Source organism: Bacillus rossius, chromosome 15, assembly GCF_032445375.1.
Source record: "Bacillus rossius redtenbacheri isolate Brsri chromosome 15, Brsri_v3, whole genome shotgun sequence".
NCBI lineage: Eukaryota > Metazoa > Arthropoda > Insecta > Phasmatodea > Bacillidae > Bacillus > Bacillus rossius.
Genome location: NC_086342.1, coordinates 46762620 through 46906798, shown reverse-complemented (window position 1 = coordinate 46906798; position 144179 = coordinate 46762620). Strand labels below are relative to the sequence as shown.

General features: G+C 37.8%; 1 protein-coding gene across 6 annotated transcripts; it reads right to left on the bottom strand.

The window, feature by feature from the left end:
* Nucleotides 1-53091: 53091 nt before the first annotated feature.
* LOC134539584 (mushroom body large-type Kenyon cell-specific protein 1) lies at nt 53092-114773 on the bottom strand. 6 transcript variants are annotated; one of them, XM_063381744.1, is made up of 4 exons: nt 114298-114773; nt 108414-108568; nt 91597-91955; nt 53092-70572 (listed from the first exon to the last, which is right to left on the bottom strand). In XM_063381744.1, exons 1-4 carry the CDS (start codon nt 114320-114322, stop codon nt 68259-68261), a joined length of 2853 nt encoding a protein of 950 aa, XP_063237814.1. In that variant the 5' UTR covers nt 114323-114773; the 3' UTR covers nt 53092-68258. The 6 variants fall into 6 exon arrangements, with proteins under 6 accessions (XP_063237814.1, XP_063237813.1, XP_063237812.1 ...); XM_063381743.1 differs by lacking the exon at nt 114298-114773 and adding an exon at nt 113383-113755 and having other exon boundaries at nt 53092-70536; XM_063381742.1 differs by lacking the exon at nt 114298-114773 and adding an exon at nt 113383-113754.
* Between the last annotated feature and the right edge of the window lie 29406 nt (nt 114774-144179).

Sequence of the window (144179 nt, the reverse complement as noted above, 5' to 3'; positions counted from 1 at the left end):
TCTTTTTGGGTTCAATATTTTTGTGCTTGTCATCATTTGTGGTTTTTTTTTCCGTTCTGTTAGACAATTTCCTTTGTTTTTCTTTGTTTGTTGACCATATTCTTGTTATGGAATATTATGTGGTGTTTATATCCTGTTGACAACAGCAATTTTTTTGCTTAATTTGAGTTTTTGTGTTTTTTTTTTTTTTTTTTAGTTTTCTTCTACAGACATACATGTGATTTAGCAATGGCGTATGTCCGAAAGCTTACATCAAATCATCGTGTTGTTTGCAAAGAAAAAAATGAGCTGTGGCTGTGTCATGGACACGGCCGTGTGTTGTACGTGAATACGTGTATGTAACAGGCAATATTTTCTATACAAAAGATGAAATACGCTATTTTTGTTTTAACGCCATATATATTCACTGTAACCATTTTACACTAATGCTTTATGTATACGATCGATAGTTTTGACGAGAGCTGACGATTTAAACTTAAAAGAACGTCGTAGCTTCTCCGAGTCAAAAGTTATACTAAATGTAAATCTCGAAACGCAGCAAAATGACCTCGAAATGGCGGCGCTTCCCCCTCCACCGCGCGCGATGCGTCACAGTCCTCACTTAGCGTAACGAATTCTTTGATCCATTAGCTATTCAGTGGTGTGATTAAATTTCAGATGGAGATGATAGATATGTAGTTGCAACACCAAACTGTATCCCCAGATTTTGTTATCATTCGTTTTTTGAATTGCTTCGCACTATGAAAGCAATTTTAAAGACGTATTCGCGTCAAAACTTTATTTACATCATACATCCGATGACCATGTAAACACTGACATGGAATTCAAAGACATGTGCTTCTCGTGCTGGAAAAAGAGCAAGCACTGATTCCTAGTCATCGTCAATGACTGGCCTGTACCGGACATGTACCGTCAAGGTTCCTATCAGTTTAAAGTCAAACATGTGTCCAGCATTTCGAAGTTCGTGCTACGGGTACTCAAAACTAACTGCATAGGTACTGTTCTCAAGGCTCACGACACTGAAATCCGCAGAAACATTTGGCTACTCGGTCAAAAGTACCTGTTGGCCGTCGACCAGCGAGTGGAAGACTCGGATTCTCGAATTCGCTACATGATCGAAGTATCGAATGAGCAAAAACGTGAGAATTTAAGGAACTTTTTAACTAGCCTGAATGACAAATGACAACGAAAACAGATCTTGCTACAACAGTGAATGTAATTGATACATGTATGGAAGATATTGATAAATTTACTGTGGACTATATATTACTGTTGTGAACCAGTGATTGGTTTATGCCTATTTTTTTCATTATACGTGACATTATGGCTCTTCTAGCAAGTAAATACGTTGCACGGACAGACTGTTTTGCTCGATATGGGGCACTTGTTAATTACTGTGGACTACATATACTGTGGACCTATTTTCAACCAGTACAATGTCGGAATCAGCGAGTGCCATACATCGAGCAATACAGTCTGTCCGTACAACGTACCTACTTGCCAGAAGAGCCAGACTGTCACGTGAGACATTTAAACCAATCACTAGTTGCCTTGTCAAACTTAAAGAGAACGAAGCACCGTCCATAACCGTGAAGGCAGAGGTTGATGACGAGACTCCAACTGCAAAAGGAGAGGAAATGTGAACCAGTTCGAGAAGAAGAGGACTTTACCAGTACCGACTTCATGCTCAAGAAAAATGTACGGAACGCGGACTCCAAGATTGGTACATCTGGTACAGAGTTCATCTTTAAGATGATATAAGATGTAACCTTTCAACTTAATTCAGCGCACTTTATTGCATAAGATCTTGCTAGCAACATTGTGTTTGCTACGTCAGTTTAAAAGTTTTATTTGGCACATACCTCCAGAGACCAACTTAAAATTCGCTGATAGCTTATTATTTATAACGCTTGTGACGCCGATTATCCAAGCACGTGTTGCTGCGTGGTCGTAAAAACATTTCTATGGCAAATAAATTTGAACTTTAGCAGACGTTGGCTGTAATTTATTCTGCATCCAATGTTTGGCAAAATGCTCAGATTAAAGTGTCATGACACTGAACAGAGATCAAAGATTTCGTTTATCGCAAAAAGACTTTCGCTGATACAGCGAAGCGATACCGAATGCATTTATATATTTCGTACAGTTCGACCATAAGAATCCCCGCCTAGATGAACTTCGTAGTTGGTGACATAACAAATACGAGTATATCACCAAAAATATCTCACGCCCTGCACTGTTGATTGCAAAACAATACAGTTTGCTTCAATCCCAGATATCTTATTGCTAAACCAACAAAGATGCGTGACTTTATAACTGCTTAAAGACTAATATTGAATCTCATTTATACATTTTGTTTAAAAAAAACTATATATAAAAATTTTCCGACAAAGCTATTTTTATTTCGGTTATACTGGTTAGTATCACTTTAAAATTATCTATTACAAAATTACATTTTAAAAATGTGACGAACTCTATTTTACTAACGGTAGCAAAATGAGTATTGGTCTTATGAATTTATTAAACTTAGAAGTACTAACATTATAGTTACAAAAATATATGTGTAATTTTGTGAACAATGTTATAAGAGGTGCCAGATTTCTGTACGTTGAAACGTTATTCGCCGATTTTTTGTTTAGCTGCAAGTAGTTTATCATATTTATTTTATAATTTCATATTTGAATTTCAATGTTGTGTTATTCCTTGACAATCCACTTTAGAGGACAAGTGACGAAGGAAATGATTTTTTTCGCCTAACCCATCGCTGAGTCGAGGAGAGAAATTCTGGAGAGACAATCCATCCTCTACATCAGCTGACTTCTTGCGCTGGCTGCAGTTACTGAAGCGCTATAGTGTGGGAGTGAACTGTCACTTCTGAAATCTGTGCACTTTATTAAGAAGTGACCAATCCGGGGCTGTACGGCTGGTATTCCAATAGACGTTCGGGTAAGGAAGCGAATAAGCACAGCCGTGTTGGGATACCGTAACGCGCCAGATGGCGGTACGTGCTGTGATATGCAGTGACGAGAAACCAGGCTGGAAGAGTCGGAATGAACCGGCACACTCTATTTACGGCCCAATTGGTGGCATTGCCGAAAAGTTCACGCATCTGACACGCCTTTTATTGACGTGACAACGTCTAATAAATCGATGAACGCCGGCTGCACGCACGAAAAAGTGTCCCGTTACGCACACTGTCCCGTTACGATGTGTCCCGTTAAGCTCATTTTACGCTTGCGCCGCATCTATCTCTCTTCCACTCGATTGGAACAAACATCGATTTGACTTTTTCGAGGCACATTAAACTTTAAACACTCCCATTCGTTTCCTACTTTTCCTATCATCGTCCTATCCTTAACAGAATAACACAGATTGGAAGAAGTTAAATAGCAAACATGTATAAAAGTTATAGTTAAAATAATCTGTTCGTTAAAGTAATAAACATATTTGAATTAATGAGTGCAAATAAGTAGTATATAATAGGGCAAGCTGGGACAGGCTTTAAGGCTGAGGAGCCGAGAGCCGGTCCGCCATATTGGATTGTGACGTCACGGCGGCCATCTTGGAGGAGTGTAACGGGACATAGCGTAACGGGACAAGTTTGACCTTGACCTTTGACCCTCAAAATTCGCCAAAATTGGGCAAAAATTGCCCAAAATTCCTCAAAATTCGTCAAAATTTACATTTCTGTGGAAAAAAATTCCGCCAAAAATTCTCAAAAAATTCCACAATTTAAAAATCAGGATTTCGAAAATCCTCAAAAGTCGTTTTGTCCTAGAAAGAACCCAAATTCCTAAAAGCGGCTTAAAACTCCTAAGAGCTAGCCGCTCTAAGCCGCAGAGGTCATGACCTTGAAAATTAGGATGCCATGACAGCCATTTTGAATGATGACGTCACCGTTGCATTTTTAGTTACGGCCGCCATCTTTAAAATCTTGATTTATTATCCGATTTTAATGAATTTTTTTTTAAATTATAAAAAAAATCCAATAATAAAATTTTAATAAAAAATATTTAAAAATCATACATTAACGACACGGAACTCGGAGTCCTCAGTTCAAACCCGACGAGCGCAAAAAAAAAAATAAAAATGGCGACCGATCCTTCCCCCCGTGGTGACTTTTGGCAGACTGACTCCCACCACTTTTTTTCAAAGCATATATATCGTCACCTAGTATGACATCATGTCCGCCATCTTGTCTTCGTTGCTGGAGACCACCATCTTGTTTTCGTCGGCGAGAGTGCACTGACGCCATGTTAGTTTAGTTCTTATCCGCTAGAGTGCAGTAATCATTTATTACTGTGACACCCGCCATCTTGAAATTTGGCCGCCATCTTGAAAATCCGTAATTATTTAGCTAGAAATTCGGGAAAAGTTCCAAAATTCATTAAATAAATCACTCATTAACTTACATATCGATTCGATCCGCTCCTGTCCTTGGTTCGATACCCGATCGATACAAAACAACTTTAATTAAAAAAATACTAAAAAAAGTGTTAGGTTTGAGAAACTAAAAACACCACAAGTTCTTTTAAAAAAAAATTTATTACATAAATTCAATACACTACTACAAGTACAAAAAAAACACTGACAAATTACCAAAGCCTTTTGGATACCTCGATTCAAACAGTCTTCTTGTTGTATGGTACTACAATTGTGTATTACATAATCCCGTAATTTCAAGTTTTTGATCTTCTCACAGTACGTACAGTCGGGTGATGGAACACCGATGTATGCTCCTTCCTTCATCAATGCCACTGGAACTGTTGACAACCATTGTAACACTGCTGACATGCTAACTTCTGAAGCCTTTGAGGTCTGCTCTGCAGAAGATGTTGCACGCGTCGAAATCTCCTACTGTGCTGAGAGAGCAGGTGTAGCTGTAGACATCGTTGTCATCGTGCTCTGCACTGATGATGGTAGACCTTCGATCCAGGTTGGTATATATAGTGGTAATGATGCCATCGAGTTCTCAAGAATAGCTAGATACCGGTCTATTATGTTATACAAGTCTAACTATCCGATCCGTTCATTACCGCAGCCAGAGACGGACTGAAGTCCATATCACCAGGGTCTCACTTATATAGACTCATCAGTCGGTACAACACATGAGTCAAAACAAGATCCATGTTCATTATACTTCTCGGAGCATTTTTTATAATGAAGATGTAAGCTATCAAGACGTGAAATTAGTTTTTTGCACTTATTGCACTGAAACAGTATTCTTTGAACATTATTCTGACAACTGCTTCTTTCATGTCTGCGAGCATTTGAGGTGATAGTAAATGATGCGTCACAGTATTTGCACTGACGCAATGTATGCTCTTCATTAGTTGAAGAATCCATTGCCGACGATGAAACTACGGATGATGTTGGTATCACATCTGTTGAAATCTCTTCCAATGTTGACGCCGTCGTTGCCAACGGGATCTGCACCTTCTCCATCGTAGCTGTCGTCAAGGTTCCCGTAGACGATGGTACAACCTCCGAGTACGACGTTAAAGACGGTAAAGATGCCATCGAGGTCTCAAGAACAGCTAATTGACACGACTTATGCACCAGAATAAACAAACTAGGTGATCCGTACACCGTCGAAGGCAGTAACAAACTGAGCGTCCTGCTGTCTAGGACTCGTTTATATACATTAACCGGTTTGAATAATACGCTAGTCAAATCAAGAACAATTTACTAAAATACTAGAGTCAAAACAACATTAAAAAAAATAGAAGCACCATCAACAAAAAAAGGAAGCACATTTGGAAGCACCTTCAAAAAAGGAAAAACAATAGGAAGCACCATCAAAAAAAGGAAGCACACTTGGAAGCACCGTCATCGAAAAGGCAGCACATTTGGAAGCACCGACTACGAAAAGGCAGCACATTTGACAGCACCGACAACGAAAAGGCAGCACAATAGGAAGCACCGACTACGAAAAGGCAGCACATTTGGCAGCACCGCCATCGAAAAGGCAGCACATTTGGAAGCACCGACAACGCAAAGGCAGCACATTTGGAAGCACCGACAACGAAAAGGCAGCACATTTGGAAGCACCGACTACGAAAAGGCAGCACATTTGGAAGCACCGACTACGAAAAGGCAGCACATTTGGAAGCACCGACTACGAAAAGGCAGCACATTTGACAGCACCGACAACGAAAAGGCAGCACATTTGGAAGCACCGACTACGAAAAGGCAGCACATTTGGAAGCACCGACTACGAAAAGGCAGCACATTTGGCAGCACCGACAACGAAAAGGCAGCACATTTGGAAGCACCGACTACAAAAAGGCAGCACATTTGACAGCACCGACAACGAAAAGGCAGCACATTTGGAAGCACCACCATCGAAAAGGCAGCACATTTGGAAGCACCGACTACGAAAAGGCAGCACATTTGGAAGCACCGGCAACGAAAAGGCAGCACATTTGGAAGCACCACCATCGAAAAGGCAGCACATTTGGAAGCTCCATCAACAAAAAACAAAAAAAGGCAAAAAGGAAGCACAAGTTAGAAATCAGAATACACGAAATAAAAACATTAAATTCTTATAATTTAAATTATTTATTTTATTGCTTTACATTATACAAATGCAAGTAAAACAAGACATTATTGTATGTAGCCAGCATTCCTCAGTTCCTTGAGTATGAAGGATATTTCTTTGATGCACGAATAGTTTCCTGCACAAAGCGAACCATGTAGAAGTCTTAGCCGGTCAACCAATATGTTTGGATCTTTCCATGATGTGTAATCATTCTCTTCTACCACCATCTTCCTTACACCTTTATAATAAATATTATGATCTCTGGTGTCTTCCGTTTTACCACCAACCTCAGGGTAACTTTCATGTTTGAGACGGTGATCATCACAAGCTTGATCAGATTTATTTAATATATCACGTCGTTTCCATCGTTTCGGTCTCAGGACACCGCCACATTCTTCGATCTTGGCAGCTTTAGGTGCTTCATCATAGTCTATGTCTTTGTCAACAGCCTCAGAGTCACTGTAACAATCACCGTAGAAGGAATCGTCTTCACCCAATTTACCGTAATAATTCGATGTTGATGATGTTGAAGTGTCTTCATCGTCTTCATGCTTCCTTTTTAGGAGTCCATCATTTTTACAAAGTAGGAAAGATCTACTTGAATTCGGCTGGAATATAATATTCTCACTTTTCACGTTAAGGATTCTTCCATTGTCTTCATTCTTCCGTAAATCATCAACCTCCTTCAATTTAAGTTCTTTGTCGAGATCGGAAGAGCCAAGAAAATTATTGTCGTAATGCAGATCACTCTTCCTTAGGCTAGTAGATTCATCGTTGTCCTCTAGCTTGTACGCAGGCTTGGTGCTACATGTTCTGCCATGTCTTTTTAGGCTATCTCTCCGCGTAAACGACTTGCTACATCGAACACAACTTATCATATTGCGCAGTGGATTTTTAACACAGTCATTCTTCTCGTGTTGTCTTTTATTCTTTCTCAAGTTAAACTCTTTACTGCAAAACTTACACCTATGTTCTTTCGATACAGCGTCAGATCCCGAATCGGAATTCATATTAGTTACTGAGACTAATGCCAGATACCAATTGAGTGTTTTAAATTAGATCCAATACTTAAATAGAAATTTTTTCATATTTCATCAGCGAGAATTAATATATCTCATGCAAAAGTACTTTATGCATGTAGTTCTGCTTTTCAACAACAGATGTCGCCACATGTTACTTGCAGGTAAATCATATTTAGTTTTTTTATGCGGGATGCGGGATGCTCACTAACGATCGCAAAAGAAGGATGGCTTCGCTAGACTCCAAGGAAAAGGAAGTATGTTGGTGCTCCACAGATGTCTCATGGCGTAATATTAATTTGACTGAGTAATGATATTTTTTAATTCCACCTGATGAAAATATTGCAAGTTTTGATTTAGTAGCAGAAATTATCGAATTAAATGTAACTCCAAATAAAATGAATGTCTCATTAGACAAAAAAAAATCCATGCGGAGAGCGGTTTCTCAGAATAGTCAGAAACACTTGAAGAAACCACAGGATTGATTGCAAGAACACGGGAAAAACCATCAAAATATTGACAAGAATAATCAGGAGCACACGGAGAAAACCATCATAATATTGACCAGATTAATCAGAAGTACTCGGAGAAAACCACCACATGTTTTCTTTGATATCATAAAATTACAGGAAAAAATATTAAATATAAAAATAAATTAATAAAAAAAATTAAAAAAAAATTAAAAAAATTAAAAAAAATGCATAAATTTCTGGCTAGTACAAGAACTCTATCTTTGCTCAACAATGATAAGTTTACAAGCTAGCAGAAACTGTTTATGCATTTTTTTAAATTTTTTTTAAATTTTTTTTAATTTTTTTTATTAATTTATTTTTATATTTAATATTTTTTCCTGTAATTTTATGATATCAAAGAAAACATGTGGTGGTTTTCTCCGAGTACTTCTGATTAATCTGGTCAATATTATGATGGTTTTCTCCGTGTGCTCCTGATTATTCTTGTCAATATTTTGATGGTTTTACCCGTGTTCTTGCAATCAATCCTGTGGTTTCTTCAAGTGTTTCTGACTATTCTGAGAAACCGCTCTCCGCATGGATATTTTTTTGTCTAATGAGACATTCATTTTATTTGGAGTTACATTTAATTCGATAATTTCTGCTACTAAATCAAAACTTGCAATATTTTCATCAGGTGGAATTAAAAAATATCATTACTCAGTCAAATTAATATTACGCCATGAGACATCTGTGGAGCACCAACATACTTCCTTTTCCTTGGAGTCTAGCGAAGCCATCCTTCTTTTGCGATCGTTAGTGAGCATCCCGCATCCCGCATAAAAAAACTAAATATGATTTACCTGCAAGTAACATGTGGCGACATCTGTTGTTGAAAAGCAGAACTACATGCATAAAGTACTTTTGCATGAGATATATTAATTCTCGCTGATGAAATATGAAAAAATTTCTATTTAAGTATTGGATCTAATTTAAAACACTCAATTGGTATCTGGCATTAGTCTCAGTAACTAATATGAATTCCGATTCGGGATCTGACGCTGTATCGAAAGAACATAGGTGTAAGTTTTGCAGTAAAGAGTTTATCTTGAGAAAGAATAAAAGACAACACGAGAAGAATGACTGTGTTAAAAATCCACTGCGCAATATGATAAGTTGTGTTCGATGTAGCAAGTCGTTTACGCGGAGAGAGAGCCTAAAAAGACATGGCAGAACATGTAGCACCAAGCCTGCGTACAAGCTAGAGGACAACGATGAATCTACTAGCCTAAGGAAGAGTGATCTGCATTACGACAATAATTTTCTTGGCTCTTCCGATCTCGACAAAGAACTTAAATTGAAGGAGGTTGATGATTTACGGAAGAATGAAGACAATGGAAGAATCCTTAACGTGAAAAGTGAGAATATTATATTCCAGCCGAATTCAAGTAGATCTTTCCTACTTTGTAAAAATGATGGACTCCTAAAAAGGAAGCATGAAGACGATGAAGACACTTCAACATCATCAACATCGAATTATTACGGTAAATTGGGTGAAGACGATTCCTTCTACGGTGATTGTTACAGTGACTCTGAGGCTGTTGACAAAGACATAGACTATGATGAAGCACCTAAAGCTGCCAAGATCGAAGAATGTGGCGGTGTCCTGAGACCGAAACGATGGAAACGACGTGATATATTAAATAAATCTGATCAAGCTTGTGATGATCACCGTCTCAAACATGAAAGTTACCCTGAGGTTGGTGGTAAAACGGAAGACACCAGAGATCATAATATTTATTATAAAGGTGTAAGGAAGATGGTGGTAGAAGAGAATGATTACACATCATGGAAAGATCCAAACATATTGGTTGACCGGCTAAGACTTCTACATGGTTCGCTTTGTGCAGGAAACTATTCGTGCATCAAAGAAATATCCTTCATACTCAAGGAACTGAGGAATGCTGGCTACATACAATAATGTCTTGTTTTACTTGCATTTGTATAATGTAAAGCAATAAAATAAATAATTTAAATTATAAGAATTTAATGTTTTTATTTCGTGTATTCTGATTTCTAACTTGTGCTTCCTTTTTGCCTTTTTTTGTTTTTTGTTGATGGAGCTTCCAAATGTGCTGCCTTTTCGATGGTGGTGCTTCCAAATGTGCTGCCTTTTCGTTGCCGGTGCTTCCAAATGTGCTGCCTTTTCGTAGTCGGTGCTTCCAAATGTGCTGCCTTTTCGATGGTGGTGCTTCCAAATGTGCTGCCTTTTCGTTGTCGGTGCTGTCAAATGTGCTGCCTTTTTGTAGTCGGTGCTTCCAAATGTGCTGCCTTTTCGTTGTCGGTGCTGCCAAATGTGCTGCCTTTTCGTAGTCGGTGCTTCCAAATGTGCTGCCTTTTCGTAGTCGGTGCTTCCAAATGTGCTGCCTTTTCGTTGTCGGTGCTGTCAAATGTGCTGCCTTTTCGTAGTCGGTGCTTCCAAATGTGCTGCCTTTTCGTAGTCGGTGCTTCCAAATGTGCTGCCTTTTCGTAGTCGGTGCTTCCAAATGTGCTGCCTTTTCGTTGTCGGTGCTTCCAAATATGCTGCCTTTGCGTTGTCGGTGCTTCCAAATGTGCTGCCTTTTCGATGGCGGTGCTGCCAAATGTGCTGCCTTTTCGTAGTCGGTGCTTCCTATTGTGCTGCCTTTTCGTTGTCGGTGCTGTCAAATGTGCTGCCTTTTCGTAGTCGGTGCTTCCAAATGTGCTGCCTTTTCGATGACGGTGCTTCCAAGTGTGCTTCCTTTTTTTGATGGTGCTTCCTATTGTTTTTCCTTTTTTGAAGGTGCTTCCAAATGTGCTTCCTTTTTTTGTTGATGGTGCTTCTATTTTTTTTAATGTTGTTTTGACTCTAGTATTTTAGTAAATTGTTCTTGATTTGACTAGCGTATTATTCAAACCGGTTAATGTATATAAACGAGTCCTAGACAGCAGGACGCTCAGTTTGTTACTGCCTTCGACGGTGTACGGATCACCTAGTTTGTTTATTCTGGTGCATAAGTCGTGTCAATTAGCTGTTCTTGAGACCTCGATGGCATCTTTACCGTCTTTAACGTCGTACTCGGAGGTTGTACCATCGTCTACGGGAACCTTGACGACAGCTACGATGGAGAAGGTGCAGATCCCGTTGGCAACGACGGCGTCAACATTGGAAGAGATTTCAACAGATGTGATACCAACATCATCCGTAGTTTCATCGTCGGCAATGGATTCTTCAACTAATGAAGAGCATACATTGCGTCAGTGCAAATACTGTGACGCATCATTTACTACCACCTCAAATGCTCGCAGACATGAAAGAAGCAGTTGTCAGAATAATGTTCAAAGAATACTGTTTCAGTGCAATAAGTGCAAAAAACTAATTTCACGTCTTGATAGCTTACATCTTCATTATAAAAAATGCTCCGAGAAGTATAATGAACATGGATCTTGTTTTGACTCATGTGTTGTACCGACTGATGAGTCTATATAAGTGAGACCCTGGTGATATGGACTTCAGTCCGTCTCTGGCTGCGGTAATGAACGGATCGGATAGTTAGACTTGTATAACATAATAGACCGGTATCTAGCTATTCTTGAGAACTCGATGGCATCATTACCACTATATATACCAACCTGGATCGAAGGTCTACCATCATCAGTGCAGAGCACGATGACAACGATGTCTACAGCTACACCTGCTCTCTCAGCACAGTAGGAGATTTCGACGCGTGCAACATCTTCTGCAGAGCAGACCTCAAAGGCTTCAGAAGTTAGCATGTCAGCGGTGTTACAATGGTTGTCAACAGTTCCAGTGGCATTGATGAAGGAAGGAGCATACATCGGTGTTCCATCACCCGACTGTACGTACTGTGAGAAGATCAAAAACTTGAAATTACGGGATTATGTAATACACAATTGTAGTACCATACAACAAGAAGACTGATTGAATCGAGGTATCCAAAAGGCTTTGGTAATTTGTCAGTGTTTTTTTTGTACTTGTAGTAGTGTATTGAATTTATGTAATAAATTTTTTTTTAAAAGAACTTGTGGTGTTTTTAGTTTCTCAAACCTAACACTTTTTTTAGTATTTTTTTAATTAAAGTTGTTTTGTATCGATCGGGTATCGAACCAAGGACAGGAGCGGATCGAATCGATATGTAAGTTAATGAGTGATTTATTTAATGAATTTTGGAACTTTTCCCGAATTTCTAGCTAAATAATTACGGATTTTCAAGATGGCGGCCAAATTTCAAGATGGCGGGTGTCACAGTAATAAATGATTACTGCACTCTAGCGGATAAGAACTAAACTAACATGGCGTCAGTGCACTCTCGCCGACGAAAACAAGATGGTGGTCTCCAGCAACGAAGACAAGATGGCGGACATGATGTCATACTAGGTGACGATATATATGCTTTGAAAAAAAGTGGTGGGAGTCAGTCTGCCAAAAGTCACCACGGGGGGAAGGATCGGTCGCCATTTTTATTTTTTTTTTTTGCGCTCGTCGGGTTTGAACTGAGGACTCCGAGTTCCGTGTCGTTAATGTATGATTTTTAAATATTTTTTATTAAAATTTTATTATTGGATTTTTTTTATAATTTAAAAAAAAATTCATTAAAATCGGATAATAAATCAAGATTTTAAAGATGGCGGCCGTAACTAAAAATGCAACGGTGACGTCATCATTCAAAATGGCTGTCATGGCATCCTAATTTTCAAGGTCATGACCTCTGCGGCTTAGAGCGGCTAGCTCTTAGGAGTTTTAAGCCGCTTTTAGGAATTTGGGTTCTTTCTAGGACAAAACGACTTTTGAGGATTTTCGAAATCCTGATTTTTAAATTGTGGAATTTTTTGAGAATTTTTGGCGGAATTTTTTTCCACAGAAATGTAAATTTTGACGAATTTTGAGGAATTTTGGGCAATTTTTGCCCAATTTTGGCGAATTTTGAGGGTCAAAGGTCAAGGTCAAACTTGTCCCGTTACGCTATGTCCCGTTACACTCCTCCAAGATGGCCGCCGTGACGTCACAATCCAATATGGCGGACCGGCTCTCGGCTCCTCAGCCTTAAAGCCTGTCCCAGCTTGCCCTATTATATACTACTCAAATAAAAGTAAATTTATCAATTAAATTGTAGATTTCATTTCACTCCTTCTTTGTATCCATACAAAATAGTGATAATTCAATAAAAATGATTCAATTTTATTCATTAAGTATGCAATCATTTCATCAATGTTTTGTTATGACGTTGTCACGTTAAACTATCGTCCGTAAACCGACTTTACAGAGAATAAATTAAAAAAAAAAGGTTCAATGCAGTCTTTGTGATTCCCTCGCATTGCCGTCCATCACACCTCACACATGGTGGCTGACGGCCTTCTCTGGGACCGCTAGCCCATCCCTCTCGTGGGGGATGCACAGCATGAATGATGCAGGGTGGCCACTCAATTCAGCTGAAAAAATTCCCTGACGTTTCCAGGTTTTTTTCACCAGTCAAAATCATCGGCAAAATTAATTTAAAAATAAGGCCCATTGTAAACAACACATACATGCAGACATATCATGCTAAATATTTATTTCTAACAAAGAAAATTAAAAAGAGAAACAAATGCACAGTGTAGGCCTAGTTAAAATTCCAATATTAATTAAAATTTAAAGCAAAAATTGAGATATATTCACAATCTTAAAAAAAACACGCCACAAGGAAGATTTACAACAAAAACTATCTATTTAACTGTAACAAGCCATGCGCAGATGGTTATATGCAAGGCCTAATAATCATGCAAACAACAGAACGGAATAACGGATTTACAAACCATAAAATAATAGCGAGACAAGTGCACCAACTTAATGTATGAAAGCCGCAAAATGTTACGAGACAACACGAGGTCTCGAAAACACAAATTTAACATAAATCCTACCTTTCATTTTCTATTTTACTAGTAATATTTTTAAAAAATCCTGTTTCAACGAAAAATTTCCAGATTTTTCCCTGTAGCTACAAAATTCCCTGACATTTCCAGGTTTCCAGGTTTTCCAGGACGAGTGGCCACCCTGATGATGACGGTTGCTGTGAACTGCGTGTGTATGCCCTTTGCTGGAAAGCACCATATCCATCGCTTCACCTGATGATCTCCGAGCGTATAGTGTATGGCTAGGGGCAGGCATTTTTCGCGAAAAAAACCTGAACGTCTACTAGACTGCAACAAGGTATACCCGCACCAGCGGTTTCTTCCTTGTGATTGGCGGCCGTCTGCGAGAGAAGTCGTCGCCTTGTTTCACCGAGTCACTCAGGACGCGTTTGATTCCGCACTGACTTCATGTGTTTGGTGTTGTAACAATCGACATGTACCTGAAAGAAACCCACCCAATCACGGAACACAGACGATGCTACAGGGTTTTGACTTTCAGCTGGTCTCGGAATCTTTTCGCGAAATATGCATGCCCCTGTGTATGGCGAATTGTGCTTTCCACGGGCTGACTCAAACATCTCGAGTTTGGAAACAGCCCGTAGGCACATTTCTCCCGGGATGGTCTCCGGAAGACTGGGGCAGACGCAAGCCCCAGGTCTCGAGAGTGGACAGACAGAGAGAGAGAGAGAGAGAGAGAGAGAGAGAGAGAGAGAGAGAGAGAGAGCTGGCGAGTTCCGCAGACCGGAGTCTGTTTGGGCCGCCCAAGGCCAGCGGCGCGAACTGGTTGGGAGCGGCCACTGCAGTTTACGGGTCCAGACCTCCTTCCCAGACGCCATTAATTATTTTAGGGGCCGGTGCGGCGGCGGGTGCACCCCTGGCCCGCGGGGAGGGGAAGTGGTGGAGGGGCAGGCAAGCTCGGCTGCAAGTGCAGCGCCTGGTCGCGTGACGGCGCCGACTGTAGCGCCGCGGGAGGGCGTATCTGCGCCCAGCCCCAACACAGGCGGAGTCTGGGTCCAGCCGTAGACCTGCCTGCTAACCTCTACACCACTTCGGCCCTGTGGAAGTGCAGGGCCATACGGCAAACAGTCAATAAACGCCCCGTGTACCCTAGAGTCACCATCACCAATCACTAATCAGCTTATGATATTTCAAACCATGCGTGTTTATACTTAGGGGCATGTATTTTTCGCGAAAAGATCTGAACACTCATTAGACTGCAACAAGGTATACCTACACCTGTGGTTTCTTCCTCGTGATTGGCGGCCGTCTGCGAGAGAAGTCGTTGCCTTGTTCGACCGAGCCACTCAGGACGTGTTTACTTCCGCACTGAATCACTGTGATTGGTGTTGTTACACTCGATATGTACCTGGGAGAAACTCACCCAATCACGAAACACAGACTACGCTATAGTGTTTTAACTTTCATATAGTCTCGAAATCTTTTCGCGAAATCTGCATGCCCTTATTAATACTCTGCAAAAAAAACCCTTCAACAATCATGTCTCGTTCCATTGATGATGATGGACCATCCCAATTTTTGGCACATTTGTAAGACTTCAACTGATGATTTTTCCTTCTTCCGACTGTCGATCACAAATGGAACAATTATTTTGTTACGAACTGCAACAAAAATATCTTTCTTGGTTCTGTGTCAAATGATGGCACCCTGAAAAAAAAAGTGTTCATTTTCCTTTAAATGTCATATTTAACTGAGAAGGATACAATTTTACAAAATACAAACCTCCATTAGTTAGTTTAATCATAATGTACGTAAATGGAATCACACCCGCTAGTGGTGTGGGAGATTCCGCTCTGAATGCCAACTCGGCATGTCTCCCCGAGGCTGGAATACGTCTTTGCAGTCGCGACTGAACAACATTGAGCATCTGGACTTTGTTCATGTGACTGAAGTTTCACAAGGACCGCGAATTTTGAGGCCATAGAAAAATTATTTAATTGAGGTAAATAACATAAAATAACGGTGCTTCCCCACAATTATTTCAACGAAAGGATTTTTCTACAGCCACGAATTTAAGCGGTGGTTGTAGAACATCATTCAATCAAACATGATTAGTCTCTCAGTCGTGCTGTTCGTACCAAACCTCGAGACGTCTACCCCACCCTCCAGAAGCACTTTAAACCATGAGTCGTAAATAGGTTTTCAACTTATTTTGTCGTGATTAATAGAGACCGGAAAAATTCGCGGATTCATTTCACGACAGCCTGAAATTCAAATAGTTATACCTTAGTGCTGCCTCTGCTATTGGCTCACAACTCACCTGGACGACTCTGGGCCAGTGAGAAAAACTCAACCGTAGCTGTATCGAATCACAGGCCGCTACGTTGGGACATCTTCACAAGACAGCAGCCAATGAGAGGGTAGCATTTTACTGAGTGTACGTAGAACTATAAAGTTCATCCTAGAGGTCATGGAACCCACGAACTTTTCCGGTCCCTAGTGATGAAGTTATAGTCAAAATTCGTCGGTCGAATTCACACTCACCGTGTACGTGTATTTTCCCCAGGCCAATCGAAGAAGTTTATAAGCAAAGTAACCGCTCTCACACTGGTCCACCAAACGAGAGGAAAGCAACTCTGGCCGACCAGAGCCAATAATAAAAAACCCAAACTTTCACACTGGGTGTCGAAGTGTAACAGAAATTTACATTTCTGCGTATCTTCTCAACAGTGTCATCAAAAAAAATTTTTAACCGAGAAAAGGTCATCTTTAGATTCGAACATACTTTTTTCACAGCAAAATATTTGGTAGCGTCTATTTTGACACAGCTGCAAATCTTTATTATCAGTCCGTATGTGACACTCCAGACAAGATTCAACTTACATATACATAATAAAGCCTGTCCAGAATACTCTTCGGTCACGTTCTCTGGAGGTTACACATGATTGGCTAACCAGTTCTCCTCCTTGTTCATGACTGGCTCAGGCAGGTCGAAGGCGTGTTAAGAGCACTGTAGTCCAATCAATAAAGTGATTCAGACGTATATGTGCTTACAGCCTACTTTGCTACATGATGAATCCACGAGACCGTCGTTGTTATAACTATAACCCAATGAGTAGAGGGATGCAGATTTCGCGAAAAGATTTCGAGACTAGATGAGAGTTAAAAACACTGTAACATCGTAGGTGTTTCGTGCTTGGGTGAGCTACTCCCAGGTGAAAACCGATTTTACCAACACCAATCACAGTGATTCATTGTGGAAGTAAACGCAGTCCTGAGTGGCTCGGTCGAACAAGGCAACGACTTCTCTCGCGGACGGCCGCCAATCACGAGGAAGAAACCACAGGTGCGGGTATACCTTGTTGCAGTCTAAAAGGCGTTCAGATCTTTTCGCGAAAAATGCCTGCCCCTACCAATGAGTTCCGTGGATTTGCTGGTACCGAACAACTGACAACAGTAACTCCAACGACTGTGGTCTAAGACGAGGCGTGACTCTCAGAGGTCGGTATTCCAAGACACAAACATAGGAGTTAGGCATTGAACATGCTACACCTGTACCCTAACTGTATTACTAGTGCACGATAGGACACGGCCGGTCCCTTATTTCTAGGGAACGTATTTCGCTGTCCTATCCGTGACCTAACAGTTGCCCAAATTCCGCGCATGCGCATAGCTCACTTTTTCGTTGATTTCTTCCGGATAGCCCCAAGTCTGGCGCCATTAACTAGAATGTGGTCTTTTTTTGATCATCGAAGGATGTACCAAGCCTATTAGTATTGAAACTTCATGATAGCAAAACCATCCTGGAAAAAATTTAGTTCACTTTAAAGGTCATAACAAAATTAAATGATCACAATTTAAAAAATACTTGAAATTTTAGAAAAGCCATTATATTTTTGTGCAACGGTGCTGATATCTATAGTATTGTTTCCTTAACAATTGTTTCGATGGTTACGAAAAGTCCGATAGAATGCGTTGAAACCAGTTTCTAGCCTCTAATAGGGCTTCAGTAGCTGATTTCTTTCCTTTTAGGGTACGGTTTGGACACGTGCTGGAATACGGCCCGCGAGTTGGGTTACTGTTGTATCCCAACAAGGCAGTGCTTATTCGCTACCACACCCGAACGTTATAGATAGGGACACCTGTATTTAGCGAATACATTTCGTTTCAAAGTATTTCACAAAATACTGCAGCTTTTCTCCTGAGGTTATTGGCTGAGGTCGGTGAGAGGTGTCGTCCCGCTCTTGACGGGGCCGATGAGAATGTGGTCACCATACTGCTGCACCCTCACAATTTGCCATGACTCTTAGAAAAAGCTACAGTGTAACTCGGGTAGAGAGGACCTCGCAGGTTGTCAGCGATTCCTGGCAAGTCCTTGAACCACTCTGGCAGGAGACAGGTCATGTCGTTCATACGGTGCACAGTGTCCACATTTCATTCAAACACAGGAGAAAAAAATTTCTTGACATTTACAAAAGATTTCTCTGGAAACTGGTTTACCAATAAATAGTTTTTAATACAACAAAAAAACATTGAATTATTGTACAACACATGGCTGTGGTTATTTTGCTTGTATGAAATACGTTCATTCGAAATATCTGAGTCGAAAATTGGCGCATAATTTTATATTTTAACCGATGTTTCATTTAAGCCTAGTTTTTTAAACAATGTAAAATATATTCGAATATTCTCTAATTTGACTTTATTTGGTTTTATTATGATTATTCAAGTGCATAGTGATACTGAAAAGCTATTCAGGGAATGGTTAACAAATTACTGTTGGAGGTATTGGGACAACATATAGCATTAATGTCCGGATAAGAATCCTACACCAGTATTACTGTGATCACTATTTTTATGTAAATGTACAAATTTACAAATATCTGTAATTTATATGACTATTGCTGTCCATTTACAAAAAATCAATTAAGACAGTACTGGAGGGACTATTAGAGAAAAAATAGCAGTGCATGTCTATTTGGCCACTTGTGGATTAAAAGTGATATATTATTCTAGGCTTAAAATAATTTTATGTAACGTGAAAAGCCTAAACTATGTCACGAATTCCAAAAACTCTTAAGAAGGTAATTACGTTAATATAGACACAAATTGGTCTATTCGAAAATATTATTCTATTCTTAAAGAATTTTGGTAAACGTACTTTCGTAAGCACTTCACCGAAACTAGCCTATATGAACACTTTGGAACTGACATCTGACTGAAGAACGAGCTTAAGTCCAAAATTTTTAATTTTTGTTCTTTTGCAGATTATGTTTTAAAAGTTCGTTTTTTTTTTTTAAATCGAACCGTAACCCCGTAATTCACCCAACTCGTTTTCTTCAGCATTTAGCGAGTGTTATGAGATCAGTCCCACTATGAAGTTGAGCTGTAAGTTTCAATATTATGAACCTGTGGTTTTAAAGTCTCCCAGTTGGAAGAATTTCTTCTTGAGTTCCTTCTTGCCTGCCACACGCATGTGAAGATTGATGGAAAAATACCAGTTCTTTTTGTGATCCGGTTTAAGTTGCCCAGTTGTGAATTAAGCTCGTTTGGTTTTGAGGTACAGATATTAAGGCAAGTAGTCCAATATTCCAAATTTCTCTGATTCAAAGTAAACAATGGTGGCAAGAATTCAAATTAGTTAGTATTAACAGAAATGTTCCAAATGCAATATGAGTTTAACTTCGAAAGCATTCACTAACCTTCTAAGCTAGAACCAAACAATTTTTTTTTGTAAATTACTGTGCAGCATAAAGAACCTATGTTAAAACCGTAATTTATTTCATGAAAAAAAAATATTAACAATGAAACTGAAATTTTGTGAAAAAAATTATATTTTTTCGTTTTAAATTTCTGTGTTAAGTTTAGCAGGTTTATATAATGGATTATATAATTGCTAACTTGTAAAACTGGTTTCAAATGGTGTTCGTTATTTTTGTATGCTTAACAATTGAAATTTAAAAAAAATATATATATATACTTGCGAAGACTGAGCGAACGATTGTTATCACTTTGAATGTGAGGCCTAAAACTGGATTCTAATTTACATTTTATCCTCTTCACGCATCCTATATCAAGAAAAATATATTTTATATAAATTCCCAGAATAACAGAATATAAAGAGAGCTTTTTGTTAATCCAGAAGTAATATACTAATATTTGTGACATATTGCTAAATTTTTCCGGTTTTTTAATCATCTTTAAATGGGTAAAAGGGGTCATGAATTATATTTTTTCAATTTTTTTTTTACAGATTTTGTCTTTTCAAGGAAAAAGGGAATAAGTTAAGTATTATAATATAAAATACTTTTATCCTTGTTTAACTCAATGTAAATAAAAGTTTATTATAATTATTTTGGAGTTTTGGAGTTCAAAACTGTGGTTATAATAAAAAAGGGATGAGCCTAGTTTTTGCCTGTTTAACAGATATTGCCATATTTACTTTGTTCTTAATTTTTATTGGGTATCTGTGAGGAAAGAGATGAGGGGTAAAAACTTGGGCATTTTGTTTAAGAAAAACTAAGCAACCTAAGCATAAAAATTTATACAATCTGGTGTAGTAACGTCTGAAAATCTCTTCACCCAACAATCGCATTTCTCACTCCATCTCTCCGTACCATTTAGTTACCTCAGTCGTGGAAATGGCACTAAAAACTTCACTAAAACCATTTTGAATTTTACACCATTAGTCTTCTGAAATAATCTTTTATGAAATCTATTTCATAATCTGCAGCAGTAAACATGCTCACCCTCGTCTATATGTTAACTTGCATTTATTTATTTATTCTAGCCGACTCTGGCTTTGTGCCCCTTAGCCACGTCTTTGAATATATATACTGTATATAAGTCGCCAGCCCAGGTTAAAAATTCTAATACGGTTTTGAGGTAGTTGGTTAATTCACCGCCGCAATCGCCACCATCTCTAGGGCATCAACTTGTGGTGGTCCCTAGCGGACAATTGTCCAACTCTTCAGACACCCCTTCCCCCTCCTGTTGAACGCCGTTGAGCTGCAGTGAATGATGGATGAGGGGAGCGGGGAATGACAGCGGACGATAGTGCTGCGCTCTAAAGTATAAATAACAACTAAGACGATACAGGGCGTTACGGCAGCGCACTGCAGCGGTGAAGTTCCCAAGCTGCTCATTATACGCTTCTGAAAAACGTAGAGTAAATCCTATCCACTCGCGACTTCTATACAGTATATATATTCAAAGGCCACGTCATGATGGCAACTTTCTTCCCCTGCCCCCCTCCCAAGATCAAAACAACAGTTACCATCATAAAAATTCGCCAGAGGGGAACGTGAACTGTGGACTGAATGAGTGATTAATTTGTAGAAAGGCATTTTAAGTGTTGCAATTTAATTGTGTAAATAGTAGTTAATAAATAAAACTATATATATAATTAAATTAGGAATGATAAGGCATCTAGTGCGTGGCAACAAAGTTAATAGGCAATAGGAAATAAACTTCTAGCGCCTGCGGCATTGTCAACACACATTTCGTACGTGTACTACATGTTGTATCTAACCCCCTCCAACAAATTTGATTCTAAATTGGACTTTTAGTAAGGATCCCTAATGTTATTGATAATATAATATAGCCTATAGCCTTCCTCGATAAATGTACTATCCAACACTGAAATAATTTTTCAAATCGGACCAGTGGTTCCTGAGATTAGCGCGTTCAAACAAACAAACAAACAAACAAACTCTTCAGCTTTATAATATTAGTATAGATATAAATTCCCAGAATAACAGAATATAAAGAGAGCTTTTTGTTAATCCAGTTTTCCTTTCGCCATAACCAACACGCCTGAGCCATAATTACAATCATCACAGAGCTAATTAAAAACATTAAAAAGACGCCTTCCTACAACCAGCACAACAAAACCGGATGTATCGGCTCTTGTCCACTCGTACTATACTTTTCACTTCCCAATGAGGGACTCCAAAAAGAAATTCAGCTAGGTTTTTTTTCTTTCTAAAATTGGCATATATGTATGTAGTTTTCTCCATTTTCATGTGCTATAATTTTGCGAATTTTATTTTTCAAAGACATGCAAAAACAAACTGATAGGCATTATCTGTATAAATAAAAATGTAAATATTCGTCGTTAAAAATCTTAAATCTCAGAAAGTTCTTCATCGATTGCTTCGAAAATTTGACAGAACGTTGCATTTAAACACGAGCGCATTATGTACCTATGTTACACCTGTGATAGATAAAAATAGATAGGTAAAACATATATTTTTAATATTTTATTGTTACAGAGTGTCATATAATAGAGAAAAAATTATATATAGCTACTGTAGAGGAGAGAGAAAGAGAGATATAGAGGGATATATAGAGAAAGAAAGTGATAAAGAGAAATATAGATAGGTATATATATATATATATATATATATATATATATAGAGAGAGAGAGAGAGAGAGAGAGAGAGAGAGATAGAGATATGGAGATATACATAACGAGATACTTTGTACTACTTAAAAAAAATTACAAAAAAAAATGATTGGGGCATTGCAATGCATGCCGGGCATGCATAGTATTATAAATAAAAATAAGCACTAGTTAAACATTTGGAAATGTTGCCTCGAAAACATCGTCTGGCTGAGACAACCAGTGTATTAATTTTCGCTGAAGTTAAAAACCTGTTTCAAATGAGAAACATAACATGTAATTAAGTATAAATCCTACAAATATCTTCTTTTTGCCGTAAGTACGATTTTAAAAATGTATTTCGTAAGCATTGCAATTGAATTCCAATGTTATTAAAGACGACAGTAGGTGCCTTTAACTCTTTTGCGAGAGTGGATCAAGTGAACTTTCATATGAAAGTTAGAAGGTCAACAACATATGTTATGTTACTGAGCATTGGCTATGGTTGTGGACTGTGGTTGTAGTTTAGCATGATTGCAGCAAGCAGCACTAGATGTTACAACTGTCATTGTAAGGTAAGGCTGAGGCCCTTGCGCGTAAGAACGAGCAACTGTTGAGCACAAACACTCGCGCAGAGCACTTCACTCGCCAGAAACGCTGTCCAACACAAGACAAGTGACAGACGTAATAGACAAGAGTGTGTGCTCGAAAACTGCCCGGAATTGCTATTAGTTGAGTTCATTGGATCTAGTGGCGTCGAAATAACCGCTCAAATCTTTACTAGTAGCATTGTTTTCTTCTCTGAAAAAAAAATATTTTTTTGACGTGATAACGTCTTATAAATCGGTGAACACCGGCTGCACGCACGAAAAATTGTCACGTTCCGCCTGAGACGAGCTTGCAAGAAACGGCCTACCACCGTGCGAGAAAATATTCTGTAATATCAAACAGGTTAAGGCGGGCTTTTTAACTAATTGTTCGTGATTATATTTAAACAAATTAGTTAAATTAAATTTGCAAAAACTGTAAATAATATTTGAAAATTAAAAAGTATGCAATTTTTCATCAATGTTTTCTTATGACGTTATCACATAAAATTATCGTCCGTAAACCGACTTTAAAGGCAACCCCCCTTTTTTTAGGTTGTCTAATCTTGCACAAGTGCTGATTCAGTCAATATTTGGCTCTTGCAATATTAGTTGGTTTTCCGTCGACAACCGTTCTGTATGTGTAGCAAACATAATATAGTTCACACATTTAAGATGTGTTACCAAGTTTATGGTTCGGTTTTCTCTTCCAAGATTAATGTTCTAGAAATAAATGTTTTGAACACAAGAAAATTACATTTTTATACATTATAAAGATTATGTTTCTACAGATAAATAAATATTTGTAATTTTTTCATAAAAGTATTTTATGTACTCTCAGAGAAGATAATAACGGTGGTTGATCATCAATTGCTCAATATTAGAAAAAAGCAAAGAGTGCTGACCAAATATGTACTCTGCGATGTCTACTGAACAGACTGTGAGAAATTACATAAAAAGTGCTCAGTGTAATACCTGAAGATTAGGAACAATTGCCTGAGTGGCTTTTCGTATTTTGTGCGGCGTAAAAACGCTGCAATTATTGGGAAATGTTGCCTCGAAAACATCGTCTGGCTGAGACAACGAGTTTATTCATTTTCGCTGAAGTTAAAAACCTGTTTCAAATGAGAAACAGAACGTGTAATTATTTATAAATCCAACAAAAATCTTGTTTTTTCCGTAATTACGATTTTAAAAATGTCTTTCGTAAGCATTGCAATTGAATTCTGGATAAGTGAACGGGAATTATTAAAGTTAATAAACGCCAATGAAAATGCAGCAGGCAGTTGCAATTTATTGAATCAGTGATTGCAGTGTTTTTTTAATTAAATACATGCTGTCTTAGCTGTAAGTTGCAATACAAAATAAGACTGCAGATTAATGAGAGCGTCAGCGCAGCAAGTCAACTGATTAACTTTTCATGAGTTTAAGAAACGGATCACAAGGAAGATGTCCTTATTTGTACAGATCCTGTATCTGGTTGATCGTTGTTATTATTAAAACGCATGTTCTGGGCAGTTGCAGTAGGAGAAGTGGTTATGTTTTTGTGGCCAACTCCCCTTATACCGTGGCAGCTGCACACGCCCGCACTCGCCACGCCAGTCCCGTGTACGCGTCACCACTGACATGCTGATACTGAGAGTGTAAAGAAATTAGGTTTAACAGACGCGCATCGACTGGTCTAACATTTGGCAAGTACGCAAAAAAATATATTAGCATACTAAATTTACCGAAAGTCCTGGAAACTCTATCGTGATAGGTATAATAATGAATTACAAAATCAAAGATGCTCAAACTTAAATACTGTAAAATGGCAAAGGGACTTAAAAGGTAAATTCTAGGTATCATTTAAATTGGTATAATTACGTTCACAGGTACAGACCCTCTTGCAGTATAATTAATTCTAATCCAAAGTCCCAAAAGGTCTATTACGGAGGAGGGGGGGGAGGAACCGAAATGATGACGTTCTTTAGTCTATATAATCCAACCACTAAATCCCGTCGCCGCACACTGTTTTCAATACACATCTTCTGTAAATCGTACCAGCTGGGAAAATAAAGTACTAAAATCCAGTTCTCACACTTACTTTGTACTGAAGCATACCTCTGAAGCCGGTGACTCCCGGGGTCGGCCGTAAACCCCACTCACTATTTGCGCCTCTAGCAGCGCAATGCTTCTGTGGCCCGTGCACTAGCCCCACACCATCGCGCGCTCGTGTACCACCACGTTTTTCGCTTCGCCAAACGTGCCATGGCATTACCGTCATATTGCCGTTACTTCTTGTTCACGTAACGTAACACAACTTCCCCATGGCTGGGATGCGATTTCTACTATCCATGAGCAGTTCCGCGGCCGGCGGTCAAACACACACTCCTCCCCCAAACAGCTGGCAGCCGCCTCCCACTCGTCATGTCAGCTGACGTCACCCCCTCCTCTGCTACCACCCCTCACTCCGCTAGATCGTTCTCGTTACTTCTCGTACGTCCCACTACAGAGTAAGAGTACTTAACGTAAAATAAACCAAGTATACTATTAAAAAGTTACAATAAATAAATATTAAAATACACCATTAAATAATATAAGGACATAAATAGTGTTATAAAAAATTAAATTATCTTAGAATAAACTTTACGCAAAATAAAAATAATAATAATAACCAAGACGACTGAGGCCGCCTCAAGTGGCCTCATTTTACAGTTCTCAATAAAGTAGAAAAAATACTAACCACTTTGGAAGGCACAAGTTTTGTAAGCAATTGAAATTGTGCCAAAATGAAGTGGGCGGAGTATTCTTCAAGATTTGTAAACAGGTCGAAACGCCACCGCAGTGGGGACAGTGACTGATTTTCCTGAACAAACCCTAAAAAATTAAAATCAAAAATTTACTTTAAATCGTAGTTTATTATGTCGGTGCTTTGCAGTGCCAAGGGCAACTACAAACCACCGGAAAAAGAACCTTCGCTCCACCTTTTCGCCTGCGTGAAGCCTTCGCATTGGCTCGATCATGAGGATTACGTATTTTTTGAAGTGAAAACTTCTATAGAAAGGTTTGGATCGGGAGTAAATTCATGTAGGTCGTCATCGACATGGTCACGTGACGTGTTAACGATAACACTATATTTGTTCAAATTGTGTTTTTGTTAAATTTTTATTTTAAATCTTAAATATACGATTACTGTGAAGTAAGAAGCGAGTATAAAATATATTATTATTCTCATATAGATATATAGTTTGAATAACGAAGAAAACGGAGTCTTTGTAGCAATATAACCTAAAAATTAAGAACATCATTATTTATTTTTTTAATACCTACAGTTACTATGCAATGCATATTTTATAGTAATTTAGGAGTTATTTTACTAACGTGATTAAACAAATTTGATGTGTGATAACATTTTTACGTAAAAATTGCGAAAAGGTCTCTGTTTTTTATCAAAAAATATTTTCTTCTGTTACACAATTATATTTTACGAAGTTAGTAGTTATTATTTCAAATTATATTTGTATTTTCTTAATTCTATAATTAATATTAATAATAGTTACTTCTATTATTAATAATTATATATTTTGAAGTTTAGGAAAAAATGCGTACATTATATTGTTATTCTCTTTAAATATCTATTTTTAATATATTTTTTTGATCCTCGATTCTTTGTGGAAAACGTTAAAGATGTCTTCAGACGACAGAAAAAGAAAATTGAAAATAACAACTGTTTGTATATAGTTTTAAGTTTTCACTTCTGTCGGCAGTCCTCATGACTGCTTTGAAATTTTTTTTTCCTTTGTAACTTCACAAAAGTCCAATATCCCCATCCCCGCTAGCGGCACAAAACAAAAAATGAATTAATCTGGCCATTAAGCAGCAGTATATTCTGATGTGAGACAGCTGAACACTATAAATTTGTACAATGATTGGGTTATACATTTTTTTATTTTTCTTTCCGTGTTAGGTCAAGTTTGGCGTGCACATTCGTACATTCTTATACGAACAAAATTTTCCCCACCAGTCCCAACTTTATTTTTGGTACTGACATATTTCTTCATTACGTATGCAGAAATCCCGTGCCACTAAATAAGTGACGACGGGTGCTACTCTTGAGCGAGTCCTCGGCATTTCGAAGAGGGGAGGGGGAAGGGGTTGTACCTGTTAGGACCTGTCCTAGAGAGAGCAGTGCTGCTAATGGCCGAGTGAACCTAGTTCCGCAGATATGTCGGTCACATTCACATGTCGAGGGATGCACAATCTTCTCGTGGGAAAGAAAAGCGATGCATAGAGACCTGAAAAATTCGCGGATTAATTTCGTGAAATGCTACACTTCAAATAATTCTGTGGTGTTATGGAAGAGAGGGTTAAGTAAAAAACATTAAATTTTAAGAGAGGTGTAAGAAAGACTAATATTATTTTCACGATCAAATATTAGTCGTTATATTATTAATTATTGATATCTTATACAGGCAACACAAAACTACAAACCATATAAAGTGTTAAAAGGCATATCCTTCAAATAATCCTTGACTTTCTTCCACGTCTCTTAAAATTTGATGTTTTTGACTTAACCCTCTCTTCCATAACACCACAGAATTATACCTGAGTGTTGCTTCTGCCGTTGGTCCACTGTTAATCTGGAGGACTGAGGGCCAATTAGAGATCCTCACTCGTAGAAGTTTCGAATCACAGGTTACCCAGTCGAGACGACTCACAAGTCAGCAGCCGATGAACAGTTGGCATTTGCCCGAGTGTGTAGAGTATAGTGGAGTCTATCCTGGAGGTCGTTGAACCCGCGAATTCTTCCGGTCTCTAGCGATGCACGGAGCCTCGACACTTGCACGTGTGTGGACATGTCGAGAAAAAAACTCAGCATGAACGGTAAGAACGAAGTTGTCAGGCGTTCCGTCCGAGAGTATGTTCGCGTGTTGGAAAAAAATGGGAACAGTACAACTACAAAGTTCTACTTATATTTATTTACTCCTATGATCGATACGTATGATAATGATAATCTTTAAATTATAAATTAATGCGCACTGAATTATGTTTGTAGTTTATCAGCTCATTTAGTGACACGGCTATGGTAAGAGTTATAATAAAATGATTTAACCGAGGACAGAGGTTTTGTCTAAGAAAATCGGTTATTTGCTCCACTGTGCGTCGTGTAAAATAAAACACCATTCACCAAATCGTAGGTTGATTAAATTACTGTAAGAATGGTTTGGTAACATTCCTAAGCTTGCAGTGAAAGATATTAACAGAATTATATGGGAAATTAACAAAAAAAAATGTTACATTCCCGATGTATTTTATTTTTACACGTTTTATATTAGCTTCACCTGTATGTTTGTTTGTTTTTATGTTTGTAACCGACTTCTATGGGTGCGATTTTGACCCACTTTAAACGGCCAGTTTTCATTCAAACTTTGTAGATTTATCGAGGACCGATGACAATACACTAACTTGATAATATTATTCCATTATTCAATTTGCAAAATAAGATTTTTGTCCATTTATATAATTTCACAATATTAAGTAGGCTAGGCTTTGTTCGTATCGCGCCAAAGACAAACTGAAAGAAAAGAGTTCGCACATTGTAAAGAAAACCATTTCGCTCATGTGCGAACTATTTATTTCAGTTTGTTCCTTAGAGTAGAGACGCAAGCGGAGTCGAAGCACTGAGGGCGGGGTCACGGGAGCACCCCGAGAAAACCCACCTGTTCCCAGCAACGTCCGCCACGTCTCCCACAGGCGAAAGATCTGGGTTCAACCCCCCCCCCCCGGGACCCGGGCCAAGCACGTGACCTCAGCACTGTTGACCTTAACACTCTTGCAAGATACACCGTAAGGCAAAACAAATTTTTCCCATGACACGTTTAGGAACGTTTCCAAAAAAAATTGCTTTTCTGGAAAGTCGGTTTACGGACGATAGTTTAACGTGACAACGTCATAACAAAACATTGATGAAATTATTGCATAATTTTATGAATAAAATTGAAATTTTTTTTATTTTAATAATAAAAGAATAAATACTTGAAATTATACTAGTAATCAGATTTTTAAAATGCAAGAATAATTAACCTTTATTGCCGAAATGGTTGTTGTAATAAGCAATGAAAACCACATTAACTTTTCACTTCACTTTATAAACAGTCGACGAAACAGTTCACGTGTAGATGACTTGTAATTAATTTTAAAAACTGGCGTTTAGCTATAAAGTTTAAATATAATTATGAACAAGTTTGCATATCAATAAAGTGTAATCAAATATCTATCATCAATTATATGAATCACCATAATTTTTTTAGTCAATTGTAACATAACCTATTATTACTCCACTCGCCGACAGCGTAACGGAACACAGCGTAACGGAACAATGAGCGTAACGGGACACAGCGTAACGGAACCATGAGCGTAACGAAACAATGTGCGTAACGGGACAGTTTTTCGTGCGTGCAGCCGGTGTTCATCGATTTGTTAGACGTTGTCACGTCAAAAAAGAATCTTTAAGTGTATTTATTGCTTAAACTAGATTTCACTGGCGTATGTCACCATTAAGAATTGATTTTGGTCGTAAGTGGCCTATAAAGACAGTGCCTCAATTTTCAGAAGGGTCGCCTTCCGAAAATATCGAGTGGATGTCAAAAAGGTAAGTGTGTGTGTCTATATATATATACAGACTATGACTAAAATACTCTTCATAATTGTGGGTACATTAGCAGGACATTTACAGGAGGCAGAAGTGTTAGAGAACGTATTCCAGAAATGCTGAGTTTATTGCTAGAGTCCTAGAGTGGTTGCCGTGTGCAAGGATAAACGACGAGTCTCTGTTATGTGGAATGCCATATCGTTAAAGTATACAAGCAACTGTATACAGAAACAAAGAGAGGAGAAATTGTTATTAAAATGTGTCACATGGGTGACTCTAAGATAGACACATCGAGGTCGAAGGTCAGGAAATAATGTCTTCGTCCCCAGATTAAACAGCCGGTCAGACTTACGCAAATTACATTGGTCTCGAGAACCACTTGCAGCGACTATACGAAAATAATCACATTGCAGTTTGCATATTGCACATTGCACATTGCACATGTGCACATTGCACATGTGCACATTGCACATTGCTCCAGTCTCCAACGTACCTACTGCTGAGTCCACCAATCAGCGACGTTATTTCCATGTCATTCCACTAAATGCGAGATTTCCTCTGCTATGCTATACCTGGACCGGATTTCAGCAAATACATAAAAACACATTAAACAAATAATTGTTTACGACCAATTTCATACACCGAGATTTTGAATAAAATGTTAAACTCTGTATCACTATTTTTCTTCCTAATTACCTCTCAAAGTGCCTGCGTGCGGACGGGTTTAATTTTGCACTGCACGCAGAAACGGAACGAAGGCTTGTTTTATTACGTCAAGTTGGTTTGGAAAACAGGCCCAGTCGCACGGAGTTGTTAGCCCAATCGGCTCAAAGAATCCAGCGAGGCGAACGAAAATTTTCCTGTCGAAATGTTTTTTTTTTTCCCCCCCTTTTTGAAAGGAACGGAAGATTGGATGGGAGGGCGAAAGGAGCACAAAACTGAAGTAGGTAAAAGAATAAAAAAACAGAGAGGTTGGGGAGTTGAGCTCTGGAGAGGACGAAAATGAGTTTCTAACGAGCGGTTTCTCTGCTCGCGTGCGTAGCGACGCTACTTTGTGGCACAGGTGAAGTTCTTAAGTGTCATCTTCCCTTCTGCAGAGATGCATGGTGTGTCCCGCTGGCCAGCTCCGCTGGATCCACACACGAACCGTTCTCTCTCCAAAACACCGAAGAAAAACCTTCAGCCTTGTCTCAAATCATCTTCATCCATCACCTGCGAGCAGAAATGGACTAGTCTTACCTTTAGCTCTCGCTACGCTGCATCCGGTGGCAGTAATTTCGTGATAACGGGACGGAAGTCGACGAACGGAAGTGTGACACAAAGATGGCGGATGCACAATCCCGTCACTTTCACAAACATTAAGGCACACACAAAACGCATCGGAGTTCCAAACGGAACTTCATGATAGTGAAACTACCCTGGAATATATTTGGTGAACTAAAACAGTCATAGTAAAAAAAATTGGTTGTCCGTAAAGTCCGTTTACGGACGATAGTTTAACGTGACAACATCATAACAAAACATTGATGAAATGATTGCATAATTTTATGAATAAAATTGAATCATTTTTATTGAATTATCACTATTTTGTATGGATACAAAGAAGGAGTGAAATGAAATCTACAATTTAATTGATAAATTTACTTTTATTTGCACTCATTAATTCAAATATGTTTATTACTTTAACGAAGAGATTATTTTAACTATAACTTTTATACATGTTTGCTATTTAACTTCTTCCAATCTGTGTTATTCTGTTAAGGATAGGACGATGATAGGAAAAGTAGGAAACGAATGGGAGTGTTTCAAGTTTAATGTGCCTCGAAAAAGTCAAATCGATGGTTGTTCCAATCGAGTGGAAGAGAGATAGATGCGACGCAAGCGTACAATGAGCGTAACGGGACACAGCTTAACGGGACAATGTGCGTAACTGGATACTTTTTCGTGCGTGCAGCCGGCGTTCATCGATTTATTAGACGTTGTCACGTCAATAATCTCAAGTTTAATAATAAATAAGGAAATTTGAGTTAAAGTAATTATAATACATATTCTCATTCTAAATACCCAATTAGCTTTCAAGCACAGAGAAAGAGCGCGCGTTTGTTAACCTCAAGGCACGTGGTTCAAATTTCGCCAATGGGCATAACTGTATTTACATTTTTAACAACACTATAATATAATAATAGTATCCAATATTAATGTTCAGTCAGCTTAATAAGGTCAAGGTTTGTTTGTAATTATGTACAGGCTGATTTCAGCCGTTTAAGCAAAAATAAATGTATAAACATATACTAAGTGTAATAATATGGGTTTCTAAATTTTTCAGGTAACCTATTTTTGGTAATGTCATGTATGCATAACTTCTAAAGTGTTCGGAAACTATATAATAAACAGTTTAGTGGATTTTAACAAGATGGGTAGTATTTTAATAAAATTATTTGTCTAAAATCAGGTCAAAAAAAGTTTTATCGGAGCCGTTTCTAATAATTCCGTGCTGCTATTACATATGAGCGGTATTTGTGATAACCGGTCTATACAATATACGACGGTTATGGAAACGTGAACCCGGTGCGATATTTATTACGAATATGAAACATACAATATCCTACTTCAACTTATCCTTTCCTGAAATTCTATCCCTAAGGTGTGTGAACGGGGTAGTTTTAGTTTAATGAAGTGAAAAATCTTAAGTCAACCATTAAAAATATGCAAACAATTGTACGTACTGTGTTTTTTCAATTTGGAAAAATCCGATTGCTTAGATAATAAGTTTGGGTTTATAATAAAATAAAGGTATAATTCAGGAACTAATAAGTGGTATGAATAACAAACGACTATTCAGTATCAAATAATTTTTTTAACTGGCTTATCTTCTACCCCTAAAAGGGTGAAAATATGTAGAACATGGTTTTAAAATAATACAAAAAAGGATATTTAAAACGTGGGGGACAATATATTGGATAAATATAACAAACAAATAAAACCAACTCATTTATCACTTCCTGAAATTCACCCCTACCATCAAGTTGAATTTTTAACATTCAGGAATTTAAAAGAGCTGAGTGCAGTGTATAAAGAGTATGATTTTAATGTGTAAAATTCTTAATGAAGGTACACAAAAACATAATTCCTACGATTTTTTTAGTCATATAAGTAATTAAGTTATTTGCTACAATTTGTCATATTATTTATGGGACTTTACATTTTTTTCATTGAAATATAATTTATATTAAACATTTTTTTAACTGGTTTTTCATCAATAATAAAATATACTGAAATATATGCCGTATAAAATATAGCTTAAACTGGCTGCTACTTATTTAAAATGAGATTTTTGCCACAATTAGAAAAAAGGTTGTAGGGTATTTGAATATTATGTTTTCGTAGTGAATATACTAAACTTGTTCTCCACTTTATCAGCTAACTATTGAGGTAATGTAGCTGAAGCGAAAGTAAAATGCCTGTTTAAGGTGCAGTCAGAAGGATAATAGAATGAGAGAGGCAGGTTTTGAAGAACGTTAGAGTCTGGTCTACCTAAAACATTGATACAGGTTTCGAACTATAAATTTCCTTGTAGACCATTGGAATAAGCTTTTAAAAAAAGGGCAACATCAAAACGTTACACTTAACTATTAGTTTTTTTTTTTTGGACTTTGCAAGATAATTCACGCAAGGATGTATAAAACGTAGGAAACCATTTACAGTGCATTTCTAAGAATATTGTTTGTATTCAAAGGTAATATATATTAAGCCACCTTAAAATTAATATTTTTCAATGTGTTTTTTAAGTTAGGTTTCCTAATTGAATTTTCATTGCAAAAACAAAATACTTTTTAAACAGGATTTTTCTCTGATTTTTGTAATGAATCCCAACCTGAACATTGGTGGAAAAGGTTTATATTATGCAGTGCACCTAATAAAAAATGGATTCCCATTTTTAGTAAAAAGTATTCAAAATTTCTGATGTAAAAATCAAAAAAATAATATAATATGCGTAAATAATTCTAACAATGTGTAAATGAGTAACTTATTTGAAGGAGCACACATTCTTCGCGAAAAAAAAAAATCTGAACACATATTAGACTGCAACAAGGTATATCCGCACTAGCGGTTTCTTCCTTGTGATTGGCGGCCGTCTGCGAGAGAAGTCGTTGCCTTATTCGACCGAGCCACGCAATGAATCACTGTGATTGGTGTTGTAACAGTAGACATATGCCTGAAAGAAACTCACACAATCACGGAACGCAAACGATGCTACAGTGTTTTTCTAAATGTCAGCTAGTCTCGAGATCTTTTCGCGAAACATGCATGCCCTTACCTATTCGGTGAGAACTAAGTGGGAAAAGGATCTAATAATATTAATTTATGCCAGCTATCTCCTTTCTTCTCGCCAGTGGCGGACCTCAGTCGATTTTTTCCCTCTAACCTAACTAAAACTAAGTGTGTTTGAAAGGGTTCCGGGTTAAGAAGGGAGACTAAGTGCGTCTCAGTCCGAAGCCTATACGCTCTAATCATGTTAGCCATGCAGGAGAGGTAGCATGCATCATGTGCTAGGAGGGGATTGGCCAGCCATGGCTGCGATTGGCGCCATGACTAACTCCCCTCACTGACTATCCTATACTTAAACTAGATAAGTTGGGCCCAGTTGAAACCTGCATGGACACAGGGAAAACCCTGGGCTCATTCATGCGGGGTGCAGAGGTCATACATTATGCGTGCAGGTTGGTTACGGAAAACAGAAGGATGGATCTGGAAGAAGAGTTGGACAGAGCAGAAAAGAGTCTACCATGCGGTGGGGTTGGGGGCTTGGACATTGCTGTCCGCACTGGTTTGGGAGGTGCTGGTTGTTTCGGGGGCGACTTCAGTTGTTTCCCGCCGGGCTGCCAGCCAGCCAATACGAACCTCGGTCTGGGGTCAGCTCCGCAGGTAGTGCAGCCCCCACCCTGCACTCTTCCCTCTTCTTGGGAGCCACGCATAACTTAGAAACTCACGTCTTAGAACTGTCATAACTTAGAAACACGCAACGCAGAAACACACAACTTAGAAACTTCGTAACTTAGAAACCTATAACTTAGAACTATCACAACTTAGAAATACACAGCGCCGAACCACATAACTTAGAACAGGAATAACTGAGAAGATTCTAAGTTGTGTGTTTCTAAGTTGTGACAGCACCCCCCTTCTTGTTGGCAGGCTCGTGCAGAGTGTCTCTCGCCGTCTGCTTGTCTTCCCTGGCTCACACCCTGTTCCCCCCGCACGCAACACTTATTCACCCAGCAACGTGCGCATTACTTTAGAAAAATACATTTTTTTCTCAAAACTTTCAGTAACGACAATGAGGGAACCCCGAAAAATAGTTTCATAAAGGGCTTAACTATGCTTTTATAAAAAAAAATATTCGAGAAATATTTCATTAGAACTTATGAAAACTAGGCTGAATACTAGCACTTTCATTAACAAACACAAGAGATTTAAACATACAAATGATAACATTTTGTCCACAAAAATCAATGGGTATTTAGTTTTCGATAAAGTGGTTTTGTAGTTTATAAAAAATATGAATAATTATGCAAATGATATTCCGAGACTCTGCGAATCACAGGCTCAGCAGCTGTGATGAATCCTCTTAAGAGCAGTAAACAGTATTTCTTTTTGACTTTCATGCTACTGAGTTCAAGAGATTTAACTATATGTTCGTTTATTGGAAAGAAAAACGAATTTCTTAATGAACAGTATTTTTAATAACTTTCAATTTTGTTTTTTTTCTGTGTTTAGTATTAATGCCCTTCCTTCAAAGCAATCAATTGGATGGAGACCTTCGATCGCTAGTCAAGATGAAGTTTCGAGCAACAGAGAGATTAATGCATTTTAGTTTAATTGTGAAATTTATAAAAAAAAAGTATACAGACATTTGCAAACTAATCGCTAAATAATAATGCGGCTTTTGAATATATCTAATAGTAAGACTTTCGTTGGCAGTACCTAATAATTTTCTTGCAACTAAATAAAAAAAATTTGTAGGGTAAAATATGTTGCAGTGCTAAAAAAAACTTTTTTTTTTAGTGTACACACCCGGTCTGTGCACGTGACAAGTGATTCGAACAGCCCTTATCCATATCATCGTGCCAGTCACACTAGTTTTTTTTTAGTCACGTGGCACGATTTTTTGAAGTGAAAACTTATTTAGCCGCGTTGAGCGATTTTTGGTAGGGGCAAAACTTATGGGTTCGCGTCACCGACATGCTAGTGACGTGTTGCGCCAGACTGGCGAATCGCAGCGGCCTGTGTAGGTCCATGTATACGCATATATACACTAATACATTGTATATACTCGACTGTATCATGTGCGTGCTGGACTCTTTTTTACATGCTTTATATTAGCTTCACCTGTATGTTTGTCTGTCCGTCTGTAACTCTTACGACTAAGAGTGAGTGGCTCATCACTGTAAAATGTCCCACTAATTTCATTACGTTCGTTAGCCGAGTGGTCTAAGGCGCGCAACTTCTGTGACGTCAGCTTTCGGATTCAGCGAACGTGGGTTCTACTTCCGGCCACGCCGTAAATCTTTTTTTTTTTTTTTCGGTAAATTCTAAGATTATATCCATACATCTAACTGTAAATGATTCGGAGAGACTTTACCATTTCTTTGTGACGTTGCAACTCCAAATAGCTATCTCAGATGGTAATAGTTAGTGTCAATAACTCATTTCCCTATGATAATTATACATAAATATAGTTTAAAAACTAAAAAAAAACATGCTTTTAAAGAATATCAAACTAAAAAGTTAAAAATAAATATAGTTTAAAAAACTAAAAAAAATGATTTTAAAGAATATCAAACTAAAAAGTTAAAAATAAATATAATTTAATAAACTAAAGAAACATGCTTTTAAAGATTATCAAACTAAAAAGTAAAAAATAATTTTAAAATTTAATTTATGACAATAGTATATAAGCAATACTAGTATAAATGAGAAAAAAACATGGGGCGCTTAATGTACAAAAAATATGGCACAAAGCGCCTCAAGCTTTTTTCTCATTTATACTAGTATTGCTTATATACTATTGTCATAAATTAAATTTTAAAATTATTTTTTACTTTTTAGTTTGATAATCTTTAAAAGCATGTTTCTTTAGTTTTTTAAACTATATTTATTGGATGGGTAAAATCTTATGAGTTTCCCATCACCGACATGCTGTAGTAGCAGTAAGTGAAGTTAATTTGACCACGTAAATACATTACCTATGTCTGACATCACTGGTAAGTCATAGCTAGGTAATGAATTTGTACGTAATTTTTACATACCACTGACATCTGTTGTGACTAAAAAATTATGTAAGGATAAACGATATCATGCAGACATCGTGCTGATATACAGTGTAAACTCTTTATAACGTCACTCGATTTAACGACAAACTCCTTAAAACGTCGAAATTGCTTGACTTTGGTTGGTTTACCTTGTTTTCTATACAATAATACACTCTATATAGCGTCACGCTCACTCTAACGACAGCAATACAGCATTATAAAACATTAAGCACTAAGTTGCCGAAGTTGATAAGAACTGTAGCTGTGTACGTTGTTTGCTGTTTTGTTGTATTATCTAGCACGTGTTTACTTCGACTGACGTACCGGAGATTCTAATAAATTTTGTCTTTTGTATTTGTATGATGAACTTGCACATGTTTACCTTGGACACTAGACTTTTGTCAAGTTGTTACACGTTATCATTATCGCAGTTGCTTACAGACTTTCCAACTGTAAACATGGCGAGTAAACGAAAATCTTTGTGTATTGACGAAAAATATTTATTAATACGCTCAGTAGAGGCGGGAGAAAAGATCGGTGATGTTAGAAGACGCTTTGGATTTAGCCGCTCTACCGTATCTACAATATGGAAAAACAAAGAAAAAATTCTGCAAGCAGAGGAGGATGGAAAATCTGCTAAGAAATTAAAGAAACCTCAATACGAAGATCTAGATCAAGCGATGCTATCATGGTTTTATAGACATGTAAAATGTGTACTATATCAGTAAATATGTACATATTATTATAGAACAGTAAAATTATACTTTTATTTCTTTCCATTTAACGACCACTCTCTATAACGCCGAAAATTGCTCAGTCCGATAAGTGACGTTATATAGAGTTTACACTGTAATACTAAAATCATTTTCTTACGCACATTCGACGTAGAAATGATGTCATATTACGCATTTAAAAACAAAGTGGCTATTTTTTTTTAAAGTCACGTGGCACGATTTTTATTTTTCACCTTCGCATCGCGTCGTCATGAAGTGGTTCGCACCACCGCGCCGCAAGCAAACGTCTCATGGTCGAATATAATTATGTACTTGGGAACTGGTTTCTTCTCCCAGTCGTCTATCAGGCGACAGTGTGCTGTTTTGGGCCGTGTCCGAACCCAGGTAGGCCTGGGTACTTCACTTCGGAAAGGCGTCCTTGTCGGCTTCTATTGCCGCAAATAACCACCTGAGTACAGGGTGTCCATAAAGTAATGTCCCAGATGTCAGTGGCACACTAGCTAAAAGCATGGCTTCGTGAAGGCTCGCGAGTTTTCTTTAATACAATAATGACTAGAGATCTGTAAAATTCGCTGATTCATTTCGCGGTAGGATAGATTCCAAATACTTTTGACATTATTTTGCTTCAGTGATTGGGCCACAGTTTATCTTATGGACTCTGGGCCAATGAAAAATCTTTAACAGAAGAATTAGCGAATCACGATCATTCCAGTCAACAGGTGTTACGAGTCGGTAACCAATCAGCAGATGTAATTTGCACGAGTGCATAGAGGATCATGGAGTCTATCCTTTAGGGATTTGAAATCGCGAATTTTACGGGTCTCTAATAATGACTTCAGGATACTGTTGGTCCTGCCGTGCTTCTGTAGTGCCCGGGGCATGTTGGCAAGATGCCAGTTAATTAATACATGTACTTACACTCGCGGTCAATTTCGCGATACATAGTTAAGTCTTATTATGCAATAATTCAGCTGTTTTAAAACTCAGCAGTGAACTGAACTCTGACTGCTAACATTCTACACTTTGACGTTGCTTGGGCTTTGGGTTGTAGCCGCGTCGGAGGCGAAAGATATCACCAACGTTTCGGTCGACGTTGCAGGCGCCATCATCAGGGAGAAGTTACCGAATCGTCGGTGATATTTTCGCCAAGGACGCGGCTGCAACCCAGAAAGTCAAGAAACTCCAGACAATGGCCGCTAAGCCTGCGATAATATTTATACGCTTTATAAACAATTCGGACGGATTTAATAGTATGCATATTAAGGGAGTTATGAATTTTTTTTTGAAAACCTGTTATTTTCTACCCCATGCAGTAATGGTTGGTCATATAAAAAATAATTTCGGCGAAAGTTGTAGATATTATTTTTAGGTTTTACTACATAAATTACCGGTTTTAATAGTGTAAAACCCTTGCAGCAATGGTCTGTCTTATCAAAAATTGTTTGAGACAAAATTTTTAGATAAAAATTATAAATTTAATAAAAAATTCGTACGAATACTTTGTTGTGCCTACGACGGGAGTTCTGATTTTTTTCCCAGCCCTTGTTTATTTTAGCCCTTTAAGTAATGGCTGTCAGCGTAAATTTTTTTTTCAGAAGAAAGTTGTAGATAATAATTTAAGGTTTACAATAAAACAGGGTGGATTCAACAGTGTACATGGTAGGTATATATATTTTTTTTTTAAATTATACCCCTTTATTTTTTCAAACCTCTGCAACAATTATGCGTATTATCAAAAATTGTTTCAGACAAAAGTTTTAGATAGAAATTATAAGATTTAGAATTTTTTTTTAACAGAATTTACATTGAAATTACTAAGGGAGTTGTGAATTTTTTTTAAATTCTAGCTCTTATTTTTTTAATCCCTTGCAGGAATTGTTCATATAATCAAAAATTCTTTCATACAAAAGTTTTAGATAAAAATTATACAATTACGTAAAACAATATCTGCACGAATTCGATTTTGTTCCTATAGAGGGAGCTATGATTTTTTTTTGTCTCCCAATCCTTGTTCTTTCAACCCCTTGCAGTTATGGTTGGTCGAATCAAAAACTTATTCAGACAAAATATTTTGGTATTACTCATACGAGTTATAATACTATACGTTCAAACGGATGTTATGTTGTCCATATTATGAGAGTTACAGTGATTTATCGGTTTTAAAAAAAAAAACTAGCCCATTTCTACCCCTTTTTTCGGATATTGCCCATTAACGAACTCGACCATCATGTTTCACTACTAGAATTAATGTATCAGATTAGAAGCGATTTGTGAAAAATTGCGATAGTATAGTGTCCACAAAATTGTGATATATATAAACTTTTGGTTTTGGGGTCTATGGACCATAAATCGAAAAACTATATAAACTTTTTATGAATGTCGCACAATGGTAACGGCTACAATAGGTAATATTTCTTTGAAATTTACTTAAAATCGCATGGCGTCATGTCACGTGAACGTGAAGACCAGCGAAGAAGAACTCTATCTTCTATCTTCACGACCGTCGGCGGGTGTTTTTGCCAAATTTGACATTGGGTGGGGGGGGGGGGGGGGGGGGAACTCAACTAAACTTTAAACGAAATTGTAGATCACAAGTCACCATTTTGCGTAGGTGGCGCTGCAAGCGAGAAAACAGCTAAGCATTATTTTCGCATGCCCTTGTCAGATAGGTGTCAGTTACTCTTTATTTGTGACCTGGAACAAAAACTCTATATCGCTTACAGTTTATAATATTAAAATTTATAACTAGGACAAACTTTTATGGACACATTGTAGCTCGTAAACTTTTACATAAAATTAATTTATCCCAGCTAATATTTGAGAAAAAAAATATACAATTGTTTTGAATGCTTATGTATCGAAGGAAATAATCGGTTATGTAGTTAGGTATATATGCATGTAAAAACTATATTACGAACCTTCCAAGTTGACTTGTATGAATATATGTTGTTTTAAAATCGTTTTAGAATTATAGCCAAAAAAAAATAATGATTTTCAAATCTTATCACAAAACGTTACTACATTAAATGATCAAATATACTATCAAAAAAATGAATATCTAGCTGCAAGTGTACGAGAAGTACACTAGCGCATACTTCACTTGCCATTCGCAACGCTATTGTGAAAGAAAATTACGGAGAGAAGGGCTGGCGAGATTTTTTTATTCGGCCACGGCTTTCTGGAGGGCCTAATCACTGACAAGTTGTTAAGCCGGGAGCCTAAGAAGCGAAACAACTACATAGCTTGTGAGCTAGTGGGCTTATGGGCTAGTAGGCTTGTGTGCTAGTGGGCTTGTGGGATTGTGGGCTCGTGGGCTTGTGGGATTGTGGGCTTGTGGGCTTGTGGTCTCGTGGGCTTGTGGGATTGTGGGCTCGTGGGCTTGTGGGATTGTGGGTTCGTAGGCTTGTGGGCTTGTGGGATTGTGGGCTCGTGGGCTTGTGGGATTGTGGGCTTGTGGGCTTGTGGGCTCGTGGGCTTGTGGGCTTGTGGTCTTGTGGGATTGTGGGCTCGTGGGCTTGTGGGATTGTGGGTTCGTAGGCTTGTGGGCTTGTGGTATTGTGGGCTCGTGGGCTTGTGGGATTGTGGGCTCGTGGGCTTGTGGGATTGTGGGTTCGTAGGCTTATGGGCTTGTGAGCTTGTGGGATTGTGGGTTCGTGGGCTAGTGGGCTTGTGAGCTAGTGGGCTTGTGAGCTCGTGGGCTTGTGGGATTGTGGGTTCGTAGGCTTGTGGGCTAGTGGGCTTGTGGGCTAGTGGGCTTGTGGGCTAGTGGGCTTGTGAGCTAGTGGGCTTGTGGGCTAGTGGGCTTGTGGGCTAGTGGGCTTGTGAGCTAGTGGGCTTGTGAGCTCGTGGGCTTGTGGGATTGTGGGTTCGTAGGCTTGTGGGCTAGTGGGCTTGTGGGCTAGTGGGCTTGTGGGCTAGTGGGTTCGTGGGCTTGTGGGATTGTGGGCTCGTGGGCTTGTGGGATTGTGGGTTCGTGGGCTTGTGGGATTGTGGGCTCGTGGGCTTGTGGGATTGTGGGCTAGTGGGCTTGTGGGCTAGTGGGCTTGTGAGCTAGTGGGCTTGTGAGCTCGTGGGCTTGTGGGATTGTGGGTTCGTGGGCTTGTGGGATTGTGAGCTCGTGGGCTTGTGGGATTGTGGGCTCGTGGGCTTGTGGGATTGTGGGCTCGTGGGCTTGTGGGATTGTGGGATTGTGAGCTCGTGGGCTTGTGGGCTAGTGGGCTTGTGAGCTAGTGGGCTTGTGAGCTCGTGGGCTTATGGGATTGTGGGTTCGTGGGCTTGTGGGATTGTGGGCTCGTGGGCTTGTGGGATTGTGGGTTCGTGGGCTTGTGGGATTGTGAGCTCGTGGGCTTGTGGGATTGTGGGCTCGTGGGCTTGTGGGATTGTGGGTTCGTGGGCTTGTGGGATTGTGGGCTCGTGGGCTTGTGGGATTGTGGGCTAGTGGGCTTGTGGGCTAGTGGGCTTGTGAGCTAGTGGGCTTGTGAGCTCGTGGGCTTGTGGGATTGTGGGTTCGTGGGCTTGTGGGATTGTGGGTTCGTGGGCTTGTGGGATTGTGGGTTCGTGGGCTTGTGGGATTGTGGGCTCGTGGGCTTGTGGGATTGTGGGTTCGTGGGCTTGTGGGCTCGTGGGCATGTGGGCTCGTGGGCTTTCATGTTGTGATATTCAACGAAGAATCGCTTCACCTCTATTTTTAGGATACGGCTTGTTTCACGTAACGTGTCTCAAATTTCAAAGTTTCCAAAAGCAGAATTTACCAGTGGTACCTACCCATTTCCCAAAATGTCGCACAAAAAGCAACACGTGATTTTTTTTACGAACCCTGACAGACACATTAAGTTGTATGCAAACCCTGTTGACATAACAGCGGCCGAATGATACGTAAACCATTGCTGCCACCCTTAGAAACGTTCGAAATTGAGACAAGTTATATTGCTATGCCTTATGACGGAATCACAACGTCTGTCACCCGTCCGTCACGCGTCCTGCAGCCAATTAGAGGGTCCGAAATATTTCATCCGTCAGCCCGTCAAAAGTTTGTCAAACTCATACTTTTGACGGATGGATAGGTTATACTGCGGCAGTCATTGTTGACTAGAATACGGGCCTGTGGTGTTTGCATTAGGTTTTCACATGTTTTGTGTGATAAAATTGCGGTTATTATCAACCACGAATCTGAATTTTTCCAAGGATATGCTAATACATTTTTCTTTTTTTCTTTTTTATACGCCTAGTCATGCTGGGGTCAGCCATGCAGGGGGAGGGTCGCATGCATCATATGCTAGGAGGGGATTGGCCAGCCATGGCAGCGACTGATGCCATGACTAACTCCCCACACTCATAAATCTAGACTATAACTAGAGATAGGTTGGGCCCAGATAAAACCTGCATAGACCTAGGGAAAACCCTGGGCACTTACACAATACGAACTAAAACACGCCATAAATAATAAACAACATCGAAATATGCTTCTGAGAGAGAAAAAAAAAACACTGGTTGTTCGTAGCACTTACTTTAGAAGATATTTTATCGGATGGAGAGAGGTCCTGTTGTGACTAGCTTGTCCAGCTGCGTGGCTTGACGGACGGAGAGAGGTCCTGTTGTGACTACCTTGTCCAGCTGCGTGGCTTGACGGACGGAGAGAGGTCCTGTTGTGACTAGCTTGTCCAGCTGCGTGGCTTGACGGACGGAGAGAGGTCCTGTTGTGACTAGCTTGTCCAGCTGCGTGGCTTGACGGACGGAGAGAGGTCCTGTTGTGACTAGCTTGTCCAGCTGCGTGGCTTGACGGACGGAGAGAGGTCCTGTTGTGACTAGCTTGTCCAGCTGCGTGGCTTGACGGACGGAGAGAGGTCCTGTTGTGACTAGCTTGTCCAGCTGCGTGGCTTGACGGACGGAGAGAGGTCCTGTTGTGACTAGCTTGTCCAGCTGCGTGGCTTGACGGACGGAGAGAGGTCCTGTTGTGACTAGCTTGTCCAGCTGCGTGGCTTGACGGACGGAGAGAGGTCCTGTTGTGACTAGCTTGTCCAGCTGCGTGGCTTGACGGACGGAGAGAGGTCCTGTTGTGACTAGCTTGTCCAGCTGCGTGGCTTGACGGACGGAGAGAGGTCCTGTTGTGACTAGCTTGTCCAGCTGCGTGGCTTGACGGACGGAGAGAGGTCCTGTTGTGACTAGCTTGTCCAGCTGCGTGGCGTTGATGGACGGAGAGAGGTCCTGTTGTGACTAGCTTTTCCAGCTGCGTGGCTTGACGGACGGAGAGAGGTCCTGTTGTGACTAGCTTGTCCAGCTGCGTGGCTTGACGGACGGAGAGAGGTCCTGTTGTGACTAGCTTGTCCAGCTGCGTGGCTTGACGGACGGAGAGAGGTCCTGTTGTGACTAGCTTGTCCAGCTGCGTGGCTTGACGGACGGAGAGAGGTCCTGTTGTGACTAGCTTGTCCAGCTGCGTGGCTTGACGGACGGAGAGAGGTCCTGTTGTGACTAGCTTGTCCAGCTGCGTGGCTTGACGGACGGAGAGAGGTCCTGTTGTGACTAGCTTGTCCAGCTGCGTGGCTTGACGGACGGAGAGAGGTCCTGTTGTGACTAGCTTGTCCAGCTGCGTGGCTTGACGGACAGAGAGAGGTCCTGTTGTGACTTGTTTGTCCAGCTGCGTGGCTTGACGGACGGAGAGAGGTCCTGTTGTGACTAGCTTGTCCAGCTGCGTGGCTTGACGGACGGAGAGAGGTCCTGTTGTGACTAGCTTGTCCAGCTGCGTGGCTTGACGGACGGAGAGAGGTCCTGTTGTGACTAGCTTGTCCAGCTGCGTGGCTTGACGGACGGAGAGAGGTCCTGTTGTGACTAGCTTGTCCAGCTGCGTGGCTTGACGGACGGAGAGAGGTCCTGTTGTGACTAGCTTGTCCAGCTGCGTGGCTTGACGGACGGAGAGAGGTCCTGTTGTGACTAGCTTGTCAAGCTGCGTGGCTTGACGGACGGAGACGATAGTCTGGACTAGAAATTAGAAACAGTTTCCAGGTGCCGTGTCCTTCAGAGGGAACCACACATAACTTAGAAACACACAACTTAGAACAGTCATAACTTAGAAACCTCGAAAAAAATCAACGTATCTTAGAACTGTCATAAGTTAGAACGATCATAACTTAGAAACATGTAACTTAGAAACACAACGCAGAATCACACAACTTAGAAACGTCGTAACTTAGAAAAATCATAACTTAGAACTATCACAGCTTAGAAACTCACAACTTAGAACTGTCATAACTTAGAAACACAACGCAGAATCACACAACTTAGAAACGTCGTAACTTAGAAAAATCATAACTTAGAACTATCACAGCTTAGAAACTCACAACTTAGAACTGTCATAACTTAGAAACACTTAACGCAGAACCTCACAACTTAGAAACATTGTAACGTAGAAAGTCATAACATAGAACTATCATAACTTAGAACAGGCATAACTTAGAAGATACTATCTTGTGTGTTTATAAGTTATGTGTTTCTAAGTTGTGTGTTTCTAATTTGTGACAGCACCCCTCCTCCGGTAGTCCATGGAGTTAGTTCTCGCTTGTCCGCTAGATAGCAGAGCCACCTGTCGGTTACCGAACCAGACAGCAAGACATTGTACTCTGTCAGGTTCTCGCAAGACCACATCTGTGCGTTCAGCGAGTTGAAGTGTCGACTAGTAGAGAGCCATGTGCATGTTTCACGTGAGTAAAGCCTCTGTTATGAAGATTAACTTAACTGTACTAGACGGCAGGGAAAAAAATTCATCCTTTTGAATCGTATTATTTGTAAAACTTGCTACGTTTAGTCAGATTACAAGATGACATTTAAACGCGTAATGTAGGGCGTGCATACAAATATTTATCTGAACAATGTGGACAGTTTCAGTTTGAAAGTCCTTATGCTTGACCCTTGTTAAAAAAAAAAAATTCCCACTGGTTATCCTGACATGGTTATTTTCTAACTTAGCTTTCGGTTTCGGGTCGTGAAAAGGGGGTAGTGGAACCTTGAACGGGTACTCAAGCGTATTAATAAACCACATTTAATCGGGGATCAATATCATGTTATACTTAATTTAGACCAATTCGTTTTATCTCTGAAACGTAACTGTAACTAAATAGTCTAAATTAAACGCAGATTTTTTAAAAAAAAAATACGAAAGCAGGTTATTTGGAGATAAGTTATAAGTATCGAATGTTTCATTCAACCCTAACACATTTCCTGACTTCCCGCAAATCTCAGAGAAGTTCAACCAAATGTGCTGTTTTTGGTCTAAAGTAGGTACGTCTTTGACGTTGCCACTTATCAATATTTTTACGATAAATAATAGACAAATTATTTAAGGAGTACTGAGCGTCTGGGTTATATTTAATTCAGTGACGTTCTATCACCACGCGAATTTGTCGGTTGTAAAATGATTTCACTGAATTAAAAAAAAAACATGGGGGCCAGTTATGTTTAAACGTCTAACCTCGGTGACGACGAGGTTCTCATGAGGTGTATTTTACAAATAAACTTGTAATATGCAATTTGGACGCGAATATATAAAGCCGAGCGTTATAAATAAATCGATTAATAATATATTCGCTTTTCAAATACCAACATTTCTGGATGCGATTCACACACATACTTTCTGCGCTCGCCGCTAGAATTCGCTGCCTGAATCGCAAACGTTGTTTTGCCACCATTATACAGCTAGGGATGCGCGAAGTTATTACTTTCCAATACCAGATATATGGTTCCGTATGAATAACTGGTTATTTATATTTTTAACATTATCAGTTACTGGGCATGAAGATCTGTTTTCAATTATTCCTATTCCAATTTCAAAGAGCGACTATAAAATCATTACAGCCATCAAAATGGCGTAATTTTAACATTGGCATTTAAATTTTCCTTTTTTTCAAAAGAAAATAATATGTTGTCACGTTTGCAGATGTAATTAAATATATTTTGAACCAAATACTAGAATTTTTTTTGCATAATTACGAAGAAATTTCTACTGCTTGAATGAATGACATAATTTAGCTCATGTTCCGCTGAACTTTGACGTGCAGACGCTATAGCCTATTCACGCACTCAAAAAACAACCTTAAAATGTTAATATATTAAAACCAAACAATTAGGAAATAAAGAATAACTGCCACTTCCTGATAGTTGTCAAATAACTGATAGTTGGTTAAAATGACGATAGCGAGCTGTTTCTGTCGACCGTGAGCACATTACTGCTGAAATAAGTCTGAAAATACGTCCTACAACAAACCTTAACCTCATTGAGCTTATTCAATATTACTGTTACACTATATAATTATATTGTAAAGTAAAATAAATTCAGTGACGAGATTCGAGCCACGTCCCGTGAGGTTAACAAAAGTGCGCTTTACTGTTGTCCTGCGAGCCTGTTTACATATTGTAAGGAGAATATGTAACACAATCAGTGGAATGCCAGTTTCCTTAGGTATTTTAAAACTTCAGATTACTTTTTACTACGACTATTTTAGCTTGCCAAATATATTTCAAGTTAGTTTCACTTTCACAAAGATTCATGTGGAACACCAATACGTTTGGTAAGTCCCCTAATGTTTTCGAAAATGACTACATAGACTACGTGTTTATGTTGATACACGTGGGTCCGCCATCTTTGTGTCACGTTCCATTTTCGATTTCCTTTACATATTCACATACACACCACAGCCCCCTTCCAGAATGGTCTCGAACCCCTTTGAAGTGTTGAGTCATCAGGGTCAACTAGACACCCGAAGCTCCCAGAACAACGGCATCATAGTTACGCAACTTCACACAGGCGGGGCTCTGGGAACACGCCGAACCTTCCAGAGCCGTAGAGAAAGTCCTGAGGAAGGGAGGGAGCAGGGGAAGGGGTGTGGCTAGGCGCCGCTGCTAGTACGCATAGGCGTGTAAACCTGATAGACCGCGCCCCACCCGCCGGCAAGCTGGTCTGCCTCGTTGCCTCGCATCTACTATCCTCGGAACAAAACATTAATCATGGAACAAGCACACAACTCTACTACCTGTTACAAAAACATTTAAAACAAAAACTTGTTTGAAAATGATCTAAGTCTAAAAAGTCCAAACATATCCTGTGACTGGTTTCAGTGCTAATGTGGCCAAATTATCACTTTTTTTTATATGTTTAACGGTAGCTCTACTACTAGTAATTCTTGAATATCTCACATTTTGTATTTTTCACCTTCTTTCTCATTTTTGTAAGAAAAAATATATTTCACTAATGGTGAAAATTTATGCTATAAATTCATCAGTAATTAATTTTCCCATAAATCAAATCCCATGATTCAACATTATTTTTGTAAGCACAATACATTCAGAAAAAATTATTTGAAATTCAAATAATAGCTATGCTATAGGATATGGATGGCAAATAACAAATCTGAATGAGGCTTACTCTCCAGTGATGTAATACAATCTCAGTTACGAGCAAATTCATGTTTTCTCATTTTGGACATAAACTTGTAATACAAAATTTGGAAAAAAAAAAAAATGCTGAGCATGATGAATATACTACGTATAAGTATTCATTTTAGGGAAAAATTGATATAATTTTTCCCCTTTTTAAAACAGAGCAACAGGAGTACCGAACGTGTCACATGTAAATGTTTCAACTCTGAACCTATAAATTTGCCCCTAGACAGGAATTATATTGCCTGCATTTTTGAGCTTATACTTCTTTTAATGGTGTTGAGGGTGAAATTGTACTATGCAACAGAAATGCAATGAAATAAGTGAACATTACATACATAACAGAAATTTAACAGTTTGAAAGTCTAATGCACATGCATGCAGAAACTGCTATAGCCGTTAGCTGAAGTTTTCAGATGGTGGATCACATGTGTTAACATGCACCCGTATATATAACTTTAGCAAACGCTAGAAGTTATACTAGGCACATTCAAAGTAAACTTAATTGCATTTAAACTATGGCATAAATTTTGTAATCTTGAATATTCGTAACAAGATATAATCACTACTTTAAAAATACCTATAATTTATTATCCAGGAAAATTGTGTTGGAACAAACATGGCATTAAACATATTTAACATTTGGTGGGTTTTCTGAAGCAATACAAATGTGGTGCTATCTTTTAAGTATTTTTCCAAATAAAATTTGCTGTCCAATATATACAGTAAAATTAAATAAACCTGAAACACTTTAAAATACATATTATTGCAACGGGCTGCATGGGCGCCCGTGCACACGGCCTTCCCCCCCTCTCACTCCCTCCATCCGCCTTTGCCCCAAACCCCTTCCCACCCCTCGCTTTCCCCTCTTGTCGTTTCTTCGGTGGTAGCTGACAACACTAGCGACATTTTATATATGATATTGTCACGTGCACCTAGCCGGTGCCACCGCCATTTCTGTCACGTGCCACTTTCGGAGGGGGGAGAGAATCGTAGCTCTTTACATAGAAACAACTCGCTTGGCATCAACTAGTCTTAACTTCATAAAATACTTTACTGTACCTAGGATCATAGGTTCGTCATCCCGTACAGGATGTCTGGTGAGAGCTGAACTAAGGAGATTTTGCAAAATAACATAATACTTAATTAAAATTATTTTATTCTTAAAGTCAAATACTCAACATCATTTTAAAGAACATTTAAATAGCGGGATTACAATTTAAAACAATAATCTCTTTACTTCCTTAACGATTGAACGACCTTACAAGAGAGAGAATGAGAGAACTTCACTAAACACTTCCCTAGTCCTTCCGAATACCTCAAATCATAATTAATACTTAAAATTAAAACAAAGATAAGTCCATACTCACATTTTCCGAAAAGCCTTTCTTGATCGATTACTTTAAAAAAATAACGTAGGGGCCTCTCCTGCCCTTGAAATCCCGAACGAACATTACATTTTAAAAACTATGACGCGTGACCCCTGACGAGGGCCATAGCCTCCGCCCGAAAGCTTGACGACTACATTATGACCTAACTTAAATTAAACGACTCGTGGCCTCTGGCGTCGACCATAGCTTCCGCCCGAAAGCTTGAATTCCTACATCACGAACGAACTAACAACTCGTGACCACAGGTGAGACGCATAGCCTCCGCCTGAGTGAGCCCCGAGTCACCACTCACTTGCGCTTAAATTCGCGCGCCCTGCCGCGCCTACCATAACAAAAGCTCGTTATTGAAGTCAAATTTACTAAACAACTAACTAGAACATCTGGGAAGACTACCCCCCCTCTACCCCAATGTGCAGGCCACACCGCGCGGCTTGTTACGACAGCGCGCCCCAGTAACTGCGGCCCGTGGCTGCGCCAGCGCGCGGCCAAACAAACAAACAAAATTCTGCAAGCCCGCAGCGCGCCGCGCCGGCCCCGTGCCCCAATTACATGGTCACGCCACTTGCGCTGACGAGTGAACAGAGCAGCCAGCCCAGAGTCCCGTCAGTAAAGTCCCTAAATTTGATTTCAACAACCCTGCTAAATTTCAACCCGCGACAATATACTGCATGTAAACCTTTTTTCTGATTTCAAGTTGACATCGCGTCGTGTAATAAGGGTCTTCTGCCCCGTGTGTCTAATGGGACCGTGTATAAATCATGTATCAATTATTAATGTGTTATAAATTGAACATGTGTAATTATCTTCTGCAATTGTTGTTGATCGCCTTGAATTTACTATTTGAATAAAGTGTTTTCATAACAATCGTTCGGGAAACGTCTCGTTTGATGGTACTTTCACTGTTGATTATTTGTTTGTTGTTAGTGCAAGGCAATCAGTTTACCACTCTGAGAAAACCCCTCCCAGAAGGGGCCTAAAGTTTTATAGAAATTATTCACTACCACGCGGGTGCATTATAACACAAAGTATATGTATGTATATTTGTTTTAGCTTAAACAACAGAAATCAGTCGGTAAATACTTTCTAAAAATAAACCTTACCCTTACTGAGCTGATTAAACAAAATTATTTCATCAACATGGCATGGAATATATGTAGGCAAATAATTTCTTGTATCTCAATGATGCATTATCTCTACATTTCAATGTTAACTAATGAGTGTCAAAATTTGTAATGCATATTTTTTTAAGTTGTCATTATTTTGTTTTATGACTATAAATTATAATATAAAGTATTAAAGGATTGTGTTGTACTGTTATAAAATTTGGTTTGGCACATCAATACGCTTAGTACATCTCCCAATGTTCGCGAAAGTTAATATAAACCGTTGAATCATGAGGATGTCATTTTTTTTTTCGAGATTTTTGAGAATTCCACATACGGCAGCACCATATTTTAGGGTCATATTTCCATTTTCCAAAAAAAAAAAAAAAAATTATGTTCCGCTCACGAAATTACTTCCATTAAATGCCATATTCAGAGAGCTAAGATGTTTAAAAACAATCTGTGCCTGGAAGGAGGGGGAGGGGGAATTTAAGAAGTGTCTCAACTCGTAATTGGATGTTACAGGCAGATGTGTCGTGGAAGTACCGTACCTGCTGCTATTAGGTACATCTTTTTGAAGGTTGGCACAGGGCCGTATTCACGCGCAGGCTATCCAGGCTGTAGCCTATGGGCCTGCACCACAAATGGGGGCCCGCACCACACGACACGAAAAAAAAAAAATGCTGCGATTTGGATCTTCTTATATTCTTAAAATACGCGTCGAAATAGTGTCCAGTTGTTTTGTGTGGATCAATTGCGCCGAAGTAAACTCTTCTGAATAAATAATTTTCGATGATTTTCATTGGTTTTGGTGTCACTTAATTCCTTAACCTCTAAATACTGTTTGGTTAAATTGTCTAGTTTAATAATAAACTAATTTTTTTTCAAAATAGAAAATTGATCAAAAATATGAGTTTTGTAGGTCAATTAAAATAAACTACCCACCCAGACCCAGGCAAGAGGCACTGGAAGGGGATACTCAATCCTTCCCCCTAGAGAGGGCCCGCACCACCGACTCAGCCTAGGGGCCCACAGGCAGTCAATCTGGCCCTGGGTTGGCAATGCTGTTTGTTTTCTGGCCAGCAGGTTACACCATGTGTTGTCACAATGTCGTATTGGCGAAAGTGCTCTTTATAGTCCACTGAAGGCCGTGGCGGATACAGGAATTTGGTTTTTTTTTTTAAATTCAGAAGGAATTTGGGGGGGGGGGGGGGAGGAATTAGAATCAGTGTATTGAAAAAAACTTCACAGTGAACGAGGGGTTGGAACTGTTTCATAATCTATTTTGACATGAGCATGAGTCACTTCCAGCTAATTGATTCAATTGATTCAGGCGTTGAGATATTTCAAGCCGGCTTCACCAAACATAACATACCGCCTTTCGAAATATCACAATTGTGTCATAAATTCAGAATTGTAAAAAGGGGGGGGGGAGAGAAAGGGAAATATATATATAACCTTACTTCCCCCCCCCCCCTTAATTGTGGCCACCAATGGCTGATGGTGCATGACTCCTAAAAAATAAGGAGTTCATGATAGTCACTTTTCCCTGTTGTTTCACAGTAATGCCAGAATGTGAAAAAAACCTTGTCCATAGACAGAAATCATAACTGTAAGCTACAAAAGAATGGAGCAGATACAAGTGCCTGTGTCTGCACTGTGTTGGGTTTATGAATTTCAGAATCATCATTAACTGAGTGCTGTGAGGTTAGTAGAGCAAAGATAATAAAATTGATCTGGGATTGTGGTGAATCAAGTCTCAGGCCAACTTATAAGTTTATTTTTGTGAATGATTTTAAAGCATGGGATGCACTACATTCCATAATTCTGTAGGACAACCTTTTCATTCTCTCTCTTGATATGGGACTCCCGGTTAGTATGCAATGGCTGGCAACATTAACTGAATTATTTAAAATGCTAAGTCTATCAAATTATTAACCTGATTTTGTATGTAATTAAAATCAACATATTATTTACTCTCATACCTTTAATTTTAAAATTCAGTTTACTGCTTTCTAAGCTTACTCAATCACAAATTCATTATATTATACCTACCATAATGAGTCTTATGTTATTAAAAGCTCTTAATGGGTATTATTTTTTAGGGTCCATGCTAAATGCCCAAAAAACCTGTCTGTACATCCATCAGAGACTCCAAAATAACCTGTCTGTATATCCTTTAGAGACTCCATTTCTACATTATGAATTGCTTTGAAAACAATACTAAAAATTATTCATAAAATTCTGCTGGGTTTTTCAATGGGACTCAATGACTCATCCATAAAAATGAGATGTAATTTTTTTTTATACAGGAATATGAGGTATTGTAATGTAAAACATGACAGTATGTATTAGATGTCTAAATATGGCCATTGGGTAGTTAATGTTATAAAACTAGAAACTTTAGTTTAATATTAAAAATAACTGTAAATTTGTGTATGTGGTTTAAAAATAGTGTAGTATTATCTTTATCATAATAAGTAACACTAAGCTCTTATCAATAAAGACATATTCTGCATTTAATTTAAACACCAAATATCATTTATCCTTCAACCTAAAATAGTTTTAAGATAAATATTAAACATACTTAATTTTTTAATTTCAGGTAGGGAAAAATAAACACATGTTTTGACAGTAATAAATACTGATTTACTCCAAAGTCACAATATAAATATACAATATTATCAATTTTTTTTATATTTTCAGAAAATAACACTTCCCACATTATGTTCCAAACACACTATACTTAGACACCAAAACATGGCAGCTTTGAATCCATCAAAACAACACTCGACAGTTTTAAAATACATTTAATAAACCTCAGACATTTTCAATGATTCGACAAGGCAGAAAATGATTAATTTTTTTATAATTTTTTTTGTAAGCATATACAATATTTTACACCAAATAATGGTTTATCACTTATCTTTAAAAAAATTTCATTCTCTGGTTTTTTAATTTAGTTTTTTTGACATAGAGTTAACCATCTGAACGTTTTTCAAAGTATTTCAGAAATAACTACTAGATGATAACACTAAGCAAAAATTTATGACAGATCTTAGTAAAAACAATATCACAAATAGAAAACATTTAAAAAGGCAGACATTGAAAATTTTAATATTTACTTCATTTATATATTGTCAGGCAAGAAATGTACACTGTAACAATCATATTGATAAAAGCAGTTTTTCTCTATTAACAACTGTACTGGTGAAGGTATTGATTAGTATTCTACAATTAGGTATTATTTTTTTAGTTTAAAACAGTACAAATACACTCATCACTAAATGGCAAAATGTAAACATGGCAATTCACACAGTTTGAAAAAATGCACAATGGAGTTATAAGTCAATATGTTGGTCCCACATTGCAAGGAGCATGATGGAAACAATGATATGGTACAAAGTGTACATATAACAACACACAAAAAAATGCAGCATTTACGGTACTACAAAGCATGTTTAAAAAACACTCTAAAAATTAATCATTCCAGTAATCAGAAATACATAAAAGATAATCATGTCTAGATGGTTTGAATTAAATATTTTTTTTAACAAAGTTGTAATTTTAGTCTAAAGAAGCCAGCTTCAAATGACGCTTACAACCACATTGATCCACTTAGGCAATGCATGTTGCTCTGAAGGCCACCAAATGCTACAGAACTATCATTTACATACAGATAACTAATTTCTGTGAAGTATTAAAAATATCGTGTACATGTAACATTGATTATAAAAAAATCTAACAACTTTACATGAAAATTCTATATATTTTTCACGGTGAGAAAATTTTTGAGAGACACAAATTTCAATTGAAAAGTATGCTTTACTATGAAAATTTCCTTTTTTAAGAAATATAATTGTCCGGACAAGTCAATTTTTTTATATTACAAAAATTACACAACATAAAACTATTAAATATCACACTAACAACCATATCTTTTCAAAACATTTTTTATCAACTGCAATACTGCTAAAAATTCAGTCTTAATTTTCTTAGTATTCCAACCAAACTTTAGCAATTCATGTTTTATTTCAAAACAGGTTTTATGTTTATTTTAATTAAAAATAGTATAAACACACATTTTATAATCTTTTTATGATATGAAAATCTGTTATGCTTCAATTTTTACTAACTAAATATTTGCACTCTGTAAGTAGGTTAGTGAAAATTTAACCACTGCATAATTAACCTGCTAATTCACTAGTAATGGTTTGGCCTTCTACGATTTAAATAATTAACATCCAAAAACTTCTGAAATAAATTGCTGGGAAAGATTTAGTGTCTAGGCCTAAGTACACATGTATTTTTGAATGTTTAAAATAGGTTTATTGTAAAACCTGGGATCTAAGAGCCAAACTGTTTAAAAATTTTGGACTACAATTGAACCAAAGGACTTGCAAACACACAATTTCAGTCTTCCCAATAGAAAGCTAATATTTAAAAAAATGATTTGGTGCCAATTACAATTAAAATTTTGATCACTAGAAAATTGGGTATTGTGCTATCAACACTATGGTTAACACATTTACTCTTCGATACTATGTTTGTCTGACCAGATGTGTGGTAAATTTAAAAATAAAATTGTGATGTGACACATCAGTATTACAAGCTGCAGCTGTATAGTTTTTACGAAAACATACAGCTTCAAAAAAAGCCCGATTGATTTGTCTGTGGGACACTTGGCTACTTTCTTGAATGGTTCAAGTAAAGATGGATTTTGAACGAAAATTACATGTCACACTCCGTAAAATTGTTTTATAGTTAGTAACGAAACTGATAAGAAATTATAAAATACATAATTGTGGGTTCAACAAAAAATTATCAATATGGTAGGTCTCCATAGTGGAGACTTACATGAGTTAGCCTATCTGCCCAACATAATTCATGCCAATTTTCATTTCTTATGCTAAATAGGTATAAATACATAATTGATCCAAACAATGTTGTTGTATAAACTACTGTATCATCCTACATAAATAAAAATTGTACGATATTAATTTTTATAGTGTTAAATATCAACGAATGTGTCGTGGACAAACATGTTTATTAATTTAGCACAATAGGGGTATTTTAATTTTAATAAATCATTCTTGACATATTTTGCCGCATGCTAATGGAGTAGCACTATTTTTATATCATTTATTGAATTAATTGCACAATTTAGTGAAGGTAAAAAGTTATAAAAAAGTAGTCTAAAACTTGTTCTACATTACGTATACTTATTTAATTCTTGTATGGAACTGGGCCTCACCATTAGGAGTATTTTGGTATAATTTGAACAAATGTCTAGTTAAAATATGTAGTCCTAAACATCAATGGCATTTAAATGTTTCTATGCCACCTAGCTATAAAAAATACATTAAAACATTAGAAAAACCAAATTGCAGCAATATTTTGGTAATTAAATGCTAAAGGGTTCATCAATTAATTTTTTGGCAATGTCTTATGCACACACAGCTGACCACATGAGACTTGTACAGCAAGTTTTAAAGAAGTTGGTACACAATGAGTTTTTCATTTCAAAACAAATATTATTATTATATACTTATTATTATTATTATTATTATTAGAGGGTAAAATGAGTTAATTTGAACAGAAAACTCAAATATTATTTAACCAGCTCACGTTTATCAATAATACAATTAATAAAATAGATCCAAGACTGCACATATTAAAAACACAATCTGAAATACTACCTAAAATAAATTAAATGAAAATATTTTTCATGTAATGACCTACAGAATTTTAATACAGTAATTTCATTTGGTTTCAAGAATATATTTCCAGGTTTGATGCTAAAATAATATTGTAGTATTTTACAGTGAACATATTATATATTTTAGGTAGATTCCAAAGGAAAAGCCCCTTATATAGTTAATACAATAGTTTGACTTATCCAAAATTTTCTACCTACTTTTCTGTATAACTGTCCCTATGTCCCAAAACCATAGCCAACTCAAAAGTTGAGAATTGGACTTGATAATCTCGGTCAAGTTCAGATAGTTCTAGGTTCGGACATTGGGAAGCCCTAGTGTTATATATTTAATTAATATTTAGTATTAAAAATATTGCATCTGTCTGAAGGTATTATATCTCCTAAGGGCAATAATAAAAACTTTTGTAAAAATATTTTTGTTAGCAAAAAATAAGGGTTGAAGGACAAAAAAAAATTTGTAATTCCCTTAGAAAACTTGGCATCAAATCTTTTGAGTAATTGTTAACCTTCAAAATATTATCTACATCTCTTATGGGGAAAATTATTTGACACAACCAAACGTTACTGTAAGGATTGATGATAATATCGCAGAACTAAGCATTCATTTCTCCCTTACTTAGCAAACACAATATCGAACCCATTTAAAGATGTTGCTTAATTTTAAAATATTACCGAAATTGTTTGTCTGGAACTTTTTTTTATAACTGAAATGTTTAGTGCAAGGAGCAAATCAATTTGTTTGATGCTTTGCTTACGGGAATAAATAACTACGTCAGGAAGTTTTCTCTAGTGTGACAGCACAGAACCACTTTCCTGTACCAGGCTGACACCCAGCTAATAGCTGTCGTTCTTATAAAGAATATTCTGGAAACTCTACAAATGCTTGATGCATGGAATTAAAGACATCCTAAACATTTTGGCTGCATGGGAAATGCCAAAATTACGACTGATCGTTTTTTCTATATATTCGAGAGCACATAGGGTTCTTTCCTTATAATTTCCAGAATGTTCCAGAAGTTTCTAGAATGTTCTAAACGTGTCCGGCATGTTTCAGAAGAAATATGATCTTCAAACCCTGCTTGTGCAGGTAGACTATATATATATGGGTATTCCATTTTTTTTTAAATTTTGACTGCAAAAAGGGTGAAAATGGAGCAAGTTTGCTTATGCAAAAAGTCATATCTCCAAAGAAAATCAAGTAGGTCATACATCTTAACATATCCTTCAGAGCAAGTGAAATAAGTTACAATACATTACCAAAAACATTACATAACAGGAAACATTAAAAAAATATATATAATTTGGTTCAAATAAAACTTAATTAAAATTGCACAAAAATTTAGGAAAGTAAATTAGAACATTGAAAAATGTTACATAATTACATATGACATAACATTATTTTCAAGTGCTCACATTTAAAATGCACATTGTCAATATGTCACTTTGAATAAATTACACACACAAAAATTTATTCACACTGAGAAAAATAACTTTTCATAATCAATCTTTAAATTTTAATAATGCAACATCATTATGCAATATTGACAAGCTATTAATGAGACAAAAATATACAATATGTTATATGTTTTTCAATATATAGAGGCCTATAATTTTTACAAGATTGTTCATTATTAATTTTTTTTGTTAAAATCATATTAGTTAAGAATGGATTTGCTCACTAAGTAACTTTTTCTAAAAGCTGTAATACTATCAATTTTGATTGGCAATTTTTTGTCTCTTAAGGTTCAAAGTAGTTATGTAAATATATCTTGTAATAATATATGAACAACCAAAATTGAACCTCTTAAAAAATCTAAACATTCTAAAACAAAATTTTAAATAACCCAATTTTTGAAATGTCTAAACATGGGCGTCGCATAATAATCGTTTGCTCTGACGCAACGCATAAATAACGGCCTGCAAAGTTCTTTCAGTAGAGAGTTGTGAGTGTTAACTCAGGGAATGATTAGAAGTTCGCTGTTTACAGGCGTATTACTGCTGTGTGTTTAGTTAATAAATGTTTGTCATTGTATGCTTCACTTAATATCAGTTTCTGATAAGTGCCCTTTTAAAGTTTTTTTTTTACATTAAAACACTTTGATATAACCGACTCCATTTCCTTTTTAATCAGTTAAAAAAAATTTCACCAATTTTCATTTACATTGAAATTGCTTTTTTCATTTTTTGAATGAGCGAATAGGTCTCTGTAGCTACCAGAGTGAACAGCATTTGTTCGTATGTATGTTTGTATGTTGAATCTGCCCGACGATAACTTTTGAACAGTTAACTGTATTTTCATAAAATTTTGTAAGTAGGCAGGCATGGCTAACAGACTTTTTTACGTTCGTGTGTGCGCAAAATTGGTCGGGGAGTTTTTGACATACCGTAAAACGAAGTGATTAGGATCAGAGGGCTGAATATAATCAAAAGTGGGTAACATTATATTTGAAATATAATATGTATATACAAAAAGTATATGTAAGTATATATATATTTAAAATAAAACGGTGGCTATTAGAAGTACATATAATTATTTTCTGATAAAGTATGTTTCAAAAAAATAATGTAAGCCACTTTAGATTATATTCACCATTCTGATCCGAGTGACCCTGTTTCAGGGTACTTAAAAATCAAACGCATTACACTTATTTCTGGCTTGATATCCGATCACGATACTGCACGTTTCAAAGGGAACTAAAAGAAATAAAAAGCGGAACATTGTGAGGTCTGGTTCAGGATTGGTTCAGTTCCACGTCCGAGCGAATGGGAGCCTCGCATTGGCTGGGATGACGGCGAGGTCATTGACCTGTGCGCTCTCGCTGGGCGAACCAGGGTCCGGCTGACAAGCGCAGGATTTTCGCTCCTACATGATTACTTTTATAGCTGGCTTGTCACGATGAATACTGTACAGTTGTATTTCCTCGCAACACAACAGAGAATACAGTGTAATTTATGGTTTCATAATTCTTGCTTTTTCTTTCGTAACACTTTCAAAAAGTTGAAGGAAAAAAAAACACACACTCCGTCAATTTTTTTTTTTAGAAAATATTACAGGCACCAATTAAAAAAAATTCTAACAATATCCCCGATTAATGTTTTTCTTATTTTCCTGTGAAAATTATGTGAGCAACAACAAAATTCATGAGCTTTTGGTAACTTGTAAACTTAATTACAGATGTTTTAAAAGTTTTGTCTCATCAAATGATAATATGTCTGCAGTGAAAGCAAATATATATTATATTTTTAAATGCAAGGTTTTTAAAGCAAAAACTGCAATATATTTTCTTTCCAGCAGTGTGATTACATTTTGCTTAGCATAACATATGCTATGTTGTACTTTCATGACTAAGCATATGAATGTGTTTTCTGTCACTAAATGCTAGTCCAAACTGTAAACGAAACTTACCTTTGTGCGTTACTGCGTGCAGAAAGTATGAAAAAAATTTATAATCATCTCAAAATTATATTTTGTAAACTTGGTTTTTGGTATAACCTAGTTGAATAAATGAAACAAAAGGATGGAGCGAGAATAAACGGACACAAAATTTAGACAGAACTTCAGCATTTTACTAACTTCAATTTAATACAGCACGTTGACTTATTTATTCCACTTTGTCGAAGTTAGCGCGAAAGCCAGAGTTAGAATCCCAGGGAAAATTTCGATAGAGCAAAATCATTGACCTTGAAGTTGAGCCAGATACAGCGCTAGCTGTCTCCACAACTAGGGATTTGACTTTGACTTTTGCTGCGATCTTACTGAAGCGAGAGGCAGTGATTAACGATCAGACATTCGTAGCCCGTGAATTAGTTACGTCATTCTAAACCACGCTTGTATTTTACTCTTACTGTATGACTTCCTTCTTATCTCGAGTCCTCAGTTTACTGCAAGCTCAGCTGTTCCCCGTAATCACAGCCGACGTAATCCTGAACAGAACGGCGACTGTTACACGACACGGCAACTGTCCACGTCATGGTACAACGTGACGTTGCCCGGTTACCCACAGAGGCTTCGGGCGATGCGAATGTCGAGACTCCAAGTGCTGGTTCGGTGCGTGGCAATTTGGGTTTTAACCACTGACCCCCATCACGCTGTCTAAAAATAGCAGAAAGAGATTTTCTAAAAGCTCCTGAGTGCCTTTTTTCCGATAAATGAAAAAAATTATAAAGACGTTAAAAGATTGTGTAAAGATTATGTTCGTCACTTGAATGAGTTTTCTGTACATTCCTGACCATACAGGCATTTGCTCGAGACAGTGAGAGTGTTTTGATCACTTTCACAAGCTGAACAAACCTTGATTACTTCATTCCCTACTTTGCACTGAACAAACAATTTTCATACTCATTATAGTTTGACCTCTTAGAATTTCAGATGCAGACATTTTAGTCACCGTACAGATTTATTACTTTAGACATTATTTAGGGTTTGATTCCGCGACCCACAAGTCAGAGCAAGTGTACATCCTTATTTACCCAATAAAGGTTCTGCCAGGCAGAATAAGCAATTAAGAAAATGATTCTCCTTTTGGTTGCAACTTCAATATATTTCCTTGTCTCTTTCCAATACTACCGATACTTATGCGAACACCCGTTGCAACATCTTCGACTGAAGGGTACAAGTGGTGAAAAATTTGATTATATTACAAGCTAACACATTGTAAAAACTTTAGTTGGAAGCTTTACTGAAAATGTAATGTGCTTTTTCTGCTGACACAACATGCCAGTACAAGTACAAATTTCTCAATTTATTGCAGCATTTTATTGCATATTAAGCCAATAATTATCACAAGGTTTCTAACATTTTCAGCATGAATTTGGTAAGCTATATATTGCCTGAACGCACAGATGCGTTCTTTCATTGTGTACAGCAAGAAACTTAATAAAAAAAATATACTTTTAATAATATTACACATCAGACTTCAGGAAAAACATAAGAAAGGAAATAATAAAAAAAAATTAATCAAAATTTATTTCAACTTGACAATATTGCATGATGTTGTATACAAAAGAAAATAATGTACATAAAAAATAACAAAGCAAAACATCACAGAGTAAAAACATTTGTCTTTTCAACATTTTTATCATACATGCATGCATGTTGTATCATCAGTTCCTGTATTGCCATAATCCTTGCAATGTTCGTATGTTGGAATGGTCTAGTGATGTCACACTTGTACAGTAAAATGGATCCAATGACAGTTTCATTATCAATATGTATAAAATATATTGTATTTATTGTTTTTTGATGAGAAATGGACACTGGCAGCTATTCTTGGAACACATTTCAGGACAACTCAAGGTCTTCATTCTGTGTTTTAGTAGCATTTAAGATTTGGAAATAATTTCTGTTAGTAAGAGTAACAAAAAATTAAATAATTTTGAAATTTTGAAAGAATAAATTAGAAAAAATGGGAACGTATGGTAGAGAGCCTTATAAGATAAGACTGTGTCCTGAACACACACCTGTACATTCTTCCCCTTAAATGCCGTGTTAACTACAGAGACAGAGGTAATTGAGCAATATACAGTAGTCTTTGAATGCTGGCTACTATCACACAGGTAAGAGCTATGTGGTTACTTCAACAAAATGTTGTTGGAATGGAATACATCCCGATTTACCGCTGGGCAATCAAAAACAAGGAAAATCATACGTCTGAAATTCCGGAAGAAACTATGCAACCAACCCCGCAGTTTGCCCAGGGCAGAGAAAAACCTCATCTCCAAGGTTGGTGATCGCTGGCTGAATAAATAAAGTACTACCAAAATTTAAAAAAAAACACTATTTATGACATCACATTCCTAAACAAAACTTTGCTTCTTACTTCTGTCCTAGAAAGGATGCGTACTCTTCTAAGTTGCAAGGCTTATATAACTCTCATGAATGGGCCAATAATATTTTACGCATCTCTATTTGAAGCCTCTAAAAGTGTCATTTACACTCAGTGGTGTCTGACTCCTGTGACACAAAAAAAATCGTAAATGTTTAAGGATCAACAAATAATAAACTTAATGTAATGTGCAGTGTTTAACATGACCTAAAATCCACTCCAATCAACAATAACCAAAACTACTATATTTCAGAGCAGTTTAGAACGTTACAACTACAAAAAAAAAACTACAAACCATTTCAGTTCTACTGTAAAATAATTTTTTTTTCTAGCATAGAACTACTTTTTTGGGTGCTTACTGTGGTATTCACATAGATGTGCTTAAGAGAAAATATTATTGGCATTTAATAACGATTCCATAAAGAAGTTAATTAATAAAGTAAACATCATTTCACTAATGGCTACCTTTCTCATTATAATTCAACACCAAAAATGGAACAATTTTAAATATGTTTCAATTCTCTTCAGTGTTTTGACTGTACGGTTACTGTTTAGACCAACACGGGAAACGACAACATCTGACACAGCACCGACCAACATGGAGTTTTGGTTGCATCACGGACAGAGCAATCACTTGTCTCGGGTCTCGGTAGGTACCAGCCGACCGCTGGATTGCCAAAGCATATACCTGGGACTACCGCGGCGGCCCTGGGACTGAACAAATCTGCGGTATCCCCACCGGTCAACATCGGTGTGCGTGCCAACATTCGACTCTGGCAAAGAAAGTGTCCTTGCATTACCTTCCTTACTAGTGCTTGCGGACAAACTGATCCACGACACAGTTTTACCCTTCTCGTAATTAACTGCCCATGCAAGCTTGCCAGCTGTCTCTGTTTACATACATCACACACAGTATGCAATGTCCTTGAAACATTTCATCACAATTTTTTTTTTGAGTTTTAAGAATAAATAAGGAGGCGGGGTGTGTGGAAGACACATGAAAAACACCAAGTTATATAAAAAATTACTACTTAAAATGTGTAATTGATAGGTTAGTATAGCTTTATGATTTTTTTTGCTATAGATAAATTGTTAAATTTGAAAGATAAAAAGCAAGGAACAAAAAAAAATATTTAAAAAATACCAGTGTCCATTTCTGTAATATCTGAAACACACAATATGAGCACGAAAGAAATATCGTATGTACTATACGTTCGAAACTCGGAGAAATTCTCTCTTTAATGATATTCACGTATTATGGTTGTATGATACCTTAGAGATAACACCACGGAGGTTTTCGTGAAACAACACGGATAGGCGTTACCAGCGAAGCCGTTTCGTCCGGTACAACTGACGTAAATGCTAGTGTGAGCAACAGGATTGGTGTGGAAATGAAAACTTACGATGCCCATCTTTAAGAAAACAGACGTGATGGCGTGCTTGAGAGACCTGAGTGTGGGAATGCTATATTTACAGTTGAAAGGGCATTACAGCTCACGGACCAACATCTATAAGTATCATCAAGGTCGTACGTCTACAGGATGCAGTCAAACTAACAAGCAAGAGCACATGACTGCGATATCATGCAAAAAAAAAAAACTATTTCCAAGGAGAAAACACATGCTGCATTATTAAACTGATATGTTTTTTTCTTTCATCATGCATTAAACACTAAGCCATAAACATCCCTTGAAGCACACTAAGGCAGCATTTACGAGTCCATTTGAGCTGGAAAAAAAAAATTTCAAATGTTATTTCCTTGGTGGTTCTTGCATCTCGCTGGTACTCATATCGGCGATACTCTACACTCACAGATAAGCTTAGCAGAGCCATTCGGAAAATCAATAGAAATTGGGTGACTGCACAAATTTTGAATTGCAAACCATCTCGGCTCCTAGTTGTAACTAATTCTCGCATTGCGCGATTGTTCTCTTCCTAATTGGCAACTTGACACCCGCGCGCAAACGCAAAGTGCGCAGTTGCGTCACACGGAATAGTATGAGCGGTCTCGGGCCACGATTGGCCAGCTACAGTAACGAACAGAACTCCACAACAGTAACTTTGTAACACATAACACTATAAAAATGAACAACTGTTAAACTATCGGTATTACACCTATTGTTGAGTGATTTGTACACAGGCAAATACAAAGTGAATACATTAAATTCATTCGTTAACAAAACAAACAGAAAAGACTGCAATGAAATGGAATAATGTGAATAATGTACAGGGTCCATATATATATACATACATATATGCATATATAGTATACATGTGGCGTTGAACACAGACTGTTTGATTAAGATACAGTTTCTTTGAACGTGTGCTACAAATAAAATACAACCGTCAACTGAGTGAAGGCTGAAACATTTCTTTCACCACATAAAACAATTACAGGATTAAGAAGAAAGCTCTCTGTACAAAATGTAGGCAATTTTTTAAAATTTAAGAACAGAAAAATTACAAATGTGGTAAAATGGCCACTGCAGTTTACATTTTAATTGAAATTTTTTGCAAAGAAAACAAAACTGTTTTTTTTTATATTTTATTTTAAGAAACTTGACAGAATATTCAAAATGTATTACTTAAAAATTACTTCTGTAGAAGTAAATACTTTCTTTAAAAGACTATTAAAGTTTAAAACTTACAATTGTAAAAAATAAAATAAAAAATAAATAAAAAATTCACGACAAAATGAATATTACAAATTCAATACAGCAAATACGTCAATTAAAAACGGAACAAACAATTAGGAAATACTTTTTTTTTTGTAAATGTTGAAGGTAATTTAAAATGCCATTTATACAAAAGTAACAAATGCAATTTTTATCAAGTCATAATAGGACATGGTGACAAAAAACTAATTAAATTATAGTTCAGGTACAAAGTTTCTTACTGGGGATAAATCATCCATCAACCATGCCCTGACAGGTGAAAATAAAAAAAGTATCCACCACAACACATTGCCATATTTTGTACAAAGAAAAATTTCAACAACTTTCAAAACTAAATAATATCAAAAGTTATTTTAGCAAAAAGATTATATAATATTTTAAAAATTTAATTTCCTTCTGGAATGATAAGTTTTTTTTTTTAAAGTTGGATACAACACTAATAATATAATCACAGCCCTCGTATCATTCTAGCTACTGTGGTCCGATGAAGATACGCAAACAGTACAGTTACGTAACAGAAAACAATACCTTGAGCTATGACTGAAGTCTGCATTTTCAGCAGCTAGTTAAGAGCAGAGTTGAACATACTAATTATAAATTCAGTTTGTTTCCAAACATGCTGATCCAGAAGATATTTGACAGAAGATATGTGATTTAGATATCAAAGCAGCAGTACCACTAAAAATTTTAAAAGAAAATCACTTACCAACAAATTATAAAATAATAATAATAATAATATAACTTACAAAAAAATCACATTCAACTAAATCTGTAAAACCTAAACTTAATCATCTATAAAATTTCAATGTACATAGCAATTTAAAAAAAAAAAAAAACACTTTTCCCTTGACATTGCACTACACGGTGTGTCCGTTTGAAGAAGTCTTGAAATAATTACAATTGTTCGGAAAGCAAACACTGATAGAAGAACATTTTTAAAATGCTCTCTGGAATCATTATATGTAGTAAAGCTATACGGAAGCTCAGCTTCCAGACGATCAACCACTATATCTACAAACAATACAACTTGCAATGCACTGATTGGCCGGCAAGCGGTCTTGTCGGAACGAAAATCAACCAACTGCCTTGAGATCTCTTTTTTTTTTATCTCTCCCCGTCGGTAAAAGTTTCGTGGTGCAACTTGAGAAAGAAACTACTCTGGCACGATGAGTATGTCGTGTTTGTGTACGACAGAATGAGCGATGCGCGAACGCAGACACGTGTGTTGAATTGCAGGGGGTGAAAATGTACTTTTTTTTTTTTTATGTTTGGTTCTAAACTGAAGACTGATCTTGCTTGTGGTCTATATCTGCTTCAACTCGTAGTGAGCGAAAACATGCAGGACGTAACAAAAAAACCATTATCCTCTTGAACATAACTTTCCAGCAGTAACGATAGCTATGCCTTACTAACAATTGCACAAATTTACTTCTTTTTTTTTTTGGTTTTGAACACACACAAAAAAAAATTAAAACATAAAAATAGACATAATTACAAAACACAAACAAGAGTTACAAAATTAAGCACCACAAAGATCACAAAATAAATATATATTTTTTTATTGCCGACAATTCAATGTAAACAAATAAATTATAATTTCATAAAAAATATTTTTTTTTCAGTACAAACAAAATGTTGATACTTCCAACAAATAAAAAAAGGATAAAATCTTTACATGCGAGTAAAACATATATCACAGTTTTCCAACCTAACCAAAACGGCAAATCGTAAGTTAAAAGCAAAGAACCATGCTCAATGAATTGAAAACCAGGGGACAAATGGAATTTGTTTTGGTGCTCGGTAAGGATTCCAGATGAAAAGTTGTGCCTGCGGAAGCAATAACTGTCTGCTCGGGAGATCCACTAGTGGATCGGTCTGTTCACTGGGAAGAAAGCTGTAGACACTATCTGGCTGTACGTCGAAAACAAAAAAGAATCCGTTGGGTTACTGCAGGTGAAAACAATACCTTTGCTGATGCGGATGTGACTTTCACAATTATTCTTACATAACTTGCAGAACATACTTAAATTTGTAAATATATTATATTTATATATTTATGGTATGAATATATATAAGGTCGTACCATTTCTAATTGCACTTTTTTATGAAACAAAAAATTAATTTTTTTTCATCAATATATAAACTAGTCTAGTATATATATATAAGATATGAATAGAGAAAATATACATTCAAAATTTGGCTTCATCACAGACAGTACAATTCTTGGAGAATCCCAAGATTTTTAAAAACTATTTTACTCCCCACATCAAAGCAGTCTGACATATATCTCCAAATATTCATCTTCAAATATTTATTAAAATACATAATAAAAGTGACTTAATGTTTCTGGTAATGCCAATAAAAATTTTAATAAACTGTCATTGACAACCTAAACTGCATTATGTGTCTTTGTTAGCTGTTCATTAAAATTTTTATGTTGAAGATAATGCTTGTAAACAAAAGCTTTTATAATGATACTTTTCCTAATTTTAAAAAAAAAAAACTTTGTGAGAAATGCAGTTTTTAGTTTAAAAGAAAGTACCACAAGCCACAATTATCATGTATTTGAATATTTAAATATTTAAAAAGACACAGCTTTATATAAATTTACATTATGGTTCTACTTATTACAATTTCAAAATCTTCACACATTCATTAAAAGCAATAATATAGATGTGAATTAAAACTTGCATTTCCTTGAGTATAATACAATTTATAGTATTCCATTTTATACACACATTTTCAAATGCAATTTTTTTCTCCCATAAAATACTTAATAATTCATGAGTGATTTAATAATTAATGTAACAAGGCATTTGTAACTGTTTCTTTTTGAATGACTTTCAAAATATCACCTGTTTAGTGATTATGGTGAAGCACTCTTAAGTACACACACAACATACAAATTTGTGAAAATGTGAAAAATTTACAACTTGGAAAATGAAGTTAAAAATCACAACTAGCCAACGAACATTGGAACACACACACTATAAAAATCTTTATAATTTTAAAAATTACATACCATAGAAACAGACACAATTTTGATAATGACACTGCTTTGATGACTATCTTGGGAAACTACCACAGAACATATTTTTTTAACTCTGATAAAAAAAATAGTTTTCTAAACATTTTTTATGAATGTATACAGGTTAATTTTCTCCAACAATTTTTTAAACAGCCTTACTATAACATGAGACAAAATGGTTTTGATAATATAATACATTTTTTCTCGTAGCTTTGGCAACATGACGATTGTCAATCTTGAAAAGATCAAGATTTGAGAATTTTCAATATACGTTAAAACCATTCAGAAGTATAAAAAAAAATGTAAAATTTCAAATCAAGCAGAATATCGAATATTAAACTAAATTAAAAAAAAGAAAAGAAAAAAGAGTTTTCTTCGCCAGTTGAAAACAAATGTTTCTGCTGTCAAAGGACATTCACTGACAACACTCAACACTTAAAAAATCAGTACCGCAAGGCGATCAAAAACATACACCTTGAGAATAAAAAAGTAAAATAAAATTCTCACTTCACTTCATTACCTACAGCTTAATACTATAAAGTATTATCAGTCTGTTGACGAGTTGATCATCTTTGATTTGGTTTCCTCTTCCGTTTCCATTTCTGGCTCTTCTTTGGCAGAATCATTACCATCAACTCCCGGCACACTCAGCTTACTATCACAGGCACTTTCATCATCTGCCGTTCCGCAGTCTTCGCTACTCGCGCCACCCGCACTAGAGGACGACGGCTTAAGGTTCTCCACACTGACGGTTGGAGAGTTTTTGGAGTCGTCCGTGGGCGAAGAAGCTCCCGGACAGTTTGAATCTTCGTCTTCGGGGATCTGGCCGCGTGCCGCCGGCGGACAGACGTCCGCGACGGCCCCGGACTCGGTGTTCCGGCTCTGCCTTTCGCCGACCCTCCTCGCGGAGTCGTCGTCGGAGCTGCCGCCGTCGACGGGAGGGCGCGACAGGGGAGGGAGGCGGCTGTTGCGACACAGCTGGTCCAGGAGGGCCTTGTTGGACATGTGCTCCGGAGTGGAGCCCGACTCGCCGCTTCCCGACAGCCGCACGGGGAGTCCCATCTCCAGGGTGGACCGGATTATGCCGTCCAGCAGGCTCCCGTTCGCCCCGCTGCCGTCGTACAGGCTCTCCGCTATCTCGCGAGCGTGCTTGCCCAGAGCACCCGTCGGCGTGGAGTGGCCGGGGGCGAGGGGGGAGTCCTCCTGCAGCCGCTGCATCATCTGCGTCGCGAAGAACTGTTCCTGCGTCGAGCGGAACACTCCGTGGGGGTACTCCGGCATCGGTAGCGGATGAAAGGGGTTGGATGGCCAGAACGGGAAAGGGGGAGTGGTCGGGTATCCCAGGGGCAAGTTGGGGTCGAACAGCGGCGGCATCTTCACCAGGCCGTTCTGGGCGCTGCCGAGCGGGGAAGCTGCCGGGAAGGCGGGCTTCAGGGGCTTGGACGGCAGCTTGCTCTTGTCCGGCGAGGCGATCCTCAGGCGGTCGTCCTTGCCCTTGGATTCGTCCGCCTGCACCTTGGGTTCCCGCTTGCGCGGCCTCATGAGGTGTCGCTCCTTGACCTTGTACTCGAGCGTGGAGTGCGGCACGCCGTAGTACGAGCCGGCGCGGTGCACGCTCATCTCGCCCCTCTGCACCGCGCGCACCGCCTCCACCAGGCTGTCTCGGTCGTAGTTCCTGTACTTGCCTCTCTTGGGCCGAGTGCCCTTCCCGCCCCCGCTCTGGGGGCCCCCGCCCTGGGAGGCCCCGCCCCCCGCCGGCGCCAGTTTGTGTGACGACAACCTCTGGGCATTGCGGTCCTCGTGGGCGCTGCTGTTGTTGTTGCTGTAGTGGCTCCTCATCGCCGAGCCAGGGACCGTCGAGCAAGCCGACATCAGCGGGGACACGAACTCGCCGCGACCCAGAGGAGACTGTTCGAACCCATTCGAGCCTAAGAACTTCTGCTGCTGATGGGGCAACGGCGAAATGGCTTCGCCCCCGTGCTGGAATTTCTGGCTGATGCTTTTGGCGATGACTTCCCTCAGACTCACCCCTATCCCCTTGCCCACGAGGTTGGCGATAGGCGGCGAACACGAGTTGCTACTGCTCATGGCTTGACTAGAGTCCTGCATGATCCCCGGGCTGCGGTCGCCGTTCGAAGGGAACTGTTCCGAAAACGGGGGCTCCGCGCTACCGCTACCGCTGCCGCTGGAAGACACCCCATTTTTCGAAGCCGGCTTGAAGGACGGAATTTTCAGTATCACATTGGGTGGGGTGGCGTCCACGTCCATGGCCTGGTCCACCTCGGGAGGAGCGACTCCTTCTGCGCCGGGCTGGTGGAGGACGCCGTTCGAGCCGCCGCTCGCCCGCCTCCTGGCCTGCCCGCTCGCCAGCAGCTTCTCCTCGGCCATCATGCGCCGCACCATCTCGGGCACGAGGGGGCTGGGGAGGCTGGTTGCCGCCAGCAGCTGCGACAGGTAGGGTCCCAGGGCGCCCTGCTCCGTGCCGCGAGGCGGGGAGACGCTCCCGTCCGCGTCGGGCGAGCTCTCCAGCATGAGCAGGCGCACCAGGTCCTCGGCGGACAGCAAGGGCTTCCTCAGCACCTTCTCCACCTCCTGCTCCTCCTCGGCGCCCGACAGTTCCTTCTCCTCGTCGTCCGCCCTGAGCACCGCCCCCGCCGGCGCGGGCAGCAAGTGCACCTCGCGCTCGCGCTCCATCGCCAACTTGTACACCTTGTTACGCAGCGTGGAGCGGGGGATACCGTAGATGACCGCGGCGCGCCGCGTGCCCAACTTACCGCTCTGGATGTCCCGCAGCGCCGCCTGCAGTTCATCCTCCGTGTACGTCCTGCGGCCAGACAGGGCACTTAGGCGTGGTTTGGCTCTACGTACAGAGAACACACTGCTTAGAACCCTCGTCGCCGCACGATACTCCACACACACACACACACACAGTAGTCTAGTTCCTTAAACAGCGGTTCCCAGCCGGCGACCCACCTTCCCTTATCGAAACACCTCCACGGTCCATGGGTCCATGGTCCTTATTTGTATCGTATCCCTTCCTTATGTAGACATCATTTACCATCAAATATTGCAAATATACATCTGTGCTTGTTGCGTAAAAGGGGTCAAGTCCAAAATCATAGTTTTGAGAAAATCGCGATTGAAAATTATCAGGTTTCTTAAATTCAGATTTTTAGCTTTATTAATTGCTTTAGAACTTTAGAAACTCATGCATTGATTTAAAATAATTTAAAATAACTTCGCAAACTTGCCTGTGATAATAACTCATTTTTAACCATTTATGACTTCCCAGTAACCCCTTTATGCAACAAGCACAGACATACACTTTTGTTTTAAGATACCGATTGATTACTGATAAACAATGTGTTCTGGTTTGAGAATGGTTGAAAAAATATAAGCATTTTTGTAGCAAAACAGTTATTTATTCAACAATAGATATGTGTTTGAACACAATTCGATTTGCTTCGATTTTGCTTATCTTTTTCTGATGGTTTATTCGATGGTTTCTGATAGTTTTAGGATCGAGTCGCGACCCACCGTTTGGGAACCGCTGCTCTAGTACAATAACACAGGTGGGTAAGTTAACAAAAAAGAAAAAAGAAACACATATGGTGCTCAACATTTATTACACATGTTAAACAGTACATTAATAATGCTTATTAAATTTAACATGGGTTTCAACACAGTAGAAAGTCAGGAAGCTATTAGAAGTAACTAAAAAATATTAGATAAAGACTGTTATGTACTGAGTATAGGTTGGTATGGTGTGTTTTTGTTGTTATGTTTAGTTAGTTACGAAATGGCGGGAACTCGTGTAACATGCTGTTGTAGAGCTGTTAAATAAAGTGCTGCCGGGCAACCCAATGAAACAGGATGTTGTTACTAGTGTTCATCGTGGTATCTAACATTGACGACGAGGGGATACGGATTTTATAAGTCAAGCATAGGCGTGCCCAGATATTTCCATTTGGGGGGGCCCTGCTAAATTTTTAAATCAGAAGCTGAATTTAGAATGTTAAATAGCCTAAATTGACTTGTTTATATTTTTGTTCAGTATCAACGAGATACTAGTTAATATTTATATCCGTATAATTTTAACAATCTTAAAAAAATGTTTTTTTTTTCATAGACAATGTTTATAGGGTACTTACACATTTTCCCCCCTCGAATTTTCCAATAGCTTGGTCCAGATCTACCTTGAAATGAACTTCTTTTTAGTGAATGCAAACACAGCAATTCAGACAACAGAACTTTAACAAACCACTTAAAATATTTTTTTACTTTGAAATACATACATCATCGTAAAAAAATTAAATCAAAATTCTAGATGACACAGACGACACTCAAAAGGTACATGTTTTTTAAACCTCAATAGCTTGAATTTTCAACTGACCTTGTTTTACAATTAATGATTGCTCAATCCATCAAATTTTAAAAACATTAAAAAATATTTTGATTTATGTGGTGATATATTGTACTCAAGTATTTTCAAATTAACTCAAAACACTGATTACCAACACAAATTTTAACAAACCTGCAAAATATTCTTATTTGCATGGTAATACATTCTACTTAATTATGTTCAAATTAACATAAAGTCCTTATTAAAAACCCACATTTTAACAAACCTGCAAAAGATTTTCATTTGCATGGTAATAAATTCTACGAAATTACGTTAACGCAAACGTTATCTCAAAGTTCTGATTACAATCACAAACACACATATATATATAAACCTGCAAAGCATCTTTTTTTCAATCAATTACTAAATTTAATAGACTCAACAAATTGAGAACAGTTTTGATTACAAAAAAAACTTTTAGAAACATTCTACTGTATTTAATTACGTTCAAGTTAACCCAAAGTTATAGTTACGAACACGCAAAAAAGTAAGGTAACTTTCTCTCAACAGCTTTGAACTATCTATCATAATTTTAAGTTGTTTTCCAATGAACAGAGATATCATGATATCCAGGCAATTGTAAGTTAAACAAACCGACAAGCATTTTTATTTATCTGGCAATACTTGCACAGTTTGAGTGTCACAGTGCCAGGAATATACGAATATTAACGAACGCATTAGAGAAAATGCCGATCTGAGTGATTACATTAGGGGGGGCCATGGCCCACCTGCCCCCCCCCCCCTGTAGGCACGCCTATGAAGTCAAGCAATATCTTTGTTAGCATCACGGCCATGCGGCGTGGCGCATCATAACCTACAATGGCTATGTTCACTTCATTTGGAGAGTTTGTTCCGAGACGAGACACGTGGAAAACATACTCTGAACGTCTACAATATTACTTTGTGGCGAACAAGGTGACAGATAAGGAAGAAAAGAAGGCAATATTTTTCACTGTTTGTGGCGCCGAATTGTACAACTTGGTGTCGTCACTGCTACTTCCGAAAGCAACAAACGAGGTTGATACAGCGGATATCTTAGTGGCATTTTATATTCACTTCAAACCGAAGACCAGTGAAATTGTTGAGACTTACAAATTTTACAAATGCGATCAGCATGAGGGAGAATCGATAGCTGATTAAATGGCTGAATTGCGACGGCTATCAGCTCACTGCGTTTTGTAGATTTGAACAGAATGTTGCAATATCGTGTAGTGTGTGGTGTACGTGATAAAACAGTGCAATTTGCAATGTTAGCCAAAGATAAGTTAACATTCCAGGCGGCTATATACATGGCTACTGCGGCAGAAACTGCTAGTCGAAATGTGAGTGATTTACAAGGCGAAGTACGTGAGTTAGCTGAGACTGTAAATAAAGTAAGCATTTCGAAAAGTCAGGCCCTCCACGAAAGGGTGTTTCTGTTGAACAGGTCAAATCCACCTCAAGAGCAGAAATCTTGTTGGCGTTGTAATGGGTTACACAACCCAGGGAGCTGTAAACACCGCAAAACAATGTGTAATTTCTGTGGTAAATTGGGTCATCTGGAAAGAGCATGTAGTACCAACAAAAAGCACAGAACCCATTCCAGGGATATGGGTAGGAATCCAAAGAGGAACCAGAGTAGTGGCAATTACAATGTTGTGGTTGAGGGAGACTCATCTGAAGACATCAGAGTATAGTCTATTCAATTTCCAGTCACAGTCACCTAAAAGCCAGCCGCCAGTAAGAATGACAGTACGTGTGGATGGAATGAAGCTAGACATGGAGGTTGACACAGGTTCTGGATTTTCGATTATTAGTAAAGTTACCTTTGAGCGGCTCTGGCCAGAGAAACCATCACTACAGGAGGCTAGGTTACTGCTACACACATGGTCCCAAGAAAAGCTGCGAGTGCTAGGGGTGTTGTAAGTGTATGTGCAAACCAAGTCTGCAACTGCAAGGTTACCGTTATTAGTGGCTGAAGAGAGAGGTCCCAGCCTCTTAGAGCGTAGCTGGTTGGAACCTCTTGTAATTTCCGTGGAAGGGGTATTTTCACTTCAGCCTGCATTGGTGGCAGACATAGTGAGGCAACTTCCTGGAGTGTTTGCTAGCATGGAAATGGGCCACTATAAAGGACCACCAGTAAATATAGAATTGGATTCTGATTCAACACCAGTGTTCTGGAAATGCCGTTCGGTAGCATTTGAGTTACGTGAAAGTGTGTGTAAGGAAATAGACCGACTGGTGGAGCTGGGTGTGTACGAGCCTGTAACTTATTCACAGTGGGCTACTCCACTTAATGTTGTGCGTAAGGCAGATGGAACGGTGCAGCTCTGTGGTGATTACAAGTGCACATTAAACACAATGTCTAAAAAGGATGTTTACCCACTTCCAACTATTAATGAAGCATTTTCTAACTTATCAGGAGGAAAGGTTTTCACCAAATTGGATTTAGCTGATGCGTACTTACGTGTCAGTGGATACCGCAACTGCTGAATTGTTGACTGTGAATACCATGAAAGGGCTTTTCAGGGTGAAGCGGTTGCCATTTGGAATTAACTGTGCACCAGCAGTTTTTCAGAGACTAATGGAAACCTTGTTGATAGGGATACAGGGTGTGGTAGTATTGCTAGACGATATTCTTATTACTGGATCCAGTGAAGAACAGCATTGGCTGAGGGTCCATCAAGTCCTGGAGTGTATTGCGGAAGCCGGGTTGCAACTTAAAAAGTCAAAGTGTGTATTTGTTGTAGCATCAGTCACATTTTTGGGCTACCAAGTGGACAGCACAGGAATACACCCAACAGTAGAGAAGGCGGAAGCTGTCCAGGATGCTCCATCTCCAGTGTGCAAGAAGGAGCTACAAGCTTTTTTAGGATTCTAAACTTCTATGAGAGGTTTTTGCCCAATAAGGCTGATGTGGCAGAACCACTACATCGGTTACTGGACAAAGGTAAACAATGGGTGTAGACGGAAGCCCATGAAGATGCATTCCATGCATCGAAAAAGCTTCTTGAGTTGGACTCTGTGCTAGTGCATTATGATTATTTGAAACCAGTGATCTTGACATGTGATGCATCAGAGTATGGTGTGGGAGCAGTGCTGGCACATGAGGAGGATTATGGCAGTGAGAGACCTATAGCATTTGGCTCACGCTCTTTACAGAAGCATGAGAAGCACTATTCAAAAATTGATAAAGAGGTGTTAGCGATTATGTTTGGTGTCACAAAGTTCCGACTATATGTAACAGCTAGGGTCTTTACAATTGTGACAGACCACCAGCCACTGTTCAGACTGTTGGATCCTACCAAGCAAACACCGGACATTTTATCCCCAAGACTGCTGCGTTGGAGCTTGTGTTTGTCCATGTTTGACTACAAATTGATTTATAAACCAGGAACTACCATAGGACACACAGATGATTAAGTTGGCTGCCACTTGAGGCACCACAGCTGGATATTCCGGTCGTGGGAGATGTGCTAATGTTGGAAGCACTTCCTGACCCGCCTATTGAGGCCACAAATATAGCAAGCTTGACGGCAGTGGATCCAGTACTCCGTGTGGGACAAACGAACACAAACATAGGTTGGTCAGAAAAGGAGGCAGTGTCAAAAGAGCTCAGACCGTACTGGAATCGAAGAACCGAACTGTCGCTCTATAAAGGCTGTGTTCTGTTGGGAAACAGATTTAGAATGCCAACAGTGTTGAGGAAGAATATGCTGCAAATGTTACATGCAGCCCATAATGGGGTGGTGAAATCCAAAGCAGTTGCACGAAGCTATGTGTGGCGGCCTAAACTGGACATAGACATTGAAAGCTTCGTAGGCCAATGCCAACAGTGTCGACAGATTCGTGCTAACCCACCAAAGAATAAGGTTGTGTGCTGGGAACCAGAAACAAAACCATGGACTAGGGTTCACATTGATTTCTTGGGACCCTTTTTTAGGGAAAGTTTTTCTTTTGGCAGTGGATGCTTACTCAAGATGGCCAGAAGTGAGAATTGTGCCATCAAGTTCATCAGCATCAGTAGTTCGGCAGTTGAGGGACATGTTCAGTGTCCATGGGATACCTGAATGCATAGTTTCAGACAATGGGTCTGCCTTCGCGTACGTGTAAATGAAGACCTTTGCACAGAAAAATGGCATTCGGTTGATGAAATCAACACAATTTCAACCATCCAGCAATGGTCAGGCTGAGCGCATGGTTCAAACTATCAAGGAAAAGCTGAAGAAGCTAGGTGATGGTGACTGGCAGACCAGACTGAACAGGATATTGTTCGCACTTCGCACCATGCCAGGTGCTGGCGGTCAGAAGACACCAGCAGAACTCCTGATGGGACGTCGACTGAGAACGGTGCTAGACCAGGTTCGACCGGCTGTGGGTCACAATGAACACAGGATTGTAGCACAATCATCATCAGGCTGTATAGGAAGGCATTTACAAGTGGATGATACGGTATGGGTAAGGAGCTACAGTGGGAATGAAAAATGGTTACAAGGAACAATCACTGGCCAACAAGGGCAATTCATATATATTGTGAGGGATAATGTGGGGCAGACCTATAAATGCCATGTAGATCAGATCCGTCGAAGAGAGTCGGAGGCGCTACACCAAGGTAGTTTATCTGCAGACCTATCACTAGGAAGGAACCAACAAATATGGCTGGTTCTCAGTCCACACGACGATGACCAGGCGGACATCAGCTGCGAGAGGAGTGATGCTGAGCACCGTTCGCTGAAGGCACCAGGACCACACCTTGGAACGATGGGTGTCGGGCACTATGTTAGAGACGTAACCACCAGCAACTGGGAACAGCAGACACCGGTAATGGAAGAGTACAGGTCTAGTAAGGATGCAGATGAAGAATTCTCAGGTCCGTTCCCGGGATTCTAAAAGCTCCACACTGCAACATGGCAAACTGAACAAGACTCACCTTGTGGTAAACGTGTATCTAACAGAGTGAAACAGCAACCAATGAGGTTGAAAGACTATGTGCATTAGTAACTCAATGGGGCAAGATTTGTGGATGGTAATGTTACAGTGTAGTGTCTTGTATTATGGTATATAGTATTTGCATATGTCAATTGTAAGTGGGGAAAATCTTGAAGGGAAGAGGTGTTTTATACTGAGTATAGGTTGGCATGGTGTATTGTTGTAGTTATGTTTAGTTAGTTACGAAATGGCGGGAACTCGTGTAACATGCTGTTGTAGAGCTGTTAAATAAAGTGCTTCCGGGTAACCCAATGAAACAGGATGTTGTTACCAGTGTTCATCATGGTATCTAACAAAGACAAAATATTATTAACCCTTAAGATGCCATGCAGATGTTTGTAACACAATACAAAGCTGTTTATTTCAGTATTGTTGCCAGCCTGAACCTGTAAGTAAATTCCTATCTGTGAACATGAGACTTGTGAAAACCAAGATTTTTATATTGTTAGGTATACCAAAACAAACCTATATATAATGGTTAAAAAATATTCCTTTGAAAATATTAGCACATTTGATTACTGTTTGAGGCAATTTAATTTTGCAATTTCAAGGATTTGAAAACAACGGAAAAATATTTATGGTAGTTTTTCAACGATAAAAGTGTAAATGAGAATTCACAGAAAATATGTAGTGCCTACCCAAGAGTCTTTGAAGATGGCAGTTCATTTTTTAACTCCCTAATTGGGATGTAAAAAAATGCCTGAATGTACAAAACTCTCTTCTACTTTTTTATTATTATTTTTAACCTTTAGCAGGGGTTCGTAGTAGTCTAATTTCAAAATGGCGACCAGATTCTGCTGTTCCAATGACCGAATTGATAAAAAAATATTTGAAAAAAAAATATATATATATGTGCATCTGTGCTATTAACTGATAATTTTAGCAGCAAGAAATGAAGGGACCAAAAAAGAATAATATAATATAAAAAATCATTAGGACGAAACTACAAAAAAAAATCAGCCACAAATGCTTTCGGGCATACAAACATATGATATTCATAAAATACAAAAAAAAAAACAAAGTTATTTTAATAAAATTATAAACTTCAAATATATAAGCATTTAAAAAAAAGAAACAATGTTTATGAAATGGGCATAAATAGAAAATTCAAAATATCACTAAAAAGATACCTACCGAGTGATGCAAAACATGTGTTACCAAAAAAAAAAAAAAGTTTTCACTGTTTTTCGTTTAGAGCCAAACTTTCTCAGATTATGCCTTTTCAGTAATTACAAGCATAGTTATTCGTAAAGCGTTTAAGGTGCCCAATGAAAAATGATGAAAACAACAAAAACTTTAATTTAATACCTATGGCGTGTTACTCTTATGTATCTGTGTTTCCAATGTTATTCTATTGCTACATTTCCATTTTTTATTTTATACACATCTCTATGGAGTAGGCTAATATTTCTGCTTCATGGTACGCTTGTCTTCAAGGTATACATATCTCTTTGGCATTACAGAGGCAATGAGTCAGTGATGAGCTTAACTATATATAGGATTGGCATGGATGGTAACAACTGCTAAAATTAATTTACACTCAAGTACAATATATCATTACATAACTTTTTAAAAATACACTAATCTCATAAATAAATGTCAATAATTATAGATTTAAGGATCTTTTGAAAATCAAAACACAAAATACTAATTAAACTATATCATCTGTTATTAATAGCGTATGCAAACAAAGTTTACATATGGAACTGTCTCAACATCCCAAGCGTGACATTGACTACTAAAGGGTTGGTAATGAACTATGCATCAGTTTGTGCATATGGCACACACAGAGGGTTCGAGTATTCCCTTTTGACGTGACGTCTAATAAATCGATGAACGCCGGCTGCACGCACGAAAAAGTGTCCCGTTACGCACATTGTTCCGTTACGTTGTGTCCCGTTACGCTCATTGTACGCTTGCGCCCCATTTATCTCTCTTCTACTCGATTGGAACAACCATCGATTTGACTTTTTCGAGGCACATTAAACTTGAAACACTCCCATTCGTTTCCTACTTTTCCTATCATCGTCCTATCCTTAACAGAATAACACAGATTGGAAGAAGTTAAATAGCAAACATGTATAAAAGTTATAGTTAAAATAATCTCTTCGTTAAAGTAATAAACATATGTGAATTAATGAGTGCAAATAAAAGTAAATTTATCAATTACATTGTAGATTTCATTTCACTCCTTCTTTGTATCCATACAAAATAGTGATAATTAAATAAAAATGATTCAATTTTATTCATAAAAGTATGCAATCATTTCATCAATGTTTTGTTAAGACGTCACGTTAAAACTATCGTCCATAAACCGACTTTACAGACAACCAATTTTTTTTAGCTGGTTTCGCAGACCGCAACCTGAGTGAAAAATTGCCAACGAACATCGTATGCCGACTACGCCGCTGTGTAACTACGCAGGCATCGAGAGCTGGCCAATCAGAGGCGAGTGCAGGGTCGCGGGCTCAGCTGCTTCAGTGCGAACATGCCATCTCTTCCCCGGTGCCCCAGTGTTCCGCGGGTGCATTTCGGAACCTGAGACGCAGCTTCGAACCTTGGGAGCGGCCAATGACTGGGGGGTTTTAGGTGGTCTGGAAGACATCCTAGTTTAACGGGAAATTCAAAAATAAAAATAAAAAACAGCCTCATCAAAAGACTATTTTAACAAATTTCTCGCAAGATTAATTATCAAGGATATAAAGAAGATTGTTTGTTGTTATCTCTACAGTTTTTGACGTGATAACGTCTTATAAATCGATGAACGCCGGCTGCAGGCACGAAAAATTGTCACGTTCCCCCTGAGCCGAGCGTGCAAGAACCGGCCAACCACCGTTCGAGAAAATATTCTATAATATCAAACAGGTTAAGGCGGGCTGTTTAACTAATTGTTCGTGATTATATTTAAACAAATTATTTAAATTAAATTTGCAAACACTATAAATAATATTTGAAAATTAAAAAATATGCAATTATTCATGAATGTTTTCTTATGACGTTATCACGTAAAATTTTCTTCCGTAAACCGACTTTACAGACAACTTCCCCCCCCCCTCCTTTTTTTGTTCTAGAGGTTATAAGGGGGGGGGGGGACCATGGCTATGCAACTATGTAGTGCAGTCAGTTGTACCTATGTCAGGTATTGTATTGGTATTGTATTACATTGTATTGTATTGCATGTATGCATACATATATATCAAGATTATTCAAAAGTCTAAATAATATAAATAGAATAATAATTAAAAACCAGCAGTACACCAACTAATAATAATTGTTAATACTAAGCACACTGAAATAAAGTTAAATTTAATATTCTATAACTAAAAAAATAATAATTTATTACTTTTAATAGTTTTTTAGTGTTGGTAGTTATAAAATCCAACAAAATACAAAATCATATCACTTTAGCACATTCACAAATTATTCTGTGTTGTGAGTAAACATGTAAAATTTCACAGGTTAATCTGGAAGAACACATGTTAACAATTAAAATAATATTCAAAATACAAATGTAAAACACTGTTGTTCGTTTAACATTATAACTATAATTCTTTAATCAAGAGAATGAAAATAAGCAAAATGTGGTTTTATAATGAAAAAAAATTGGTTGTCTGTAAAGTCGGTTTACGGACGATAGTTTAGGTAACGTGACAACGTCATAACAAAACATTGATGAAATGACTGCATACTTTTATGAATAAAATTGAATCATTCTTATTGAATTATCACTATTTTGTATGGATACAAAGAAGGAGTGAAATGAAATCTACAATTTAATTGATAAATTTACTTTTATTTGCACTCATTAATTCAAATATGTTTATTACTTTAACGAAGAGATTATTTTAACTATAACTTGTATACATGTTTGCTATTTAACTTCTTCCAATCTGTGTTATTCTGTTAAGGATAGGACGATGATAGGAAAAGTAGGAAACGAATGGGAGTGTTTTAAGTTTAATGTGCCTAGAAAAAGTCAAATCGATGGTTGTTCCAATCGAGTGGCAGAGAGATAGATGCGGCGCAAGTGTACAATAAGCGTAACGGGACAATGTGCGTAACGGGAAACTTTTTCGTGCGTGCATCCGGCGTTCATCGATTTATTAGACGTTGTCACGTCAAAAAAATTATCTTGATGAAAAATAATTTGACTGAGACCATAGTCATATTTCCTACAATATTTTTCCTTAGTTTGTGACGTAAGTGTATTCACCCAATAGTTTTTTTTTACTAAACAAACTGCTCTTAACTTGACTGGGAATATAAAACAGCAAGAGATAACACGGGAAAAACCAGGGCCAAGACTGAGTGTGTTTGAGATAACACAGCCAACCTTGCATGCATTGTGCAAATATCACATGTATTTTGGTAGAGGGAGAGAGAGAGAAAACCTTGTTATCCAGTAACAGAGGCTAGGTACTTTTTCTCTCTCTCTCTAGATAAGAACATAGCTACAAACATATTGCGATCTGACAGTTTTGCTTGTTTAAAAATTTTCTGTTCAATAAAATGTTACTGAACAACTGTTATACAAGATTTAATACTTCAATTTTGTGAGAATTCTAATTTTTTTTTAAATTTTAAAACATAAATTTATAACTTTAGTCAAAAAAATTTGACCACAGACCTGTCAATTACATATTATGTTATGCACAGATGTAAAATATTCAATACAATGGTTTAGCAAAACCTTTATACTCATGTGTTTCTGCTTATGTTCATCCTACATCCTACATCCTACATCTACTACAATGTAGTATGATGTCATCATAAACCTCAGTGTATTCCCTAAAATATTTTTCGAAAATAGAAATAATTTTTATAAGCAGAGAAATCTGTGACCATTCTCATCAAGTACAAACAGTACTTACTTATAGATAGGCTACTGAAAACAAAAAGGGATTTCAAGACATGAGGTAATTAGTTCTGAGTTGTTTCCTTAAATATGCTATTTATTTGGGAATTAGAGCTTTCACTCAGCTCTATATAGAAATATGTAGATAACTACAACTATTTAATTGTGTTCAGTTAACAAGACAGTCTAATGTACCAAATTAAAAACTATAAGTTACTGAAAAGTTTTCCAAGCCCAAATTAATTTAAAAAAATTTGTTTGACAATTTGAAGAAGAATCCTATTTCACTAGTCCAATGCCCTTATTAAATGACAAACCACACAATAAATAAAAAAATAAAAAAAAATAGAAAAAATCTTCATTAGTTGAAAAACTATACATACAAGTACCAACAAATGACTGATAGTTCTATTAAAATAATATTATATTTATTCTCAATTTTGAGGTTTTGCTATAGGGGAAGCACCAATCGGCTAGATTACAAATCCTTTGACTACTTTGGAATTAATGAAACTAACCCAAACCAAATTATTTATCTACTCAATTCAAAGACTTGTCACGTTCATAATTTTCTACTGCAATGGCAAACAACAAAGAATTTTCAAAAAAATTTCCGTACTTAAAAATTTCAGCTCAACCACAGCATAGTTTATACATATTTACAACAGGGCAGCTGGGAAAATAACTACGTTAATGGTACGGGAAAATAACAACCTTAAAGTTTATTTTTATTTTTTTCCAAACAAGATTGCAGTTACCATGTAGATAACCTTAAAATCATAGCAGAACCTAGAGCAACTAGCAACAGTGGTGCTGGTGTACTGGTGTTACAACACACACCATTTTTGGTATTTTTGTAGCTGATACTTGAAAGTAATTTAGGGCCATTTATAGTTTTAAGAGGTAAATACATGTGATGTGGCACAGTAACATTAAAGCATGTCCTAGAAAAAATTATCCTGCATCGTAATTTTATGGCGTTGCGTCAGTCCTAGCTCGGCAGTCTAACCAGCAGATCGCATTTCTCGGTAGCTCGCAAAAAAGTATTTCTGGACTGTAGAGTGGAAAATGTTACAACTTTTGGGCTGGGCCAAGCCGCAGTTTTAATCTCTTTATAAATGTTTAAGTAACTAGTAATTTTTTTTTACCACAGGTGAAAAAAAGACCCTGATCGTTGGTTAATAACTGACTCAGAGATTTTTTCATTCCAAGATAATGCTCATTAAGGTTTTTTTGACGTGATAACATCTTATAAATTGATGAATACCGGATGCACGCACGAAAAATTGTCACGTTCCGCCTGAGCCGAGTGTGCAAGAACCGGCCAAACACCGTGTGACAAAATCTTCTATAATATCAGACAGGTTAAAGCGGGATTTTTAACTAATTGTATGTGATTATATTTAAACAAATTATTTAAATTAAATTTGCAAAAACTGTAAATAATATTTGAAAATTAAAAAGTATGCAATTTTTCATCAATGTTTTCTTATGACGTTATCACGTAAAATTATCGTCCGTAAACCGACTTTACAGACAACCCCCCACCCTTTTTTTTTTTTTTTACTCTTTTTGGAAAATGTTATTGAAGTGCACGAGAAGAATCTTCTTGATCATAATACTGACATTTTTAATATGTGATGCACACATTAAAAAAAAAGTTTCAGAACTATTTCCTTAATCTGATAATTCATCCTGAATGCAGGTGTTAAAAAAAAAACAGAGCAGGAAATTTGTAATTTTTTTCTTCTGCTTGCAGTGCCTCATTTGTACTGGTCTTGTACTGCAATTGGGCCAGGTCGTCTGTAACCGAACCAATCTGACTCCATGCACACTTACTACCTTCACAACTTACTGAGACAGACACCATGGAAATGAAAAAAAAGAGAGCTTCATTAGAGAAGATTTCGACTCTGGCTTGATTACATAGTGAATGATCGGCAATGATGAAGCAACACCAACTGGAATCAACATTCTATACAAAACATATCCTATAATGTTTGTGAAAAATGGTTGTCTGGCTAATTAAAAGCAATAGGTTTTTTTTTCCTACCGCTGCACAGGAACTGGCTTTTGTTTCCCAAGTGAAATCAAAAATGGTGAAAATTTATACTCAGGCCTTTGTAGCGTCTTAACTGTTGCATTCATGCCAACTCCGACATGTTTAAAACGTGAGGTCACACACTGAGAGACGTTCCCAGGGCAGTGTTGATTGTCGGTGGTACACATTTTGATAATTTCCTGTAGCACAACCACTTGTGAATGAGGCCATTTGTTAAGAGAGAGAAAGAAGGCGGGAAGATGGGGCACAAAATTCTTTATCATACATGCATACACGTACATGAAGGCCTTTGTGTTTATACATACATCTAACTGCTAATATTTCATGTGTATTGTTCTACTAAAGCAATTCATCAACTTAAGTAAGAAATAAAAATGCAGGAAAATTAACAAATAAAACACATTTGATGTAATTTATGAAGAAGCTTAATCGTGAACCGATTTCGGGACCTTTTCAGAACCTTTTAACATTTTTCTACAAGTTTTTCTATCAAAGGGTGATTTTTAAATCTAGATATACAACCTAAATGAGACATGGGCAAATGTATTATGAAATTTTCTACAATTGGCAGAAACGTACAAACTGAATTTAAATGCTAAAATAGTTTCAGGGATAATGTCCACTGCTACTATAAACTGAAGTGAGGTGTCAAAAAGGTAAGTTAGCACAAATTGCTGTATATTAAATTTTTGTGACTTCCAGCACTATTGATGGTTATTTAGGGACTTCTTCAGGACTTTTCTGACCAACCTTAATTTTACCTGACTTTGGAAGCGTGCGTGACCTCGGACCACCTGGTGAAATTCTCTGAAAATGGGGGAAGGGACCCATCCTTGAACTCTGGGCAGTGTCACATATTCACCATCCTTTGCAAAGGCTACCCCACACTTTGAGGGGCCAAGGGCCATTATATTTTATTGGGGCATAATATTATGAAAAAGGTCCATTCCGGGAGGAACCTGAAGCCTGGGTGCTAAGGCCGAGGCGCCTGAGGCAAGGAGGCGTGAGGGCAGGGGGCTCAGGCCGGGGGTCTGTTGATGGGGCTTGAGGCCTTCAGACCTCATGATGGGGGCTTGAGGCCGCCGGACCTGATGATGGGGGCTTAATGCCGTCGGACCTGATGGGGGCTTGAGGCCGTCGGACCTGATAATGGGGGCTTGAGGACGTCGGACCTGATGATGGTGGCTTGAGGCCGCCGGACCTGATTATGGGGGCTTGAGGCAGTCGGGCCTGATTATGGGGCTTGAGGCCTTCAGACTTCATGATGGGGGCTTGAGGCTGTCAGACCTCAATATGGGGGCTTGAGGTAGTCAGACATGAAGATGGGGGCTTCAGGCCGTCGGACCTGTTGATGGGGGCTTGAGGCAGTCGGGCCTGATGATGGGGGCTTGAGACCGTCGGGTCTGATGGTGGGGGCTTGAGGCCGTCGGGCTTGATGATGGGGGCTTGAGGCAGTCGGCTAAGATGATGGGGGCTTGAGGCCGTCGAGCCTGATGCTGGTGGGATTGTGTCAGTCGGGCCTGATGATGGGGGCTTGAGGCTATTGAACCTGATGATGGGTCTTCAGGCCGTCGGGCCTGATTATGGGGGCTTGAGGCCGTCGGACCTAATGATGGGGGCTTGAGGCCGTCGGACCTGATGATGGGGGCTTGAGGCCGTCGGACCTGATGATGGGGGTTTGAGGCCGTCGGGCCTGAAGATGGGGCTTGAGGCAGGGGGAATAATGGGGGCTTGAGGCCGTCGGGCTTGATGATGAGGGCTTGAGGCCGTCGGACCTGATGATGGGGGCTTGATGCCGTCGGACCTGATGATGGGGGCTTGAGGCCGTCGGGCCTGATGATGGGGGCTTGAGGCCGTCGGGCCTGATTATGGGGGCTAGAGGCAGTCGAGCCTGATGATGGAAGCTTGAGGCCGTCGGGCTTGATGATGGGGGCTTGAGGCCGTCGGGCCTGATTATGGGGGCTTTAGGCCGTCGGGCCTGATGATGGGCGCTTGAGGCTGTCGGTCTGATGGTGGGGGCATGAGGCCGTTTGGTCTGATGATGGGGGCTTGAGGCCGTCGGGCCTGTTGATGGGGGCTTGAGGCCGTCAGGCCTGATGATGGGGGGTTGAGGCCGTCGGGCCTGATGATGGGGGCTTGAGGCTGTCTGGTCTGATGGTGGGGCCTTGAGGCCGTCGGGCCTGATGATGGGGCTTGAGGCCGTCGGGCTTGATGATGGGGGCTTGAGGCCGTCGGACCTGATGATGGGGGCTTTAGGCCGTCGGGCCTGATGATGGGCGCTTGAGGCTGTCGGGTCTGATGGTGGGGGCTTGAGGCCGTTTGGTCTGATGATGGGGCTTGAGGCCGTCGGGCCTGTTGATAAGGGCTTGAGGCCGTCGGGCCTGATGATGGGGGCTTGAGGCCGTCGGGCCTGATGATGGGCGCTTGAGGCTGTCTGGTCTGATGGTGGGGCTTTGAGGCCATCGGGCCTGATGATGGGGGCTTGAGGCCGTCGGGCCTGATGATGGGGGCTTGAGGCAGGGGAGATCTGAGGCCTGGGGGACCTGATGCTGGTGTGCCTGAGGGTTTGGATGCCTGAGACCAAGGGGCTGAAGCTGGGGGGTCAAAAGCCCAGAGGGCTAAGGCTTGGTGGCTGCTGTCAGAGGACCTGCGTCGAGGGAGCTTGATGCCGGGTGGTAAGTGGTCGGGGGCCTGTGGTGGGGGGGGGGGGGGGCTCCTTGGGGTCAGAGGAACTTTCGACGTGGGGCTGAGGCTGGGGGAGCTGAGGACGGGGGAGCTGAGGATGTGGCCCTGAAGTTGGGGTTAAAATATTAAAATAAATTCATAACTCCCTTAGTAAGCATGTCATCAAATACATTCAAATTGCTTGTAAATCTTATAATTTTTATCTAAAATTTTTGTCTAAAACAATTTTTGATAATACAATTATTGCAAGGGGTAAAAAAAAACCTGGGGTTGTTTAACTTTCTAAACATTGTCTAAAACTTTTGTTAAAATAAATTTTTATCTAACCAACCATTACTGAAAGGGGTGGAAATAACAATGTTTGAAAGTATGCTATGAAATCAGTTATAATTTATTGTATGGATCATAAACTTTATCTAACAATTTGGTAGACAAATTATTGATGAAATGAATTATTACCGTACAAAACTGAATTGCTACCTAATAGAAGGTTATGTCATGTATTACTGTAACGTATAATGGGATGAGCATGGGACTGAATGAATATACTATAATTACATAGATGAAGAGACAAATGGAAGCTAGAATTAATTGATGAACAATTTAAAATATGAATTTGGTGGATGTTCTAATTAAGAGATTTTCTGGATTGCTAGAACCACATAATACTTGCTCATTGGATAATGTGCGTGAAATAGTGTTTTTGAGGGGCTCACCTTGTCAGGGGTGTATTTGTGTCAGTGATAATTGTCAGGTGTGACGCTTGCTGGTGATTAGAGCGCAGTGTGACCTCTAAGCACTAGGTTGTAGACTTTCGTGTATCGGGCAACTATGACGTTTGAGCAGTAACTGTAAGGTTACACGGTGGAGAAATGTAAATGAAGGTGTAATTCAAGGCTTTCAGGCGTGCTTTCAAGAATCTGTACCGGGTGATTCATGCCCACATTTTATCCATTTTCAATGTTCCTAAATTTCAGTTTCTAAAACAAATTTCGGAAACAGAACTACTCATCCGCCCTTAGGGCATTCGTAAATGCTTTTCGTAAACAGACACCACTCGGATATATGGAGTAGTTTTCTAATGGGGTGGCTTTTCCTGAAGCTCTGCGCACCGTGTGTGACCTTGACGTGTTGTGATTGACTTCGCGTGGAATACCGTCCACAACAGCTGGTCGTGACCAGGCTCTTTGTCTGGCAGTCTCAGGCGTGCTTCTGCACTGCGGGGCGACAGTGTACGAAGTTAGCACTGGTGCAGCCGTGCACCGGAATTAGCACCGTCTCGGCAAGTGGCGATCACTTACCAGTGAACACTTGCGGACTCGGTAAGTGAGGAATGAGATGGCGCACGGACCTGCCTGTTTTGGGCGCTGATGGTTTGTCTTGCATTTTCGGCAATTGTATAGCAATCACGCTCTGTGATTTCGTTTCGATAAACATCATGAACGTACACCGTCGAAATGCCAGTGTAGCATTTCTTGCAGCACGCAAACACGTTGGGACCAGCTCGGAACTAGCAGCACCAGTCAGCACCGTCCCACTGTAGCAGGGTCTTAAGTCTAAGCTGGCTTTAAAATATTATAATTTTTAACTAAAAAACAACTACAGATTATTAAAAAAAAATTATTTGCCTGACATATGCCCACACATCAGCACTACAACTGGCTCAGTAAGTATCATATCGTTAGTAACTGTTCACATAATCATATAATTAAAATATACTTTACTTTAAAATGATTTTCATATCTTTCGGTATACTCTGACCGAATTTCATAAAACAATTTCAAAGTCCTGCACTGAAAATAACACCTCATTAATGGCTGCACATATGATTTAGGTGAGTTTTTTTTTAGAAGATATATTTTCCTAACATTTTCAGAAACTTTGTCAGAATTCTCTAGAAATTTAAAAATTACTGTGTCTTAATTTTTGTAATATTTAACTTTATGAATGCCTAGGAGTTGAAATTCTTTGGCTTTCTATATAAATTTTCAGTTTTAGAAGCTTCCCAATTTTCATAGATACTAAATAATTTTGTGCTAAAAAAAAAAAAAAACAAAAATACATGTTTTGTAGATTTTTAGTATTATTTGCCCAAATGAAAAGTTTATATCTTACTCATTATACAATTTATTTTTTGACCATTTATTAAATTTAAATTTATTATTAGCATTCCAATCTGATCAATTGTTGACATAAACATTAAAACTTTGTTAAGAGCATGAAGAGTTGTAAAATTTATTTAATAATAGAAAAAGGTTTTGGTAAAATATTTGTGCTAATGTTAAAGTGGCGATAATATAAAACAAGATAGTTACAAGATTTACAAGCAAGGGCAGACACAAGGGCTGGAAAAAAAAAGTGGTACATTAAGGCATTAAGCTACAAAGGGCATTAGTTCAGTTACATTCTACATTCTTACTTGGTTGGCTGAGGAAGGGAATAAGAGAGGGGGTACATTTATTATTTCTTCATACGACAGCTACTAGGAGTGGGCAAAGCTTTGAAACTACAAAGTTAAATAGAACAATTTTTAAATGTCTTTTTACTTTGAATTAAATTTTTTTTCTACTAGTTTAAATAAAAATAAGAAATAAATACTGTGGTGTGTGTAACACAAGTGTTCATATTTGGCATTAAAAAAATTTTTTTTTAATAAAAATGACTAATGACTCATAACAATGTTAGTAATGCTTATTTTTACAAGAAGTACAGAAGAACCCTGTTATAATGTTTCTGCTTATAATGTTTTACTGCTTATAACAACATATTTTTTGTTAGTACTGACATTTTCCCCATTAGAAGAATATATATGTATTTCCTGCTTATAACGTTTCACGAATGATCCATTTCGTGCTTATAACATTTGCTTGCTAGTTTCAATAAATGCAAAAAAGGTTTAACATGTTAAACGGTTTACTTTACACTTCATGTATGTTTTTTGTTTACAATGTGTTGGCTAATGCTGTGCATTTGATATCGAAGGTACATAACGTTCTCGTTTACATGACTGTTACCACCATTGTATTAAAAAAAAATCCTTCCGCTCCTTGTCATTCCAGTGGTTTCTTTATTTCAGATGTACGTACATAGTCCTACAATATTTTATTCGCCAACTACTCCGCGATGGCAAATAAAAAGTGCTGTCTTTTGCTGATAAAGAGTTGAATTTATTTCATTCGTCGGTAGTAAATCCAAAAATTACACATTTCCAAGTGACGAAGAAATTGGAAATATGCATATCCACTCAAAATCGTGAGAGAATTTCACAGAAACAGGCGGCGTGTCTTTAAAGACAAATAAAATGGAAGCTGGAAGCATGACAAAGTTGAAAAATTGTTGGCCTGGTTAAGGAAATCCCAGCAGTTGCTTTAACATTAAATATGTTAACGTAGCTCGATGAGTCTTTTGGTAAGTAGTTAAAACGACAAGTGCTAGCTTATAATGTTTTTTTTTTTCCATACACCTGCTCAAAAGATATTATAACAGAGTTGCTTTCCATACGCCCGCTCTAAAGACATTATAACGGGATTGCTTTCCATACGCACACTCTAAAGACATTATAACAGGTTTTTTTTTTCCATACGCCTGCTCAAAAGATATTATAACAGAGTTGCTTTCCATACGCCCGCTCTAAAGACATTATAACGGGATTGTTTTCCATACGCACACTCTTAAGACATTATAACAGGGTTGTTTTCCATACGCCTGCTCAAAAGACATTATAACAGGGTTGCTTTCCATACGCCCGCTCTAAAGACATTATAACAGGATTGTTTTCCATACGCCCACTCTAAACACTTTATAACAGAGTTGTTTTCCATACGCCCGCTCTAAACACATTATAACAGGGTTGTTTGCCATACGGCCACTCTAAAGACATTATAACAGGGTTGTTTTCCATACGCCTGCTCAAAAGATATTATAACAGGGTTGTTTTCCATACGCCCGCTCTAAAGACATTATAACAGGGTTGTTTTCCATACGCGTGTTCTAAAGACATTATAACAGGGTTGTTCTCCATACGCCAGCTCAAAAGATATTATAACAGGGTTGTTTTTCATACGCTTGCTCTAAAGACATTATAACAGGGTTGTTTTCCATACGCCCGCTCTAAAGACATTATAACAGGATTGTTTTCCATACGCTCGCTCTAAACACTTTATAACAGGGTTGTTTTCCATACGCCCGCTCTAAACACATTATAACAGGGTTGTTTTCCATACACCCGCTCTAAAGACATTATAACAGGATTGTTTTCCATACGCCCACTCTAAAGACATTATAACAGGGTTGTTTTCCATACGCGTGTTCTAAAGATATTATAACAGGGTTGTTTTCCATACGCCCGCTCTAAAGACATTATAACAGGACTGTTTTCCATACGCCCACTCTAAAGACATTATAACAGGGTTGTTTTCCATACGCCCGCTCTTAAGACATTATAATAGGACTGTTTTCCATACGCCCACTCCAAAGACATTATAACAGGGTTGTTTTCCATACGCCTGCTCAAAAGATATTATAACAGGGTTGTTTTCCATACGCCCGCTCTAAAGACATTATAACAGGACTGTTTTCCATACGCCCACTCTAAAGACATTATAACAGGGTTGTTTTCCATACGCCCGCTCTAAAGACATTATAACAGGACTGTTTTCCATACGCCCACTCTAAAGACATTATAACAGGGTTGTTTTCCATACGCCTGCTCAAAAGATATTTTAACAGGGTTGTTTTCCATACGCCTGCTCTAAAGACATTATAACAGGGTTGTTTTCCATACGCCTGCTCTAAAGACATTATAACAGGGTTGTTCTCCATACGCCTGCTCTAAAGATATTACAACAGGGTTGTCAGCCCACCCCTAAGAGCTACAGGGCGTAAGGCATGGCAAGGGACGAGGGCTACTCACTTGAAGATGTGCTTGTGGTCGACGCTGGGAACCCGGAGGGACTGCTGGGCGGGACTGTCTGCCGCGGCCTTGGCGCTCAGGTCCAGGGGCATGTCCGGCCCGGGTGTCCTCGGGAGGCCGGCCGCGACGGGCGGGAGGTACCACGGGGCGAACACGGGGGGCGGGTAGAAGGCCCGCGCGGGGGGCGGTCCAGGGCGGACCGCCTCGCCCGCCGCGGGCTCCAGCGTCGTCATGGCGTCCGCGACGGGGTTCGGGGGCGGTGCAGCCGGGGGGACCTCGCCGAAGCTGCTCTGGCTGTTGCTGCTGTTGCTGTTGCTGTTGCTGCTGTTGCTGTTGCTGTCCGTGTCTGACAGCTGTATCTGCGGGGCACAGGGCACGAACCCGGCATGAGTAACGCATCGCAACTCCATCACATAACATCTGACGTCTGTGATCCTGGCAGCTGTCCTGAAACGAGGCAGCACACAACATTTGACTGTAAAAATAACCAACTATCAAATGCTTATAGTTCCTTGAATCTAAGGCCAGCCGATTCACTGCTCTCGTTCAAGGACAAGCTTTCAAACGCAGTGCTTGGAGCAGACGGTTTGCGGTAGACCGGATTGTTTATCCGGACATGAAGGGCATGCAAACTAACCTTGCACGCTTGATGAAGTCACTGCTTAGGAACTAGTGTATGTGTAACTAGTGTTACCTATCGTGATGTGTGTCGTCACCTGCCTGGAATAATAATCTGTTTGGCTTAAGCGGTTACTTAGTGGAGTCAGTTTTTGAATGTCAGGATGTGTCGGTGAAAATGTCGCAATGTGCAGCCATGTTTGTTAGACAAGTTAAATGAAATAAAATATGTTAGATGTTGAAAGGAATAAACAACCAGAATCGTGCCTAGCAAAAACGAAAATGGCATCCGTTTTCGTCACAACGAATCTTCAAAACAGCAAAGCAGACATGCGCCATTGCAGAGGTTATAAAAGTGAAGTAAACTAAAATAGTGTTAGTAGGAGTGTTGTGTGCAAAATAATTTTATATGTAAAAAGGAAATGACATCGTATAAGTTTTAAAAATCTCTGAACATTAATTTTATAATGTAACGTATATTAATGTGATTTAAATTTTTAATGTCTTAAAAATATAAAAATTCAATATAATCATACGTTCAGGAACTCTGTCTTGCACTGTGGTGCATTATTCAATTTAAAAATTATAATGAAATTCAAAAGTTTGGCATAGCTCATATAAAAAATAAACATTTTTGTGTAACATGGTGTAAAACATATTGAGGTTATATGTCCAACTATTTTTGTGGAAATATTTCTTCTAACGCTATTGTTGCAGTTGGTTTAGTTAAGTAAGATGTTAAGTTGGCCTACCGGATAATAAACAAGTAGCATGTTGTGATGGTAGCCCAAGCAGCAATCAGTAATAACTGTATACCTACTGTATTGTTTGTAACATGTATTGAGTGAGTAATAAACAAGTGAAGCTTATATACAGTTATTAAAATAGGTACCTAATGTGAACCATACAACTTGAACAGCTGATGTCAAATATGATCAGAGAGAAAAGTTTTGCAGTGTGACAGGGCTTAAATGATCAATTGTTGAAACATAAATAACAAAACTTTAATAAATCCCTGATAGTGAATTCTTTCAAGGCGTTTCGTGATTAGTTCTTTCCGAATACAGCAAAAAATCTTTAACCACATCCGGGCTGCACTAGGTACTTCCCAGATTATCTGGCACTCACAAAGTCTTAGCGGGAATACCAAAGAAAACTTAATACAGTATAATGATATTCAAAACAAGTCGCAGTAAGCTGTCCTAAGGCAAAGAAAAAGACTGGGGACGGCCAATCAAATCCTCAAATCCTCAGTAGTCCAAGGATTCCACACGAGAGGGCAAAGATGTGAAGAAAAATACTAGAGGAAATAAAGTAAATTAACAAATTTCAACCTAAAAACCTCTTAAGTTAACTAGGTATTTTTTCCTTCTTATCTACCCTGGTATCATTACCCAAGATATTGTACTTTTTTTTAACATGTAATTACATACATAAAATTTAAATATGTATCGATTTTGTAAACTTTAAATTGTGAAACAACCATTTACAGGGTACAATGTTTCAACACCATAGTTATTATTTTTCATTTACATACATTATTTTATTTTTGAAACTTTGACGCCTAAATTGGGATTCGAGGGGTATATCAGGGTACTCTCTGGAATTTGATTTTAAGATTTCGATTAGAGAAGACTGGAATTTTATCCGTCACCAAAAAAGAAATATATGATCGTTACCGTTTAAAAAAATCTCTAATATCACGTTGCATCCATCAACAAATGCCCTAAACCGGATTTCCAAATCCAAACATAAGCGGCTCGTTTGCTGTATTACTGCATGGGCAGAGCCAAACCAAAACAGTTAAAAAACTGCGAGTGCCTAAATGAAAACTCAAAAATAAAATAAAAAATAAAAAAAAAACTTTTTAAACTCTATACCTCAGTGAGAATTTAAACATGTTGGAGATTTGAAAGCACCCATTCCAATCACTACAATAGGCCTACCACCAGACGTAAAAACCTATCTACAGCTTGTTTGTGATGAATCTGGACTGGCTTTTCTCCCCTTGTTTACTTGGCACTGTGGCATCAAGGAAACTGTTTTAACTACTTATTGTAAAGGAACCTACAAGAAGACACACTAGCGATACCTGGTACTGAACTGCAGAACCTTCCACGATGACATACAAAGTGAAAAACTGACGAAAAAAATTATTTGCTGAATTTTAGAAACACATATAGAGCAGCGTAATTTTACACAGACATAAAGCATGTTATTTTAAACTATGTAACACATACATGATGCACTGCATAGTTGCACTGACAATGTATGTGTAAATTCTCATTTAAATTAGTAAAATTACTCATCCGATCAGTGAAAATTATGCATACACTGTAGAAAAAATTTGTACTTTTTACAAGGAAAATCCTTGAAAACCCTGTCGTCAACGATATCGCTTGTAAAACTACATTTTTGGTAAGTAACGTCAAATATTATCTGAAAAACAAGCACTTTCTCGTTTTAGCCAATATATGCTTTTTTGAACACAACTTGGGTATAGTTATCAAGTGCAGTTGCAGTTAAATGACATAAAAAATTTTTTTATGAAATTTTAAAATAATGAGCTGAAACTAATAAATGTAAGCTAAGATCTTAACGGAATATTTTCGGCATTGGTCACTTAAAATAAACATTACGAATTTAAATCTCCGAGAAACTTTAAAATGGAAGAAACCGATCACACTTTAGTAAATATAACATATTCACTATAAGTTTTAAGAGAGTAGTTTGTCTGTTATGTATCCTTCTACCACCGATGTCCCGTTGATAAAGCAACAATTTTTTTTTAACTAAGTCAGCACGCGGGGAAGTTACAGCTAGAGAGTAGCAACTTTGCATGTAATGACACTTGCCTAGCCACAAAATCTTTCAGCACAGGGATTATGTATTGATGCACGCAAACTACGCACATTCATTTAAGGCAACTTCCCCGATCCACACAACGGAACATGTAGGGATGAATGCAACTACGCACCAGTGTGCCATCTCGATGAGTTTTGTAGCAGAAGTTGCATAAGCTCGAAAAGCTGTGCGCTCTGGGCCTGGTCATCGCGCCTTGCTGCCGTCACTGCTACGCTCGGCGCGCAAGGTTTCACTGAATCATTCCGGAGGAGCAGGCACGCAAACTGTGCGAAGGTTGCACAGACAAAAGAGTCCGACAAATGTTCTGTCCACCACAGTTCCCCCATTCAAGCGTTTCCCTTGGCGCTGGATAAGATAGCACACGGCGTGGCCTGCAGCTCACAATGTATAACTGCACATTATCAATGACAGGCACTACACTGCAGGCAGTACGTCTCTGTTAGTAGATTACCATGAGCACGGTGCGCGACATGTTCAAAATATCACCTTTCCCTATCTTCAGGATAGTTGATGCCCTACCAACTTCATTTTTTTTAATTTTTTTTTTTTTTTTTTACTTTTTGCTGAGTTACCTATTTAAATATAAACATTTTCTCATCAGACATAAGTAAATATTCTCCCTAACTTTATTACTGTGTAAAAATTCAACATTTATCAACAGGTTCCAGTCTGCGAGGGAAATGACAGATTGTTTTTCGCTGATGACTGCAAGATTCCTAATAATCACACCGGGCCCAAGAATTTAAAAAAAAAAACCAGGTACATGTGTTTTGTAAGCAAGCAAGCTCAGCATTTTAAACAGGAATGAGTGTTTAGAACAAATTATTCTAGTAACGACGTTCGAGCTTTGCCCCCCGTCCCCACTTCTTTTCCGAAATGTTCACAATATTTTACTGGGAAATAATTACCACAGTTCTAAAAAGAAAAGGAAAATACATTTTTTACATTCCCTGACTTCGCACCACTTTACTGTCATTCAAAATACCCCTTTTACAGAACCGTGTATTTTCCTCTAAATACATTTTCCTGCATTTTGTATGGCTGATAGCGACTTGGAGTGGAAATGGAAAATTGAAACTATTTTTGTGAGATAAAAACAACCATCACTGCAGGCGACAGGAAATGGACCAAACATGGTCCTTGCGTTTATACATTAACAAAAATATGCCTGAAATGTTTTTAGGAATCTTTTAAAATTTTAGTTACTTCAGATGTACATGAATATTATAAACTTCTCTTTGCCTCATTTACCATTTTATTATTAATATTGTTACCTACCTGAAAATTTAACATATGAAAATTGTTTGCTTTACAATTAACTTATGAAATGCATGGACAAAGAGTATTCTAGACAGCACAATTATACAGCAATGCGACACACTCCCAATCTGCATGTGAAAGACATAGCTTGTTGCCAGAGACTAAAACAAAATAACAAGAAAACCAAATGATGCAGTGTATTATCATTAGTGATGGGTCAAATCCCAAATTTTCTCGAATCCGAATCTTGAATTTGAATCCCAAAGAGTACCTCGAATATACCCCTTGAATCCGAATCTACGTCTGAAGAGTCAGAAATAAAATAATATACAAGAACTATAAAATGTTAACTATGTTGTTGAATCATTCAAACCTTTAAATGTTTGTTTCACACACTAAGTTTCCAGAATCAATATATATTGTAAATTTATTTATATAAGTACATATTAAATTACAATATCTTGGGGAATAGTAACAGGATAGGTATGACAATACAAATTAACAAGTAAACTGCAAAGGTTATCAATGTCGAATTTTTTAATTTACCTTATTTCCTGTAATATTTTTCATCGAATCTTTTCGCTTGAATATTGAAACTTTCTAATAGTAAGGATTTCATTGTATTTGATGATTTGATTAGCCCATCCCTAGTTTTTTCTGCAACAAGAATAAAATGTTTATTAAATAGTTTAAAAGGACTCATAGTAAATTTTAAGAATATATTTCACGACTTTAAGCAATAAAATTATTTTACGATAATTTAAGGCTATCAAGGAGGCATACAAACCTTCTTAAGTGAAACTGAATTTCATAAAAACAAAACAATAAATAAATAAAAACTAAAGTTGTTACAATGTAATGTGTAAACATTAAATTCAAAGAGAAATTAAATGCAAGGCAGTGGCAGATATGATAATTTATTTATTGGAAATGGAGGGGAGATAAAACCAAAAATAAATAAATATAATTTGTAGGGCCTATAATAGAAGAATTACATCAACAACATCACTCAAAATAACGTACCTACCACCTTCAACGAATATTGAAATTTTTTTTATAACTTCAACGCTAGCGTCCGCCACTTTTGCACAGGAACAGTTGTAATACTTGAAAGATAAAACCGAATACTTCCTTCGACATTCGTCTGGCTGGCAGAGAAGGGAATTGGTGCAAAATCACTTTACCTGCATTTGTGCTGATAGGTCCACTACATACAGTTAAAATAATTCTGCGCCGATTCGAACAACTGTTTAACGAGCCAAGTGGGGCAGCAATTCAACGTTGGATCCGGATTCAAGAAGGCCGGTTCCAATCTTTATCCTTTCATCCTGATTCCTGTTCTCTGCGGTACCCCAAAACCTCTCCATGCAAATACAGGATAGTTCTTTATAATATGAAAATGGCCGATCCAGTCTCCAATTTACCAGAACTGTGTTGTGAGAAATAGTTTCTAATGACCTCATGGACCCGATGCAAAAAAAATCACCGTTATGTATACATTGAAATATTACATACTACTGAATGGGAAAAACATTAATTGCAAGAATTTCAACCAACAAATTTTCTTGTAAATTAAAGAAGTAACTGCTAAACATTTCGAAAACTGTAATATTTACATGTAATATACATAAAGTTGGCAATCGTAGTTTTTTTTTTTTGTAACTCGCCGCTACATGGCGTGCACCGCATCAACTTCTAAACCGTTCGACGCATCGCCATAAAAATTGGTATTCATAAATATATGTTAAAAAGGTTATTGCTGCAATTGCTTGATGCAAAACGGTCTCGGATTCCTTGCTGTCATAACAATATGCAAGCTCTACATTGCACGTTTTGTTTTGCAAAGCAAAGTGTTTTCGCTCTAGTTTGCTAAATTTGGCACTTGTGCACTTTAGCATGAATCGAGAGAGGAGGGGGGATAGGGTTATGGGGTACTGCCAATTCCCCCCCCCCCTTCAGAAATTTAAAATCCCCTCACTGTGAGGGCTCTCTTGCGCTTGCAAAATCAAAACTGTGAAACAGAATTGATAAACGTAATCCCGCGGGCCATTCCTATAAATTCTCCAGATTTTCGCCCCTCATTGAATGGTCACATAAAAGAGGGAAGAAATAACAATTTAGGGCTACTTATCTAATACTTCAAGTTGCACAAGCAAATCATTGACCAATTATGACTGCGCCATTGGTAAGTGGCATTTTACACTTGTCTAAAATATATTTTATTGAATTATCTCCAGTAACATACTTTCGAAACTCATACAAATTAATCATCAAAATTAACTCAGAAACTTAATTTTTAAATACATTATTTAGTTTGTGAAAGGACATGTTTTCCTTAATGTGCAGCTACAATACAATTAAATAAAAAACATTGTTTTAACATTTCTCTCCGCATAAGAAAGATACTACATTTGAATTAAAATGTTTTATTTTTTAATTAGGTTTGTTTACTTGATTTAATTTTTTTTAATAAACTACATTTGTATTTAAAAATTTTAACAAAAGTAGCTATATGTGGAAAAATAAAATTCAAAAGAAAATATTTGTAAGTAAATTTTGAAACAAATGGGCATTCTGGCAAAAATAACGGACTTGTTGAAACTATGCCAGGGAAAGACTTGTCACCAGAAAGCCCCAAAGGGCCTCTGACGGGAAATCTGGCGAAATTGGATTATTTATGATTTTTTTTTTGTTGACTAAATATTTTTTATTTATTTTTTTATTTTTAAGTAACAATATTCATTTAAGCTATTTAACTGATTAATTATAGTCTACTTATAGTTCTTTACTGTTACATAAAATATCAGTATTTGTAATCTATTACAAAAGTGTGAAAGAAATTTTAAGTGAGCCCAAATACGATTTCCAATACTTTCCCTGTTAACTGTGGAATAATCCTATAAACAGTTAAGCTCATAACTAATTTAATGATCGCATAACGCTGTAGGCTATATAATTTTCATTGCTCTTTGCTAACCTAGCATTCAGACTGAATCTGTGGTGCAAAGATAATATTTTGACTACATCTTGGTGTTGGGTAAGCCATTTTCCTGCACACCATCGGTGAGTGTATCTTAAATGGTATGATACTGTGTGTTAGTCTATTTGTATTATTCTGTGTGTGAATGATTATGTGTTTGACCATTATCTTCCCATATACATGACCATTATCTTTCCATTATCTTCCCTTATCTCATTCTGTGTTTGAATGATCAATGTCATAAAGTAGATGAATGGTCTTTCCTTTTTTGTTGGTATCACCTTTATATGCAATGAAATATGAAATACATATTTTATTATTCAATATATCTTCATATGACCAACTCTATGTGGCTTTGTCACAATCAAGAGTTGCAAGACAAGTGAAAATGTTTACCTACTGAATCAATCAACAGCAAGGAAGATTATTGATTCACCAGAACAATTAATGTGCTTGCAATATATAAAAAATATATTAAAATAAATATAATTTTTAATTAATATTTTTTGTATATTAAATCAAAGTGTTGTTGTATTCATCATTTTCCAATGGGTGCCTTGGATGCCTTACATTTAACTAAAATTATGTAAGGAATTAAATATTGAAAAAATTCAAATTTAATGAAATTTTTTTGAAGTTATACTTCTTTGGGCACATTATGGAAAATTTGTGTGAATTTTTATATTGACAGGATAAAAACAGGCTACATACAAATTATACATAAGTGAGGTTATGTTATACTTCTTTGGGCATATTATGAAAAATTTGTGTGAATTTTTATATTAACAGGATAAAAACAGTCTACATACAAATTATACATAAGTGAGGTTATGTTATACTGCTTTAGGCACATTACGAAAAAATTATGACAGTAAATTTATACGATACATTCGCAGCATGCAACGAATAATTAAATAATAATAATTAAAAATAATTAATAAATAAAATAATTAAAAAAGTGTACATACAAATAAAACATATTTATGTGCTTTTAAATCATATAGGTACCTATTTTACTGAATGCTTTTGAATATTGATCCATATAATTAAAAACATTTATTTTTTATGAATATTAGTGATAGAAATGGTGTTGATTAATTTTTTTCAAGTGTATTTATATATGTGAGGTTATGTTCCCACAAGTTTTATTGATATTAATATTTAATATCATATAATATATATATTTTTTTAAATTTCATTAAATTTAAATTGTACCAACTATATCAAGTAGGTAATACCTATCACTCCAGAACTTTTTATTATTTTATTTCTATTAATTATTTGCATGCAGAATTAAAGTTAGTTGTTTATTATTTTTGATTCAGAGCGTAAAAGCCATGCGAATTAGCATCCTTCACTTTTATGTTTTGAGTGCAAATTTTCCATTATTTTTTAAAAAATTTGTCTTCAAAAATATGTATACATTCTACATATTTGCATTCAAATAATATAAGATTGGTATAAAATTTGTGATTTTACCCAGAAATGTTTTCTCATCGGGCAGTTTCATTATTGACCTTACCTAGCTCTCTGACTAATCTCATCCAGATTACATTCCTTGACGTTTCCAGTTTTTTCTTGGTTGCCTGTGGGTAGGCACCCTGAATTGTTAAGAAATCAGAACAAGTATAAAAAGTTCACCAAATAAATAAGTTCAAGAAGTGACAGGAAACAAATAACGTAAGAGTTAGTTGGTGTACAATGGATATCTTGGCCATGACCAGTGATCAAAAAAAAATTATTCCTGGAATTGATAACAAATAATATATTTCTAAACTTGATACGTAACACTGTATGCCTGCGTAAAAATTAATATTTGCCATTTTAGCTACACACAGCAAAACCTTTTCTACAATTATTATTAATGACTTTTATAGATAATATTTTAATTAATAATTAATTTATTTTTGAATATGCAAAATGCATCACCAACACAATCGTTTGAAATATTTTTTTTTTGTTGCCTACATATATTCAACACAAAGACAAATCAGCTCAATAAGGTTGGGGTTTGTTTGTAGGAAGTATTTACAGACTGATTTCTGTTATTTAGGCAAAAAAAAAAATGTACTTGGTGTTATAATAAGTATGTGTTTTTAAATGTATCAGGTTAATTTTGTTTCAAAGCATCTATTGGACTACAACTTTAAGTTTGAAAAATACTTAAAAGATAGCTCCATGTTCATAATGCTTTACAGAAACAACAAAATTTTAAATGTATTTGACACCATGTTTGTTTCAAAACAATTTTCTTGACTAATAAATTTTATGTATTTTTTAGATTGTGATTATAACTTGTTATGACTATTCAAGTTTACAGCAGAATGTATTCCAAGATAGTTTCACCACCATAAAGTTTCCTTTGACACACCAATCCGCTTACTACATTCCCCGATGTTCACGAAAGTTAATAGGTATAAACGGGTGTATGTTGCTACATGTGGGTCCGCTCTTTGACGACTTTGACACATGGCTGTTGCTGATTCTGCACGCATTCGCAATGGACTCTCACCTGTTAAATTTTCCTTGTGTCATGTATGATTATTTCATTGCATTTCTGTTGCACACGACAATTTCACCCTCAATGCGTCTAAAGTATAACCTCAAAAACACAGGCCATGATAATTCCGGTCTACAGGGAAACAACACAGGTTTAGCGCTGAGGCATATTTACATGCGGCACATTCGTTACTCCTGTTGTTTGGCTAGCCCTGAGAAATCAATAGTACCATCTTGTTAAAGAGAATTATAGTTCGTTTTAAAAAAGGGAAAAAATTTTACCGTTTTTCCCTAACATGACTACTTTTCATATATATATATACATACACACATGTATATATACATATACACACACATATACATATATATCATGATTTTAAAGAATTACACATTAAATTGTGTGTCCGTGTTTCATATTATAAGTTTATTCACAACATGAGAACACACGAATTTGCTCGTCATGGAGTTACAATGTTTACAAATCACTGACTAGTACTAAAACACTCGCTCACATTGTTTTTTAAGTGTCAAAGTTTTGACTAGGCCTACATCTTGTACGGTGGGTACTCAGGACTGTAGAGAAATACTTAAGGCCCAAGAGTAAATAATATAGTGGGGCTCCCACCCAATTACTTCATGTGTAACTTTTTAACTTTTCTTTTCATGTATTCGAATAAAAGTAACATCCGTAAGTTCTTCAAACTGAACCGTGGGTTAAAACTTAACTTGATTGCAGCCTAACTGCATGAGAAGTCCGTTTGTTCCACAGAGCTCTTTAAAGACAACTTGTCAGGGTATTTACTTTGAATAATGTTGTCCAATACACTAGTTATTTCATACTGAAACGACAGAGAGAGGAGTAAATATGTGTAGCTTAAACAAACAGGACACTTTTTAATATCAAAATTAAGACTGTTATTAGTAGCACTGATGTTTGTAACGAACAAATAACTTTAAACACAGATGACACATTGAATTGTAACAGAAGTAGACCACCAGATGGGGGTGATAAGGGGGTGAAGTTATTAAAAATTATGCGAGATATCATTTTGGACGATACAAAATGAGCTGTTACAAAACCTGTGATCACAAACCACAATGGCAGTGATGTACGTTGAAAATGATCATGTAACCATACAAGCCCCCGTTTTTGTTCATGTAAGTTCTTAGAATACAAAAATTAATTTTTATTTTATTTTTCAAACCCCCTCCTGAAATAAATTTTTGTATCTGCCACTGGCAACCGATAATATCTACAAAATCTATAAAACTTCAGTAGATGTGAGACATACAAATTCAGCCACCTCACAACATTCTAAATGTATCGCCAGGATAAAACAATAAAGACAATTTGTTTACATAATAGCATTGTCATTGCTTTGCCTTGTATCCACCAAATCTGCTGTTGCTCATGAATCAAGCTGTGAATGTGTCCGGCCAAGCTATCCCTTACATGAACCCAAAACTCAATTTTATTTATTTAACTAAAAAAATTTTAAAAAGTTAACAAAATATGCATATCTTTTCTACTGAATTTAAACTGGAAACAGTTAAAAAAAATTTCAGGACTGCAGAAAACCACAGGTTGTGCATATGACACAAATTATAAGCTGATAAAAAAATAGACTTGTCAAGTAAATGTCTCATGACAGATATAGGTCTATGTAAATCATAAATACAGCAGTAGTCTAGCGTGACCAGACAACCCATATTTTACGGGAAAACCCTAATTTCTCTTTAGTGTTCCGTTGTCTCGACAGACTACATGTGGAATGAATGTTGTCTTGTTTATCATTAATTGTCACATATATTTCGAAATTAGTATGGTTTTAAGTGTAGCCCAACCAAGTGTTGGGAAATGTCAAATACCTAAATATTATACATACTACAGTGAAAACTTCAGACCAATTGATAGTCAGAAGTAAGTAACCTATCTAAATGGGACATAATCATTCATTGTATAATCAAGTTTTAGACTTGTAGTAACAATGAAATAGGTATGATTATGTTTACATGTGATAATAATGACATATTTACTCGATTCGTAATGCAAGGATATATGTTAGGTTGTTAAATGATTAAACAATAATTCAGTCATAAATCGTTAAAAGTATAATAAAGTTGCTTCTAGTGTGAATTTTAACAGAAATGTACGATTTTGATCTAGTTGTAGCATAAGCAAAGTATTCATGCTATTATTTCATAACCTAAATGTTTTGACAGAGTATTATTCAAAACTTTATTCCATAGGTATAGGAGGCCTAATAATGAATTTTTATGTAAAATGTTGATTCATATCACATTTTATGTCCCACATTTTGATTTTTGAAATCTTACTACTGTACAGTAGTCATTTTAAGTTCATAACTCTCCAACCACATACCTATGCTAGGAGAAAATTTTTACCACAGCACCAAAAACCATAAACAACACTTTATGTGTAGCTCGTAAAGAGAAAACAGTGTACAGTAAAACATAATGTGTAAAACGAGATGACATAACATGCTATTATGATTGCCTTTATGGCTAGTCTCCATCTAATTCTGTTCCACTGAGGCTAAAAGTTAATAAATTAAAATAATTCAAATTGTTATACATCCTTATAATGAAACGCAACACAAGGTTTGTTAGCTCTGATGAATAGAGATGCAGTGGGAAATTTTTTTCACTTAAAATTTTCCACTAGGAAACCTTTTTTGAAAAATGCAACCACATATGTTTCTGGTAAAATTTTTCATTTTTTGCATTGCCAACTAATAATTTCATTCTGCAGATTAGTAGGTACTGTTTGAAAATTTTTTTGTTCTTATCAGTTGGTGAGGGGAGTAATGAATCCTAGCCAACAATCAAATGTTTATAGAGAGCCATTACGTGGTAAAGTAAAACAAAATGTGTGTTTTTATGTGTTTCCGATCATTAAAAACATTTATAAAATGTATTTAAGTGTTTCTGTGAAATTAAACTTGAAAAATTTTCCCGTTGTACAGAAACTTTTCCAGTATAATATCGGGAAAATTTCTCCAAGAACGCTTTTCCGGAAAAAATTACCATCTTTTTGATGATGACACTACGTTTCTCAACAAACCTGACGTCGTCCGACCGAAGGCCACCCTAAAGCCCGACCTGCAACCGCCAGTATTCACCCCCGCTAACAGAACGCGCCCCTAGCCATGGCCCACCTGAGACAGGCGAGCCACCAGCAGACAAGGTAGAACCCGGCCCCACAATAAACAGACCGTCATGACACCCCAACCTCGTTACAAAAACAAACATAGTTTATTAAACAGTATCGAATATTAATTTAAAGTTGGTTAACGAAAGTGCGACGTAGGAGTGCCCGGGCACTCACGTGTGTAAATACGTCAATACGTGTGTGAGTGTTCCCCTAGCGGCCTTCTGCCTGAATTAGCCAATTAAACCATGTGACATAATTATTCACCCCTTGTGTTGCGTTATTACCCCCACCAGAGCAATCCGGCAAGGGACGAACAGTCGCTGGTGTGACGTAAAATTTAAATGAAATATTTCTTAAACATACTAACTTCAATTTGTAGAAGGGACGAGTAATCTTGATTCAGCTTTAATAATTAAAGTAAGAATTTAACGCCCTTAAATTCTCTTATTAACATGTCACATTAGAAACTAACGTAATGAGGTCAACCCTGGCGCGAGGGCCACCGAGCCTCGGCCGGGCGCCATGACATCACGCCAGTACAACGCGACTCGTGGACCGGGGCGGACGCACGTCCCACGGAGAGACATCATCCTTTGTCTGCATTGAACTCACTTCTGGTAATTATATTCACTTCTTAAAACCTCTTTTTTTATTAATCTCTCCGTGCGTACCCGGTCCAATTTTCGGTCCAGGACTTAATCCGGCCGCATAACTTTTAAAACCCCCTGCACCACACTTGGTCTGCGGGGTAGTTTCAGCATACAGCACGGGCCGCCTCCCGAAGCATATGATTACTTAACCCTACGACTCCCAACCACCGCCGAGTAGGAAACTCCTTAAACCCACGCAACATCGCCGACGGTCCTAGTGGGCCACGCAGGGCAATCGACCCCACGACCCAACTACCGACTAGCACCAGAGCTAGTCTGGCGCCCACCCGGACACATTACATTCACAACAGCCACTCCCGCTAGGAACCGCACCGGGAATCGAGCCCGAGACCCCGGACGACGGCAAACCTATCAAACTTTCCTTTACTTTCGGAATGTTAATTAGGAGCCTACTTACGAGGGTATTCTCATTTAACTTGCGCAATCGTCAGGCGTCACGCTTATGCGATTTATTGCCTCCACTAATCATCGAGTATTCATTAAAAATTCAGAGCACTTAAACATAAAAAAAAAAAAAAAACAAGGGTTGTCTAAAAAGAGATTAACAAAACTTCACATTTTTTATCATAGCAAAATTTAATCACAAAGATAAAAAAAAATGTATGTTTCTTACATTTATTTAGTTTCCCTATTGAACAGTTATGAACTGTACACACACATTTTTAGAAAATAACTTGAAAAAATATGTAGCAATTTACAGCAGCAATATATTTTGTAGCTAAAAAGTTTTACTTCAAAACCATGAAATACACAGTTACACATATGCTACGCAGTATGTGAGTTCACTAAAAAAATATAGACAAAATATAATTTTCCTGTACGTATGAATGTACGAACTGCGTTGGGAACTATTACATCACTCTGTCGCAATACCGCTGACCCTCTGCCACGCTTAAAGTCGAGTTTCAAGGCCATGTTAATGCTTTTTTTTAAATTTTTTTCCATAATCATTACTAGTCAAGGGCTATTTCTGTAAGTTCAACACTATACCTAGTTTGCATTTGTTGTTCAGTTACAAATATTTTTTTTCATAAATACTTCCTAAGTGTTGTATATTGGGTGTAAAAAGGCACATAAGTGTTTTTAATTTTTGTCTCATGTCCGTGCCTTTTTACACCCATTATAAGGAACTAGACTGAGAGTTCAGCTGCGATAAAACTGAAATGCAACTAAAATCATGAAATCCACCAGCAATATGATAAAATGTAACTGAAATTCCAAAAAATGTAATCTTTAACTTCACTAACTTCAATGAACTTAGCACTAACTGTGTACAAAAAAAACTAAATAAAATGCAAAAACTCAATTTCATTTTGTTTGATCTTGCATCTCTTATTACTGAACACTTTTTAAATAATGATGTTGAAATTGTTTTCAAATACATAAACTTTTGACTATTTATTTTCATTTTTCTGAGTAGTTCTGTCCCAAATGTATTTATTACAAATTATTTTACCGTAATAATGCATGAAGTAGGCTAACAGTAAAAATGTGACTGTTTATTGAAGTATTGAGAAATAATAATTTTCATATTTGTAAATAATAAATTATCTTCATGAATGAAGACAATGCATGAAACAAAAACAATAACATGAGACCCCTTATTATAACAATGAAATCAATCTAAAAATAAAACCATAAAATCTAGTTCCTACTCATTAAATAAAACTTAAGAAGAAAAAATATTTGTTGCAGAATAACAAATGCAAAATAGGTATATAGTTGAAATTTATAGAAACAGCCCTCAACTCAGGGTAAGAAAATTTTTTTTTAATCAGGTTAAAAAAAGAGACAACTTTTTTTTGGACTAGTTTTTTTAGGTTTTTTATTATATTAGTTATTTAGTTTCACAGCTTGTTCAAATGAAAATGAAAGCCATGCAACATCCTTCTTTCTGCCACTCATGCTTGAACCAGAAAAGTTAAAAGATCAAAGAACTGAATTCCAGCAAATGTTTACATCTGACTGCGACTTAACCTCAGAGACTGTATTCCTCCACAGGAGGAGGATTCTCCATGGAATGGGTGTTTCCTTCAGAAAGGGGATTATCAGTACAGTTGGGGTTTCCACACAGAACAGCAATTAACTATTTAATATTATCAATTTTAGAGGAATATTTATCCGTGTAGGATTTACAACTTATTCAGATATTTTAAATGATATGATCTCGTTTAGTATATAATTTTTTGTTCCTATAAATCACTAGAAACATTAATGACCAAATTTTTGTTGTTAATAGAAAGGCAACTCTGACGCAATACTGGTGACTGCACATTGGAAATGTGACCTAGCCAGTAAATATTACAACAGACTATCTTTACAGATGTGGCATATTGTATTATATAGCTACGAACCCTTACATTTACGTTTCAATTTTTCCAAGTGATTTTTCGGAATAGTTTTTAGTGTTTTTTTTTTTTTTTTCTTAATTTATATTATCCATGAAGCTTCCTTAATTCATTGTATTCAATAGTGTGGTCCCAGTGTTCAGTGTAAAAGTGTTTTATTTTTATGATGTAGTGTAATGACACGAGTAAATTGCAAACCGGCCTAAGTGCTGAATTTTGTTCGTGTATAAAATAAAATAAATAAATAAATATCATTAAAAACAATTACGATATTCTATTTTTAAAAAAAAATTACTAAAAAAAAGTTTGGTTTTTTGTTATAAAGACCCCATGGTTTGAATCAACCAGCAGCGGTGACGACCAACGCGGCGGTGTGCGGGCCAGAGTCCGGGGACACTCACCACGGCGGCCTCAGGCCGGGCCACGCCGTCGCACAGGTCGCACTTGCCCGGGGGCTCCCAGTCCCCCTCCGCGCCGCGCGGCCGGTCCAGAGCCGTGCCTCGGTACTGCCGCCATTTCCTCCTGCCCATCAACTCCTCGGCGATGCGCTCCAGACCTGCGGCACACGGGGACACGCGCCCCTGAGTCGTCCCGCCCGTGCGTCACGGAACAAACCCTTGAGGAACACGTGGGGTGGATCGGCGGCAGAATCAACCAGAGGTCAAATTCAGTCTTATATGCTAGGTACTAAAAATAATTTAAACTTGCTGGTACATTTGGAACATTTTGCAATATTTTCAATTAATGCAAGTATAGTAAACACCCTATTATCCGCGCATGCTACGAAAAAATACAGCACATATGTAAATCTGTATTTTATAACAAGTGAGCAGATTTGAAATCTACTGACGAGTGTATTGTGTGCAGTATACAGTAAAACGCCACAGGCCTTCTCGGAACTCATGCAGTAGGCTGGCATGCGTTGCTATTTTTGTCTCTGTCGCACTTTGTTTCTAGTCGTATGGTTGAGCACTTTTATGTTTACATTACTGAAATATATTGTATGTTAATTATTTAGTAAAACACTAAAATTTTAGCATAATTTAAATTTTGTACTGCTGATTGTAACTTTTACTGTACATAGATGTTTAGACCTTTAAGTTGAAATTAATGTTTACTTTTTTGTTTCCCATTTTTGGCTCTTTTGCGGATTATCAGCAATTTTCACTATCCGCGGTGGCCCTGCCACTTAATTTCGCGGATAATCGGGAGTGTACTGTACTATTAAAGTAAGGGGGCAAAAGTTTCAACATTTTCCCTCAGGGCCATCGAGTATAAAAGGGGAGGGGGGGAGGTGTAGTTTCAAGGATTTTTTGAATGCTGATAGTATGAAAGTGACAAAACTTTTGTTACCAGAATTCACAGGAAATCTTAAGTTTTTTTTTTAAATTTATGGGTTTGAAAAGTTGAACATTAATTAATATGGCGGGGGTCTGAAAAAAAAAGAATGGCTCTGGGTTCTTGGTTTCTCTCGATGGCTCTGCGCTACGGTTTGAATCACTGCCAATTCACCTCACCTTACCCTATGCAACACTCGCACGCCCGAACTCTGTACGTCATGGAGCGAGGTGACGGACTCACAGTCCAGACGACCCGAGTTCTAACACTTGTCCAACTAGTGGCAGCCCTGCACTCTGCAGGCCCGGGCCACTCACTTCTGCGGTACCTTGATGTCTTTGAGACGGGGCTTGTTGGGGAGCCAGGGTGCACGGAACAGCCCCCCAGAGAATAGTAGGGTTATGGGGGCTTCCCCCGGGAAATAGGAAAAAAAATAAACTCTTTAAAGCAACGTTTTCTAAAACCAAAACCTGGAACTTAAATTTTTACAATGATTTTGCTAAAGAAATTTTTGATATTCTTCCTTAATAAATTATTAATGGGTAAGTTTTATAAATACTAGCTGTCAAAATTAGAGAAATCACATCATTATTCGAGGCAATAAAATCTTTTGGAAGTTTTCCTAACATTAAATCACGAAAACTGAAATTAAATTGAAATCTTTTAACCGGCACTTTGAATTACTTGGTGATATCAATTTAATACTTCCTTTTCAATCAATATTGACATTTTTTCCGCATGAAGGTAGACACACAAGGAAAACAAAAATGAAAATGTGCGGCGCGGGGTGCTGGAGACACCCCTGGGACCTGCCATTCTGGTTTCTGGTTTCTCGGTTCTAAAGTTTCCCTGAATCACTACGGTTTCCCTGAATCACTACGGTTTCCCTGAATCAATAGTTTCCCTGAATCACTACAGGCCAGTGCTAGGCTGGTTAATACTGTAGACGGCGGCCTGTTGCTGTTCCAACTTCTTCTAGTTAGATCGCAGTGTATTATGCTGCATAATGACCTCACAGGTCATATTATACTTGTATTACGTACATACACCAGTATCAGTTTAATTACTAATGGGCCTAAAAGAGTTTATACTTAATAAAATACCAAGACAGTAAAATAATTTGTTATAGTTAAAAAACATGAAAACCATAAAAAATTAAAATAATTTGTAACTTTTTTTTAATGTTAAACCTTTTTTGCTGACTATATATTCAAAGGAAATTTACTTAAGAAACTATAACTTTATTGAATATTAATATTGTAAATGAAATGATTTTTTTTTTCACTCTTCTATCAAAAGAGATGTTAATCTCACTTTACTAGACCAGGATTTACTAAATAAAGAATTCTTATTTTTTTAAATTTTGAATTCAACAATTTATTAACAGAGAGATCATGAGGCACTATAACACACTACTAAGTGGTCAGTTCAAGAATATTGAGAGCCAGCGTTCATTCGGCGAGATTCTGAGAAACCGTGGGAAACAAAAACCGGGATATCCGAACCAGGACTCAAACCCAGGTCCTCCGATTGTCCCCCACCACTTGCCCCATGTAGAAACAAACAGCCCTCAAACAGCTGCCTCCATTTCTCTGCAATACAAAAACTAATTTTCCTCTGTGATAACTTAAATTAAAGAACCTACTGATCTTTAGTTTTGTTCACAAACATATATTTTTAATTAAATAACATTTTTTTTTATAAAAATGTATTTACAAATCAGTGGCAGATGCCCTCCCACCACCGCCCTAAGTTATGAAAAAAAAAATGTGCGTAATTTCAGTGTTAAGGTGGTTTGTTAATTATCATGACTCAGGGTAAGTGAGCTGGTACACACTTGGATTAAGCCACACAGGAAGTGACTCATGCTCAGATTGATAATGCAGCAGTCCCAACCCTTTGTTGTTGTCAGTTTTTTTTTTTGGAATAAGCATACAATTTCAAAAAAAAATCTGAATATTTTTTTTAGTAAATTCCATGGAAAAATAAAAGAAAAATCTTTTTTCTTCTACTCATACAAATAATAATCAAAGCTCAAACCACAAACAATTTTGCTACTTGTCTAGGTAACTACAATATAGGTCATGGCGATGCTTTCACCTGTACTGTGTAGTGTTACTATCTATAACAACCTAGCTGCCAACAATATTAGAACAATAAAAAACAGTTAATTATTTTTATAAAAGTCTTTGGCAATTATGTACCCACCTACCCTAATTAGTGGGTCTTTTGAAAGAATATGAACAAACCAACAAATTTTTTTTTCCCACATAACACATAAACAATATTAATACTCTGTTAGTGTTAATACATTGTTACTAATATAGGTATAGATTTTTCAATAAATTTATTTAAAATGTTAAGAACCATTACAAATTTTTTTTTTTTAATTTCTGCATGTTTAGTCAACTTTTGTGTTAATGACATTTAGCTAACAATTTTATTGCTTGGTATTTTATGAAGTACAAACTCTTTTACTCACATAAGTAATTCAACTGAAACTTAATTTTATGTAACTTATACCATTTTTTAATTATTATTTTTTTTTGCTATAGGCTTTTCATTGTTTCCCTGATAGATAAGCTTCAAGTATCTATTTGCTTATTAAAAATAGTCCTGCCATCTTATAAAATAATATTCATTATGTTATTCTACTATGGAAAAAGCTTAGGCCTACTATGATTTTTGCAAATAAAACCATTTAAAAATGTTAATTAGGATATTTATCATTTACTATTGTTACAGCAAAACACTTAAATTAGGCCGTTCCCAACAAACAAGTGTCGTGTGAATTTAAATTCTAAGACATTTACCTTAGAATTACTTACAGTAACTTTAATTAAAACTTAAACTAAATATTAATTTTTTTAATATTCAATGAAATACTAACAAATGATACGTCAGGAAATATCTATGATGAATCACTAAGCCCTACTTTTTTTATGTACCTACCTAATCAGTGTAGTTTTATTAATTTTAAGAATATCATCATTAATTGCTGCTTTATTCTAATGAACATAGCCCTACAAAGTAACAGGGTGATGAAAACTGAATATTTATATTATCTAAGAACAAAAAAAAAATAATTTAAAAATTAATGTGAACAAAATTTAAATTTTGAAAAAAATACAGTTGACAAAATGAAAAGGTTCCAAACTACCATTGTGAAATATTTTTAATCAGCTGAACTGGTATAGGCCTATTCACTTTGTTTTTCTGTGTGGTGCAGATATAATTAGCATTAATTATCTACAATTATTATTTAAAATGAACTTCATCAGACAAAGAAAATTCAGTAATATAATAATATTTATGGGAAAAAAAAGCAACCTCGTGAGCAGACAACCAACCACAACATATTGCAGATAAAGTGTGTTACAGATATAAACTGCACAACAGTGCTGAAATGCAATTGTTCGTGAAAAGTTTCGAATATGAAACGTTAAAAAAGCCGAATTGTCAGCGCCTTGCACACCATCGCTGACACTATTATTACACGAGTAAGTTAGTTCTTTATTTAAGAACTTACCAGCCGCGGGACGCTAGGCGTCATTGTGTTTGTATAAATGCGCGCACGTCGGAACAGGAGACGTGAAAGCCGCATAGCGACGCTGCGTGACCGAGCTTCGACGCCAGCCCGGGGTAAAACTGAAGGCGTCGGGGGACTGCTTTCCCCTTCCCCCCCTTTCCGCGTGGAACACCGCCGGCCAATGGGAGCGCAGTTGCTCTCACCTAGTATTTACCTCGCGAGCATTGCGGTGGGTCATGGCAGCAGGCAGGTTACGACGTGCAGAGCCCGGCTGTTCCAACAGCCGCCCGCTCCCCTCCTTTAACCGAGCGAGCGTCAGCTGATGTCTGCGCACACATTCGCACACCACGCGAGTCGATAAACACACCCGCGTCCCTGGCAAGACTCCTGCGACGCCGAATTGCGAAAAACCGTGCCTTTTTAGAGAATCATCCATCATTTATTTTGATTGTTGGAGCAACAGGTCAGTACTAGTTGGTGGTCGAACCACGCCGTGCACTCACCTACGACGACAATCATGCTCTTGGTCCACCTCTGCAGTTCTTTCCTGATCGCCCTGCGCTCCTGGGCGCAGCGCACGTACGAGCACTCCGCCATATTTTTCGCCGACGGCTTCTTCCCCACTCCCTCCCCTCCACCAGCCACCAACCTCCACGAGTGTGTGACGTCACGTCATGACGCAACACGTTGCACTCGGGCTTCGCGCCGCGACCGAGGCAGTGCGCTCGCGTGAGTCTGCCACTAGAGCGGAGGTGAGTCACGCATGGTGCTCGCTCGCTGGCCGTGGCACAGTCCCGCCCGGTCGATACGCACAGACTCTGCGCTATCTGGCGACTGCACGGCTCGCTTCGGCCTGCCGCGCGCTGCACATGCAACTGAGTGCCGCGCCACGCCACGCCCAAACCTGTCCCCCCCTCCATCCCCCCTTCCCCCTTCCCCCTTCCGCAACCACCACTTTTATTTTTTTATTTCGTGAGGGGGGAGAAGACATTTTCAACTCCTTTGCTGAATCGATCCGGAAAAAAAAAAGACACACGCGTACTTTTCCCCCCCGCTTTCCCCCCTCGCAAATCTTTCCCCCCACCAATTTTTTTTTTTTAACTCGCCCCCCAACCTCCCGCCACCAACAATCTTTTTTCCCTCCTTCCTCTATTTCCCGCTTCACCCTCCTTTTTATTTCGGCTGCGGGAGCGACTAACAAAGAACGAGCCCACCCTTTTTTTTTTCAACAAACATCCCTCGCTAATGCGACACGCTGAAATACGCCCCCCAATCCGGTACTTCCGTAGCTCACACGACCCACAATTAATTATTTTTTTCTCTTTCAACTTCCGTGTACATAACATGCCAGTCAATAAGTATATACATTATTATTATTATTATTATTATTATTATTATTATTATTATTATTTAATTACCTTGTTGCATAAAGTCAATCTGCATCACTACTCGAAGAATGACAAGCGAAGTGTCACTTCCTTTTTTTTTTCCTGCCGAGTTTTTAAGTCCAGGAAGAAATTCCGCGTGAAATGATTCGTGGCGTTTTCACGTGGGGTTTCGCACCGACGAACTCAACAATGACCCAAACGTAAAAAAAAAAAAAAATGTAGAACACGTGAAACAGCAAACACGTTGTAAAACTTTTTTTTATGAATTATTTGTTTGTTAAGTGGATGACGTCGATGATCGATGATCGATGACAGCTCCGGTGTGGTGGGCACCAGGACCGCGAGTGTGCCTACAGCTGCGTGCCGGGACTGGCTTCCTGCACACGCGACAACGGCGCACGAGTCCGAGGCTGCATGGCCAGTTGGCCACCTCAGGCCGCGACACTCCGCGCGCGAGGGACAGTGGACAACTGGACTGCCGGCGCTCGGCACATGGCTGTCCCTCTCCCTCCCTCCCCCCGCGCGGCGACGACGACGACGACGGACTTGCAGCGCCCAAAACGGCTGTTGCGTGCATTATCTGCCATTATGCAACCCTTCCACCCTCCCCTCCACAACCTCCCCTCCTCCGCCGCTCGAGCCTGGAAGAGGGGCGTGGAAGGGGGGAGGGGATTCAGGAAGTTGCCGCGTCGCCGCGGCGGGAGGGGCGGGCCCGGGACAAGAACCGTACAACCACCGCGCCGCTGTTAGTTCCCCTCCTTCCCCTCTCTCTCTCTCCCCCTCTTTCTCTCCCCTCTTTCTCTCGCTGAGGAGGGGAAAGTAACTCCGTGAATTACTTCAACGGACGGCTCTGTTGCAGTTCGCCCACAGAACAAGGAGGGAAATAAAGAAGTGCGACTCTTACAGTGGAAACTGAAACCATGTTTCACGCGACATGTGTCGCTATCTGTTGGGCGGGCCCATAACTACCAGCAAATAACAAATCGGAATAGCAGTTCTCATACAAAGGTGTTTTAGTTAACACTTTTTATGGCGTCGCAAAACTAATTTAATCGATGCGAAAATACTGTTTTGTAATAAACCGTCATGTAATATAAATACAGGAGTAGGAGGTCCAAAAACTCATTGTATTACACACCACAAAATTAGTGGCTACCTAAATAGAGTGAATTTTCACTGGTTTGTTTCCTGATAATAGCTTATACATTACTTCTCCTAATATAATTAAAGCAGTTATGTCAGCAACATATTATGAAAACTACTATCTAGCGGACGGGCCCATAACTACTTCAAAAAACTAGGTCTCAGTCTCGGTAATTAGAGTTTCTCCCCCAAGAGTACACCCGTGAAGGATATCCCAGAATAAACGTAATACCGTTATGAAGTGAAAATTATTTGCTATACAATTTTCGAGCGTTACGAAAATTCCGATCGCATGAGGAGAAGATATCGGCACGTGGTGGGGGAACCGGTAGAGGAGGAAAATGCGTCAGCGGCGACGCCACTCCAACGCATGCGCTAGCGGTCGAATGGAAAGAGGACGATTTTGGAGGAGGGGGGGGGAAGGTAGGTGCTTAGCATAGCATGCTGCATGCTAGTTGTAACGGCCAGAAGGGGAGACGGCAGGGGAGAAGTGGAAATGATGCAGCAGTGATGCTACGGAATTCTCGTAACGCTGCTTGTTGTGTTTTGTCTGCTCCTTAGCTTTTTGTAACGGCTAACGATTGACGCTACCACATTCCTTTTTATTTGATTTCAAGTATCTACAATGTACTTATGCGCGGGAATAATAATTATTGATTTGTGAAAATAACTTTTATAAGTAACATTCATTTTTATGTGAATAGTGTGAATGGAAATGTAAAATAATAATTTGTCTCTATCCAACCTAATAGGCAAAAACTTTCACTTCTGTCGCCAGTGGAACTCACGCACACGCTTTTTTTTATGAGTTATTTTCCTTTATAACCGAATTTTAAAAGACAATTGACTGTCCTGGTAAAATCTCAAGAAGTAGTAGAATTTTAGAACCCCAACGTTTACACATAGAATTTTAAGTACCAAATGATTTTTCTTCAGTAAGTAAAACTGAATGTTTTATCATTTGATTTTTATTTAGTTGGGTTCAACGCTTTGTTCTTGAGTCAATTGTTTCATGATTTCGTTAAAAAATAATTCATAAATATATACATATTAATTCTATTAAATACATAAAACATACGTATAAAGTTTGTATGAGAGACATGCTCACAGTACTACGTGTGCAAACCGATATTAAATATTGACTACTTGGAAATACAATAATTCCTGCCGCTTTTGTGCATCAAGCATGTCGGGCTATAATGGGATGGAGATACATTATTGTAGTCCTCTTAGTATCACAATAATACTTTCATAATAATTAGTGATGGGCCGGACCCCGATTTTCTCGGATGAGAATCTAAAATTTTAATCCCAGAGAGTTTCTAGAATATAAACCCTCGAATCCGAATCTAGGTGTCAAGGGTCAAAAATAAATATTTATATTTCATTAATTAATTTAAAATTGACAAATTTAGTTATTATATTTTTTAAGTGTCTTTTGTCATGTGTACATGTTTGTGTTGTCCCATTTTATTGTTGTGTTTTTATTGTGTTTTGTGTATGTTAGTGTTATTTTTTTGTAATATTTGTTAAGTGCCCACCTCTTAAAGGCTCTGACTGTTGGTAGGCACTCAAATAAATATAATAAATAAATTATATATATATACATACAATGAATGAAAAATATAAACTATGTTGTTGAAACAATCTACACTTTGAATGGTTGTTTTGCAAACTAAGTTTCCAGAATCAATCCATATTGCAATTTTATTTATACAATTACATGTTAAAAGTACAATATCTTGAGGGAATGGTAACAATACAGGTATGAAGAAAAGGCGTTGAGTGTTGAATTTTTTAATTTACTTTATTTCCTTTAATATTTTCCTTCGAATATTTTTCCTAAGGATTTGATTCTATTGGAGGATTTGATTGGACCATCCTCGATAATAATTTCTCTGCAACCTTGTTATGTCTTCGCTTGTTTTTGAAGTTATACTTCTTTAGGGGCGTTACAAAAAAAATTATAAGAATGAATTTTTACGATACGAGCGCCGCATGCACAGGATGAAAAAAGGTTACATACAAATAAAAATTATATATGTGCTTTTAAAACTTATACCTTAGTTATTGATATTGAGCACTGGTCCATAAAAGTAAAAACATTTATTTATTGCTAATAAGTATTACTGATAGAAATTGATTTTATAAAATTTATTAATTGTATCTTTGAGTGTAGCTATTTATATGTAAGGTTATGTTCCCGTATGTATAATTTATTTGCATTATAAATTATAACATTATTTAATAAAACAATAAATATTAATAAATTTTAATAAAAATTCAGTATATTTATTAATTTTCATTATAAATTAAAATTTATCTCGATTATTTTACGAAATTAATATTAATTTTATACATGTGTTTATATTAATATCGAAAAATAAAATTTATTTTTAAAAAAATTAATTTTCTTAAGTTTATACTTTCCCAAACGTATTTATAATATCACTCCAGTTCTTTTATTACTTTATTTTTATTAATTATTAGCATGCAAAATTAAAGTTAGTTTTATATTACGCCAAGTAAGTATTACTTTTGACGTGCGTACATTTATTTTCCTGTTAAACCCTGCAAGGGAGGGTTCCGGGCTGACTGTGTGGAAAGGACTGGACAGGGTTTGCTAAGTTGTTTCCGTATGAGGACCCGACCAGACAAAACGCTAACTAATATGATCTATAGGGACTGGAAAAATTCGCGGGTTCCATGAACTCTAGGATGAACTTTATAGTTCTACGTACACTCGGTCAAATGCCACCCTCTCATTGGCTGTTGTCTTGTCAAGGTGTCCCAACGTAGTGGCCTGTGATTCGACACAGCTTCGGTTGAGAGTTTCTCACTGGCCCAGAGTCATCCAGGTGAGTTGTGAGCCAATAGCAGAGGTAGCACTAAGGTATGACTATTTTAATTTCAGGCTGTCGTGAAATGAATGCGCGAATGTTTCCGATCTATAAATTGATCTACCGAGATCACGAGCCAAAATCGACAGACAGAAAGCCCAAATGTCAAGTTATAAATACAGAAAGAGTTCTAATTCGACCGACAAATTTCGGCTGCAGTTTCATCACAACAAAATTAGGTGAAAAAACACGACTTGTGGTCTAAAGTTACATCCCAAAGGTTGGTACACATCTCTGAATTTGGAGCTGGAAATTTTTTTTATTGTAAACTAGCTAATGCCTGGGTTTGCTATGCTTTGCTATGCCTCTTTCATTTTTTTTTTTTTTTTGTAATTTGTTTGAGGTAGGTACACAAACACAAATCATCTCTCTCTCCATCTCTATATATTTTCATCTATAAATTTGACTAGATTTATCTGTATATAAATATCTCTCTCTCTCTCTCTCTCTCTATATATATATATATATATATATATATGTATCCATATCGCTCCATATCACTCTCTATGTGTCTATGTTTATATCTATATCTCAATCTAGCTCCCTATTTATATCTCTCGACAATTCTCTCTTTCTACATACACACACATTCCTATCTCAATTCCTCTATATATCTCAAATCTGTATATCTTCCGATCTATATCTCTATCTCTCTATGTCTGTATCTTCCTATCTATCTTTATCTTTACAAAATAAAGACAAACACACAAAAATTCCTATATATATTTACCTATCTATATTTTATCTATTTTTTACCTGTCACAGGTTTGACATAGGTATATAAAAACTCGTGCGCAGTCGAATGCGAATTGTGTCAAAATTTTAAATAATCGGCGAAGAATTATCTGAGATTTAAGATCTTGAACGAACGAGCATTTACATTTTTAGTTATATATATCGTACAGAAATTACCATTATAGAAAACTGAGCGTCTAGGTAATGTTTGACTAAACAATTTTGATTGAACAACAGCAGAACTTGTGGCTGTCGTAAAATGATTTCATTGAAATTATTCGGAGTAGTAACAAGTCACAAAAAAAAATATTTGTTTGTTACCCCCAGTTATTTTTGAATGAAATCATTTCACGACAGCGCTAAGTTGTAGAACTGACTCAATCTACACGCTCAGAGCAATGGCCTTCCTTAAGTCGGTTAAGGGGGTGCCTCCCATTTCAGGGCAAGATTTTATATTTACAGTAATTACAGATAAACATGTATAATTTTTCAATTGTTTAACTCTGACGAAATTAAAAATATATACAGCGCATACTTTTTGCATAATTAGCTGCCAAAGTTACATTTTCAACGTTTTTGGGTTAGACAAATAAGGAGAATTCAATTTATTGCAGAACTGTAACTTTTTAGGTTTAACTGCTATGCCACTGGCTACTTCAAGAAATGGTTTTAATTTCTTTCAGAAAATTTTAATTAATTTTACCTGGCATTTTAAAATTCTCAAATTTGTTACTATTTTGAGAGCCAAGAAACATGAAGTGAGTTTTTGTGATAGAAACGCAAACCATATCATGAAGTAGCCAGTGGCATTGCAGTTAAACCTAAAAAATTTCAGTTCTGAAATAAATTAAATTCTTCTTATTTGTACAACCCAAAAACGTTCAAAATGTAACTTTGGCAGCTAATTATGCAAAATGTATGCGCTGTATATATTTTTTCATTTCGTGAAATTTAAACAATTGAAAAAGTCTAACAGTTGATCAGTGATTAATCAATACTAATATTATAAATGCGAAAGTAACTCTGTCTGTCTGTCTGTCTGTATGTCTGTTTGTTTGTTACCTTTTCCCGGCTTAACGGCTGAACGGATCGTTATGAAATTTGGCAAGGAGATAGATTATATCCTGGGGATGGACATATGCTATCTTTTGTCTAAAAAAATAATCTTTAAACGGGTTAAAAACATATATCTTAATTTTATGTAATGTGTGTCATAGATATACAAACTGTTAGTGTCATTCCTCTATGCCTGCCGAGCAATAGCTTTCAAGCCATTACGTTACGTTTTTCTATTGTAAGGAACTAAGTAGAGAGTAAGAAAAAAATAAATATCTTGACAGTTTGTAGTGTCGCCATATTTGTCTCAATTTTCAATACCGTTTTTGTATATTACAATTTAAATTGCAGAAAAAGTCATGTTTCATAAACACATAAATAGTGAGTGTGTGTCATTTCTCTATGTCCACGAGGTCCCGCCGCGTCTATTTTCTCCTTGGGGCGAACCCGTCCGCTTAATTAAATAAACAACTTTTATCGTTGAATGATTTCATGATTTATTTCATGAAAATCTGCTCTCATAAAAAAGTTAGTTTTATAGTCATTCAATATGTATCTCTTTCTCTCTCTCTCTCTCTCTCTCTCTCTCTCTCTCTCTCTGAAGATCAATCTATGAATCGTTACAAATTTATTTCCTTTATTTTTTTTAGTTTTATTTGATACAATATGATTTCACTAAAAATCAATTTCTACCCCTTCCTATTTTCATTTCCACATTACGAAGTTTCACTTCTTCCGCGCGGAGGGACTCCACGCAATAATTTTGCATGCAATTAAAAACTATTTTTTAATGATGCCAAAGAAGTATAACTTCTCATGCGCGTTCCTAAGTACACGCACCCATTTTTTTTATTTAATTTCTTCTATATATTTTTTTTCTCCCTACATAGGGCACTCATAATTCTTTTCAATTTCACGTGTATGTTTTCAATGTCATTCGAGTTGTACAATTTTTTTTGTCAAATTGGTCATTATTTATACTTTGTTTCATTTTGGAAACATACGTATTTTAGGTATTATGACAAATAAAAAAAATTAGTTACACTAACATTCTTAGGTTTTTATTGTGTGGATAGTTTCAAGTTTAATATATTGTAGGTATATAAATTCTTAAAGTTATAAATATCTTCGAAATTTATTCATAGGTTGGTAGGGCCTACTTTTTTTATTGTCAATATTGTTATTTTTTTTACAGTACTTACTTATTTGCAAGGAGTTTGGTTTAGTGTTTATAATTTATCTGCTGAGCATCAAGAGACTTAGGGCTACTGAGACCGAAGACCAGAAATATTTATCAATTATGCAATATATTGTTGAAAAATTTGAATTTTACTATTTCAGGTAGGTTGATTTTTTTATTAATTAGAATAGTTACGTGTAATTGCCATCTTCCTTTATCTCATATTGAAAATTATGTTTGGTTGAGTGTGAGATAATTTTATTTATGTATGTTTTAATTTCATTTATTTTCATATATGTATATATATATATATATATATATATATATATATATATATTCTTACCTACCTACTTCTATTAAATTTCAGGTGGATGTTAACATTGTCATTCCAGTTGAATAAATTTTTTGACAAATTAGTTGTTATTAAGTATAAATTTTATACTTTTTGTTTCTTTTTGGACTATGTTTTTTTTTTTTTTTTTTACTTAATTCAAAGATTTGTGGTGTGTACAGGGAGTGATATCTCTATTAATTTCTATACTCCTTTGGATAAGCGGAATTTGGCCACAACAGTTTTACATATAAACAAATCCTACAAATGTTTAAACATTATGACAAATAAAAAATAGTTTCACAAACATCCTTAGTTTTTTTTGGTGTGTATAGCTAGAAGTTTAATATTATGTATGTACGTAAATTCTTAAACATAGAGTTATTTATTAATTTATTTAGAAAATTATTCTTAGGTAGGTAATAAGTTTTTATATTTGTCAATATTGTTATTATGGTAGATAGGAGTACAGTAAATGCCTACATTCTTATATTCCTTTATATCTCTTTCGATTTGGAGTGTTTCCGTGCCATTCGGGGTCCTCAACATCACCCCCCCCCCCAGGTGGTTGAAGCCTGAGGCCTTACTTGAGGCGCTCGAATATAAGAGTCAAAGACCGCAGACCTAAGCATGACGGGACGGCATAAAAAATAATTAAATGCATCACTGCCTGGCTGATGTTTAATTTCACGGCGTTTACACCATGGCATGGGCTTGGTGCAGTGACTACATACCAATTTACACTAATTGCAGATCGCGATCTTGTATTAAAAAAAATCCTATAATATATACAATCATACAGGTACATTTTATGCTTAATTTTGCAAACATTTACATTTTTACATTCGCCCTAATAGTTCTAAAAAAATAATCGTGGATGACGTAGTTGTCTTTAACTTGTTTCGCACGACCCCAATTATCTTCGTCAAATTGGTCCCAAATTGTGACGCTATAGTCCGTGCTAATTACCAGCACCACACCATAAAAGAGTTTGAGTCTCACATCCAGCAAATCCAGCTTTTTTGCACAGCCCAAAATTAAACGCAAAAAGGTTTAGTTCGTGGAGTTAACCATAACTGTGGCTAGTAACGTCGCAGTTCATAATCACTTTAGTCGCTCTGTTTTGTTCCACCAAAAAGCTCAACCTGATGTCTGGTTGATAATAGAAAGGTGCGTCGAGGCTTACTTTTTTGCATGCAGTGTCGTGAATGACAGCCCGGGCTGGCCACTCCTCGCGGCGTTGGTGAATGCGGTACGTGTTTCCATGGCTGCAGCCCAAAACACTTGCTCCCGCAAGCCGATGTGCGCCCGACCAGTCGCTCGCACCGTCTGCCTTACTTGCCGCAGTGGTGGGCTCGTTCACACCTCTCGTGACGTCAGACCGCTCCGTGCGGTGTTCACTCGTGGAAACACAAAACAGCAGAGCCGCTAATGTCCGTTGTGTGTTTAACCATATTTCATAGCGTGTTTAAGGCAAGACCAAAATATCTATAATATAATAATAATATAATACAATATAAACCAAATAAATTAAAAAGACGTTAAAATTACAAAAAGACGTCAAAATACAAATTAATTTAAACCAGGAACTAACGGAGGCGTAACAAACGCCTCAAGCCCCAAAATTTCGAAAGTTTAAGCATTTTTAAAAATCTTTCTCTTTCGATTTTAAGTGTTTTCGAGCCATTCAGGGTCCTCGAACCCCCCGCCACCCTCTGGGAAAAAGCCCCAAAATTTTGATAATTTTAGGAATTTCAAATATCATTTGTTTCGAGATGGAGTGTTCCGAAACATTCCAGGTCCTGAACCTCAACAAACGTGAAAGCCACAAAATTTCGAAAAATTGGAGGAAATTGTATTAAAATTAAGTCATTACGAACTAAAGTGTCCGAGGCATGGTGGAACTTTTACCCAAAGTCGACTTCCCACCCAATTTTGAGGGAGGGGGGGAGTGCAAAACCCCAAAATTACGAAAAATTTCAAAAAATTTCTTAAATTTAAGTATACTTTTTTACTATTTGGAGTGTTTCCGAGCCATTCGGAGTCCTCATACTACCCTCCCCCCACAAGGAGTCAAAGACCCAATAATAAAAAAAATTCCCAAAATTTCGAAAACCTATTCTCTTTCGATTTGGAGTGTTTACGAGCCATTCGGGGTCCTCAAAAACATCCCCCCCCCCTTCTCAGGGGTCAAAGCCCCAAAATTTAGAAAATTTCAAAAATCATCCTCTTTCGATTTTTAGTGTTTCCCTGCCATTCAGGGTCCTCAAAATCACCCCTCCCCCTCTGGGGACAAAGCCCCAGAATCTCGAAAATTTCAGGAATTTCAAATATCATTTCTTTCGAGATGGAGTTGTTCCTAACCATTCGAGGTCCTGAACATCCACTTTCCACAAAATTGAAAGCCCCAAAATTTCGAAATATAAGAATATATATAGTTGGATGTTGGCATGTATGACGTCGATAAACTCTTACACCGTTGGTCCGATCGCCATGAAAGTTGGCACATCGAAGTGTTTTTATCATGAAGAAGGTTTTTATGCTATCCATTTTTTTGTAACTCGCCGCTAGATGGCGCTGTAGCGCATCAACTTCTAAAACTTTCAACCGATCGCCATGGGTAAACAGAAAATCATAGGTCACAGATACACAAACAGTAAATGTGTCATTTCTTAATGTCCAACACACTGGACATATCGCTATCCATTTTGCTGTAACTCGCGGACAATATATCACCCGGTGTTCAGCCCGGGCAAAGCCGGGTACTGCAGCTAGTATAAATATAAAATCATGACCAGAAATGGGAGGCACCCCCTTAAGAGCGGACAGACTTACACTCACTTGCCTGGCGGATCAGAAAGTAGCGACGCTACCACTGCGAAAACAAATGCACAGCTATGCTAGAGACGGGGGGAAAAATTCGCGTGTGTATTAATTAGGAGACAGGCTACAATTTTGAAAACCTGTACCGGTTTTGTTGCAGTCGCTTGCGTTCAGGGTTTTATTCCGGATGTCGACCATGGATGCCAGATCGCAGCGCTATGCTGACAGTGTTTATGGTTCGCGCAAGAGTGTATCGTTTCCGTTTGGTTTACATTCCAGTGCAGCGTTTCCTGTTTTCTATCAGGCAGCACTACGCATTCCATAAGTACCTACATTCCCGTAATTATTTTGACGTGACAACTTCTAATAAATCTATGAAAGCCGGCTGCACGCACTAAAAAGTGTCCCGTTACGCACATTGTCCCGTTATGCACACTGTCCAGTTACGCGGTGTCCCGTTAAGCTCATTGTACGCTTGCGCCGCATCTATCTCTCTTCCACTGGATTGGAACAACCATCGATTTGACTTTTTCAAGGCACATTAAACTTGAAACACTCCCATTCGTTTCCTACTTTTCCTATCATCGTCCTATCCTTAACAGAATAACACAGATTGCAAGAAGTTAAATAGCAAACATGTATGGAAGTTATAATTAAAATAATCTCTTCGTTAAAGTAATAAACATATTTGAATTAATGAGTGCAAATAAAAGTATATTTATCAATTAAATTGTATATTTCATTTCACTCCTTCTTTGTATCCATACAAAATAGTGATAATTCAATTAAAATGATTCAATTTTATTCATAAAAGTATGCAAACATTTCATCAATGTTTTGTTATGACGTTTTCACGTTAAACTATCGTTCGTAAACCGACTTTACAGACAGCCAATTTTTTTTTTCAAGAAAATATCTGAATCAATTTCTTTAAATGATTCTCATACACTAGGGAATTTTTTTTGATACAATTTCTTGGACTTGAGCCATTGAAGTTTTGCACTGTTTGTCAGGGGAAGAATTTTTAAAAGCAAAATAGGAAATAAAAATGAGAACATAAATCCACAAAAACAAAAGAAGCCTAAATCAGCTGATTTCAAACAGATAAATCCAACGATGAGACAACAGTTATTTTGGACAAAACACAACGACAAAGGCACAGACGAACACATTAAAACTTAAATATCAGATAGCTTAAGAATTCCATGAAAGGAATTTAGTTGTGAAAAAAAAATTAAAATAACAGCACAGACGAACACAGTGGCTAACAACATGGAGACAGTTTCTACAATAACAGTAAATGCAGACAGACAACAGAACCTGGATGACGCAGCAACGATGAAGATAAACATATTACGGGCAACACAACGACGGCAATACCGACCAACATAGGATTCCTGTGACGAAACAGTTGTGACGTTTTGCTTTTATGAATTTTGCCCATAACAAAGAGTGACAAACTGAAATGGCGTATGTCCAAGAAATTGTATTAAATCTGATTCACTTAGTTCAACGTGAAATGAGAGACTTTTTTTTTTAAACAGAAGCGATCGTCTGTTTTTTTTATTCCTATACATAAACTTATTACAACATTTTTCAAAAACCATTTTATATTCATTTTTCCTTGATATTCCCGATAAAACTTTAATAACATTCGATAATCCGCCAAAAACGCTAATATGACATGGCCGTGGTACCGAAAGAGCCGGACCAAAGATCTCTCACTGTAGTTTAGTAGCCGATGAGCAGATGGCATTGAACCGAGTGTACACAGGCTTATCGAGACTATCCTGTAAGGCGAAGGAACCGCGGATATCTTTAGTTACAGTTTATTTAGCCACGATTAGGACCAAGTATCAGTAAACCAAATGTAGGTTTTATTTTCTTGAAACTCAATACTGGTGTAAAAACACAAAGTTTCCATGTATATTAATAACTCTTCTAATAGGTTTACACCCATAATCTCCCTGATAAAGTACATGTACATGAAATAAAATAACACATTGAGTTGTGATGATAATATTCCAACGTGTTTTAAGTTATTTTACCCAAACATTTGTATTTAAACATTATCTACAATTGTAAATTCACTCAATTTTATTTCGGTGTGTCAGTCAGGCTACATTCCTTGTATAATTTTCCCACTAAATCGTATAATTTTATTTCTAATGTATGTACGTAGATAATATTCTTCAAATTAAATAGCCTATTAAACTTAGTTGCAATGTAAACCAATGACTCTTATGGTGGTTTTACACCAACCACGTGTAAGTTCACTAACAACAATTGTTTATTTACTCACTTGTATCCCTGAGTGCCTACACTGTAAACAAGTTTCTTTTTAACCTTAGAAAGTAGGCGTATTTTTATGCGTAGGTATGGGTGAGCCAGCCGCCAATCACAAGGGAGAACGTCAATGCAGACACAGCCTAATTTTTGCATTCAAGTGAGCGTCCAGAAAAATAATCCGTGAAAAACAAGAAAACTTGCAACTAGTTCTAAAAACAATTCTCAAAATTTTGAAGAAAAACCATACTCTTAAAAAATTATCCTTGAGCAATTGTTCTGCGACACATGTTCCGTATATGATTTGTTTTACACTATTTTAAATTTTAAATATTTATTGATTTCAAAATTAATTTAAAAAGTCACGTTATTTAATGATCTGGAAGATTTATAAGTTGTTGATTGGCAGTTCTGTCTCACTGCTTTAGAAAAACGTCAAGCGAATGCAAACTAGGGTCTCAGTAATGGACATATTTTCGCAACACCTGAACAGGCTGTCTCATCAAGACGTTTCGGAAGCATGACGTGAACGCATTCAGCGCTATTGTGTTGGCAGTAAGGGGCAATATCGGGTGTCGGTTTCCTTTAGCAAACGGCAACTGCGTAGTAAAGATTACAGAGGCCGGCCGTTAATAGCGCCTCAGTCGTTACGTTTTTAACGGAATTCTCTGGAACCGAAGATATCTCCCTACCAGGATTATTCACCTTGCCAGCAGTGAACTGACGCGTTTTTCGAGTTACTCATCGTTATCGGAGAACCAGGAGTGAAACAGGAAGCAAGTTAAGGCGCTGGCAATACAGTGTCAAAAAAAATTTCAAAACAAGTCACGAGGACTGCCGGCAAAAGTGAAAACTTAAAACTATAAACAAACAGTTGTTATATTTGGATATCCTAATTTATTTTTTATAAAAATCAGAAACCTTTTCGCAATTTTTACGAAAACATATTATCACATCAAATTTGTTTTATCACGTTAGTAAAATAACTCCTAAATTACTATAAAATACTCATTGAATAGTAATTGTAGGTATTACATAAATAAATAATGATGTTTTTAATTTTTTAGGTTTTATTGCTACAAAGACTCGTTTTCTTCGTTATCCAAACTATATGTCTACATAAGAATATTAATATATTTTACACTCACTTTTTACTGCATACACACATTCGATTCACATATGCACAGCACTGATGTACAGGGACTGAAGACGCGTATTAATAAGATATGTATTGGTATATGTCATGTGCATTACTTGTCGACCTGTGTTATGTGTACTGGCTGCGCGCGCACCACTGAGTGTGTGTGTGTGTATATATACACACACACATATTCACAGCTGACCTCACGTGACCATGTCGATGACGACTTACATTAATTTACTCCCTATCCAAACCTTCCTATAGAAGTTTTCACTTCAAAAAGTTGTCGCAAAGATGCACCCGACGAGAGAAGAAAATGGTTTTGTTCCGACCTAACCAGAGTGTGGTTCAAAAATCATTATTTTTAACTTACGCCATTGCTAGTTCACACTGTATGCCATAGAGAAACCTGGATAAAGTTCTTCAGGTTTTTCTATGACATACAGCGTGATCTAGCAATGGCGTATGTCCGAAATAATTCCCTGTTGAGGGCATCATTCAAAGAACAGACTATTGCTATTAACACTACAGTGATATTGTTATTTTGTTAAATTAAAACATTTAACTATTTTTTTGTATAACTACGTTTGTTGCATTTGCATTTCCGTGATGAAGGTAATTAGCATTATCGCGTCTCGCATTAATAACAACCCCTTCTCCTTCACATTCTATCACCCCCCCCCCCCCCCCCCATTACTCTCTCTGTCTCCCAGCCAGGTGGAACACTAGAATCAACAGTTCATTCGCTTGACGAATCCGTGAGACTTTTAGCTTTCTAACATAACTCCGATAATCAGGTTTAGCTGTGGTATCAGATATGTGTGATTGAATATGTGTGAATGTACGTGTATATGTAAGATTTATTGTAAGAAAATATATTAGTATATATATATATATATATATATATATATATATATATATATATATATATTTAAATTGTTTGTGCCTTCGTTAGGTTTTACATAAATGTTTAGGTTATTAAATATATTTAAATCTTTGTAACTTTAGCATTAGATAGGTTTAAAAGAGCCTTTTTTACAATATTCCTATAACATATTATACTTTAGGTAGCTCATGTGTATCTTATATGCTAATGTTTTATTTTCATATTTGAGTAGTAGGAAATAGCCGGTTCTAGGACAGGCGCAGGATCCAGGATCCGGCGGCCATCTTGGATGACGTCATCTTGGATGATGTCATCTAATCAGTATGCAAATCCATGCTAATCCGTATGCTAATCTATGCTAATCCATATGCCAATCTATGCTAATCCATGCCAATCTATGCTAATCCATATGCCAATCTATGCTAATCTGTATGCCAATCTATGCTAATTCTATGCCAATCTATGCTAATCCATATGTTAATCCATGCTAATCCATCCACCATTTTGTATTTCTAGAAATTTCCACCAAATTCGAATCGTGACGTCACCGTTGCACTTTTCGTCACGGCCGCCATCTTGGATTCGAATTTTTTTTTTTCGAACTTCAACTTTTCGAAATTCGATGTAATCATCAGCCGCCATCTTGTTTCGTCTGCTGGTGGCCGCCATCTTGTTTTAGTCTGCTGGAGGCAGCCATCTTGTGACATCATATGGTTCTGTTGGTCGCCACCAGATAGCAGCAGGGATTATTTTATTTTTTTCTTTAACTAAAATATTTTCAGTGCCGAGGCTGGGATTCGATCCATGGGACGTGAAAACGTCCAGGATGTCGTGGTTACGAGGCGGACGCCTTGACCACTAGACCACGAGACCAGTTAGGATATAGTGGAATAAATAATCTATATATGCTACGTACTGACGGCAAGTTTATGATAAATGGGGAGGGAGGGTGTTTTTGCCTTCCTTAATGCATACCTAAGGCGCCACATTTGAAATTAAAATTATTATACAGCCGCCATATTTAATTCCAGCACAGACTACCAGATGGCGCTAAATTCAAAAATTAGTTGCCAGAGGCGCCGCCATCTTGGTTCTCAAGTTGGCTGGTAGATGTCGCTACTATCGCGCGCCAAATTCAAAAATTAGTTGTCAGAGGCGCCGCCATCTTAGTTCTCAAGTTGGCTGGTAGATGTCGCTAGTATCGCACGCCAAATTCAAAATTAGTTGCCAGAGGCGCCGCCATCTTGGTTCTCAAGTTGGCTGGTAGATGGCGCCACCATCGCCATATTTTAGTTCATATAATCGATACCAGATGACGCCACCGTCGCCATCTTTAGTTCCTAGTGTTGTTACAAGAGTGTGCCACCATTGCCATCTTTAATTCTTAAAGTTACCGCCGGAGCGCGCCACCATCGCCATCTTTAATTCTTAAATTTACTGCCGGATGGCGCCAAGTGTTATGTAGTCAGTCGAGACAGGTCGGGAACGAGTCGAGACAAGTCTAGACAGTCGAGACAAGTCGGGGGACAAGACGAGACAAGTCGGTAGCCTGTATTCACCAAGTTCTCCGTTGCCGTCACAGCCACCCGGGTATCTAACGAGTCCTAATTAATATACTCGTACACATCCTACCTCTATGACTTCTACAAACAGACTGACCATACCTACTCCAAAAGGACATGTATATATATTACACCCACATACAAAAATAAATTAACCATCGCTGAAACAAATTTCCCAACATTAATTACAAGAAAAAAAAGTCCGGTAAGATACTGTATTTCGTCTATAATTTTATAAATTATGATAGAGTATTAATAAAATATTGGTGTTGTGTAGAGTCTCTCTCTTCTTCTCGTAGTGGCGGAAGACATCTCGAAGGTAGTGTTAGAATTTATGTATTAAAGCAATCACTCTAGCTGAGGAGGTTAATAACTTATAGTTACAACTTTTTAAAAATACTCTGAATTTAAAACAATTATTAATAAGAGGGACCATTAAACGGTTTGAAATTAAAGCAAACAACTTAAATGTTAAACACATATTTATTTAAATCTTATTACAAACAGCAAGGGATAAGAAAAATCACTGATTTAAAAGAATTAAATAATGAGTAATAAAAGTACATAATATTCACACACTGCACATCATAGTGACAAAGTCAACATAACCTATTTACATAAACCAGAATATTTACCTAAATATTTATTATAACTACAAGTTACATAGAGTAAAATATAATCTGAAATACATAATGAAGAGAAAATTGATATAAATAACATTATACTTTGCTCAATAGTTCCAGAAGTAATGAACGCACGGCTACACGAGCAATTTCAACAGTTCTTTCATCACTAGTGTTTTCTGTGGAACATACTTGAGTGGTGTCTTCACTGATCGGACCTAGATGACTGAGATCTCGGGTTCGACTCTTGCAAGATGTAGGAAGGCGAAGCTGACGCCTGTGTTTAGGCTGGACTGCTACTGATGTAGTAGGTGCTGGCGATGTGGGACTCATCTGGGTACAGCTAGATGATGTCTGGACTGACGAAGTCTGACCACATGCAGATGCTGGCGGTGACTGAATAGCTGGTTGGTTGAATGCATGTGCGAAAACCTCTTCAGGTGTTGCAGGGAGAACTGTATCGTCTCATCATATTCACACTACAATGTCCATAGCCCAGACAGTTGATAACTTCTAGAGGTGTATCTTGAGGTCCTGGGTTTAAAACCTGTTTCACGTGAAACACAGCGTCACAACTCTCCGAAAAATGTTTTAAAACACTGTCGATCCACTCACTATAATCAACAGTGCCTAGCCCAGGCGTTACACTGGAGTATATCCTGTTCGGTTGAAAGTTAGACATCTTGGTTAACTACTTCTGCTGTAGGTCCTTACACCACCACAGTTTCAGCTTGACTGCCATCGCACGAGTCGAGGGTCGTATTTAAAAATATATGTGTCACTTGGATAAATATGTCTGTTATACAATTCCATAGAGTAGAGCATTTATTAGAACAGTCCATTGTTAAAATTATTTTCAGTTGTATGTTATACTCTATGAGATGTTAATTCACCCTCGTTCATACAGTTAGATGTTAGATTCGCTCCTAGCATGAGATGCGATGTCCGTGCTGGTCTCCCCACAATTGATGGAGGTGACGGTCTCTCTGTGATTGATGTAGGAGGTGATTGACGAGATGCAATTGGCAGTTGTTCGACAGCATCGTTACTAACGATGGTTGGTGGTAACATTGGTTCACGAGCAGGATGATTTGAGGTTACGTCTCCAAAAACTTGACGTGATGACTCTATTGGTGAACGATCAAGCTCAGGGGATCGTCCCCACGGCTCTTCACGTGACCACCGTCGCCCACGTTGTCTGCAGTACTCGATTTCAAACCAATTGTGTAGAAATGTTTCCTCATCCTCTGCTTCACTTGGTATGTCCTCTAAGGGTATGGTCCTAATACATTCACACGTATTCCACCACAAGTTGTTGAAATCAATGTCATGGCGCGAAGACATAATAACAACCGCACAAAGCTTCAAATTTCTTCTTAGCTTACAAATTTAACTGTGGGGAAAGAAGCGGTAGAGTCTACACAGTAGAAAGCTGCAGGATGTGTACCAATGATGGTTAACGTAGGTGGTGTTGTGAATAAACCCGTCACACTGTTCCTTCCAACTAATAACTGCCTCCGGATCGGTGTTGCGCCGCAACTCGCACCTTACTGAGGAATAGTCTGGTTCAGAGCTTATAGTTTCAGTCGCTGATGCAGCCTTAAGCGCTTCTAATGTTGTAGGGAATGTACTGTCAGGTCTTAGATAATGGACGACACAATCTACCTTGTTGCAGGATGTCTCGATGATGTCCGGAGCCTCCTCGTCACAATCACTGGTCCAGTGATGACCGAAGTTGCAGACCTCTAGTTGGAAGTATCCATCCTCGGTGACGTAGTGCACACGGCGGAATCCTGGCGTTACTTCCGCGTACTTTGCAGACGGATCGAACGGCATTTGCTTGAATTTGTAGCAGCAGCTCTATACCCACACGACTATGTGTTGAATGCTGTGTCTAGGGTGTTGACCTCAATTTATACCGCTAGGACCCCCCTCCAGTCCAGTCACATGTACCGTTGCTTCCGTTGTTGTCCCCACCGCCTTGCTGACGGCCTCCAACATTCCAACGTGGTGATCAACCATCCAAGCCCTAAGCATGCTCGCATTGTGTCTTGAGATCGAACCTGGACATGTATTATTGCACGTGTACAATTTATTTAATTCTTTCAATGATGGACAGTCATATTCTGCTTGTACATCTAATATTAGCACATGATGCTTACAATAGTTAGTTAGCCACCGTTTCTGCTATATTCCTACAACCAATACAGGTCCGGTCAGATGACTTGCCAATATGTTGGGTATTGAAGCATAAGGAAAGAGTCCATGTTCCCAATGTAAACCATGAAAATTTCTAGTGAGCCAAGCATTTGTTTTTTGATGCTTCCTGGTGAGATATCGCCATTCAAATGGAGGTTGAAAGTTACGTGTTATTACATTTCCTTCTTCATCTGCAATGCTAAGTTCCTTGATAATAAACCCATACTGACTAGAGAAGCCTTGGAGGTTTACACATTTCGTCATGGTGGTCGAGACGAGACTAAGCCAATATCCTTTCTAGGATAGTATTTTAACAGTTTTGTCTCTTGGGTTATACGATACAAGTCTATCATGTAGTATAATCGCAAAGGCTTGAGTTAAAGCAGGGATGTTCCTTGAAGTTGTAACTTCAATTTTGCAATCTATTACATTTGAAGCAATCCTTTCATCCTGGCGATATACATCAAACATAAACAGAGTTGCTCTGTCTTTGAAACTTTGAGGAGTCAAAAGCGGTGCACATTGCCGTCCATATAAACTTGACTGGAAGTTTGCATACATGTTATATGCAAATAAGTAATATCCATTAGTGAAATTGTTTTCTAAATCAATGTAGGGGTAGCTTTCTGAGTTGAGGTATACTTTGATATTCTTTACATCGCAGTGGTCAAATCTCGATTTATCAGCATTAATGGTGTTATGTCTAGCGGTTTGAAATGCTACGATTATATACCGTGGCTTCTCTGTGGAAAAACTCGATTTCACATTCCAAGAAATTTTTTGAGCATGTGGTAAACTAGGATATGATTCTATGCTCCACGATCTAAAAGCTAGGTCGATATTTTTTCCCTTCTCCACCAGTCGAAGAAGCCGTGTTCTTTGGGATGGTGAAACAGTGATCTGTGAAACAAGCCATTCGAAGCTATTTAGAGTTAGTGACACTTGTTGTGGTTGGACACTTACATCTACAATGGCATTAGTAAATGTATTTGCCAATACTATCACTAGCTCTTGCTTTGCATTTATGATAATATGCTTATAGTCTTCTGCGAATCCGAGCAGATGGTTTAGTGGCACACAAATCTCAAACTGTCCAGCTGCAGTAACAGGAAGGCTGTAGTTGTCTTCGAGACTCCACCCTGACATTTCACTAAGTCCATTTTCATCACTTGTGCGTGACAAGTAGTTTTTCACGGTAGATACAGTCCCCACATCTCGACACTCATCAATCTGAACACCATTCAGCTCATATGCTATCCGACTCATCATGTGCATTATTCCATTGTTTATAATTTTTGCATTATCCGGTGCTGTACCATCTGCCTTGGTGAAAGTGCCACGTATGCGTAGAATGCTCTTGGAGATTAGAGTGTAGATATCAGCATTTTGTATTGAAATTCTTACCTCAGAGCTTGCTTCATAGGGACCATGTAGGAATGGCCTATAAGAATGGTATTCACTTTTGGTAATGTCGTCATCGTATTGTATTGGCTGTTCAATTTCTAAAATACTATCGGCCATTTTGATTAACTTTATACCCCAAATTCTTAAGTAAGTGTACGTTTACACGTGTTAGTCGCTTGAGGTCTCGTGATCTACTGACTCTATGTTTCGTCACTCCCCTACCTTTATACAGATTAAAGTATTTCATGCCCATATTTCCTCAGATGTAGACGTAAAGTGATTTGTTCGTTTCGAAAGTTAATTAGGTAACCGTCCTGGTCAACAACCCGCACAATCAGTTCCTGTATTCTCTTGACGGTGACTGGAGTATAAATGAGACTTTTTGGTAGTTCCGTTATTTTATATCCGGGTGGTACAAGTGGAGCAAACTCATGTAGCGTGCTTTTTATCTTTCCGTTGAGAAAACTGTTGCCGAAGATATTGGTTGTAATACGTATGACGTTCACTGGAAGGATATTCACAGCCAGTGTTGATTCATGTATTATTCCTTCCTTGTAGATTCCAGCTTCAAAGCCAAGCATGCTTCGTAGAGTATCGTTAGCACGGAAATCTATTGCTACATCACTATACATTGCACACTGTAGTGTGTTGGGGTTGCCTCTTAATGTGAAGGAGATATCAGTAGGTAGCATTTGTTTCACATACATCTCAATGTCTGCAATTTCATAACTGCCTGTTGGTAGAACCAGTTCACGTGGCTGCTCGTCACCCTTTAGGATATATCGAAATATATTGTTTGTTTCATGAACATTAGGAATGCTATTATAGCTGTGGAAGTCAACAAGAGCCATTTCCCACTCCCCTCCACTAAGTTCTAGGGGAGGAAAGTGTGTGGAACATAGTTCCGAACTGTTTCCTGTTAGTATTAACGTGATCGACATTTCAGGTTATAAGATTACGTCTCTCTACGTGGTGCAACTTTCCCTCGTTTTTGAACTGTGAGCCTAAACTCTTACTTGTGTTTCTTATATACAGAGAGCAGAAACTTTATGCATAAATGACCACAGTTCCATGAGTTTATCCTCTGCTGTCTAGTATAGTTGTAGGTTATTTTAGATTGTTTCAAATATCGTAGCAGTTCTAATGGTGGAGGCAAATCTCCGAAACTATCGTAATATGTAACATTCAGTCCCCTCTTGCTAAAGGAAACCCAATGACTTCCAGGCCCTTCCGAGGAATCTAAATTAATTATAGCACATTCATTATGCCATGGTTTTCTTGGCAAGTTGTTCCTCATAAACACATTTCTAAAGTATGGAATTTTTAATTTTTTTATTGCTATCTTTAAGTCTACGTTGGTAAGAGGACGTTTCGGTAAGTTATTTATTATTATTGTTTCTTGTATCCCTTCTTCTTGCTTCTGGGTTCCTGCCTTCCCCCTCCTCCCATATCTGGGTAAGGCTGCAAGAAGAGTCCGGACCCGTTTTTTGAATTGCGTGCTAGTGCCTGCATTGTAGCATTATGCTGAGCATTTTGACTTAGCAATTTCACCTGGTTCTTAGCGGTGTTAACAGACTTGGCTATACCTGCAGCTCCACCAATCAAACTACCTAGCGCAGCCAGCGCTGGGAAAATAAAGGGCAACAGTCCACCCTTCTTTGTGTGGGCTTTCCTATTCTGTTTTTTCTTCATGGGTTTGTGCCTTATACCCGATCCGAGTTTACGTTTAACACGCATGATTTTATTTACACCCCAAGCCGCAACTTTCTCCCCAAATTTTGTCCCTGAATTCTTTGCAATTTGCGCAGCTGTGTCTGCTAATATACCATCGGCTAGGTGCCTATCACTTGGATTATTGCTTTGTGAATAGCTAATATCATGCTGCTTGCAAGCTTTGTCGAGAGAATTTATGCCTGGGTCACCACGTGCTAGTCGTTTCGATAATTTCGTCCCTGGTCCACAGTATTGATATCCTGGCAGGTGTAGTTCAATTGGTAGCTTGTTAATAACAGAATTTATTAACCCTCTGCCTTTCTGTACCTTCCTTCTTGCTCGAGCCATAACAACGAACTGATAGTATTCCTTATAAGTATGTCTGTTTTATAGGTTTCCACTTAGTGTCATGGAGCTCATAGCACAGAGCGAGTCGTTACCAGTGCGCATCACTAATGATGATGAAGTCGATGCTTGTGACTCGCGACATGGGTCTTTATTACCCTCAACTGTTCGATGCATAATCGCAGGCCCATCCAACTGTGGAAAAACGTGTGTACTACTGAGTTTACTAGAGGAACCAAATGGTCTTCGGTTCGAAAACGTGTACCTATACTCGAAATCACTACAACAACCAAAGTACCAGCGACTGGCTACGATTCTACAATCGGTGGATGGACTGGAGTATTTTCCATTTAGCGATAATACATATGTCGTGTCTCCTGACAATGCAAGGGCCAATTCGGTGATTATTTTTGACGATGTTGCTTGCGAGAAGCAAGGCATAATTAAAGCGTACTTTTCCATGGGCAGACATGCCAAGGTAGACTGCATATACCTGTGTCAGACATATAGCCGTATACCCAAACATTTGCTCCGCGATAACGCGAATTTTATAGTACTTTTCCGCATGGACGAACTTAATTTACGTCACGCTTATGATGATCATGTAAACACAGACATGCCATTTCAGAAATTTAAAGATATGTGCTCCTTATGCTGGAGCATTAAGCACGGATTTCTCGTCATTGTAAAGGATTTTCCTTTACAAAAAGGCAGGTATCGCCGCGGTTTCGACCACTTCATAGTTGTGCATCATTGAAGAATGAACTATAGCATCTCCAAGTTTTGTGGTGGGAGTCTTAAACATCAGTATGAGTCGTGTTTGATTCCTACATATGATGGACACTGTAGCGCGGGTGGTAAATGTTTGAAACGCGTGGCCACACCTAGAGATCCTGATGATGCTGTTAATAAAAACTATGTTGAGGGTATTTCCGGATTGATTACTCATGCCTTAAGAACCATTTCGGATGAGTTGAAGCAACGGTTTACTGGACTCGTGGTCTAGTGGTCAAGGCGTCCGCCTCGTAACCACGACATCCTGGACGTTTTCACGTCCCATGGATCGAATCCCAGCCTCGGCACTGAAAATATTTTAGTTAAAGAAAAAAATAAAATAATCCCTGCTGCTATCTGGTAGCGACCAACAGAACTATATGACGTCACAAGATGGCTGCCTCCAGCAGACTAAAACAAGATGGCGGCCACCAGCAGACGAAAACAAGATGGCGGCCACCAGCAGACGAAAAAAGATGGCGGCTGATGATTACATCGAATTTCGAAAAGTTGAAGTTCGAAAAAAAATATTCGAATCCAAGATGGCGGCCGTGACGAAAAGTGCAACGGTGATGTCACGATTCGAATTTGGTGGAAATTTCTAGAAATACAAAATGGTGGATGGATTAGCATGGATTAACATATGGATTAGCATAGATTGGCATATGGATTAGCATAGATTGGCATACGAATTAGCATAGATTGGCATACGAATTAGCATAGATTGGCATACAGATTAGCATAGATTGGCATACGGATTAGCATAGATTGGCATGGATTAGCATAGATTGGCATGGATTAGCATAGATTAGCATACGGATTAGCCTGGATTAGCATACGGATTAGATGACGTCATCCAAGATGACGTCATCCAATATGGCCGCCGGATCCTGGATCCTGCGCCTGTCCTAGAACCGGCTATTTCCTACTACTTATTTGTACTGATATGTTGGTTCAGTTTTTATTTTAATGTATTTGTGACAATTTTTGGTTTGTCTAGGCTATAATATTTATCAGGTTTATTTTGCATGTACCTAGTTAGTAAATATGTATGTGGTTAAGTGTAAGACAAGGCGGTACGGCTTAACATAGCCACTTAAAATAAGGCAATAAATAAATAAACTTATAGCTTGGGACATGTATTTTTTTCGCGCAAAGATTTTGAGATTAGCAAGCTCTGTGCTAAAAAAAAAAAATGGTAGCATCGTCTGTGTTTCGTGATGGGTAGGTAGAGCCAAGATTTTATGGTGTTATAAAAATGAAAATTTCGTCACTAAAAGTAGTGTATTTCATCTTTATTTGACATTAAAGATTAAACATACGTAATACTAAATACATATTAAGCACATTAAACGTTGATAAATTGCTACAAAACTTTGTGGTAAAACACTTCAAAGGTGCACATAAAACAATACAACTTATATTGATAAGAGTATGTTAAACCAAGAACTGAAATCAAAACATTCAATATTATTCTGTAATATTTCTTAGTTCACAAAATAAATATTTTTTTCAAATTAAAATTTTTTTTTGTCACTGTCTTATTATTTCAATGCCGTTAATATGATTTAAAATGTCAATGTTTATTTATTTATTGCCCTATTTTAAGTGGCGAAGTTAAGGCGTACTGCCTTACACTTAACAACATACACCTTTACTAACCAGGTATATGCAAAGTAAACCCGATAAATATTGTAGCCTAGATATACCGAAAGTTGTCACAAATACTTTAAAAAAAAACTGAACTAACATATCAGTATAAATATGAAAATAAAAATAATCTGCATATAAGATACACATGAGCTTACTGAAGTATAATATATTATAGCCATATTATAAAAAGGCTTTTTTATAGTCTACCTAATGCTAAAGCTATAAAGATTTAAAGGTATTTAAAAAAATCTTATTTTTCTCTGTAGGCCATTAGCAACTTTATGTTAAATACAATGTTCATTTGTCATAAATTTGTTTAAGTAAAAATACTATCAAACGTGTAAATAAACAATCACAATCACAGATTTGGTATGTAAGTTAACACATGAAATTTTTGTGTAAATTAACACCAATGCCAATTAAATTTAGGTAAACTAATTTGTAAACTTACACAAACTAATAATGTGTAAAATTTAACTTCTTCCAAACGAGTATATTTTGTAGCTTTATGATAATGATCCGTGTTGTGCGCAATAAAGCTATAGCATATTTTATTTGATCACCTTTTAGTGATTAAACAAACACTTTTATTGAACTTAGTGAAATGATGGACCTGTCGATTGCTATAACATAGTGATATCTTGACCATCGTGAAAACAATTTTTTTTTAAAAAACTAAATGGGTTTAACAATACCATAAAATTTTATTTAACTAGTCCTACATATAAAGTAAACATATGTAAATTTAATGAGATTTTTTTTCAATATTTCACAAGAATTTTGCAGATATTTGGTTGTTGTAAATTCACTCTGACAAATATTACGGAATTTTATAATGCTGTGTTTTTATAAACTAAAATTGAGTGAAAAAAAGTAAATTAATTTATTTCTCATTTTTTTGTGTTTTTTTTTTTTTCACTCGGACAACGAAATGTGCAATTTTACACCTTAGCCATTATAATTAACATGTACATTCACGTACTTTAACCAAAAACAGTACATCGTAAAATAATTTTGTCTACTATTAATTTTTTTAACGTGACAACGTCTAATAAATCGATGAACGCCGGCTGCACGCACGAAAAAGTGTTACGCACATTGTTCCGTTACGCTGTGTCCCGTTACGCACATTGTTCCGTTACGCGGTGTCCCGTCACGCTCATTGTTCCGTTACGCTGTGTACCGTTACGCTCATTGTACTCTTGCGCCGCATCTATCTCTCTTCCACTCGACTGTTTATAAAGTGAAGTGAAAAGTTAATGCGGTTTTCATTGCTTATTACAACAACAATTTCGGCAATAAAGGTTAATTATTCTTGCATTTTAAAAGTCTGATTACTAGTATAATTTCAAGTATTTATTCTTTTATTATTAAAATTAAAATGATTCAATTTTATTCATAAAGTATGCAATCATTTCATCAATGTTTCGTTATGACGTTGCCACGTTAAACTATCGTCCGTAAACCGACTTTACAGACAACCAATTTTTTTTTGTAAAATCACGGACTAAAAATGTAGGATTACTAAACACTAGCAAGTGTAAATTCGAGAATTTTTTTTTTTACAGTGTGAGTACAATAGAGAAACGAGTCACTTCAGGCTCGATTGTTGTTGAGGTGTGGAGTTGGAGCACAAGATGTGCATGCGTCACTTGGAGCTCGATGTCGAAAGTCGACGTTCCTCACGTGTCGATGACAGTACAGTACAGTACAGTACAGTACTTAAGAGGCCCGCCTCGTCAGGGGTGTGTGTTAGTGAGGCGGGATGATGGTGCTTCTAGCGCGGTGTCTCCTCTGGACTGGCGCGCAGTCTTCTCCCAGTGCATATGAGCGGTGACCGTAACATTATATGGCGGGGAAATGAAGATAAAGGTGAAATGCAAGTCCCTTAAGTGCTTTCAAGAATCTGCACCGGTTGTTTTACGCCTAAAAATTACTCTGAAAACATGCGTTTTAGCAATTTTAACTGTTCTGAAAATACCGTTTAAAAACTTAATCCGAAATCAAAAATACTTTTCGGCCCTCAGCGAACTCTTAAATGCTGTTCGTAAGCAGATCCCTCTTGGATGTCTTGAGAAGTTTTGAAATCGCGTTGTTTTTCCTGAAGCTCTGCGCACTGTATGTGTGCCCGGGTAGGCGGGGGCCTTAAGAGATTTCTCCCCCTTTTGGTTTGTTGACCCAGACCTCTTAGCGTGAGCCCTACCGGCCTGGGGGCCCCCATACGCCGTATACGCGAGACAGGAGAGGTGTTAGAGATCAGGCTATGTCCAGAGACTGAGGCTACCCATCCCAGCTTAGACACCACCTCGCTCAGCTGACCAGACAGTTGGCTGTGTCCTGAGCCAGACCTTATCAGCGCTGCTGGCGCCTACATCACACTGGGACCCAGTGAACCCGTGGTCCGGTGGAGGCCTAGCTGTCCAGGCTAGCACCGGAGCTGTGTCGTCGACTCCGCATCAGGCTAGGGAACCCTCGGAGCCTGCTCCAAGCGATCGGAGCACCGCTACCAAGTACGAGTCCTACCCGATCAGAATCCAGGGCTTTGCAGAAAGAGAAGCCTAAGATGTACATCAAGTTCTGTACCTGCCCGAACATGCCCGAATATTCACCTTCGGCCAACCTCGGGATTTGTTTTATTTTTGCGCAGGAAAAATGAATTCAAATATCATAAGTGGACGGTTAGTTAGGTTAGTATAGCTACATTAAAATAAACAGAGAAATATAAATATATAAAATTAAACCCGAGGTTGGCCGAAGGTGGATATTCGGGCGTGTTCGGGCAGGGACATAGCTTGATGTACATCTTAGGCTTCCCTTGCAGAAAACCTCAACGGGACACCATTCACTCTTCCATGGATTCTTCCCGTACTGCTACCACGTGTCGATGACAGTTGGATGTATCGGCCTTGTCGATAACAGCGCTGATACTCTTAGAAACGTCTTGCCCGACATCGACCAACAGGTATCGATCCTTGGCCTGCGAGAGATAGTCAGACACGAGATATCGCCTTCGACTTGTCGAACCAAACTATAAAACATGTGACTGAATATGCGTGAATGTGTGTGAATTATTATAAGGGAATGTACTTGTTAGTATTTTTAAAATTGTTTATGTCATCGTTTAGAATTTTTTTTTAATATTTCGGTCACAAATTTTTTTAAAACTGTCAAAAGTATAGATATCATTAGATAGATTTAAAAAAAAATCAATATTTCATATCTTATAGACTAGGTAAATATTGTTTATCTTAGATGATTTTTTTGTTGTTATATTATGTTTGCTTGTGATACTGTTAATTTGGTTTTTATTTTATTCTATTTGTAAGTATTTTTCGTTCTTCATAGCTGTAGTTTTTTTTCATTAAACTTAACTGGCATGTGCTTACTTAGTGAAGATGTATGTAGTGTAGTGTAGTGTAAGACAATGGGGTGTGCCTAACTTCGCCAATTAAAACAAGACAATAATATAAAATAAAATAAAAGTAATATCGATAAAGAAACGTGTTCATGTCGGACAGCCCAATCTGTTCCTTCTCTCGAGCAGAAGTGATTTCGTGTGCGCAGAAAAAAATATGTTTTACTTTTACAAAAGATTCCTTTGCAAACCAGTTGTCAATGAATAGTTTGTAATACTGCAAAGAAATATGTTGTAAATTTGTACCTACACAATGGCTATGGTTATTTTTGCATATATGAAGTATGGTTTTTTTTTTCGAGATAAAACTGAGTATTTCTTTCGAAATATTGGCAAATTGCTTTATATTCTTAATTTCATGTTTCATTCAAGCATTTGGTTTTCAAACCACGGGAAAGATAATAGTGTGTTCAACGTATTGACTTTGTTTTGTATTATTATGCTTATTATTCTGCGCAGTTAATACTGGAAAGCTATTCAAGGAAAATTTTACAAGTATTGGAGGTACTGGGACAACACAAAGCATAAAAGCCCGGGTATGAATCCGAACCCAGTACTACTGCGAACATAAATATGTAGTGATACAGATTTCCCCCCCCCCGTGTAAATGAACAAATTTACAAATATCTGATAGTTTACATGAATATTTCTGTTCCATTTACAAAAAAACAAACATTTCAGTGTGACATGTGGCAACAGCGCGATATTTTCGCACCTTTTAGATCATTTCACTTATGGCACAAGTAGCTTGTAGGCTATCCTGTCTCTCTTCCCCCCTGTGTGGGCGTGGTATGGCAGGTGTCGGCCGACCCTACTGAACACAACTTTATATTCATCCTGTTAACAGGATTGATTGCTAGCTTTTTTTTTAAGTTAAAACTTCTATAGGAAGGTTTGGATAGGGAGTAAATTCATGTAAGTCGTCATCGACATGGTCACGTGACGTCAGCTGTATATATATAAACACAGTTGTGCGCGCGCAGACAGTACGTGTCTCCAGTCCCTGTGCATCAGTGCTGTGCATATGTGAATAGAATGTGTGTACCTACCTATACAGTGTTCAAATTGTGTTTTGTTCAATTTTTATCTTAAATCTTAAGTATCCGATTACTGTGCAGTAAAAAGTGAGTATAAAATATATTAATAATCTCATATAGATATATAGTTTGAATAACGAAGAAAATGGAGTCTTTGTAGCAATATAGGGTAACCTAAAAATTAAGAACATCATTATTTTTTTGATACCTACAATTACTATGCAATGCGTATTTTAATAGTAATTAAGGAGTTATTTTACTGACGTGATAAAACAAATTTGTCGTATTATATTTTATTCGTAAAAATTGCGAAAAAGGTTTTCACTTCTGTCGGCAGTCCTCATGACTGCTTTCAAATTTTTTATTTTTTACGTGTTCATTTGCGTTACCTTCCCCGCCTGAGCGGTAGAGTACTTGATACGCCGTGAAGGGCCCCGATTCGAAAACCGAACGTGCATGAACCGACGTAACCAATCAGCCGCAACCCAGTACAAAGAAACAGTCGCCGACAACCATCCTGCAAGGATGCAGCCATCGGGGAAAATGTAACTGCCTCTACAGGAAACTTCTAGGCTTCGACAGAGAACAACCATGTTTTTATCGCACGGACGAAGGCAATAAATAACAGGGAAACTCCTGCGCGCATGTCAGCGTGAGTTCAATGTTGTAAACTGTTCAACGAGATACTACTTACTACGCTGTACAT

What these genes read in the sequence shown, in the direction of transcription:
- LOC134539584 (XM_063381742.1), bottom strand. Translation starts at nt 113,476, where the DNA reads ATGGCGGAGTGCTCGTACGTGCGCTGCGCCCAGGAGCGCAGGGCGATC. An exon ending in GAGCATGATTGTCGTCGTAG is followed by an intron (nt 108,569 to 113,382) that starts GTGAGTGCACGG and finishes CGTGTGCCGCAG; the next exon opens with GTCTGGAGCGCATCGCCGAG. An exon ending in CCCGGCCTGAGGCCGCCGTG is followed by an intron (nt 91,956 to 108,413) that starts GTGAGTGTCCCC and finishes TGTGCCCCGCAG; the next exon opens with ATACAGCTGTCAGACACGGA.